The 144,179-nt window shown below is 39.3% G+C and overlaps 3 protein-coding genes and 1 pseudogene across 3 annotated transcripts; 2 read left to right on the top strand and 2 right to left on the bottom strand.

Moving 5' to 3' along the window:
- Nucleotides 1-55,249: 55,249 nt before the first annotated feature.
- On the top strand, nt 55,250-56,086 carry LOC107826977 (uncharacterized). The gene has a single exon (XM_016654023.1). The coding sequence runs from the start codon at nt 55,250-55,252 to the stop codon at nt 56,084-56,086; it is 837 nt and encodes a 278-aa protein (XP_016509509.1).
- A 2,379-nt stretch (nt 56,087-58,465) lies between these two features.
- LOC107826967 (ribonuclease MRP protein subunit POP4) lies at nt 58,466-68,997 on the bottom strand. Its single transcript, XM_075222632.1, has 8 exons — nt 68,704-68,997; nt 64,019-64,054; nt 63,844-63,920; nt 63,500-63,753; nt 62,438-62,506; nt 62,254-62,312; nt 61,860-61,961; nt 58,466-59,042 (listed from the first exon to the last, which is right to left on the bottom strand). Exons 1-8 carry the CDS (start codon nt 68,933-68,935, stop codon nt 58,945-58,947), a joined length of 927 nt encoding a protein of 308 aa, XP_075078733.1. The 5' UTR covers nt 68,936-68,997; the 3' UTR covers nt 58,466-58,944.
- Nucleotides 64,250-66,180, top strand: LOC107827012 (T-complex protein 1 subunit epsilon-like; annotated as a pseudogene).
- Nucleotides 68,998-94,229: 25,232 nt separating the features above from the next.
- On the bottom strand, nt 94,230-95,841 carry LOC107801008 (acetylajmalan esterase 1-like). Its single transcript, XM_016624272.2, has one exon. The coding sequence runs from the start codon at nt 95,481-95,483 to the stop codon at nt 94,371-94,373; it is 1,113 nt and encodes a 370-aa protein (XP_016479758.1). The 5' UTR covers nt 95,484-95,841; the 3' UTR covers nt 94,230-94,370.
- Between the last annotated feature and the right edge of the window lie 48,338 nt (nt 95,842-144,179).

The following is a 144,179-nucleotide window of genomic DNA, read 5'->3' as shown; positions in this document are numbered from 1 at the left end:
ACAGGTTCTCGATCATCCACATTTGCAATAACAAATTGCATCCTTCGAAAAAATCTGCCCCGACTTTACAGGCTGTGAGAGCTCAGTATATCTTGGACACTATCATAGGGGCAAACGTGCTTTTGTTGTTGGTAATTAGGACCTTGACAACTCCAGCCACCTTCAAATCAATATTTCTGTCTTTTCGAGGAAACACCACAATGCCCAAAAATGCTACCATGAAGGCAAACCGCCTATGTTCATCCCATTTTGTCCGATTCCCTCTGCTGCAAACCCCGCTTTCCAGATCGTCGAACCCTCCTATATGCCCATACCTCTGGTATATGAATTGCAGAGTAGAAAAACCCCTATCCAATTCAGAGTACGGGACTCCCTTGCTTATTTTTAGCAGATCCATGAACTTGTGCGAATTGACGGCTCTTGGAGCAATCAGATATTTGTGCCTTAGCCCCTCAGTAATGTACATATAACCTGCTACCTCTTTTAAAGTTGGGGTGAGTTCAAAATCTGAGAAGTGGAATACGTTGTGGGCCGGGTCCCAAACTATAACCAAAACTTTTATGATGTCACATCTGGGTCTGACATTCAACAAACTGGTGAGGCCTCCCAGATGTGATTTGATCTTATCTCGCTCTGACTCTTTTAAATCCTCCCACCACAAGCGCAACTCCAAAGGGATCTTGCTCCTAACTGTTACCGACAAACTTGGGCATATGCTCATTCTGCATGTTTGTTTGGGGTGATTAAGACTCATTGGACTCAAAGGAAGAATTGACACCCTTTTAAAACTCCGGTATTGTCAATACGACCTTTCAGCACTTCGAAGAAGATTTAAAGGCTGTGTTTTACCAACCGGACAAAACCTTAAAGATGACCACACGTGGCTGTTCTCGCAAAAACAGCCTTCCGACGTCTTTTTAGGGACATTCGGCTATTTTTACAAGAATGGAATCACCCAACTTATTTATGACGAAAAAAATTAAAATTTTTGACATTTTTTTGGCTATTTTTACAAAAGGGGAGGTTGGACCCGATGAGGGTGGCCTACATATCCCGCACCCTGTGAGAATCAAACCGGCGTAGTTCGGGCAACGAAAATAACCTAATTCTGAAAACGAAACTTGTTTAAATAAATTACACTAAAAAAAACATTTTTTCCATTTTCACAAATTTTGACAGAGTTTGCTATTTGGGCACTATTTTTTTTTCTTTTCAGAATTATCTCTCTACACTGCTATTTTCTTTTTCTCTTTTTCCGATATTCCAGTATTTTCAGAAGCCGGTCAGCATGCAAGTTTACAGCAAATAAATGCGTAAAACAAACAGGATGTAGTAGGATGGTCTTTTCATTTCATGTCGCTTGTCCTAGACGGACCCAACCCCTGTGTTGAGTCCCCTAAGTCAAGTGCACATGATGCAAATAAGCGTTCCTACTAGGGATCCGGCATGAGGTTTTGTTATACTAGGTTTATCCTGGGTGTTTGTTCTAGACCTGGCTTACTCGAGCGGACCAACTCAAGCCGAGGATGGGAACTGCGTACCGGTAACCAAAAGATCATCCGGTTTTGCAACTCCTCCTAATCCTCGTTCTATTTTGGGATATGACATTAACAGAAAGAAGTCACGACCAGCGTGCACTTCTCAAGAGAGAGAAGAGAGGGATTTCGTAGCAGTTTATATATACAGTTCAGATAATATCAAAGCAGTAAAAGCAACATTTTAGCACATTAGGACAAAACATGTAATAGAATCAGATAATAAATAAATCCAAATATAACAATTTATCTAAGCTCGAATTCTGAACCCTGAACCAAAGATTCTGGGCTACCTTCCCCAGCAGAGTCTCCAGAGAAGTCACACCTCCTTTTTCCTACACCTTCCCGAGAAGGGAATATATAAGGGAGTTTTTCCAATTAGAGGACAATCAAAACGAGATTTATTATTTAATTCAGAGTCGCCACTTGGGAGATTTATGGTGTCCCAAGTCACCGGTTGAATCCCGAATCGAGGAAAAGATTAACTCTGTTTAACAGTCTGCGCACCAGAAATCCGGATAAGGAATTCTGTTAACCCAGAAGAAGGTGTTAGGCATTCCCGAGTTCCGTGGTTCTAGCACGGTCGCTCAACTATCATATTCGGCTTAATTATCTAATTTTTATACAATTATGAACCTATGTGCAAATTTTAACTTTTAACCGCTTTTATCATCATCAGTATTATTTTAACAGAGAATTGTAACGTTGTGAAAACGTATCTTGAGCCACGTCACATCAATGTACCCGTGGTTATCGACACATTTCGACTCCGTTGAGATTCGGATTTGGGTCACATAAATGTACACCCGAGTTTAAGAAAGTAAATTATTAAAGGCGCGCCTAAAGCGACTAGTGTATCGTCATTTTGGGGAAGGCCGTGAACTTTTGCTAAACGACCCATCCCGAAGTCTAAGGAATTTTACAAATACTTATAGAGGGCCCCGCAGCTTATGTATTTCGTTTGTCGAGGCTTGTCTCATTCGTGATTTAAGAAAAAGAATTGCAACGTCATGGAAATGCATCTCGAACCACGTCACAATCAATGTACCCGTGATTATCAACAATTTCGACTTCGTTGAGATTTGGATTTGGGTCACATAAATGCGCATCCGAGTTGAAGAAGGTAACATTTATTAAATACGCGCCTAAAGCGACTAGCGTGTTATTATCTTTTGGGGAAGGCCGTGAAATTCGCCAAACGGCCCGTCCCTAAGTCTTAAGTATTTTAAAACAAATATTTATTGAGGGCCCCACGACTTTATATTTTTTTATTCGGCGAGGCTCATCTCCTTTTTATTCAAGGATATCCTAAAGCGACTATGATTTTCTATTTATTGGTCTCTAAGAATAAAGAACAATCCTAATCAATTAGCATTATTTAGGAGCTATTACTTTGAACCTATGACTTCCAACTAAGTCAAACTCTCAACGGTTTTGGGGCCTCAGGGTATACCCAGGAACGAAATGGCCAACCTGCCTTGACAAATTGTTACGGGTATGAAATCTTGGGCTGTCTGAGAAGGACACTGAAGCCCAAACCGTCCGCTTAGAGGACTGTTATGCCTTTAATTGTTAAATCAGACCCAGTTTTAACTCGAGTTAAATACACATATACTGAGATGCTACAAGTCATTCAACATGCACTCGATGATCATGAAGATTACCTCACTTGCTTATCTATTAATGAGTTCCTAATTGTTACTACAAAGGGAAATCCGACGGGAAGCATGATTGGACTTGAGCAACAATAATTACTAACTCAAACTAACAATATTAAACCAACACTCAATGCTTGAAGGAATCATGAATTTAGAAATGGACTACTGAAAACTATTAGAACCGCTTATTGCCCTGGCGTCTGTTGATTATTAACTCAATGTCCAATTGCAAAACTACTCCTCATACAGATCCAAATTGCACTATATTGATAACAACAGCTAGACAAAAATAAACTGCTAACTCCGGATTCAACACACTTTTCTAACTAGTTTAACAATCCTTAAGCTAATAATCCTAGATTCACCATTCAAAATAGCCCTACTTTTATTACAATAGGCATTCAATCACCATACAGAGAACTACCTAACATAACAAAATTATCAAAATAGAACTACGACAGATATTCAACTTCAGTTTCATTTCATGTTTCCAACAGATGGAGCTACATTCGACATAGGCTCGAAATATGTACCTGGGATTGACAATACAAGAAGAAGAAGAAGAGGATCAGCAGCAGTAGCAATACAACACGGCAGAACAGCAAACAAACACTGCGAGTACCAACAGCTAGTGACATATGCAGCAGATCCAAGCGATAAACCAGAAATCGAGAAGTGTTTAAAACCCAACAGAATTACCAGAACTGACTTAAAACTAGCCTGAATAAACCCAAAATCACTAGAAAACCAACCAGGGCACCTCTGAGACTCTCACAATCAGAAATCAAGCTATAAACATGCAACTCATCAACTGGAATTCTAATTTGACTTCAGGAAACTAATGCAACAGTAGGTTTTCTCAATCTTTTTCAAAGTCAGGCAGTGTGTGCCTATCTTTGGACTTTTTCTATTTGTTTTTGACCCTCCACCCTTACTGCCCATTCCAAAAAAGTCCTCTCAATGTCTCTCTCCAGATTTTTTCAGAATTAATCCCGTGAAAAAAACTCAGCCTAAATCTGTCCTAAGTGACTCTATTTATAACCAAACACTGACCCTGCCCCTCAACTTTCAAAAGCACTTTGGGCAGAATTTTCCCACTAATTCTGCCCATCATCTCCTTTTAATTCCACTAGTATATGTTTTGTTCCCCACTACACTTGTCTTTTCTTTATTTAAATTCAAATAGGTATGGGCACCTATTTTTTAATCCATTTTCTTTAAACCTTTACCCCACCATTATGTCTTGTTCCCCATTAGCACAAAACAATTGCATTAGTTTAATGGTATTTTAGTACCCTACTGTCAGCCCACTTAAACTAGCCAATTTCTGAACTTTTCAATCCCCAAAATACCCCCTTAACCCCTGTGTATTACTGCCATGTCCTAAACTTCAATCGATCTGTTTTCTAAGTTACAAACCTAACAACTGATTTTTAACTGATCACTAAAGTACTACAACTATAACCAATTCACAATCAAATTCAAACAATGATTCAATCAGAATTAAAGCAGTACGAATCACATTATTACCAGGTTATTTAATCAGAATTGAAGCATGTAAAACTAATCGACGATACTTATTCAATCGACTACATGAATTACAACACATACAATCAATAGCAAATAAGAATCGAACAGGCACACATGTGATTCGAATCATATCGATAGAAACAGGGATTCATAACAAAACTTAACTAATCGACGACACTCATTCAATCGATTATATAGTTTTATCACATTCATTAACCATGACCAAAAAAAGTTCGACCAAATAAAGGGTCATTGAAGACGGACATAATTAATCGACAAAAGAAAATGAAAAGTCAATAAAACTAAACTAAACTAAACAGAATAAACAAACACAAAAATGGAACAAACAGGAACGAGGAAAATACCTCAAGAACTCGGGACCTGGACGACCCTGATTCAAACTCAAACTCGAACTGTTTGAGGTCGAACGGACCTTAATCGAGTGTTCTCAACTGAGAACACTTCAACTAAGGTCAGTTAAACACCCAAATTCCCTTAAACTTCGGACAGAAACCAGTTTTGGTTTTCTAGGGTTCTTACGTTTCGATTTGGGGTTCGAGTGTTTCTAGCCAGATTCGATTCAAAGGTGGTTTGGGCACGAGGGAGGTCATGGGGTGCCAGGGTGTGAATTTCAGCTTGGTTGGGGTAGGTTCGAGTTTTGCTCGAATCTTCGATTGAAGATTCGAGAATCTGGAAGTTGATTCGAGGCAAACGGTTAACAGATCCATAACGAGGGTGGTCAGGGGGTGGTGTGAGGTGAAGGGTTGAATTTATATATGGAGGGGGTGGTTTGATCCTGGCTGTTGGATCAAGCACGATCAACGGCCTGGATCAATTCACTTAACAGGCATGACGTCGTTTGGAGTAGTGTTGGGGCGGTTTGAACCGGGGAACAAGTCGGGCCGGGGAATGGGTATGGGGCATTGATCTGTGGCCGTTGGATATGGCTGAGATTTTTTCCATTGAGACGACGTAGCTTGGTACCTATACTACGGGACCGGGTTTGGGGTGAAATTTGGGCCTGATCTTTTGGTGCAAAATAATGGCCCAAATCGATTTCACTCTTTTCTTTTTCCTTTTCATTTCCTTTTAATTCCTAAAACCAAAAATTCCTAAATTAAATTGTAAAACCAAGATTATTTAAAAAGATATTAATTAACCCTTAACAACAATTAGCACAATATCAAACAAAAATAAAATCGCACAATTAAACAATAAGAATGACAAAGCTACCCAAATTAATATTTTTATGATTTTCATTCTTTAAAATAGGACATGGTTTAATTAATTCCAAAATGCGTAATTAAATCCTAAATGCACATGCAACACATATTTTTTGTATTTTTCTTAATTAAAGTAGAAATAAACACGTGCAGACAAAATACAAATAAATTACAAACAACACAAAACTATTTTATTTTGAATTTTTTGGGAGTAGTTCTCATAGGGCAAAAATCACGTGCTCACACCTCTATAATTTCAAAACAAAATAATTTCTTTTCATTTTTGCACTTTTGTGGATTTTGTGGCATTTTCTGATAATTGTTTGCATTTGTCTGTGAATTTTTATTTAATTAATGAAAAAATACAAAAATATGTAGCATTTGCATGAAATATTTAATTTTACATTAGGTGGTAAATTAGTTATTTTATAAAAATAAAAAAAAAAATCAATCACAAAAATAGTTTATTTTGCACATTTTTAACTTTAGCTTTTGATTTTGGTATTTTTCCTTTAAGTTTAGTTTTAATAAATTGTTATAATTATTATCTAGGTTTAATTAGTGTTTTGAAAGGTTAATTTGGTTTTAGGATTTAACTTTGATTTTTAGTTTAATTTCAAAAAAAAAGAGAAAAGGAATTAAAATAGAAATAAGAATGAAAAGGAAAGAATTGAGTTCTGGGCCAAGCATTATAAGTTTCCCCCAGCCCAAGAGATTTTCCACCAGAACCTGTGTGAACCCAGCCCAAACACAATTCTTACCCGGTCCAGCCCCATTCCAACCCAAACGACCCCGTTTAGGTTAGTTTTGATCTCAGCCATCGAGGTTGTGAGATCAAACAGTTGAGAAGTGGGGATTCGTAGGTATATTATTGTCCAAACGCCTTCCCCCCTTTTCATCTCATCTTTCTCGCCCTATCTTCAGAGAGCTGAACTCAAACCCTAGAGCCGCCCCTTTTCCCACCGCGTCTACCTGGCGGCGCCACCCCGAACCGCCCCCAAACTAACACCCTGAAACCCCCATGACCCCCTCTTTCCAAATCCCTAACCCATATCCCTTGAATCCCTCCCAAATTCATTGAATCTTGAATCTAAGGATAGAGTTCAAAGCCCCAAGAAGTCAAAATAGTTCAATCTTTGATTCCGTGGCTTGCATGGCTACTTGACCTTGTTTTTCTGAAGGTTGATTAAACACGAAAGTGTTGTTGTTCACTTGTTTTTTACGAAGAACAACTGGGTAACATCACTTTTCATTTAAATCAGTATCAATTAGGTTTCGAGCTTTGATTCGGTAAGTGTCTCCTCCTTGTATTTTATCTTCTTTCACTGTTTCATCTTCCTCCTCATCCCTTCTCTTTTGGTTTGGTCGAAGTTTGTTTGAGGTTTTCTCCGAGTTCAAATTAGTTCTATTTCTTGTTCCGTTTTCCTCTTTGTCATTGTGAAGCTTGATTATCTTATTTCTTTAGTGCGCCCTGTCTTGTTTGTCCGAGTCTTTGTAATAATAGCACAATTTGCTTTTGGTTTCGGCTGTTTTTAAACAAATGGTTCCAGGCTTCTTTGTTTAGGGAAAGTTTGGGTCAGTTTCTCAAAATTGGAGTCATCGTTTGATTTTAATTGGACTCTATAGAATCAGAAGCCCAAGAAGGAACTGAACCTGGGTTATTTACCCGTATCAAATCCGGCCTTTGGGTCAGCTTGACCTATGAGTTGCTGAGTGTAAATAATAGGGGTATTGTCATACCTCTTTTTTCACCCGCGCCACCGCAAAGGGGCGCAGAGGGAGTTTTTTCAATTAAAGGACAATCGAAACGAGATTTATTATTTAATTCAGAGTCATCACTTGGGAGATTTATGGTGTCCCAAGTCACCGGTTGGATCCCGAATCGAGGAAAAGATTAACTTTGTTTAACAGTCTGCGCACCAGAAATCCGGATAAGGAATTCTGTTAACCCGGGAGAAGTTGTTAGGCATTCCCGAGTTCAGTGGTTCTAGCACGGTCGCTCAACTGTCATATTCGCTTAATTATCTGATTTTTTATACAATTATGAACCTATGTGCAAATTTTAACTGTTTACCGCTTTTGTTATTATTTATTTAAAGAATTGCAACGTCGTGAGAATGCATCTCGAATTGGGCCACATAAATGTACCCGCAATTTTTGATACATTCCAACTTCGTTGAGATTTGGATTTGGGTCACATAAATGTGCACCCGAGTTTAGGAAGATAACATTATTAAATACGCGCCTAAAGACTAACACGTTGTTATTTTGAGAAAAGCCGTAAAGTTTGCTATGCGGCCTGTCTCGAAATCTAAGCATTTGAAATAACTGTCTATTGAGGGCCCCGCAGTTTGTGTATTCTTGTTTGTCGAGCAACGTCATGGAAATGCATCTCGAACCACGTCACAATCAATGTACCCGTGATTAGCGACACATTTCAACTTCGTTGAGATTTGGATTTGGGTCACATAAATGTGCACCCGAGTTTAAGAAAGTAAATTATTAAAAGTACGCACCTAACAGTGACTAATGCGTTATTACTCTGGGGAGGGCCGTGAAATCTGCTAAACGGCCCATCCCGAATTCTATGTATTCATGATATTTCTTTATTGAGGGCCTCGCAGCTTGTGCGTTTTATTTGGCGAGGCTCGTCTCCTTTTTTATTTTTAAAAAAAGTAAGCCTAAAAAAACTATAATTTGCTATTTTTATTGTTTCTAAAGTAAAAAAGAAGTCTTAATTAATTTGTTTTAAGATCTACTTCCCCTTTAAGAAAGAAACTCATAATTAACCCGCATCGGGCCTCCAAGGCCTACCCGTGGGACAGCCGGCTTTCATCTCCAAATCCAAGCACAACTTTCCTAATCAGTTAACTAATTAACAATGGTTACAATTATTAGCTTAATAACACATTACCATTAATTTCCAATCTCGTGTTAACTATTGACCATTGTCTATTACTATCAGATTGAAAACGTGTACCATAACATTATTATTACAACTAAAATATATTACTTGTCTAAACTATGACGATACAAGTTTTCGCATTACAAAATATTGTCTAAAACTTGTCTAAACTCACTAATGACAATATTGTCTAAAACTTACATAAATATACGCATTATAAAATATATATAAAAAGAGAATTTTACGAGAATACATAGATACAAGTTTAATTCTTAACAAAATATGAATAACGGATCCACTCTTAATTATAACCACATTTAAACCCATACTTGCTGATTTCAACTTAATTTTATTAGTGCTGGCGAAATGCGTGAATTCGAAAAACACTTTCCTATTTTAGCTTGCAGCTTGCTTCTTATTTCAAAATTATACTACAAAACAACACTAAACCAATATGACTATTACATAATCATATTCCAAAATCCAAACAGTCCTGGAATCAAGCAGCCCAAACAACTTATAAATAGTCCTAATTATACAATCGTCTATTATTCATGTAATATAAACAGTCCTAGTTCAAATCCGTGCAGTCCATATCATATCAACAAGCCAACTAGTTAAAAAAACTAAATAAGTACAACCTTTAATGAACTATAACTACGAGTATTCAAATGAACTCGACTCTGGCATAAAACTACATTTTTCACTCCAAGGTTGAACTTACATCAAGGGAATTCGAAGCATGTACCTGGTATTGACAATACAAGATGAGGAAGGAGAGGATCAGCAGCAGCAGCAGTAACTAACAACAGTTGCAACAACATATAACCAGCAGCTATAAACGACTCCAAGTATTGAGCAGAAGTAAAAGGAAGAAAGGTTCTAGCTATTTCAGATCCTAAGCGAGGCAATGAAAACAGTAGCTATTTCTTTTTCAACTTCCCCCAACTATCAAAAAATCAATCCCTTTTTCAGTCCTCATCTCCCTCCCTTATATCCAGACCTGCCCCCTCTTTTTAACTTAACTACCCGACCCCCTTTCCCCACTAAAAATCTGCATTTTTCCACTTAAAACCCACTAAGGAAAGCTTTTCCTTATTTTCAGCCCCCATTCCCTCTTGTTCCTCATTACCTTATTAATTTAAGGACATTTAATACCCCACTAACAAGTCACTAACCTTAAAATATTACCCAAACTGTTCCATTCCCAAATCACCCCTGAAACCCCTTTAATATTACTGCCCCAATACAATCTATTCATCCGTATTAAAACCTTAACTCTAAAATCTGTTCAAGCTAACAATGATCTAAAACTAAATCTGATTAACAGCTATAACCAATCCTCCTGACAACTAAATGACTAAGGTTGAGTTCCAATTGAAACCAATTAACTGAATTTAAATCACAACACAGAACTCAAAAGAATCATTAAAACTGAAACTGAATCAAAATCAATCATGAATGCAGGGATTCTAAGTCAAACCTATACAAGAATTCAGGATCATTGTCAGCATATTGACAATGCCCTGAAGCTAAGTGTCTACAGATCAGCACATACAACATTCGACCTCAAACCCTTTGATGAAACTACTAATAAAACTAAATTAATCGACGATAACTAATTAACTGATTGCCTACAACAATTGACAGCAATTAATCAGAAATAGATAATCAGGCAATTCAAGCGGCATTGACAAGAACAAGGATTTATAATAAAACTTAACTAATCGACGAAACTTATTCGAATCGATTACACAACCTATAATTATTCACAACAACGAACAGAAATAAATTCGACCAAATAAAAAGGTCTGAGGGAGAAGAACAGAACAGTCAACAAAAATTAAAAAATTAATATAACAATACTAGACAAATAAACAGACGTTTAAAACATCAAAATAGAATAAAAGGAAACAAGGAAAAATACATTAAATAGAACAGAGAACAGACGGACTTGAATCGACTCAGACTTGATCTTTTTGAGGTCAAACGGACCTTAATCGAGTGTTCTCAACTGAGAACACTTCGACTAAGGTTAGTTAAACACCCAAATCCCCTTAAACTTCGGACAGAAATCAGTTTTGATTTTCTAGGGTTCTTACATTTCGATTTGGGGTTCGAGTGTTTCTATCCAGATTCGAACCAAACCAACGGTGGTTTGGTCATGAGGGAGGTCAAAGGGTGCCAGGGTGTGAGTTCAGGGCGGATTGGGGTAGGTCCAAGTTTTGCTCGAATCTTCAAATAAAGATTCGAGAAGTTTGAGGATGATTCGAAGCAAATGGGTACTGGATTTGGATTGGGGGTGGTTAGATGTTCTAGGGGTGTTAATTTGATGACCAGCGGCGTTGTTGCCGACGGGTTTCAAGCGAAGGAATGCCATGGCGGCTAGGGTTTGGGGAAGGGGCTTCGTCTCTGAGAGACGATGATGAACAGGGGTTTGGACTGGGGGGCTGGGTATGAGATTTCATTTATATAGTGGGGGGTGGTTTGATCTTGGCCATTCAATCAAGCAGGGATCGAGGGTCTAGATCAGTTCCCTTAACTCAAACGATGTCGTTTGGTCTTATTAAGAGATCGGGTATGGGGAAAGGCTGGGACCGTTAGATCATTGGGAACAGACGACTTTGATCAATTAGCCTGATACGACGTCGTTTCGGTTAGTCTGAGGTCAGGCTGGACCGTTTGATCTTAGGAGATCAATGGTTCAGATTTTGAACAACAAAACGACGTCGTTTGGGTGGTCTTGGTGACAAACCAGATTGGACCGGGTGAGGGGTGTTGAATTTGGCCTGGTTTAGGGTTGTTTTGGATAATTTTGTGTTTGGGCTGGGGATTTTTGGCCCAGATCTTGTTTCCTCTCTTTTATTAATTCTCTCTTTATTTTCCTCCTATTTCTTTTATTCTTTTCATTCATCTTGATTTCTAAATTATTTTCTAAAATCATAAACCAAGTTAACTTACTAAAAATACTAATTATCTTTTAATAACATTTATCACATACAATTAAATGCCAATTAACAATAAAATCACACATTTCAACATTAAATGCTAAAAATGCAAAGTACATTATTTTTTATGATTTTCATTTTTCTAAAACCAATCACTGGTTAATTAATCTTAAATTGTAAATGCAAATGCAACACATATATTTTGTATTTTTCAGTAGTAAAAATAGAATAAACATACACAGAAAAATACAAATAAATTACAAGCAACACACAACTATTTTATTTTGAATTTTTGTGGGAGTAGTTCTTGTAGGGCAAAAATCACGTGCTCACAGCTGCCCCTATTTGTCCGAAAACACAAAAAGTTTTCGTGCAAAGATAAAGTGAGCGGATACGAGCGATTTTTTGCCCGTTGGAATACTCCGTGTGAAGCATTTTTTGAAAGATTTGACCGAACCTCTGCTTCAAAGGTTTCCTACATATCCCCGGCTAAAAGGGAATCAGGTCAATGTAGTTCGGGAAGTTTTGGTAGCTGGGACTACCATGGGACTGCGATGTTGTCGTTACTGCTGTTGCATGCTGTTACTACTACTTTTCGACCTCCTTATTACACCATTGCTAGAAAGAAAACAAGAGCTAGACTAAACTAATGATTACAGAATCTTATCTATCTTCGACTTGCTCTTGTAGTCTTCTTTCTGATTTTTGAAATGGGATTCGTGCTAGGGGTATTTTTGTTGTGAACCTCCGCATTACTGACTTCTGACTTGATCTTGACGTTTATTCCTCTGTTCTGCAGGCGGGCTCCTGACTTCATCAACTTCAAATATAACAACCTCCGTTCTAACAGGCGGGCTCCTGACTTCATCAGCAACTTTGAAAATAATTCAGCCTCCATTCTCCAGGCAGGCTCCTGACTTCATCAACAACTTAAAAATAATTCAGCCTCCATTCTCCAGGCGGGCTCCTAACTTCCTCAACAACTTAAAAATAATTTAGCCTCCATTCTCCAGGCGGGCTCCTGACTTCATCAGCAACTTTGAAAATAAATCAGCCTCTATTCTCCAGGCGGGCTCCTGACTCCAACAACAACTTAAAAATAATTTAGTCTTCATTCTCCAGGCGGGTTCCTGACCTCAACAACTTCTTAAAATGTAACACCTCCATTCTCCAGGCGGGCTCCTGACTTCAACAACTCCTTAAAAATACAACACCTCCATTCTCCAGGCGGGCTCCTGACTTCAACAACTCCTTAAAAATACAACACCTCCATTCTCCAGGCGGGCTCCTGACTTCGACAACTTCTTAAAAATACAACACCTCCATTCTCCAGGCGGGCTCCTGACTTTGACAACTTCTTAAAAATACAACACCTCCATTCTCCAGGCGGGCTCCTGACTTCGACAACTTCTTAAAAATACAACACCTCCATTCTCCAGGCAGGTTCCTGTCTCCTTTAACTTGAATCATCTTCTTTCAACTGCTTCCCTTAAAATTGGTGTCTTATTCCTCCGAAAACTGCTGGGAACAACATCGGTGTTTTATTCACAACTATGTTATTTTCCTTCTTCACAGACTACTTCCTTTAAATCTGGTGCCTTCCTTCCACTTGGAATTACTTTCCTCAAGCTGGTGTTTTCACTTCTCTGAAACCTGCCGGGGATAACACTGCTGGGGAATTATCTTCCTTCTTTAAGACTAGTTACTTTCCTCCCTTTAACAATGGTGGGGATGATACTGATTCAAAGACCACTACCCTTAAAACTTGGGTTATCTTGCTTCTTCCAAGATTGCTTTCTTTAAAACTTGTATTCTTTCTCCCGTAAACTGCGGGGGATTCCACTTTCTTCAAAACTTGTGTTATCTTCCATCTTCCCCAAGTGGGTATCTGATTTCAAGAAATTTTTTGCAATGAGAGAATACTTTCTACCCCGTTTGATAATCTTCCTTGTGGCCATGTCTTCCCGCTGTCAATAACATTTCCTTTCCCTGCTTCAAATCAAAGAAAAGTTTGTTAGTTTAAAACGTGGTGAGTGGTCGTGCCACTCCTGCCGGTGATGGTTTTTCCCTTCTCCCTTTCCCTGCTTTGCATTTTATTACAAAACTTGCTGGAGATGATATTATTTGCTGAGGATGATACTCCTACTGGGGATGGTTTTTCTTTTCTCTTCCTTCCCCGCTTTATGCTGTCCGACCATTGCGGAACTTGGTCGAGAATCTGTCGGAGTTGTTCCTGTATCTCGCAAATTTGCTAGGGATCCTCATAACCTTTTAACTGTTGCTTTTCCGTTTTTCTCCAACTTCCCCTGGAAATTTGGTCCTCTTGAGATCTAGACCCATTCATCATTTGGTCTTGCGACCAACTTCTTTTCGCTTTGTCGCCTTATCTTTGGCCTGTCCTATTCGCATTTTGCTTTGCACCATTTTGGCAACTGGTAGTAAACTCTGAAAATCCTTTTCAAAAACAAACTGCTGGGGAGGTAAAGTCTTTTAAACCAAGAAATGAAAAAGTGATGATTTCAAAAAAAAGAAAAAGAAGAAGTCTTTCTGAACAAATGCTGGGGAAAAAGAAAGAAAAGAACTTATCTGAATGATATAACTGATCCCAACGATCATGTCGTGCATTCCGGATGAATCAATCCAGTCTATTCGTATCAATCAATCTTTCGGACGGCCTCATCCTGCTGGGGATAAACAGGCATGCAACTCTTTGCCAACTGCGGATCCTTCCCGCCAATCTTGTCTTATTGCCTCATAGTGCCCTTCGAGGGGTTTTCACTAATAAGACTCTCTCGTTTCTCTCAACTCCCGTCGCCTTATGGTGCCTGTGAAGGTTTTCACCGATAAGACTCTCTCATTTTATTTTATTTTTTAGCTGGGGATTGGAGTGCTGCCGATATGACTCTCTCGGCTGGGGATTCTTTTCGGCTATCAATTTATTTCCAGTTCATGATCCTCTTCTCTACTGGGGATCGGAGTGTTATCCCCGACTTCCATTTGCATGACTTGGCACTTCTCGGATACTGATTGGGAGGTCTTTTTTGGACATCAATATGGGTTTTCGTGTATGGCTAAAGAAAAAGGGGTATCAAGAGTTCAAAATAATTTGATGGGTAAAACAGTACAACTCTTGGAATCAAACTTTCTTTCCAAAAATACGAACACAAACTTCTGCCCCAGTTTTTCTTGCTTGGGGATTTTTATTTTTTGTTACACTATGACCGAGCTGTGAGGCGCCTACGTATCCTTCTTTGAGAAATCAGGTCAAACGTAGTTCCCAATTCCTTTGTTTTTCTTGTGACTTTTCTTTTGTCTTTATTATCATTATTTTTCTCTTCTCTTTTTCTTTCATTTTCATTACTAATTCTAAAAGAGGGGTATGAAAAAAAAAATAAGGCTCAAAAGGGGAAGCAAAGGTTAACGTGTTTGGATAGAAGAAAGAATTGCCTCCGTCATTTCATTCTCCGATAAATGCCAAGTACAAACAAACAATAATTACAATTAAAAGAAATCATACATAATATCTCTTAACTGCGTCAGAATTGATAGCCATGTCGACGCATTTCCCTTCGATATTTGTTAAACATAAAGCGCCATTGGACAACACTCTGGTTACAATGAATGGCCCTTGCCAATTCGGGGCGAACTTGCCCTTTGCCTCAGCCTGATGTGGGAGGATGTGTTTCAGCACTTGCTGGTCCACTTCAAACTTCCGGGGATGCACCTTTTTGTTGTATGCTCTTGCCATTCTCTTTTGATACAACTGGCCATGACACACAACTGTCAATCTCTTTTCATCAATCAAGTTCAACTGCTCCAAACGGGTTTTGACCCACTCGTCATCATTAATCTCAGCTTCAGCGATAATTCGAAGGGATGGAATTTCAACTTCTGCCAGTATCACTGCTTCGGTTCCGTATACCAACAAATAAGGAGTTGCACCCATTGAAGTACGGACAGTAGTGCGATAACCCAACAATGCAAATGGTAATTTTTCATGCCATTGCCTCGAACCTTCTACCATCTTCCGAAGTATCTTCTTTATGTTTTTGTTGGTTGCCTCAATTGCTCCATTCGCCTTGGGACGATATGGGGTGGAATTGCGGTGTGTAATCTTAAACTGCTGACATACATCTTTCATCAAATTACTGTTAAGATTAGCACCATTATTTGTGATGATCACCTTCGGGATTCCAAATCTACAGATGATATGGGCGTGAACAAAATCTACCACTGCCTTCTTGGTTACAGACTTGAAAGTTTTAGCTTCAACCTACTTAGTGAAATAATCGATGGTCACTAGAATGAACCTATGACCGTTGGTAGCTGCCGGCTCAATAGGTCCAATAACATCCATGCCCCAGGCAACAAATGGCTATGGTGCTGATATCATATGCAATTCTGTTGGCGGAGAATGAATTAAATCTCCGTGTATCTGACACTGATGGCATTTTCGCACGAAATTGATACAATCACGCTCCATAGTGAGCCAATAGTACCCTGCTCGAAGAATCTTCTTCGCCAACACATATCCGCTCATATGTGGCCCACAAACTCCAGCATGTACCTCTGTCATAACTGTCGTGGCTTGACTAGCATCTATACATCTCAGCAATCCCAAATCTGGGGTTCTTTTGTACAACACTCCTCCACTGAGGAAGAATCCATTTGCCAATCGCCGAATGGCTCTCTTTTGATCTCCGGTGGCCTGCTCCGGGTACATCCCCATCCTGAGGTATTCCTTGACATCATAAAACCATGGTTCGCCATCCATTTCTTCCTCTATCATGTTACAACAAGCATGCTGATCACGAACCTGAATATGCAATGGGTCAACATGAATTTTGTCTAGGTGGTGCAACATCGATGCTAAAGTGGCCAAAGCATCGGCAACCTCATTGTGAACTCTTGGGATGTGTCTGAACTCCACTGATCAAAATCGCTTGCTCAGATCGTGCAAACATTGTCGATATGGTATGAGCTTCAAATCCCTTGTTTCCCATTCACCCTGAATCTGATGCACCAGGAGGTTCGAGTCTCCCAAGACCAAGACGTCCTGGACATCCATGTCCGCAACTAACCTTAAACTCAAAATGCATGCCTCATACTCAGCCATGTTGTTGGTATAATAGAAACGTAGCTGTGCCGTAACAGGATAATGATGTCCTGTTTCAGAAATAAGTACCGCTCCTATTCCAACTCCTTTCGCATTTGCGGCTCCATCAAAGAAGAGCTTCCAACCTGGTTCCTCAGATAATTCCAACTCATCTATATGCATCACTTCTTCATCAGGAAAATACGTCCTCAATGGCTCGTATTCTTCATCAACAGGATTCTCAGCCAAGTGATCGGCCAATGCTTGGGTTTTCATGGCCGTCCTCGTCACATAGACGATGTCGAACTCCGTGAGCAATATTTGCCATTTCGCTAACCTCCCTGTGGGCATATGCTTCTGGAAAATATACTTCAGTGGATCCAAGTGTGAAATGAGATAAGTAGTATATGATGACAGATAATGCTTCAATTTCTGGGCCACCCAAGTTAGGGCGCAACATGTCTTTTCGAGTTGAGTGTACTTAACCTCATAGCTTGTAAACCTTTTGCTGAGATAATAGATGGCTTGCTCCTTCCTTCCTGTAATGTCGTGTTGCCCCAGTACGCAGCCAAACAAATTCTCCAGGACCGTTAGATAAATAATTAACGGTCTCCCTGGCTCTGGTGGAACCAATACAGGTGGATTTGATAAATATCCTTTGATTTGGTCAAATGCCTCCTGACATTCTGCCTTCTATTCTACTGCAACATCTTTCTTTAGTAGCCGAAAAATGGGTTCACAAGTTGCTGTGAGTTGAGCAATAAACCTGCTGATATAATTCAACCTTCCCAATAGACTCATTACTTTTGTCTTGTTCTTCGGCGGTGGCAAATCTTGGATGGATTTGATCTTTGACGGGTCCAACTCAATACCTCGCCGACTGACGATGAATCCCAATAGCTTTCCAGATGGAACACCAAATGCACATTTGGCTGGGTTGAGATTAATGTCGTACCTTCGAAGTCTTTGGAAAAACTTCCTTAGGTCTGCCACGTGGTCCTCCTGATGCTTGGACTTTATGATCACATCATCCACGTATACCTCAATCTCTTTGTGTATCATGTCATGAAACACAGTAGTCATTGCTCTCATGTACGTTTCCCCAATGTTCTTCAAACCAAATGGCATTACCCGGTAGCAATAAGTCCCCCATGGTGTAATGAAAGCCGTCCTTTTCGCGTCTTCTTCACCCATCAGAATCTGATGATACCCTGCATAGCAATCTACAAAAGACCCGATCTCGCGTCCGACACAGTTATCGATCAAGATATGGAGGTTGGGTAACGGAAAGTTATCCCATTGGGGCTTGCCCTGTTCAAATTGCGGTAATCGACACACACTCTGATCTTCCCATCTTTCTTCGGCACTAGCACTACATTAGCCAACCAATCAGGATATCGAGTGACCCAAATAACCTTTGCCTGTAGCTGCTTGGTTACTTCTTCTTTAATCTTCACACTCATATCTGTCTCACTTTCTCAATTTCTGCTTGACGGGAGGGCATGCCGGGTCAGTGGGCAATTTATGAACCACTAAATCAGTGCTTAATCCCGGCATGTCATCGTAAGACCATGCAAAAATGTCATTGAATTCAATGAGTGCTTTGACTAGTTCTTCCCTGATATTTGGTTCAATGTGGATGCTTATTTTAGTTTCCCTGATATCGTCTGCATCCCCTAAATTGATGGCTTCTGTGTCATTTAAGTTGGGCTTGGGTTTTTCTTCGAACTGGCTTAATTCTCTGTTTATCTCTTCAAAGGCTTCATCCTCATCGTATTCCGATTCATCATTATAATCGACCTCTTGTACAATTAGTTCGGAATCAGATTGATTTTTTAGACTAGGTGGAAGATCCGTTGTGTATGCTATGTCATTAGAACCAGTATGAAGAGAACTGTTCAGAAAGAGAAAAGAAGAAAACAGGATTAAAACAAAATAGAGAGAAAACTTTCACTTTATTAAACTGCGGGATAACATAGTTTCACACTTTTGCCTAATACAAAAATAAAACAAAAACTGGATTACAACTCTGGAATAATCCAGAAAATAAGAAAGAAAAATCCAGAGCCTACTACCAAGACTCCCTCCGGGTAGGCAGAGGAGTAGCTGTCCAATTGTTGACATTGGCCCTAGGCCCCACAAACTATATGTCTGCCTTACTGGAACCTTTTCCAGCTTCTATCATGTTGACATCAGCGAACAGCCTTTCAAAGCCCTCATTCAAATCTCCATCTGGCCCGATCAGTGGTCCGAGAACTTTCGGGACCGACAACTTTCTGAAACCTGCTCTGACAAATGATCTGGATAGGCGCGGGATTGGCTTAAGAAGGACCCAGACTCTTTTCTTTAACTTGCGGGCTTGTCTCACATCTGCTGCGGTAGGCTTGAATCCCAGCCCAAAAGTATCCAGGTTCTTGGGCAAAGAAACTGGCTGGACAATACCCTGCAGATCAACCCCCAAACCTTTTCCTGGTAAAAACCTGTTGTTTAACATTTCCGAGGCTATCATGAAGGTCGCAACTATGATTCTGGGAAGTGGGAAGGTCCCCACCCTCAGGAATTTTGTCCACTGAGACTGCGTCAAAAACTTGATAAACCCATGGGCCCTTGTCATCGTCGGTTTCTATGAAGGGCACAATGGCAGCACTAATAGCGCCCGTACCATCATCCCCGTGTACCACAATCTCTTGTCTATCCCATTCAAACTTGACCATCTGATGCAGTGTAGAAGGCACTGCTTTGTCTGCGTGGATCCAGGGTCGCCCCAACAGAAGATTATATGACACCGCCACATCTATCACTTGAAATTCTATGGTGAACTCGACCGGACCAATTGTTAATTCCAGTATGATATCACTCCACTGTGTCAGTACCACCCCCATCAAAACCTCGGATGCAGACGTTGTTCTTGTGAATCCTATCATCATCAACTTTCAGTTTGTTCAGAGTGGCCAAAGGATAGATATTGGCACTAGACCCATTATCAATCAGTACTCGAGTGACCACCGAGTCTTCGCATTTCGCAGTCAAATAGAGTGCTTTGTAGTGTTCTGTACCCTCTACTGGCAACTCATCGTCAGAAAATGTTACTCGGTTTACCTCGAAGATTTTGTGCACTATTTTCTCCAAATGGTTCACTGAGAGCTCGTCCGGTTGAATGGATCAACAATGATAACAATGAAATCTGGGCTGGGGTCTTCCTCAACTGCTCTACAATAGAGTAGTCATGTGCCTTCATCTTCTTTAAAAACTCCTCTGCTTCTTCATTCGTCATTGGTTTCTTTATTGTTATATGATTGGCCCTTCTCAATTCTGCGAGAACAAAATACCTTCCCGAACGAGTTAACCCCTGGGCCTCGCATACTTCTTCCACAACCTCCTTCCCCTTATGCATCACTGTCACTTGACTGTAGCTCCAGGGCACATCTTTCTCACTTGTTATCGGCAACTGCATTACTGGCATGATAACAATTGGTTCTACGCGGGCCCCCTTCACAACCAACACTGGTGTGCTTGGTACTTCCTGCAGCACTACATTGACCGGCTCTGGCTTCTTCGCAACAACAGACGAACCTTTCCCCATTACCATAACTGGCTTGTCATATACCCTTCCCAACTATACCACTGCCTTTCCACTGGTCGGCTTTTTGTTTGGACTGGCACGAATCATCATTACCATTTGTGAGGGTTTCTTGGGCTCCCCTCCTTTGTGCATTAGTTCGATCATGTGAGCCTCATGGTGTACCAGCAATGTGTTCTCATTGATGTTGGGTGCCTCTGGTGCCTAAACCTCGATCCTATTTGTGTCAATAAGATCTTGTACGACATTCTTCAACTTCCAACACTTCTCAGTATCATGCCCGGGAGCCCCCGAACAATATTCACAGCTTATCGAGTGGTCCAGATTTTTGGGAAGGGGATTTGGCAATTTGGGCTCAACAGGACTCAATAGGCCTAATTGCCTTAATTTGTGGAACATAGTAGTATAGGTTTCTCCTAGCAGAGTGAATGTTCTCTGCCTGTGCGCCCTTTCATTCCTGAAAGCCTGATTTCTGTGGAAGCTTGGCCCTGAAGGATTCCTGTAGGCCCTTGGTGGTGGATATGTGCTTTGCGGAGGTGGGTATGTATTTTGTGGAGGTGGATATGTATTTTGGGGAAACGGCGCACGCCATTGTGGGTGATCTGGAGGCTGGGTGTAAGTTTGGGCGTGATGGACGGAGAAATATGGCTCTTGTGGTGGATAATAGGGTTGTGGAGGGTCGTATGGAGTATGTGGGTAATTTGGGTGATGAGGTCTGGGTTGGTAATGAGGGGAAGGACCTCTGGATCTGGACCAAGTACCTGCTTCTACTGTTGCGACCTCCTCTCTCTTCTTTTTCCCGAGCCCACCTCCCGTGCCGCTTTGGATAGCCTGAGTTGTGGCCTTGATTGCTGAATAGCTCATTATCTTGTTGGACCTGAGTCCCTCTTCAACCATACCGCCCATCTCAAGGTTATACTGGAAGTGACCTGCAAATGCTTGTGCTAGATCGTCCCAGGTATACCACCTGCTAGGATCCTACCTCGTGTACCATTCCAGTGCGAACCCGCTTAAACTTTGACCAAAATAAGCTATCAGCAGCTCATCCTTTCCACCTGCCCCTCTCATCTTACTACAGAAACCTCGTAGATGTGCCATGGGATCACCATGTCCCTCATATAGATCAAACTTTGGCATCTTAAAACCTGCCGACAATTGAACATCGGGGAAGGGACACAGATCTTTATAGGCCACACTAATTTGGCTGCCCAATCCATGCATATTCCTGAAGGACTGCTCCAGGCTTTTCACTTTACGAAGCACTTTGCCCTACTCCGGATTCTTAGCCGGCCTCTCAGTTTCCGCCGAGAGCTGAAGGTGAGGGGTGTAAGTGTATGGCTCGGGTGCTTTGAAGGTGAGTTCGGGAGGATAGTATTGGTTGTCGTGAACCTGAAACACTGGTTCATCGGATGATTTTTGCAATATGGCGGGTGGAGGTGCCACGAAAACAGGAACATTTGGTGGAGGAGGGTTTTGTTTGGGTGGTGGAGCTTGGGGATTATAGGAAGTTTCCCCCTGATAGTATTGGGCAATGGGGAAGCTTGTTGATGGACCAGTGGAAGGGTATTCCGGAGTCCGAACCGGTGAGAGGGTAGGAGTAGGGGGAGGTATTGGTGATGTTTGTCCCCTAGCCCAAGCTAGGTGCATCCCAACTATCTCCTGTCTTAACCTGTCTACTTCCTCTTTTATCATTTGCATCTCTGTCTTTTCCTCCTCAACACTTTTGTCCGAACCAGACATACTTTTCGGAATGGGCCCTTTAGATCTTGTGTGGTAATGGTAATATGCCAGAATGTTCTAACGAGCTAACTATTTTGAAATCTCTGGTATCAACAACAAACTTGTTAGCATTAGAGTTTAACACATATTGCAATTTCACGTTGGGGATGCAATGTTCCTAAGCAGTTTAACCATTTCTATCATGTCTTTGTTCGGACTGCATGCGTCATTCCGACTTCTTTTAAGTGCCTCCAAACTTTCCTTTTTTAGTGGTGGTCGAATCTTATATGGATTGCCTACGTATCATGTCCTCGCATGAATCAGACCGTGCGTAGTTCTGCCATATAAATGCGAAAGCAAATTTTGGGAATTTTCCATTTTCTTTACTGAAACATTATAATACAAACTAAACATTTTTTGGAAAGGAGAACAAACCCGAAGTAAAACCAATTAAAAAAACTACTGACACATGTTGATGCAAAAGAGAATATATAGACAGACAACAGACTCTAAAAACAAAACACTGACTCGAACTATGAATACATTAAAGCTCCAGAAGTTTATGCCCGCGAGGCATCGTTCGGCATTGTCGCGGGCTTAGGTGCGAGATCCCTTTCGAGTTGCTCCAGCTCGTACATTGTCCGCTTGACGAAAATCATTACTGCTGACATGAAGGTAGTGCAGGTCATGTCTTCACACATTCGGCATCTCCTAATGATGGCATGGGCAATAGTCCCAATCTTGTTCCTGGTTCGACCTTTTTCTATGAGCAGGCGCCTTATCTGATCACTATAGCCCCCCAAAACCTGAGAATCCTGGAGATGCCGCCTTTGCAGCTGCCGTATTTCATCTTCCATTCGAGCCAGTAAATCGTAATAGTGTCCACTTTTGATTTCATAAGCTTCAGCTTGCTTAGTTGTATTTTCCTCGAGGGTGGTCATTTTTCCTTTTAGTTTGGCGATGGTTTTTTCATATTCCTTCTTCACCTGCTGCAAGTACTGTGTGCGCTCTTTTGTTTTTTTTGCCCATTGTGCCCGGAGCTGTGCTACGGCACCCTCGGATTTCTTCAGGTCATCCCGACGCTCAATGATTTCCTTCTTTAGTCTGTTAATCAATCTTTCATCCGACCGACTCCTTTGCTGATTGTCAGCATCTATCCTCATTTGTCGGATCTGAGCCTTGAGAGCCTCATTTTCTTGGGCTAACTTGTTCTTCTCTCCTTCATCGGCAACAACTTGCACCCTGTTCTCAAATTTCAGATCCTTGATCTGTTGTTTCAGCTTGCCTACTTCGGCCCGGTATTCACGCTCTTTGGCCAACCAGTCCCACGGTTCTTGTGACGCCTCAATGAACTCTTGAATGTGAGGTTTTTTGGTTGGCCGTTCTGGTTCGTCTCTTACAACATCTCTCTTCTTGTACCAGGCAATATAAGCAGGTGAGACTTTGCCTCTAGATAGGTCGCGCACTCGAGTGTTTACCATTAAATACTGGCATTCATTCCATATAGAACGAACGGTTTCTTTATGAAATTGGCCGTTGGTGCTAACCTCAATTGCATAAACACTGAGATCTTCATCTGGGTGTACCACCTGACACATCCCTAACTGTCTCATCACCCGGTAAGGCACATAAGGCTGAATGCCTCAGAGTCCCATTAAGAGGAAGTAAGGACCCGTGGAGGGCATGTACATAATTTCTTCAACAGGAAGCCAACCCAATGTCCACCCTATTTGTGCTGCAGTGATGGCGCGAAGGCAAGATACCCAGTCTTCAGACCCTTCTGTCAATTTGAGCCCTGAAACCCTCGTGTTATATCCTTCAATGCAACCTTCGTTTGTAGATATATAGCTCATATACTCAGGATGATGACACTGGTTCTCGATCATCCACATTTGCAATAACAAATTGCATCCTTCGAAAAAATCTGCCCCGACTTTACAGGCTGTGAGAGCTCAGTATATCTCGGACACTATCATAGGGGCAAGCGTGCTTTTGTTGTTGGTAATTAGGACCTTGACGACTCCAGCCACCTTCAAATCAATATTTCTGTCTTTCCGAGGAAACACCACAATGCCCAAGAATGCTACCATGAAGGCGAACCGCCTATGTTCATCCCATTTTGTCCGATTCCCTCTGCTGCAAACCCCGCTTTCCAGATCGTCGAACCCTCCTATATGCCCATACCTCTGGTATATGAATTGCAGAGTAGAAAACCCCCTATCCAATTCAGAGTACGGGACTCCCTTGCTTATCTTCTGTAGATCCATGAACTTGTGCGAATTGACGGCTCTTGGAGCAATCAGATATTTATGCCTTAGCCCCTCAGTAATGTCCATATAACCTGCTACCTCTTCTAAGGTTGGTGTGAGTTCAAAATCCGAGAAGTAGAATACGTTGTGGGCCGGGTCCCAAAATGTAACCAAAGCTTTTATGATGTCACATCTGGGTCTGACGTTCAACAGACTAGTGAGGCCTCCCAGATGTGATTTGATCTTATCTCGCTCTGACTTTACCAAATCCTCCCACAACAAGCGCAACTCCAAAGGGATCTTGCTCCTAACTGTTACCGGCAAACTTGGACCCGTGCTCATTCTGCATGTTTGTTTAGGGTGATTAAGACTTATTGGACTCAAAGGAATAATTGACACACATTTAAAAACTCCGGTCTTGTCAATACGGCCTTTCAGCACTTCGAAGAAGATTTAAAGGTTGTGTTTTACCAATCGGACTAAACCTTAAAAATGACCAAAAGTGGCCGTTCTCGTAAAAATAGCCTTCCGGCATCTTTTTAGGGATGTTCGGCTATTTTTACAAGAATGGAATCACCCGACTTATTTATGACGAAAAATTAAAATTTTTGCCATTTTTTGGCTATTTTTGCAAAATGGGAGGTTGGACCCGATGAGGGCTGCCTACGTATCTCACATCCTGTGAGAATCAAACCGGCGTAGTTCGGTCTACGACAATAAACTAATTCTGACAACAAGACTTGTTTAAATAAATTACACTAAAAAAACATATTTTTTTTCATTTTCACAAAATTTTGGCAGAGTTCGCCGGTAACTCAGAATTATCTCTCTACACTGCTATTTTCTTTTCTTTTTTTTCCCAATATTTCAGTATTTTCAGAAGCTGGTCAACATGCAAGTCTGCAGCAAATAAATGCGTAACACAAACAGGATGCAGCAGGATTGTCTTTTTCCTTTCAGGTCGCTTGTCCTAGACGAACCCAACCCCTGTGTTGAGTCCCCTAAGTCAAGTGCACATGATGCAAATAAGCGTTCCTACTAGGGATCCAGCATGAGGTTTTGTTATACTAGGTTTATCCTGGGTGTTTGTTCTAGACCTAGCTTACTCGAACGGACAACTCGAGCCGAGGATGGGAACTGCGTACCGGTAACCAAAAGATCATCCGGTTTTCCAACTCCTCCGAATCCTCGTTCTATTTTGGGATATGACGCTAACAGAAAGAAGTCACGACCAGCGTGAACTCCTCAAGAGAAAGAAGAGAGGAATTTCATAGTAGTTTATATATACAGTTCTGACAATATCAAAGCGGTAAAAAGCAACATTTAGCACATTAGGCCCAAACATGTAATAAAACCAGATAATAAGCAAAGCCAAATATAACAACTATTTTAAGCTCGAACTCTTGAACCCTGAACCAGAGATTCTGGGTCGTCTCCCCAGCAGAGTCGCCAGAGCTGTCACACCTCCTTTTTCACCCGCACCATCGCAAAGGGGCGTAGAGGGAGTTTTTCCAATTAAAGGACAATCGAAACGAGATTTATTATTTAATTCAGAGTCGCCACTTGGGAGATTTATGGTGTCCCAAGTCACCGGTTGGATCCCGAATCAAGGAAAAAATTAACTCTGTTTAAAAGTCTGCGCACCAGAAATCTGGATAAGGAATTTTGTTAAGCCGGGAGAAGGTGTTAGGCATTCTCGAGTTCCGTGGTTCTAGCACAGTCGCTCAACTGTCACATTCGACTTAATTATCTGATTTTTTATACAATTATGAACCTATGTGCAAATTTTAACTGTTTACCACTTTTGTTATTATTTATTCAAAGAATTGCAACATCGTGAGAATGCATCTCGAATTGCGCCACATAAATGTACCCACAATTTTTGATACATTACAACTTCGTTGAGATTTGTATTTGGGTCACATAAATGTGCACCTGAGTTTAGGAAGATAACATTATTAAATACGCGCCTAAAGACTAACACGTTATTATTTTGAGAAAAGCCATAAAGTTCGCTATGCGGCCTGTCTCGAAATCTAAGCATTTGAAATAACTGTCCGTTGAGGGCCCCGCAGTTTGTGTATTCTTGTTTGTCGAGGCTCGTCTCATTCATTATTTTTTAAAGGAATTTGCAATGTCATGGAAATGCATCACGAACTACGTCACAATCAATGTACCCGTAATTAGCGACATATTTCGACTTCGTTGAGATTTGGATTTGGGTCACATAAATGTGCACCCGAGTTTAAGAAAGTAAATAATTAAAAGTACGCGCCTAACAGTGACTAACGCGTTATTACTTTGGGGAGGGCCGTGAAATCTGCTAATCGGCTCATCCCGAATTCTATGTATTCATGATATTCCTTTATTGAGGGCCTCGCAGCTTGTGCATTTTATTTGGCGAGGCTCGTCTCCTTTTTTATTTTAAAAAAAAGTAAGCCCAAAGTAACTATAATTTGCTATTTTTATTGTCTCTAAAGTGAAAAAGAAGTCCTAATTAATTTGTTTTAAGAGCTACTTCCCCTTTAAGAAAGAAACTCATAATTAACCCGCATCGGGCCTCCAAGGCCTACCCGTGGGACAGCAGGCTTTCATCTCCAAATCCAAGCACAACTTTCCTAATCAGTTAACTAATTAACAATGGTTACAATTATTAGCTTAATAACACATTACCATTAATTTCCAATCTCGTGTTAACTATTGACCATTGTCTATTAATATCAGATTGAAAACGTGTACCATAACATTATTATTATAACTATAATATATTACTTGTCTAAACTACGACGATACAAGTTTTCGCATTACAAAATATTGTCTAAAACTTGTCTAAACTCACTAATGACAATATTGTCTAAAACTTACATAAATATACGCATTATAAAATATATAAAAAAAAGAGAATTTTACGATAATACATAGATACAAGTTTAATTCTTAACAAAATATGAATAACGGATGCACTCTTAATTAATAACCACATTTAAACCCGTACTTGCTGATTTCAGCTCAATTTTATTAGTGCAGGCGAAATGCGTGAATTCGAAAAACGCTTTCCTGTTTCAGCTTGCAGCTTGCTTCTTATTTCAAAATTATACTACAAAACAACACTAAACCAATATGACTATTACATAATCATATTCCAAAATCCAAACAGTCCCGGAATCAAGCAGACCAAACAACTTATAAATAGTCCTAATTACACAGTCGTCTATTATTCATGTACTATAAACAGTCCTAGTTCAAATCCGTGCAGTCCATATCATATCAACAAGCCAACTAGTTAAAAAAAAGTAAATAAGTACAACCTTTAACGAACTATAACTACAAGTATTCAAATGAACTCGACTCTGGCATAAAACTACATTTTTCATTCCAAGGTTGAACTTACATCAAGGGAATTCGAAGCATGTACCTGGTATTGACAATACAAGAAGAGGAAGAAGAGGATCAGCAGCAGTAGTAGTAACTAACAGCAGTTGCAACAACAAATAACCAGCATCTATAAACGACTCCAAGTATCGAGCAGAAGTAAAAGGAAGAAAGGTTCTAGCTATTTCAGAACCTAAGCGAGGCAATGAAAACAGTAGCTATTTCTTTTTCAACTTCCTCCAGCTATCAAAAAATCAATCCCTTTTTCAGTCCTCATCTCCCTCCCTTATATCTAGACCTGCCCCCTCTTTTTAACTTAACTACCCGACCCCCTTCCCCACTAAAAATCTGCCTCCTTCCACTTAAAACCCACTAAGGAAAGCTTTTCCTTATTTTCAGCCCCCATTCCCTCTTGTTCCCCATTACCTTATTAATTTAAAGACATTTAATACCCCACTAACAAGTCACTAACCTTAATATTACCCTAATTGTTCCATTCCCAAATCACCCCTGAAACCTTTTTAATATTACTGCCCCAATACAATCTATTCATCCGTATTAGAACCTTTTAACTCTAAAATCTGTTCAAGCTAACAATGATCTAAAACTAAATCTGATTAACAGCTATAACCAATCCTCCTGACAACTAAATGACTAAGGTTGAGTTCCAATTGAAACCAATGAACTGAATTTAAATCACAACACAGAACTCAAAAGAGTCATTAAAACTGAAACTGAATCAAAATCAATCATGAATGCAGGGATTCTAAGTCAAACCTATACAAGAATTCAAGATCATTGTCAGCATATTGACAATGCCCTGAAGCTAAGTGTCTACAGATCAGCACATACAACATTCGACCTCAAACCATTTGACAAAACTACTAATAAAACTGAATTAATCGACGATAACTAATTAACCGATTGCCTACAACAATTGACAACAATTAATCAGAAATAGATAATCAGGCAATTCAAGCTGCATTGACAAGAACAAGGATTTATAATAAAACTTAACTAATTGACGAAACTTATTCGAATCGATTACACAACCTATAATTATTCACAACAACGAACAGAAATAAATTCGACCAAATAAAAAGGTCTGAGGGAGAAGAACAGAACAGTCGACAAAAATTAAAAAATTAATATAATAATACTAGACAAATAAACAGACGTTTAAAACATCAAAATAGAATAAAAGGAAAGAAGGAAAATACATTAAATGGAACAGAGAACAGACGGACTTGAATCGACTCGGACTTGATCTTTTTGAGGTCAAACGGACCTTAATCGAGTGTTCTCAACTGAGAACACTTCGACTAAGGTCAGTTAAACACCCAAATCCCCTTAAACTTCGGACAGAAATCAGTTTTGATTTTCTAGGGTTCTTACGTTTCGATTTGGGGTTCGAGTGTTTCTACCAGATTCGAACCAAACCAACGGTGGTTTGGTCATGAGGGAGGTCAAGGGGTGCCAGGGTGTGAGTTCAGGGAGGATTGGGGTAGGTCCAAGTTTTGCGCGAATCTTCAAATGAAGATTCGAGAAGTTTGAGGATGATTCGAAGCAAATGGGTACTAGATTTGGATTGGGGGTGGTTAGATGTTCTAGGAGTGTTAATTTGGTGACCGGCGGCGTTGTTGCCGCCGGGTTTCAAGCGAAGGAATGCCATGGCGGCTAGGGTTTGGGGAAGGGGCTTCGTCTTTGAGAGACGATGATGAATAGGGGTTTGGACTGGGGGGCTGGGTATGAGATTTCATTTATATAGTGGGGGGTGGTTTGATCTTGGCCATTCAATCAAGAGAGATCGAGGGTCCAGATCAGTTCCCTTAACTCAAACGATGTTGTTTGGTCTTATTAAGAGATCGGGTATGGGGAAAGGCTGGGACCATTAGATCACTGGGAACGGATGGCTTGGATCAATTGGCCTGATACGGTGTCGTTTCGGTTAGTCTGAGGGCAGGCTGGACCGCTTGATCTTAGGAGATCAATGGTTCAGATTTTGCACAACAAACCGACGTCGTTTGGGTGGTCTTGGTGACAGACCAGATTGGACCGAGTGAGGGGTATTGAATTGGGCCTGGTTTTGGGTTGTTTTGGACGATTTTGTGTTTGGGCTGGGGATTCTTGGCCCAGATCTTGTTTCCTCTCTTTTATTAATTCTCTCTTTATTTTCTTCCTATTTCTTTTATTCTTTTCATTCATCTTAATTTCTAAATTATTTTCTAAAATCATAAACCAAGTTAACTTACTAAAAATACTAATTATCTTTTAATAACATTTATCACATACAATAAAATGGCAATTAACAATAAAATCACACAATTCAACATTAAATACTAAAAATGCAAAGTACATTATTTTTTATGATTTTCATTTTCCTAAAACCAATCACTGGTTAATTAATCCTAAATTGTAAATGCAAATGCAACACATATATTTTGTATTTTTCAGTAGTAAAAATAGAATAAACATACACAGACAAATACAAATAAATCACAAGCAACACACAACTATTTTATTTTGAATTTTTGTGGGAGTAGTTCTTGTAGGGCAAAAATCACGTGCTCACAGTTATAACAGAAAAAATTGGTTTGTTTCATCCAAATCTGATTCATAATCACAGACCCTTCTTAGAAGCTGACTTGGGGATTGTTTTGAAACTTTGAAAAAATAGGGATATCTAAGCAAAAATGTAAACATGAAAAGGGTCTAATTGCAAATCTGATTTTCTTTAAGCTGCCCTACTTCCTTGCCTATAAAGGCATGGTTTTATTGCCTTTCAAGGGGGGATTGAAGAGAAAAATCAGAAAAAATTGAAAACGGTTGGAAATACTAAAATATCATTGTTTCATTGATTCTCTTCTGCATTTATTGGTTACAATTTAGTCTCTGAAGTAATTCTTGAATCATTTTGGGGTTAAAATGGATTGAACTTGGGTTTGTGGAAGTTTGATTTGAAGTTGTTGAGGTCACTATTCAATTAAAATTGTTTTCTGGACTGTTGCACCTCACTCTTGGGTTCGAGTTTGGTTTTATTGGTTATTCCTGGTTGCTGGGTTCTGCTACTTTGCTGCTTGGCTACTGACCTCCTCTTGCTTTCTTTCATTTCATATTTCAGGTACATGTTTCTAGACTCACCTCACATGAGGCTTGATATTGAAGTGAAATGAAATCTGGAGTTCTAAATATGGCTTCTACATATTCAAATCCTTTAGTTCAGTTTCAGTCTTTTTGGAGTTAATTGATGCATTGTATTTCAACATGAGAACTCTTAGTCAGCTTGCATCTGTTTGGAGTTAGTAGAGCCCTTGTATTTAAATATTGCTTGCTTTTGAAATTCTTACTATTATAGCTGGTCTTGGACTATTTAGAAATGGAACTTGATAAAAATATTGATCATTAGCTAAATTTTGTGATTAAGCAGTGTTAGCTAAGCGTATGATGTTAGATCCCTTATGCCTTTGCAGCCCATTTGAATATTGAGACCTAATGATATGTCCAAGATTTCATGTTACTATTTGATAGATTAAGCTGTATGATATGAGTATTAGTTGAATGTTTTATTTTGAAAATCAACTGCTGGTTTGAAGTTGATTGGGAATGATGATTTAAGGCAAGGACAATGACATAAAGTGAAATATATGTTAGTATACGTGTGCTGAGTTTGGGGAATCATGTTAGTGTAGATTTGAATAATCTGCTTAGGAATTGTAATAACAGCTTGACAGATTCAATTAATAAGGGCCTAAACTTTATATTTGGCTATTTAGAGAATGTTAATGGTTTGTTTGTTCACGATGTTGACTCAGTATATTCGTTCTTCGTGATTCTGTAATGGTCATTTGGAGTCCAATTTCCTTACTCGAATTTGGTTGATGAGGCTCCATCTAGACTCGATGTCGAGTCAGTTCGTGAGAAAACTTGGGCTCTCCCCAGGCCCAATTCTAAGGTCCTTTCACGAGCAGGGCCTTATATATGCTAAGGCTTATGCTCTTTTTACTCGAACCATCTCTTAATTAATAGTTGCATTGGCCCAAACCTCTTCATGTAATTAAAATACCTGCTGATCTCACTTGGGTTTATGACCGTCAAAAGCAATTTGAGTCTTAATTTAGAATAGGCTCAAATATCTTAGGCCCGTTTAATTAAGTATTGTTTTTATAATAAATCGAGGCGCGCCGTACCGAACAAAAATGACAACTGCATGGCCCTCGTTTAATTAATTTTGTTTATCCTTAGAAATCGAGGCGTGTTATTTAGAGAATTTTCATGGCCCTCACGAAGTTGCAAATTCGTAATTGCTTTAGGCGCGTTAGTTTAATAATATTACTTTCCTAAATTCGGGTGCACATTTATGTGACCCATATCCAAATCACAACGATGTTAAAATATGTCAAAGATCACGGGTGTAATTATGTGACATGGTTTGAGACGTGTTTTAATGACGTTGTAATTTTCTCTAAAAAAAGAATAAAAGCGGATAAAAAGCTAAAATTTGCACATAGGTTCATAATTGTTTAAAATCAGATAATTAAGCCGAATATAATAGTTGAGCGACCGTGCTAGAACCACAGAACTCGGGAATACCTAACACCTTCTCCCGGGTTAACAAAATTCCTTACTCGGATTTCTGGTTCGCGGACTGTTAAACAGAGTCAAGCTTTTCCTCGATTCGGGATTCAACCGGTGACTTGGAACACCATAAATATCCCAAGTGGCGACTCTGAACCTTTTAATAATAAATCCCGTTTTGATTGTCCTTTAATTGGAAAAACTCCTTTATACCCTCCCGGGGTGTATGAAAAAGGAGGTGTGACAGCTCTGGCGACTCTGCTGGGGATCGAACCCAGAATCTCTGGTTCAGGGTTCAAGAATTCGAGCTTAGATGAATTGTTATATTTGGTTTTATCTGTTATCTGATTTTATTACATGTTTGGGCCTAATGTGCTAAATGTTGCTTTTACCGCTTTGATATTATCTGAACTGTATATATTAAATTACTACGAAACCCTTCTCTTCTCATCTTTGGGGATGTGCTCGCTGGTCGAGACTCCCTACTCTGTTAGTGTCATACCCTAAAATAAGAAAGAGGCTCGGACAATTTACTAAGCCGGATGGCCTTTTGGTTCCTGGTACGTAGCCCCCTCCTCGGCTAGAGTTGTCCGCTCGGGTACATAGTCTAGAACACATACCCAGGTTTTTGAACCTAGAATAACTCAGCCTCATACCGGATCCCTAGTAGGAATGTTTGTTTGCATCATGGGCATTTGACTTTGGAGACTCAACATAGGGGTTGGGTCTGTCTAGGACAGGTGTACCTGAAATGTACAGACCATTATGATGCATCTTACTTGCTACTTGTGCATTCATTTGCTTCGAATTTGCATGTTGACCGACTTATAAGGAAAATTTAGAAAGGTTAATGAGATGGTTGAGAGGGATAAGTGCTTGTTTTGAAAAACCAATGTCCCAAAACATATCGAAACGCTACCGAAATTTTGAAAAAAGAAGAAGGGAATTTTGTGGTTTTCAAAGAAAAGAAAAAAGGAAAATCTTTGCGTTTTAGAAAGGAAAAATAGTTGGTTTTATTTTGTCAAAATTGCCCGAACTATGCCAGTTTGATTCTCACAGGGTGTGGGATACGTAGACAACCCTCATCGGGTCCAACTCCCTTTTTGCAAAAATAGCCCAAAAACAAAAAAATATTTATCATAATGGTTAAGGTGATGCCATTTTTGTCAAAACTAGCCGATTGTCTCCAAAAGGACACCGGAAGGTTATTTTTCAAGAACGGCCACCGTTGGTCTCTTTTTCAAATTTTTAGCTGGTTAGCGAGCACAGCCTTAAAATCTTTCCTCCGAAAGTGCTGAAAGGCCGTATTTACAAAGTCTGGTTTTACTTTTGAAATGAAAATCTGAAAAGCGTCAGCTTTTGTTTTTGAGTCAATTAAATCATGATTTTTGCTTAATGACCCTAATAAATGTGCAGAATGAGCACAAGTCAGAATTTGCCAATAACAATCGTGAACAAGATCCCTTTGGAGTTGCATATGTGGTGGGATGATCTAGGTAAATCAGGACAAGACACGGTCAATCTATACCTGGTATGCCTCACTGGGTTGTTGAAGATTAATCCTAGGGGAGACATTATAAAGGCGTTGGTTACATTCTTGGACCCGGCCCACAACGTATTTCATTTCTCAGATTTTGAACTTACCCTAACATTGGAAGAAATAACCAAATATATTGGGGGTCCCAAAGTTCCTCTGAGACACCATTACCTGATTGCTCCAAGGGCCGTAGCCGTACACAGGTTCCTAGACTCTTTGAAAATAAGCAGGGGGGTCCACAACACAGACTTAGCAGCTGGTTTTTGTACTTTACAGTTTATATATAACAGATACGGTCATATAGGGGGGTTCAACAAGCCGAAAAACAAAATCTGCAATAAAGGAAACCGCCTTAAGTGGGAAGAACACATGTGTTTTGCTTTTATGGTGGTCTTTTTGGGACTCTTGGTGTTTCCTAGAAAAGATGGGAATATTGACATACGAGTAGCCGGGGTTGTTAGCACTTTGCTTACTCAGGCCAATAGCACCCTCGCACCCATGATAGTAGCTGAAATCTTCCGAGCTCTCATAGCCTGCAAAGCTGGAGGAGACTTTTTCGAGTGGTGCAACATGTTGCTGCAGATGTGGATGATTGAACACCTATGCCATCGTCCTCAATTTATGAGTTATGGGTCAACAAAGAAAACATGCATAGAAGAACTTTATACGAGGGCTGATGGGATCATCTTACTAGAGGGGGTCACAGAGTGGGTAGCAAGCCTCCGCTCCATCACTGCAAACCAAATAGAGTGGACATTTGGATGGCTGCCTATGGATGAGATCATATACATGGCAGTCACCGGACCTCATTTCCTCTTGATGGGACTCAGGAGTATCCAGCCTTATGCCCCATACCGGGTTTTGAGGCAGCTGGGGAGATGCCAAATAGTTCCGAGAGATGAAGATCTTAGTGCCCAAGTAGTCGAGATCGGACCTAATGGTCATTTTCATGAAGCAGCAGTCCGCCAAATTTGGAGCGAATGTCAATACTTAACAGCAAATACCTATGTACGTGATTGATCCAAAGGTGAGGTTTCATCAGGGTACCTGGCTTGGTATAGAAGAGAAATTGAGTTTGGGAGGCCGGCCAAAAGACCCCACCTTCAGGAAATCGTTGAGGCATCACAAGAACAATGGGCTTGGTTGGCCAAGGAGAATGAGTACAGGGCCACAATAGGAAAGTTGGAAAAACAAGTCAAAGAACTTCAATTCAAAAATAGCTTGCAAGCCACGACAGATGAAGGGGAAAAGAAAAAGCTGACCAAAGAAAATGAGGCCCTTCGAGCCCAGATTCAGAAAATGAAAATAGCGGCAAAAGATCCCGTCAGAAGTGCCAAAGATGAAAAACTTATAGATAACCTGAGGCAGAAAGTGAGTGACTATAGTGTTGATTTGAACAAAGCAGAAAGTGAACTAGCCAGGGCTCAAAAGCAATTGGCTAAAAACGCGGATGAACGAGCACGCCTGGTTAAGCAGTTGAAAGAAAAGTACAACAATGAGGTCGCGGGATTAAAAAAAGGGGTCGTTGCCATAGAAAACAAAGTGATCAAGCAGGCGAAAGACTTTAAGGCAGAAAGAGAACATTGTTATACAGCATTGGCGCAATTAGAAATGGATTTACAACAACTTCAGGAGCAGAATCATATGGCCGAGCAAACTTTGGAAGCCAGGGCCCAGCAGATCGGGCCTTTGTTGCAAGAAAAAGGAGTCATAAGAGAGAGAATTAGAACCATAGCCGATTAGATTGTTGTGAAGTGCCAAGCCTGTGAGGATATGACTCACACCACCTTCTTCGCGGCAGTGAGGACATTTGTTAAACAGGTAATGAGTGACTTGGATAGACTTCAAAGGGATCTTGCATATACGCCCGCGGCGAGACCGAATAATGTCTCGTGGGTACCAGGAACATTAATGTATTCATGATTTTTCATTTGAGTCTGTATTTCCTCTTCCGTTAGAGTCTGTCAGTTGTTTTGAGTATGTATTTTCTTTCTGCTGGAGTCTGTCAATTGTTTTCGAGTCTGTATTTTCTTTTGTGGGAGTATGATAGTTTATATTTGGAGTCTGTATTTCGTCTTTGCATCAGAGTATGTTAGTTTCTTTTGGAGTTTGTTGGTTTTGAGTTTTTGTAATCAAAGCATTTGCTTTTTATGAAAATTAAAAATCCCAAAATGTTTTATTATTATATACTTTTACACTTATCTCCCAAAACTACGCTCGGTCTGATTCATGCGGGGTCATGATACGTAGGCGATCTCCATAGGATTCGACCATAACCAAAAAAGAGAGAGAGAGAGAGAGAGAGAGAGAGGAAAAAAAAGATTAAAACAAGAAAAGAAAAGAGAGAAAAACAAGAAACCATGGGGCGGAAACCATGAGAGATCAAGCAAGGAATGGTAAGAATGAAAAAAAAGGGAGAGAAAAGAGAAGTTGCAAACGAAAAAAAGTCGGGATGATGCAAGTAGCCGATCAAATGCATAATAGAAACAGTTAACTGCTTAGGTGGATTCATTCCCCAAAATGTGCGGTTACTAATCTGTTAAAGCCCTAATCGCTAACAAGGTTATTGTTGATGTATTGAGTCCAGGCAGGTGGTTAGTTGATTGACATTCTGGCAACTCACTCCTACAACACCCAATCAAAAGACAAGCTGAACATGGCCAACCAAGAACCGGAGGCAAGTATCGTCGATCCATCAAAAGAGGTGGAAGAATTGGATGTTAATGCAATGAAAGAAGAGATGTATAAGTTAAAGCAGCAAATGGCTGAAATGTACCAGGCCTGGGCAAAGGGGCATCCACCACTAGATTATCCCGCCAACCCTGCTTATATCCCACCATTGGCTCAGCCTCAAGAACCTCCCACTATGAACTCATCTCCGGCCTTTCCCCTCTACTAACAATGCTATGGCACCACTTCCCATACATCACAAGCTCCACCACCCAAACAAGTCCTGTACCCTCCTCCACCAGTGACTCCTGTTTTTGTGGCACCTCCACCTGTTGCATTACACCAGTCTTCTAGTGAGCCTCTGTTCCAGACTCACGAAAACCAGTATTATCCCCCTGAGCCCACCTTCAAAGTTCCAGAACCATATTCTTACACTACTCATCTTGATCTCCCGGCAGAGACCGAGAATCCACCCAAAAAACCTGAACATGAGGAGATGATCAGAAAGGTCAAAAGCTTAGAACAATCGTTCAGAGATATGAGGGGGTTGGGAGGTCAAGTAAGTGTGGCCTATAAGGATTTATGTCTATTCCCAGATGTTCAATTACCAGCAGGATTCAAGATGCCCAAGTTTGATTTGTACGACGGGCATGGTGACCCAGTAGCACACTTAAGAGGATTTTGTAGCAAGATGAGAGGAGAAGGCGGAAGAGATGAATTACTGATGGCCTATTTCAGCCAAAGTCTGAGTGGATCGGCATTGGAATGGTATACCAAACGAGGTCACTGCAGGTGGTACACATGGGACGATTTGGCCCAAGCCTTCGCTTGCCATTTTCAGTACAATCTTGAAATTATCCCATATCATCTGTCATTGACGAAGATTGAGAAAAAGCCTGGTAAGAGTTTCAGGGAATATGGATTCCGTTGGAGGGAGCAAGCAGCGAGGGTTGACCCTCCGATGAAATAAAGCAAGATGGTTGATTATTTCTTGCAGGCCTTGGAGCCCACTTATTTTGGTCATTTGGTGTCTGCAGTGGGCAAGTCCTTTAATGATGTTGTAAAAATGGGAGGGATGGTAGAAGAGGGACTCAAGTCTATGGCTGTCGACGGGACGGGACAACATTTAAGCGGGACGGAGGCGGGACGTGACGAAACGGGATGGGACAAACGGGACGAAACGTTCGTCCCATCCCGTCCCGCTAACAAACGGGATGGGATGGGACGGGACAGAACGGGACGGGACAGGACAGGTTCGTGGGCCTTAAGTGTATTTTTTTAAAAAAAAAAAACATCTATTTTTTGAAATTTACTATGTTTTTAAAGTTTGCAACGACTAGATTTTTGACTTATTTAATAAACTTAAATGTTACTATGTTAAAATGAAAATTAGAAAACTAAGTAAAGAATTATAAAATATTAAAACAAAAGACTTGTAATGAAATATTCTAGTAATTATAAATTTATAATAGAGTTATAATTTATTTAATATAATTTCAAAGTATTAACTATTAAGTAACTAAGACAATTCATAAATAAAATTCAACGCTTAGAGCCTTTTATTTTATTAATAGAACTTTCAAATCTCAAATACAAATATAATTCTTTTGAAGAGCACCTAATCTACGCAGTCACCTTCTAGGAAGGGTTCTGTTTGAACTAGGCCTCTTAGTAGCCAATTACAAATTATCATACTAATATTTGTAAGCTCCTATGTAGCTTCTTTGTAACTTATCAATAATATCTCTCGGACATTCTGCTGGAATTGGCAATGTTGATTGATGTTCCATGAGCTCCATGCCGTCATCGCTCCCAGTGGTTAGTATCTCATTGTATTCTTCTTCTTCCCTAGTGGTTAATTTTTCAAAACCAAGATTTCTTCTTTCTGCATTAATCCAATCTCTGAATAATACGGAAATCTCTAGACTGTCCTCCGCTAATGAATGTCTATGATCTCCAATTTGAAATCTTGCCGCGCTAAAAGCACTCTCCGATGCTACTGATGATGCTTGAATAGCTAGGATATCTCAGATCATAATTGAAAGTGTTGGAAAAGCCTTGTCACGCTCCATCCACCATGACAAAAGTTGTTCCTTGCCTTCTTCGTCTTTAATATTTTCCAATCCTTGATTAAGATAAGAATCAAGTTCATCATCAATAGAGGAATCAAAACCTGTTATACCATCCATATCTTCCCATAAAACTTCTTCTCTAGACTTAGAAGTAGAAGGAGTAGTTTCACAACCAGTTGTATCCATAGATTTATATTTATCAAACATTGATCTAGCATAAGAATATATGCTAGCTTGACAGTTTTCGAGAGATGGTTGTTCATTTATGAATTTCTAAATTCTCATAAATTTTACGAACAAGTCCCTTTGCACCTCTTAGTTTTAAATATGGGTTAAGTAGAGTAGAAATTAAATAAACTTCGGGAATAGGGAAAAAATACTTTTTAAATTTTAAAATCATTTCTTTAATGGCCGGTGCATAAGTTGGATTTTTTTATACTTACCAAATACAACAGAAATTCCACAAATATACCACAATATTTGTGTAACAATAGGATAATATATACCAAAAAATTGTTTGGTAGAATAATAAAAATTTTCTAAAAATTTAGTAAGCTCTCTGATCTCATCCCAATCAGAATCAACAATTTGATCAACAGGGTGAGCATTATGCATATTAAATACTTTTTGGATAGGCACCTGATAATCATAAGCAACTTTAAGCATTTCATAAGTAGAATTCCACCTAGTACAAATATCTTTTGGAACTTTTCTAAATGGAAGGTTAGCACTAGCACATTGTTGAGCAAATTCACAAATTCTACTTTGTTTATGAGCACGATAAATATAGCCACAAGCATGTTGTATTTTACTACAAGTATCAGAAAATAAATTAAGACCATCTTTTACAACCAAGTTAAAAATATGACATGCACATCTAACATGAATAATTGTTGGATTAATTGGACAAAGTCTAGATTTTAAGCTATTTGTTGCGGTTGTGTTAGAAGAAGCATTATCTAAGGTGATAGTTAAAACTTTATCAATGAGTCCATAAAAATCAAGTATTTGTAGAACAGTAGTTGCAATATATGCTCCAGTGTGTTTTGAATCAACAAATTTATAACCGATAATACGTTTTTGCAAGTTCCAGTGATGATCAACCCAATGACATGTAACAGTTAAATAATCACAACCATTAGGACTACGACCTATATCAGATGTGATAGACACTTTACAATCTAAGTGAAAAAATACACAACGAATATACTGAAGATATTCGGTTTGAAATTTAAAAACATCATTTCTAACTGTGGTCTTAGGAAAACCTTGAAAAGCAGGGTTATAAGTTTCTTGTATATAATGTACAAAAGCAGGGTGAGAAGGGAAAGTAAAAGGTAAGCCACAGACAGCCAGCATTTTTGCTAAGTTCTCACGATCTCTATCTTTGTTGTATTTGCATAAAACATGACCAGAAGCAGGGTCAAGTTGTTGTTGAATTTGATTAGAACTAGATCCTCTAGGAGTGTCAGTACTGATGGTAGGATCTATAATTTTTTCGGCTTCTATGTTAGCTTGTATCCATAAAGATTTGTGATCCCTTATTAAGTGTCTACTTAAACCCTCCGTCCCACCACTTGTTGTGTGTGCAAATACTTGCTTACATTTTTCACATATAGCACGATGATTGACTTTATCATGTTTAAAAAATTTCCATACAAGTGATGTTTTAGGACGTTCAGCCTTAGGCTTACCCCTTACAGGGGGTACAAAGGGTAAAGCTCCAGACTGAGATTGACTCTGAGTTGGAGCTTGTGTTGCGGGACTAGTGGGTGTTTCATCTAATTCTTCTTCCTCATTTTCTTCATCCTCAAAAAAAATATCATTGCCAAATTGTCTTTGTAAAGTTTCATGATTTAATTGGTCTCCGACATGAACATCATAAAATGTGGGGGGTTGGGAAAATGAAGTTTCATCAACATGAGTCATTTCATCAATATGCTTTCTAATTCTAGGTCTAGGAGAAGGGTTAGGATTAGGATTACTACTACTTTCACCTTTATTATTTTTTTTACTGCTTTTAAAAAAAATACCAAATACATTTTTAGGTGCCATAATTTAAATACGAAATTAAATTAAAAAAAACTAACACAAATATTAAACACACAAATAAAATACAAAAATTAACACGTAAAGTAAACACAAAAATTAAGCACTAAAATGATACGCAAAAATTATATATTAAAATTAGGATATGGAACGAGTGCACCGTGATTAAATATTGAAACTTGAAGAAATTGCCCAAAATATTGCTCCAAATACTTGACGAATTAATTTGAAGCTTGAAAGTTGCTCCAAAAAATTTTCCCAAATACTTGAAAATTGAAACTTGAAAGTTATCACTTGATACTTGATAGTTGATAGTTGATACTTGATAGTAACAAAATTGAGAGAATAATATAGAATAAAGATAGAATATTAGAATGTAAGAGATTTGAGAGAGAAGATTGATTTTTTGTGGGAAAAAATGAAGAAGAATGAGGGTATTTATAGTAGAAAATAGGGCCAAAGTGTAATTTAATAAACTTAGGGGTTATATTAAAAGTTTGGGGGGGGGGGGGGTTAGGGGGTGTTTCGGGGGGAGGGGGGTAGGGGTTGTTTAGACCGTTGGAAACGGCTAGTTTTTTAAAAAAAAAAAACTGGCGGGACGGGACGCGGGACGGGACGGGACGAAACGGGACGGGACAAACGGGACGAAATGGTCGTCCCGTCCCATCCCATCCCGTGTCCCATTTAACATTGGCCCATCCCATTTAATTTGAAGCGGGACGTGACCGGGACGGGACGCGAGACGGGATGGGACAACCATACTCAAGTCTAATAAAATTATGAGCTACTCAGCAATTAAAGCAACCACTTAGGCCATCCAAAACGGTATTGGGGGTGTACTCGGGAAGAAGAAGAAAGAAGATGTTGCGACAATTGAGTCAGGAGCTTGGGTCGGGTCCAGGGGCCCTTCACATTACTACAACCAGCCTTGACCCTATCACTAAACTTACCACCACACTCCATATAGTCCACCACAACACTATTACCCACCGCCAGGTCCTCCTATTTCTATCTATCATGCACAAACATACAATCAACCTCTCGCTCATGCTCAATGGCGTGCGCCAGCTCCACAAAGTATCTACCCAGCTCCATAAAATGCCTATCCACACCCAAGAGCCTACCGAAATCCCCCTGGAACAGGTTTCCGGCCCAATCAGGCCACCAAGAATGAGAGGTTGCAGAAGAAGAAGACTTTCACTCCATTGGGAAAATCCTATACCAGTTTGTTCCGCAGGTTAAGACAATTGGGTATGCTGAGTCCGATTGAACCAAAATTGCCAAACCCTCCCCCGAGGAATCTTGATCACTCCGTGAGTTGCAAATATTATTCTGGTGCCCCGGGGCACGACAAAAAGAAGTGCTGGCAATTGAAAACAACTATTCAAGAGCTTATTGATACTAATCGGATTGAGGTCCAAGCTCCGGAGGCACCTAATATCAACCAGAACCCATTGCCAGCTCATCAAGAGACGAATATGATTGAGATAGTGCATAAAGAAGGGGATCCTAAGAAGCCTTCGCAAACTGTAATGATAATTCTGTCCAGTGAAGCCAGGCCGTTCGAAAAGTCAACAAGTGAGAAGTCTGCGATCAAGTTGAATGGGGCAAATAGTGAACCATCTATGGTGGTCAAGAAGGGGTCCTCAAGTAACATTGCAGGGAAACATGAAAGAGCGAAAGTGGTTGTGCTAGGAGTGGCGAACAAGCCTATTGTAATTGTGGAAGGTGCCCGCATAGACCCTGTCATTATCAAGCCGGTAACTCAATTACCAATAGTTAACAGCAGGGCGGTCCCGTGGAACTATGAATGAGTGACAGTGACTTACAAGGGGAAAGAAGTTAAAGAAGAAGTATGTGAGACTCATGGTTTGACTCGATCGGGGAGATGCTTTGCCCCCGAAGAGTTAAGAAAAGCTAAAAGCTCCAAGGACAACCCAGTGCTAGTGAAGAAAACTGTGACTGAGGAAGAAGCAGAGGAGTTCTTGAGAAAGATGAAAGTGCAGGATTATTCTATTGTGGAGCAGTTGAGGAAGACACCGGCTCAGATTTCATTATTGTCACTATTGATCCATTCAGACGAGCACCGTCGGTCTTTGATGAAGATCCTAAATGAGGCCCACGTTCCTGACAAAATCTCAGTAAACCACTTGGAAAAGATAGCTAACAAGATTTTGAGGTGAACAGAGTCACTTTTTCTGATGATGAGTTGCCCATGGAGGGTCCCGAGCACAATAGAGCCCTCTATCTCACAGTGAAATGCGAAGATTCCATGGTTACTCGGGTGCTGGTTGACAATGGTTCCAGAGCGAACATTTGCCCTCTCTCCACTCTAAACAAGTTAAAGGTGGATGATGAAAGAATTCATAAGAATAGTATTTGCGTTCGGGGATTCGACGGTAGAGGGAAAGATTCAGTTGGGGACATAGTGCTTGAGCTTACAATAGGGCCAGTTGAATTTACCATGGAGTTCCAGGTGCTCGATGTAGCTGTTTCTTACAATCTACTGTTAGGTCGACCCTGGTTTCATGCTGCCAAAGTGGTCCCGTCTACTCTGCATCAAATGGTCAAGTTTGAATGGGATAGACAGGAAATTGTTGTGCACGACGAAGATAATTGGTGTGTTCCCAGCGATGTCGTTGTTCCGTTTATAGAGTTCGAGGACGACAAGGGGCAATGGGTTTATCAGGTTTTTGACACGGTATCGGTAGAGAAAATTCCAGAAGGGAAGTGCGTTCCAACCCCGAGGGTAGCTGTCGCATCAGTCATGGTAGCTACCGAAATGTTGAAAAATGGTTTCGTACTGGGCAAGGGTTTGGGTGCATCTCTGCAAGGTATCGTACAGCCGGTGTCTCTCCCCAAAAACTTGGATATGTTTGGTTTGGGGTTCAAGCCCACAACTGCGGACGTGAAAAGAGCTAGAAAGTTGAAACAGAGGGCCTGGGTCCTCCCAAAGCCCATCCCACGGCTCTTCAGGTCATTTGTTAGGCCTGGCACCAAGAAATGCCCAGTGGCAACAATTCCCAGTTCAGTGGTTGATGTAGATAGAGATTTGATTGAAAAGTTCGAGAGGTTATTCACCGATGTGAACATGTTGGAAGCTGGAGAGGGTTCGAGTAAAGTGGATGTGCAGTTTGTTGGGCCCAATGCAAAGATTCACAATTGGGAAGCTACTCCTCTCCCCACCAGGAAGGAGTTTTGGTAGTTTGCTTTGATTTTCTTTCAGTTTATCTAGATTATTCCAGGGTTGTAATTCAAATTCTAGGTTCCGTCCGTTTGGATGTATAAACCTTGTTATCTTTAATTTCAATGAAATGCAATTTTCCTTTTTCTTCTTTCCTGATAGTTTTATTTTTGTTTTTCTTTTCTTCCTTGTACAGTTCTTTTTATGTTGGCTTCAATGATATGACATGCATGAGGAATCTCTGGCCCAGTCTTAAAAGCCAATCTAATTCTGAAATAGTAATTCAAGAAATAGAGTGTGATGGTGAATCGGAATACGACGAGGATGAGGCCTTTGAAGAGATTAGTAAATAACTAAGCCATTTTGAAGAAAAACCCAAGCCTAACCTGAGTGATACAGAAGCAGCCAATTTAGGGACCAAGATAATGTCCGGGAAACTAAAATAAGTATCCATCATGAGCCACAACTCAGAGAAGAGATAATTAAAGCATTGTTCAAGTATAAAGATGTTTTTGCATGGTCCTATGACGACATGCCAAGTCTAAGCACTGACTTGGTGGCTCACAAATTGCCCACTGACCCGACATTCCCTCCTATCAAGCAGAAGTTGAGGAAATTTAAAACTGATATGAGTGTGAAGATTAAGAAAAAGGTCACCAAACGTTTGAGGCCAAAGTCATTCGGGTCACCAGGTATCCCACCTAGTTAGCCAATGTTGTGCACGTGCCGAAGAAGGATGGTAAGACCAGGGTGTGTGTTGATTATCGAGATCTCAACAAGGCAAGTCCTAAGGATAACTTCCCATTTCCGAACATCCATATATTGATCGATAATTGTGCCAAACATGAGTTTGGTTCTTTTGTGGATTGCTATGCGGGCTATCATCAGATCTTAATGGATGAGGAAGACGCAAAAAAGACGGCATTCATCATGCCATGGGGAACGTACTGCTATCGGGTCATACCATTTAGTTTGAAAAATGCTGGGGCAACCTACATGAGGGAGATGACGACCATATTCCACGACATGATACACAGGGAGATCGAGGTTTATGTGGATGATGTGATTGTAAAGACTAGAAAGAAGTCTGACCATGTCAGAGATCCGAGAAAGTTATTCCAAAGGCTTCGCAGGTACAATTTCAAGCTCAATCCTGCAAAATGCGCGTTCGGTGTTCCATCTGGAAAGTTGTTAGGATTCATAGTCAGCTGCCGAGGTATTGAATTAGACCCGTCAAAGATCAAAGCTATCCAGGAATTGCCACCCCCAAAGAATAAGACTGAGGTGATGAGTCTGTTGGGGAGATTGAATTACATCAGCAAGTTTATTGCTCAGCTCACGACAACTTGTGAGCCTATCTTCAAATTGTTAAAGAAAGATGTTGCGGTCAAGTGGACAGATGAATATCAGGAAGCATTTGATAAGATAAAGGGGTACTTGTCAAACCCACCTTTGTTGGTCTCGCCAGAACCATGAAGACCTTTGATTCTGTATTTGACGGTCTTGGACAATTCATTTGGATGTGTGTTGGGACAGCATGACGTCACCTATAGGAAGGAGCAGGCCATCTATTATCTCAGCAAGAAGTTCACATCTTACGAGGTTAAGTACACTCACCTTGAGAGGACATGTTGCGCCCTGACTTGGGTAACACAGAAGTTGAAGCACTATTTGTCATCTTACACTACTTACCTCAACTCTCGTTTGGATCCGTTAAAGTATATCTTTTAGAAACCTATGCCCACGGGAAGGCTCGCAAAGTGGAAGATCTTGCTCACAGAATTTGACATTGTCTACGTGACTTGGACTGCGATGAAAGCACAAGCATTGGCCGACTATTTGGCTGAGAATCCTGTGGATGAAGAATATGAACCTTTGAATACCTATTTCCCTGATGAAGAGGTAATGCACATTGATGAATTGGAATAGATTGAAAATCCAGGATGGAAACTTTTCTTTGATGAGACTGCTAACATGAAAGACGTTGGGATAGGAGCGGTACTTGTTTCTGGAATAGGGCATCACTACCCTGTTACGGCTCAGCTTCGATTCTACTATACTAACAACATAGCTGAATACGAGGCATGCATTTTGGGTTTGAAGATGGCTGTGGATATGGGTGTCCAGGAAGTCTTGGTCTTGGGTGACTCGAACCTTCTGGTGAACCAGATTCAAGGAGAATGGGAAACACGAGATTTAAAACTCATACCATACCGACAGTGCTTGCAGGATCTTTGTCAACGGTTCCAATCAATAGAGTTCATGCATATTCCAAGGATTCACAATGAGGTTGCCAATGCTTTGGCTACTCTGGTGTCAATGTTGCACCATCTCGATAAGGCTTATGTGGACCCTTTGCAGATTCAAATCCACGATCAGCACGCTTATTGCAATGTGGTAGAAGAAGAGCTCGATGGGGAGCCTTGGTTTCATGATATCAAGGAATACATCAGGATGGGGGTGTATCTAGTGCAAGCCACAGGTGATCAAAAGAGAACAATTAGGCGGTTGGCAAGCGATTTTTCTTCAGCGGAGGGGTTCTGTACAAAAGGACTCCAGATCTTGGGCTAATGAGATGCATAGATGCTAGGCAGGCTACAACTATTATAATCGAAGTACATTCTGGAGTTTGTGGACCGCACATGAGTGGGTACGTGGCAAAGAAGATTCCCCGAGCATGATATTATTGGCTCACTATGGAGCGAGATTGTATTAGTTTCGTGCGTAAATGTCATCAGTTCCAAGTGCATGGAGATTTGATTCATTCTCCACTATCTGAATTACACACGATGTCCGCACCATGGCCCTTTGTCGCTTGGGGCATGGATGTCATTGGGCCAATTGAGCCATCAACATCAAACGGGTACAGGTTCATTCTGGTGGCCATAGACTGTTTCACCAAGTGGGTAGAGGCTAAAACATTCAAGTCTGTAACCAAGAAGGCGGTGGTTGATTTTGTGCACTCAATATCATTTGCCGGTTTGGGATACCAAAGGTGATCATTACAGATAATGGGGCTAATCTCTATAATCATCTAATGAAAGAGGTGTGTCAACAGTTTAAGATTACACATCGCAATTCCACCCCATATCGCCCCAAGGTGAATGGAGCAGTCGAGGCAGCCAATAAGAACATAAAGAAGATACTTCGGAAAATGGTGGAAGGGTCCAGGCAATGGCATGAGAAGCTGCCTTTTGCATTGTTGGGTTATCGCACTACTATTCGTACTTCAGTAGGGGCAACTCCTTATTTGTTGGTATATGGCACGGAAGTAGTGATACCCGCAGAAATTGAAATTCCATCCCTTCAGATTGTTGCAGAAGCCAAAATTGACGATGATGAGTGGGTTAAAACCCGCCTGGAACAATTGAGTTTGATTGATGGGAAAAGATTAGCAGCAGTGTGTCAGGGCCAGTTGTACCAACAAAGAATGGCAAGAGCATATAATAAGAAGGTGCGTCCACGAAAGTTTGAAGTGGGTCAGTTAGTATTGAAATGCATTCTTCCTCATCAGGCTGAAGCCAAAGGCAAGTTCGCCCCAAACTGGCAGGGGTCGTTCGTCGTGACAAGAGTGTTGTCCAATGGTGCTTTGTATTTAACGGATATAGAAGACAAATGTGTAGAAATGACCATCAATTCTGATGCAGTCAAAACATACTATGTATGATTTCTTTGGTCAAATTGCATTTGTTTGTACTTGGCATATTTTGGAGATTGGAATGACGAAGGCATTTTGTTCTGCTATCTAAACACTTTATCCTTTGTTACCCCTTTTGAGCCTTGTTTATCTCCTTTCATACCCCTCTTTTGGAATCAGTGGAAAAATTCAAAAACGCGAGAACAAATGACAAGTAAAAGAAAGAAATGAAAAGAGAAAAAAGAATGAAAAAAACAAAAAAAAAACAAAACCAAACTACAAAAAGAAAAAGGAAGAGAAAAGAAAAGAAGAGAAAAAGCACAAAAACAAAGCAATTTCTATGACATGAACTACGTTTGACCTGATTCCTTTTAAGTATACGTAGGCAGCCTCACGGTTCGGTCCCATCAAAATAAAATCCAAAAGTCCCCAAGCAAGAAACTGGGGCAGAAGTTATGGTTGTTGTAGAAAATCTGATTCCAAAAGTTGTAATTTTGAACCCATTTGAATTGTTTTGAACCTTTGATACCATTTCTTTCTAACCCTATCCAAAAGCCCACATTACAGTCCAAAGAAAGACCTTCAGATCAGTCTTCAAGAGATGCCAAGTCGAGCAAGTAGAAGCAGTTCATATCAGGGGCAACACTCTGGTCCAAGTAGGAAAATCAAAATGAGAGAGTTTATTGGTGAAAACCCCTATGGGCACCGTAAGGCGATGTGAGTTGAGAGATAAACAAATGAGAGAGGCTTGTTGGTGAAAACCCTTCAGGGCACCGCAGGCCAAACAAGGTCAAGGTTTTGGTGAAGAAATCAAGTTACGGAAATTCTAGGGCAACAAGTATGGCAACTGAAAGTTGATTGGTTGGACAGATTGGGCCGATTAATCCAAAATGCATGTCATGATCATTGGTACCAATTGTTCCACACAGATAAGTCTCTTTCCTCTTTCCTTTTTTTAGCAAGTCATCCAGTTTTGGATTTTCTTTATCCTTAACTCTCAAGGTCATTGCATTTCATTTCTTTTGGGTTTCATTTCTCTAAGATGTTCCAATGTCAGTTTTGATAAGAAGGGATTCCAAAGCTTACTACCAACTTCCAAAGTTGCACAAGGCGCAGGGCAGACAAGGCATTGCTAGAGGTAGTATGATGTGAATTGGGGTATAAAAGGTCAAGTGGAAGTTCCATCGGTGAAACGGTTTAGTAATTTCGTGGGAAATGCAGAGGGTCAAACAGATGGGTCAGAGATGTAACATAACGGTTTGGGTATAGAACACTCGGGTCATCCAAAGTAATGGGGGTTTGAAAGTCAGCCGGAAGTCAGGCGGTTCTTAGCTAGTTCAGAGGAAACCAGTCAAAACAAAGCATGACAGTGGAGAAATCTTCAGCAAAGAATGCCATCAACTAACCACCATATTTTAAACTAACAAGATTTTTATTTGATTGAAACAGGGGCAGAAAGTTCAGTTTGTTTCAGGGAAACCCTCCGTAAAGAAAGGCGAGCACCAAACAAGTTTGACGATAAACTCTCAGTACCCACCTGGATAATGAGATTTAATTTGAAATTCTCAGGACCCTATTGAAAAATGGGACCTAGTTTAAAATTCAAAACAATCATGAGTAGTAAAATCTAGCATAAATGTACCCCAAGGAATGTAAGATGGTTTCAAAGTTTGCATGTTTGAGATAGGATTCAAGTAGGAGTTTTTAGGGCCCTCCTAAATAATGGGACCTAGCTTTAATATTTCCATTAGATAACAAGATGTACCGTAAGTTCTGTTGTAGGGCAGCACAATTCAGCAGAAAAGAATTGTCACTCTTAAGATAAGATTTGACGTTTGATTTTCAGGACTCTCCTGGATAATGGGATTTAGTTTTAAGTGTTCAGGACCCTCCTGGATAATGGGATTTAGTTTTAAGTGTTCAGGACCCTCCTGGATAATGGGATTTATTTTTAAGTGTTCAGGACCCTCCTGGATAATGGGATTTAGTTTTAAGTGTTCAGGACCCGCTTGGATAATGAGATTTAGTTTTAAGTTTTCAGGACCCTCCTCGATAATGAGATTTAATTTTTTGTTGTCAGGACCCTCCTGGATAATGGAATTTAATTTTTCGTTGTCAGGACTCTCCTGAATAATGGGATTTAGTTTTAAGTTTTCAGGACCCTCCTGGATAATGGGATTTAGCTTTCAAATTCATAGAGATATTTGGTAACATGATTCAATGCGCCCAACATCCAAACTGGGGCAGCAATTTTTCTTTGTTTTTGCCTATTTTGTGGAAATCAGACACCCACATGGAGAACAAGGGAATACATTTCAAATTCAGCAATCAGGCGCCTACTTGGAGAACAAGGGAATACATTTCAAATTCAGCAATCAGGGGCCCACCTGGAGAACAAGGGAATACATTTCAAATTCAGCAATCAGGCGCCCACCTGGAGAACAAGGGAATACATTTCAAGATCAGCAATCAGGAGCCCGCCTGGAAAACAAGGGAATACATTTCAAGATCAGCAATCAGGAACCCACCTGGAGAACAAGGGAATACATTCAAGTTTCAGCAAGCAGGCTTCCACTTGGAAAAAGGGAAAACATCTCAGATTATAATTCAAGGAGGCATCAAGGGGATTCCACCGGGAGAATACAAGTCAACAAAACAACAAGAACCACAAGAGCAAATTTGAAGATATAGATAGGATTTTGTAATACATAGATCATAGTCTAGTCTATCTTCTTTTATCCTGGTGTAATGAGGGTTTCAGTAAGCAGTAGTAGCAGCAGCAGCAACAGTGAAATCACAGTTTTATGATAGTCCCAGCTACCGGAACTTCCCAAACTACACTAACCTGATTCCTTTATAGCCAAGGATATGTAGGCAACCTCGGAAGTAGGGTGTGGTCAAATCATTCAAAAATGCTTCCCACAGAGTATTCAAACGGGCAAAAATCGCTCGTATTCGCTCACTTTATCTTTGCACGAAAACTCTTCGTGTTTCCGGGCAAAGAGGGGCAGCTGTGAGCACGTGATTTTTGCCCTATATGAATTACCTCCATAATTTCAAAACAAAATAATTTCTTTTCATTATTTGCACTTTTGTGGCATTTTCTGATAATTCTTTGCATTTGTCTGTGCAATTTTATTTAATTAATAAAAAAATACAAAAATATGTTACATTTGCATAAAGGATTTAATTTTACATTAGGTGGTAAATTAGTTATTTTATAAAAATGAAAAAAAAAATCAATCACAAAAATAGTATATTTTGCACATTTTTAACTTTAGCTTTTGATTTTGGTATTTTTCCTATAAGTTTAGTTTTTAATTAATTGTGATAATTATTATCTAGGTTTAATTAGTGTTTTGATAGGTTAATTCGGTTTTAGGATTTAACTTTGATTTTTAGTTTAATTTCGAAAAAAGAGAGAAAAGGAATTAAAATAGAAATAAGAATGGAAAAGAAAGAATTCAGTTCTGGGCCAAGCATTATAAGTTTCCCCCAGCCCAAGAGATTTCCCACCAGAACCCGTGTGAACCCAGCCCAAACACAATTCTTACCCAGTCCAGCCCCATCCCAACCCAAACGACCCCGTTTAGGTTAGTTATGATCTCAGCCGTCGAGGTTGTGAGATCAAACAGTTGAGAAGTGGGGATTCGTAGGTATATTATTGTCCAAACGCCTTCCCCCCCTTTTCATCTCATCTTTCTCGCCCTATCTTCAGAGAGCCGAACTCAAACCCTAGAGTCGCCTCTTTTTCCACCGCATCTGCCTGGCGGCGCCACCCCGAACCGCCCCCAAACTAACACCCTGAAACTCCCATGACCCCCTCTTTCCAAATCCCTAACCTATATCCCTCGAATCCCTCCCAAATCCGTCGAATCTTGAATCTAAGGATAGAGCTCGAAGCCCCAAGAAGTCAAAATGGTTCAATCTTTGATTCCGTGGCTTGCATGGCTACTTGCCCTTGTTTTTCTGAAGGTTGAAGGTTGATTAAACACGAAAGTGTTGTTGTTCACTTGTTTTTTACGAAGAACAACTAGGTAACATCACTTTTCGTTTAAATCAGTATCAATTAGGTTTCGAGCTTTGATTCGGTAAGTGCCTCCTCCTTGTATTTTATCTTCTTTCACTGTTTCATCTTCCTCCTCATCCCTTCTCTTTTGGTTTGGTCGAAGTTTGTTTGAGGTTTTTTCCGAGTTCAAATTGGTTCCATTTCTTGTTCCGTTTTCCTCTTTGTCGTTGTGAAGCTTGATTATCTTATTTCTTTAGTCCGCCCTGTCTTGTTTGTCTGAGTTTTTGTAATAATAGCATAATTATGGTTTCATCATCAGTTTAATCACTTAGTCAATGAAATTAGGCCCATGATTTAATTAAGTTGTTGTCATGAAATTGTACTGGTTAGTTCATTCAATTTGCTTTTGGTTTCGGCTGTTTTTAAACAAATGTTTCCAGGCTTCTTTGTTTAAGGAAAGTTTCGGCCAGTTTCTCAAAATTGGAGTCATCGTTTGATTTTAATTGGACTCTGAGGAATCAGAAGCCAAGAAGGAACTGAACCTAGGTTATTAACCCATATCAAATCAGGCCTTTGGGTCAGCTTGACCTATGAGTTGCTGAGTGTAAATAACAGGGGTATAGGGGTAATTTTGGGTATTTTCTTAGGGGAATCTTTGTATAACTGATTAGTAAGCTTCTTAGAAGCTGACTTGGGGATTGTTTTGAAACTTTGAAAACTAAATAGGGATATCTAGGCAAAAATAAAAACATAAAAATGGTCTAATTGCAAATCTGATTTTCTTTAAGCTGCCCTACTTCCTTGCCTATAAAGGCATGGTTTTCTTGCCTTTCAAGGAGGGGATTGAAGAGAAAAATCAGAAAAAAATTGAAAACGACTGGAAATACTAAAATATCATTGTTTCATTAATTCTCTTCTGCATTTATTGGTTACAATTTAGTCTCTGAAGTAATTCTTGAATCATTTGGGGGTTAAAATGGATTGAACTTGGGTTTGTGGAAGTTTGATTTGAAGTTGTTGAGGTCACTGTTCAATTGAAATTGTTTTCTGGACTGTTGCACCTCATTCTTGGGTTCGAGTTTGGTTTTATTGGTTATTCCTGGTTGCTGGGTTTTGCTACTTTGCTGCTTAGCTACTGACCTCGTCTTGCTTTCTTTTATTTCATATTCCAGGTACATGTTTCTAGACTCACCTCACATGAGGCTTGATATTGAAGTGAAATGAAATCTGGAGTTCTAAATATGGCTTCTACATATTCAGTTCCTTTTAGTTCAGTTTCAGTCTTTTTGGAGTTAATTGATGCATTATATGTTCAACATGAGAACTCTTAGTCAGCTTGCATCTGTTTGGAGTTAGTAAAGCCCTTGTAGTTAAATGTTGCTTGCTTTTGAAATTCTTACTATTATAGCTGGTCTTAGACTGTTGAGAAATGGAACTTGATAAAAATATTGATCATTAGCTAAATTTTGTGATTAAGCAGTGTTAGTTAAGCGTATGGTGTTAGATCCCTTATGCCTTTGCAGACCATTTGAATATTGAGCGCTAATGATATGTCCAGGATTTCATGTTACTATTTGATAGATTAAGCTGTATGATATGAGTATTAGTTGAATGTTTTATTTTGAAAATCAACTGCTGGTTTGAAGTTGTTTGGGAATGATGATTTAAGGCAAGGAAAATGAGATAAAGTGAAATATATGTTAGTATACGTGTGCTGAGTTTGGGGAATCATGTTAGTGTAGATTCGAATAATCTGCTTAAGAATTGTAATAACAGCTTGACAGATTCAATTGATAAGGGCCTGAACTTTATATATTTGGCTATTTCGAGAATGTTAATGGTTTGTTTGTTCACGATGTTGACTCAATAGATTCGTTCTTCGTGATTCTGTAATGGTCATTTGGAGTCCAATTTCCTTACTCGAATTTAGTTGATGAGGCTCCATCTAGACTCGATGTCGAGTCAGTTCGTGAGAAAACTTGGGCTCTCCCCAGGCCCTAGTCTAAGGTCCTTTCACGAGCAGGGCCTTGTATATGCTAAGCTTATGCTCTTTTTAATCGAACCAGCTCTTAATTAATAGTTGCATTGACCCAAACCTCTTCATGTAATTAAAACACCTGCTGATCTCACTTGGGTTTATGACAATCAAAAGCAATTTGAGTCTTAATTTAAAATAGGCTCAAACATCTTAGGCCCGTTTAATTAAGTATTATTTTTATAATAAATCGAGGCGCGCCGTGCCGAACAAAAATGACAACTACATGGCCCTCGTTTAATTAATTTTGTTTATCTTTAGAAATCGAGGCGTGCCATTTAGCGAACTTTCATGGCCCTCGCAAAGTTGCAAATTCGTAATTGCTTTAGGCGCGTTAGTTTAATAATATTACTTTCCTAAATTCGGGTGCGCATTTATGTGACTCAAATCCAAATCACAACGATGTTAAAATATGTCAAAGATCACGGGTGCATTTATGTGACGTGGTTTGAGACGTATTTTAATGACGTTGCAATTTTCTCTAAAAAATGAATAAAAGCGGATAAAAAACTAAAATTTGCACATAGGTTCATAATTGTTTAAAATCAGATAATTAAGCCGAATATAACAGTTGAGCGACCGTGCTAGAACAACGGAACTCGGGAATGTCTAACACCTTCTCCCGGGTTAACAGAATTCCTTACTCGAATTTCTGGTTCGCGGACTGTTAAACAGAGTCAAGCTTTTCCTCAATTCGGGATTCAACTGGTGACTTGGGACACCATAAATCTCCCAAGTGGCGGCTCTGAACCTTTTAATAATAAATCCCGTTTTGATTATCCTTTAATTGGAAAAACTCCTTTATACCCTCCCGGGGTGTATGAAAAAGGAGGTGTGACAGTGATAATTGAAATGAAAATTCACATTAAGTGAACATGAATTAAGTGATAAGATGTTTATGTGGAAAAAAATACAACGCATTTATTAGTTTGATATTAACATTAGATACGAGTAATATTTTCAAAAGCATGTGTTTCGATCAGTGATAAGTGAACGGTTGCATAGGTCTAAAAAGATCAATTTAACTTTCACTTTTAACTCTCAGGGTACGTTTGTTTTGATGTATAAAAAGACATAATCAAGGTTATCCTGAGATTATAACCACGATAGATAATCCCATGATTGTGGTATAAAATTTATCATGGTTTTAGCTAATATTCTCAAGTCTCAACCAAACACATGATAGATTTAATCTCAAGTTTTATACCGGGATAATTCACTTAATCCCTCCAACCAAATGGCCCCTAATTGTTTTATTTATTTAATGATAAAAAATCAGAATAAAATCTAACTAATTAGAATCCCTATGTTTCGGATCATAATCTCTGGATTTGATTGAGCCTTTCAATTGGCCCTTAAGTTTCCTTATTTTTTCCTAGGCAAACAAGGTATATTCTTTTGTAAACTACGTTAATAAAGGTAAATGGTTATATTCTCATCATAATTTTTTTTTTTTAAAAAGAATCTTAGCAAGGTAAAATCATTTCCAAATCTGAAATTTACACCTCTCATAAGTTCTGAATCTTCATATTATAAAGTTCTAAAGAATATAATATTAAAGATTTTTCTGGATTTTGATAATTAATATGGAGATTTTCTTAGCCCTTTTGAAATAAGAATGTGTGACAAACTTTGACCATCATCTCATTACCAAAAGAGACTTAAAAATGGCTGAAAAATGTCTCTTAATGACTTCTCTAGCAATTCTTGTTTGTCACCCAAGTTCTACTATTAGATGTTTCAAACCAAAGGGAAATTCCACTTCTCCTAAAAAAGAAAAGAATCCTTCTTCTCCTCCTCAAAAAACTAGTTCAAATCCACTTGAAAACAAAGGGATATCAAAATCAAGAAAGGTATTAGTTTTCAACTCTTGTACTAACCTTTGTGATTCTCCAAAATTGAACGTGCACAAACCACTTAAGCTTTTAGAAGAGATCGTTGAAGGGAAACCTTCAAAAACCATTGTGGAAGCTATTTTTCGTTCCGGATGGAAGCGTGGAGTGGGATATACAATTGAAAAAATCTTGAAAGTGAATCATAGTGAGAAGGTTTGTGAAAGTTTTGAAGAATGCAAGAAGATGGTAAATTCAAGATCCACGAGATCGTCTAGTAAAAGACAAGCAGAGAGAGTTTTCTACCATGGTGCAACGATTACTTGTTCGTTAGGTGTTCATAAGTGTCCAAGAATTTGTAGCAAGAAAAGTTGTGGTTTATGCAAAATCATAGGCCAAAATTATGGAAATGAGAAAACTAATTGGCCTGAATCATTATCTACTAGTAGTTGGAGTGCACATAGAAAAATTGTTAAGCAATTTGGAGATCATGGAGTTTCAAAGAATGCTATTATAGTTTCAAGAGTGATTGCATCCTGCAGAGGAGAAAACAAAGGAGAGTTGAATTCAATTAAAGTAAAGAGGAATCAGTTTGATGGTACTAAAGAGGTTAATATTTTGAATCCAAGGGCTATATTGCCTTGCTTTGTTATCATATATAGCTTATCTTAGTAGAACAAAAGTATGCCACAGTTTAAGCCAAAGTTTTTTCCAATGATTGTTCTTTTCGGGTCTACTTATACACTACTCTCCCCAAACCCTACTGGTAGGATTACACTGAATTTGTTCTTATTGTTGTCTTTGTTCTTTTCTTTCATAAGTTCTATGATTTTATACAACTCAGTGTGTCAATCTCTTGACACTAAACTTACTATTATAAAATTATGAGTTCACGATGCAATATATTTATTCTTCTTTAATTTTAGTGGTTTTCCAATTTATATCTATCTTCGAACGTAAAAGAATGGGTTCAGTTGAATCTGGACTAGTTACTCATCTAAGGACGTTGAGAAGCCAAATCTTATTTAAAAAAAGAGAGGATATCATTATGCTTGTAATACATATCTTACAATTTATATTGCAAATCTAGAATTCATGCTCTTGACATTAAACTTCCTACTATTATAAAATTTTGAGCACGCAAAGTAATATTTACTCTTCTTTAAGTGGTTTTCCGATTTATATCTATAGTACGAATCTAAAAGAATAGCTTCAGTTGAACCCGGTCCCAGTTACACTTCTAAGGACGTCAAGAAGCCAAATCTTTTGAAAGAAAAGAGAGGATAGCACTATACAATAAGCTCTGAAGAAATTCAAATGATTGGGAGCTAGGAAGAGTGGCTGAATTTTTCGCTATCCTGGAACCCTGTACAAAAACCTTTTTCCAGTGGGATCTTAAGAGGTTTTCAACAATGTGCAAGATCAGGGGCGAATTTAAAATTTAAACTTTATGAATTCAATTTTTAAATGTTCTTAGTATTGAACTCATTATATTTTTAAACTTATGCGTTTCAGATCTACTATTTGTGGCAATTTTAGTAAATTTTTACACATACATTTATGTTCTACACCAAAACTATTGGATTCAGATAAATCCGACGAAGTAACTCTACATCCGTCCTTGTGCAAGATGTTACTTGTGCGGAGAAAGATTAGAAACCATTACTCATTTGTTTATACATTGCCAGATTAGTTCTTTGTGTGGATATTGAAAAGAAGGAATTCAAGATGCTTTGAAGACGAGAAAGACTCTCCACTAATAAGGGTCAAAATGAATTACGTACTTTTGACATTATCATTTTGGTGTAAAGAAAAATATGCAATTGATGCTGAAAGTGTGTTAGATTTTGTCGATGCCCTACAAGAATAGGAAAAGGATGCAACCTGTAGCTCATAGTTCATGGCTAATAATGTACATACTTCTGTTGCACTTTCTTAGTGGCATTTTACAACAAGAAGAAACCCAGTGAAATTTCACAAGTGGGGTTCAGAAAAGATAGAGTCGGGGGCGAAGCCACACTATAGTTAGGGTGGTCAATTGACCACCCTTTATCGAAAAATTACACTGCGTATATTGGTAAAATAATAGGTTTTAAAGGTACATAACATATATTGAACATCCTTTGTCGGAATTTTTTTTACTTATTTCAAGTTTGAATACCCTTGAGGAAATTCCCGACTTTGCCACTGGGTAAAGTGTATACAGACCTTACCCCTACCTATAGAAAGACAAAGGGATTGCTTTCGGTAGAGCTCGGCTCAAGAAAGATAAAAGGAAGAAGCAACATCAAGCAAACCCCTTAGTGGCATTTTAATACAATTATTACCTACTACAAAGAACAACACAATTTAGCAAACTGTATTTTATAATCTCTTTCCCAACTCCAGCACCATTGACCACAGGAGAAATCTTGACCTAGGATTTCAATTAATAAAACAAAATGAGTACGATCATATATATATATATATATATATGATAGCTTTCTCTAATATCAGAACTTTGGTTTCAAAAAGTCAAATACTGAAAAAGGGCAGCCCGGTGCATTAAGTTCTCGCTATGCGCAGTGTCGGGGAAAAGGCCGGACTATAAGGGTCTATTGTACGCAACCTTACCTTACATACATTTCTGCAATATTCTGTTTTCACGGCTCGAACTCGTGACCTCCTGGTCACATGACAACAACTTTACCGGTTACGACAAGGCTACCCTTCCAAAAAGTTAAATACTACTGACCTTATTATAGGGAAATGACACCGAAAAATAACAATAATAATACTGCAATAATATTATTTGTGAGCAGATACACTAATTGGCTTGAGTCGTACTGGGCACTGTCCTAAGAAACTATTTCAGCAATGTGAAATGTTTCCCCAGGATTAAACTAGCTCATCTCCATTTGGGAGGATACAGGAATCAGCAAAATATTGAATTACAAACCCAACTATTTAAAAGAGGGAACAAACAAAGTAGACTACAAATGTTTTAAGGAGGAAAGAAAAGGAAGCTGAGAGGAACGAAAGAGGCATAGCAAAATGTGTTGATACTTGATGGCTATTTTGAAGGCTTATTTATAGGTAAAAAGAGAAGCCTAGAGTATGACAAGTGTACAACGCTTATCTTCAATTTCTCATGCAAGAATGCCACATGGAAGGACATTCAACCTTTATTAGTTTCACACCGTAGGGTCTGGGTATGGGATAATACTAGGTATATTGTTGTTGTTGAATTATACATTATCTATTATATTCTATTCTAAGGCAATTTAATTTGGAGTCTCATAGTACACTAAAGGGACATGCATATATGGCAGCAAATTAAAGCCTCTTTGGTTAACCCTTCGGGAAGACTACCAGTCTTCTTAAAGATGTAGTAACTCGGTTTATGTTCTGCCATAGGAGTTAATCCGCATCAACGTCGTACTCCATATTGCTTTTTCAGTCTTCTAAAAGATGTAGTTGTGGATGTAGCCACTCCCACCTGAAGCAATGCTAAGACATTTTCCATATGATAAATATCCATCTTAACAATATCATGTAATCATGTTTCTTGAACTGAGTTTGTCTCCGAGCAATGTAACTTTCCAGCAGTCCACTTGCAGCATAAATACAGAAAGCTTTTTTGGTACAACTGCAGTTCAGATAAGCAATTGGATAAGAAAAGCAGTGGAAAACAAGTACTCCCTCCGTTTCAAAAAGATTGTCTTAGTTTGACTTGACACAAACTTTAATAAAGAAAGGAAGACTTTTGAGATATGTGGTCATAAATAAGGCATAGCATTTGTGTGGCCGTAAAACTTTCTTATTAAGGAAATATTGAAAGGTGTCAATCAGCTCGCCTTCCTTTTTGATCATTTTGATAGAGGGGGTGAAGAAAGTGGACAAAACTAATAAGAAAATAGTGCCAATCTTTTTGAGAAGGAGGGAGTATTAACAAGAACCGGACTTCTGCACTCTTGCACCACCCCCTTCTCCTCTTGGTATACATAGAAAAGGGAAACAAAAATAGTTTTTTCTTAGCTTGGTTAAAGAATTTCGAGCTCTTTGCATTTTGAGCTCCTCATGCATACATCATTATTTTATTTGCAACCTACCCTTGATTTGCCCCCTAATATATTAATCTTTCTACAAGTCATGTAACAACTCATTTGCAAAGGGACAAAATAGTAGTAATAATAGAATTTTGATCACATTTTTCGTTTTGAGGAATTTTTTTGATTACTACTTATGCTTTCCTGAGCCGAAGGTCTATTGGAAATAGCTTCTCTATCTCCACAAGGTAGGGGTAAGGTCTGCGTACACACTATCCTCCCCAGATCCCAGTGGGATTATACTGGGTATGTTGTTGTTGTTAACTTTTTTTATTACGTTTGTATTGATAAGGAATAGAATTTTGATTACATTAGTTAATTTTTGCCAAACACACCCAGTTCTTATGAGTGTCTCTAATATTGGCAGTTTTGTTTCCTCAGGAGCACTGGTGCAAGTATGATACTATAATATCTATCTATATATAAAAAGCTTTTCTACTTAAATGATTTTCAGATAAATAATCAATTTGTCTAATATGCTTTTTCCGGCGGCTTCTGGTGAGTTTTTATATAACTGCTCGTGAAAATTAGAGCAGCAGGACAGCATACTAATGTATGTATTTACAATTAAGTCTGTAGTCCGCAGTGCTTAATAATATACACTTATGATTGTAGAATCTGATAACTATAGTTTTGGTTTTGGCTCCTTTCTTTAACAAAACTGAACCTCTAATCAACTACTTTTCTATTCTCGTCTTTCTATTTTCAATTTTGTTTTCACAGTGAATTTCCAACAAAAAAGGTGGCACAAACAAACTCAAGAGAGGTGTATGCACTGAGAATTCACACTTTTTATGCCCAACAAGATGACATATATACCTCTAAAGAGTAGAATCAAGTGTGTTTGGAAAAGATAAATTAAATGGAATTAAAATTATAGCATTCCTACTTTACCCCTTCATTGATGAGTGTTTTAATGATTTTGCAAGAAGATCAATACATTGGGGGGCAAATCTTAAAAGTTAAGAAGATATGGTGCAAACCAAAAATTTACATACATGTTAGGTTGTGCAAAAATGCAAAGAACTCAAGATTTTCATATACAATGTTGAAGTTGGCCTTGGGAGGTGAGAGGAGGGGTAGAGGTAGGCCAAAAAAGTCTTGGGGAGAGGTGACCAGGCAGAACATGGCGCAGCTTGAGCTAACCGAGGACATGACCCTAGATAGAAGGGTGTGGAGGTTGAAGATTAGGATAGAAGGTTAGTAGGTAGTTGTGTGTTTCCCTTTCTCTTCTCTAGTTCGATAGTATTAGTGCTAGTACGGTACCCTGTTTTCCTTGGTTTGCTATATTCGCATGTCTTGTTCCGTTATTACTTGCCATCGGTAATTCCGTAGTTTGCTAGCAGTACTTCGTTCATATTCTCGTTTGCTGCATTTAGTTTTCTAATATATTATCCTGTTATTACTTGTTATCGGTACCTCTTTCATATTCTCTGTTGCTATCAGGGCTTCTTTCACCTTCTTTAGCCGAGGATCTATCGGAACTCTCTGCCCTTCCAGGGTAGGGGTAAGGCTGCGTACATCCTACCCTCCCCAGACCCCACTTACGGGATTATACTGGGTGGTTGTTGTTGTTGTCGTCCTTATATTCCAGTACAGCCTACTTCTAAGACATTGCTAATTCATTCAAAACAATAACTGATGAAGTAAAGACCACTGCTCCATTTTGATTTTTAGTGGACACGCTCTTCAGGATGTGAAAATCCAAGTTTTGGAACTACGGACTTAGTCAGCGAGCCTCTGAAACTGTCTATAACATAATAAGAACCAGCTAATCTAAACACTATTTTGGAGAACATACATAATTTACCAACAAGGTGTATCAAGTAAAAGTTTCAGGTTGACAACTCACAGCTTAATGAGAAGTCAAAGAACTAAGTAGCTGAAATAAGGATAACGTTGGACAAGAGCATTTATCAAATGAGCCTAAGCTGAGGTAAGATTCCCAGAAAGAGAGTCAGGAAGGCTGGAAGGGTGACTATTCCTACAATATTTCTTTTAGAACAAGAGCAAATCCGCTAAGGCGCCGATTTTCCTGTGGATTCAAAATTGACATACAATCTAGTAAAGCTAAAATGTGAATGGCACAAGTAGAGACGAAAACTTCCAGAACTTGAAAAAACTGCCACACTTGGTGCTTAATTCCTTGTTTATCAAAGAGAGTAGCCCCAGCAAAAATTACTCAACCAAGACAGCATAAGAAAATTAAAGAAAAGAGAAGACAGAAGCAGCAAATCATAATTTGTTTTATTCCGGTATTAGGGCTACTGAAAGTGGACTGCAAAAGACATATTTGCTACGTCATAAGTTCATATAGCTAGCTACCAAAAAAATGCAAAATTGAACAGGATATAAACCTTGGAATTTGTTGTCTTCTGTGATTATTCCAAATGTTTCTACGGTCTCACGAATCATGATACCATGTACACCACTTAAGCCAGCTATTTTGCACTGAACAACTGCAGGAAATAAGTGCCACAATGTTTCAGAAACGAAGTTGTTATATTTTCTGTGTGCATGTGCCAGTGTGCAAGAGTTAAACACAGTGAACCCAATTTCTCTATGACAGTTCTATTCTTCAGGCTTTAGATAAAGATAACTGCTTATTGTAATTTAGCTCAAAAGAACGTTTAGGTCCTTGTAAAACATTAAGACAGGACAGATTCAGCGACTAATAACATAGCATTTCCTTAAAATAGTTTTGAAGGGTCTACCTAAAAGAGTTAAAAGGAGAGTGGGTTTGTTATTTACCTAGAATTAGTGCACCATGTAAGTCTGCATTAAGGAGACATTGTGATAACTGATTTTTCCTGCAAGGCCAATACTGCAGGTGAGAGAGACATACAAGTCAATTGTTTAGCTGAATCATCAGAGAAAAAGGATTCTTTCTTGAAAAACAAAACCATAAACAAAAGCGAGGAAACAAAAAGCCAACCCAATATTCTTCAGGAGTTTTGTTACATAGTCTTTCCACTTATCGTGCATTGGCTTGAAGATGTCATAGCTGTAGAACAAGCCACAAAAGAATTCTCAGAACAAGATAGATCTGGGCAACACCAGAAAGTGAGTACATAACTTTGCTGCTCAAATCAATGCAACATATGTGTGTGTGTGTATCCACATTAAATAAAAAAGGAAAAAAGAGCAGAAAAGGGGGGAAAAGACACCCAACCTATAAAAGAACAAATGAAAACAGGGAACTTAACTAGTCAAAATAAGAACAAAAAGGAATATGGCCAAGCCAACATTGGCACTATATATCCATGAGGTATCATCAACTGTGAGGTCTAGGAATATTTGGCTCAATCTGACCCTACAGACGCAAGCCCCAGAAAGTCGAGCCCTTAAAAGTATAATCTTTCCTGCTGAAGAAGTGGGAGAACTTTGTCCCTAGAATCCTAGATGAATAATATAGCTAACAATTCAAATAAGTAGACAGCTGAATTTGATCGTTTGGAAATTGGATTTTATGTAGCGGAACCACACGGGTGTAAGATATCCTTTTAAGCCTTTAACTTTCTACATAAGCAACATCTAATGCAAATAACACTAGGAGAAGTACTAGCAGCCTATTCATCTATTGTTCTCTTGAGGATAACCGTGCAGAAAATTACCACAGCAAATAGAGGACAGACATCACATGCAACATGAGATACAGTGCAGCAGCTAATCTCTTGCTCAAGAGCCATCGCATGAAAAGGTCATCTTACTGCCTTTTTCATGTGATGGCTCTTAATTAAAAGATTACTTACCAATTTTTTTACAATATTAAAATAAGAAATAATCACACCAACATTAAATCTATAAACCACCATGAGACTTCAGCATTCAACTTCCGACATAATTGAACTCATCTAGTTAAACAGAAGAAAAAAAAAAACTGCAGTGCACTGTAGCAAGTTCAAAAACTACACATAATTCCTCACTGAGAAGGGCAGAATGTTTTTAAAAGACAAGCTAAAACTTATTTATTTAAAAAAAAAAAAGTGCAACTCACTTGTGGAACTCTTGAGGCAAATCAAATGATCCAAATTTCTTATGTTGCTTTATGGACATATGTCTTTTAGATCTCTTTGACTGTCTCTGCAAAGCCCGATTACGAGCTCCAGCAGCAATGCTACTTTTTTGAACAACATTATCAAGAAGAATCCAGTTATCAACTTTCACATTTTTTGACCCCTGCATATATTTCTGGGCTGAATCACCATGTTGGAGAAGATCATGCAAAATATCGTTAACAGTACCAGTAATCTGTAAAAAACAAAGGGGATGAGCAATAAAGAAGAAATTAATTAATAGTGCGCATTCTTGAAGCATTATTTTGTTCACGTGTATTCTTACCTCAGTAGTATTTTTCAGAAGATTCTCGTCTACTGAATGGGAGAGTTGAAGGTACGCTGGATTATTCAGTTCAACATCTATGTTGCAGGATGAAATTCAGCATCCTAGATTAGTCTCATGTATACCTTTCTGTAGATAAAAATGTAAGAGAAGCATACAGAAGAAAGGGTTTTACCTTGAGAAGATGGATGGCCAGAAAAAGATAAATAGCCTACAAAATAAACCAGGAAAATGTTTGGATGAGATAAATTAAGAGGAATTCACTTTTTTAAAGAATGAAATCAAGAGGGAATCACATTAAGATGTTTAACTTACATTCCTGGAAAATGCCAACTGTTTACACTGTTTTTGGATGCCACAATTTAACTACGGATAAATCAAAGAGAATAAAAAGAAAGAAATCCACGGTTTAGCACTGAGCTGAACTTAGGTTTCTGAAACCTGCTATACAGACTACAGATTCACTCTGGAATTCATTGCATTGTCTTCATATATTTTCTTCAAAGCAAAAGTTTCCATGCCATCTCATTATCTGGTGGAGAGAGCAGCGGGGCAATGGAGTTGGCATTCGATGAATTTGGTAGGCCATTCATAATAATCAAGGAGAAGAACAGAAAACCAGATTAAGTGGCCTTGATGCTCAAAAGGCCAACAATTCTTTTTGAAAAGGAAATATTCATCGCTTTGTAAATGCTAACGTACCCCTTATGGGTGGTCTTGAAAGGCCAACACTTATGCTGGAAAAGTCATAGCTGGCATTCTCCCCACTTCTCTTGGTTCTAAGGGCATGGACAAGATGCTTCAGAGCCCTAATGGTGATGTCACCATCAGAAATGATGGTGCAACCATCTTGGAGCAGATGGATGTTGAAAATCAGATTAAGAAGTTGACGGTTGAGCTGTCACGAAGTCAGGATTATTTGGTAATGGAACTACTGGAGTTGTCTTGTTGACATGGCTGGGCACTTCTAGAACAAGCAGAGAGGTTGTTACAACGTGGTAATCACCCTATTTGAATCACAGAAGGATATGAAATGTCTTCAAGGATATAAATTGAGCATTTGGAGCGAATTGAGCAGAATTTTGAATTTGGAGGGAATGAGCTTTGATTCAAACCTGCAGGACTACTTTTTCATCTAAGATTGTGAACAAATGCAAGCTGTTGCATGGCTAAAATTGCTGGCAAAGCAGTTCTAGCTGTTGCAGATTTAGAAAGGAAGGATGTTCGCCTGGACCTATTCAAAGCTGAGCAAAAGGTGGAAAGTTATAGGATAGAGAGCTAATTTATGGTATTGTAGTTGGCAAAGATACGAGTCATCCTCAGATGCCAAAGCAAATTGAGGATGCAAAAATTGCCATTTTGACTTGTCCTTTTGAGCCTCCAAAACCAAAGACCAAGCATAAGGTTGATGTTGATACTGTAAGAAAAAAATCAAATTTTAGGACAAGCAGAAGTACTTTGATGACATGGTTCAGAATTACAAGGATGCTGGTGCCACTTCAGTTATTTACCAGTGGGGTTTTTTTGATGAAGCAAACTACTTACTGATGCATATAAATCAACCTGCTGTTAGATGGGTAGGAGGTGTGGAGTTGGAGCAGATAGCAATTGCTCAGGTGGGAGAATTGTGCCAAGGTTTCAAGAGTTGACAACTAAAAAGACTTGACAGAACTAGTCTGGTTCTAGAGAAATCATTTGGTACAATAAAGGACAGAATGACATGCATTGAACATTGTGCAAATTTAAGGCTGACCTTATTTATCGGTGGTGGTAACAAAGGAGACATAGTGTAGTATCCATTATGCTTTGTGTGTGGCTAGAAATCTTATCCGCAATAATTCTATTGTATATGGGTGGTGGTTCAGCAGAGATCTCTTGCTCAATTGCTGTTGAAACAGCAGCTGATAAACACCCAGGAGTTGAGCAGTATACTATCAGGGCATTTACAGATGCTTTGGATTCTATCCCAATGGAACTTGCTGAGAATAGTGGTCTCCAACACGTTGAAACTCTATATGCTGTTAAATCTCAGCAAATTAAGGAAAACAATCCTTGTTGTGGAATAGATTGCAATGATGTTGGCACAAATGACATGCGTGAACAACATGTCTTTAAGACAGATTGGGAAGCAACAGCAGATTTTGCTTGCAACTCGGGTTGTTAAGATGATTCTAAAGATTGATGATGTCATTAGTCCATCTGATTATTGATGTTAAGTACGCAAATACAAACTTTTGCTTCGCCTAACAGATGATGAACACAGTACCTTTGGCAATGCCACTCCAAGTAGTTTTGGTTTCTATGTCATGTGTTTTGAGTACAGTTTTGGTGGTTGACCAATTGTTGTGAGTTTCGGATTGAACATGTTGGTTCCGTTGATGATCAGTGCCTTGACACAATTTGCTCTATCAAAAGCTTATTAGCTATCTCTAAGGGATTTTACCCTTTTCCAAAAAAATCTAACAAAACCAAATTCCTCATTTTATTCAGCTGCCAAAGAAAAAGAAAAACTACACGTATCTTCTGCACTTAAACATGTTTTCTGCTATAAGGTCACATAAAACAAGTTTTCTTCTCCATTTATCATTTTCGGGCAGTAATACAGTGAATTATAATGCAATTACAATTAAGTTCTTTCGGAAAACCAGTTCCAATCACATATAATTCCAAAACACAGTTCCAATCAACGAGAAAGAATTAAACATAGTAATTGCAAGTGTGTTCTTTCTTTCTAAATAGTGGGACTTCGTGGTCAACATCGACAAGCTGTTCTAGTGATGGATTCCGCTACTGAATACAAAAAATGCAGGCTCCGGGGAAAATGTGGAAGCATGAGCACTAGGTTGGTCTTTAATAAATTGAAGAGAAAAAATGACTGACACTATGATTAGGAAGTGATATACTGTCACGAACTGTGGCAATTTGGTGACCAGATGCAGGCTATATTAGGATTTTAATCAAACTTAAATCTAATTTTGTCATTGTTACAGCCAAAACCGATTCCTAAAAACTCTCATTATTCGTCCTCTTTCTTCTCTTTCCCTCACTTTATCCGTCTATGTAAATATGAAAAAATCATTTAGTAATCAAGGTCTATGTTGCGCGGACTCTCCAAAATGTAGCCGCACCCGTGTCGGATCCTTAAAAAATGCACTACTTTTGGAGGATCCGACACGTATCCGGCCACATTTTCGGAGAGTCCGAGCAACATAGATCAAGGTTCATCCTTCCCAGAACCCACTTGTGGGATTACACTGGGTTGTTGTTGTTGTTGTAATCAAGGTTCATCCTATTAAACTTGACATACCCAAACACAGCATTGAACATGTAATATAAGTTCTTGTCCTAGGTATAGTTTGTCTCAACTTGCAACCAAAAGTGTCGCCAAGTGGTCAATATGGTGGGTGCAAAACCTTAGAGATCATGGTTCAAACCCCGAAAGAGGCAAAAAACACTAAGTGGACAGAGTTACCAAGTACCTGGTGGGAGGTAGCATGTACTCAGCGGAATAGTCAAGGTGTACACGAGTTGATCTGATACACCAATGTTATGTATAAAAAGAAGTGTAGTTTGTCTCAACTTTCTGAGCTTCTTTCCACTTTGGATACATCTCAACTGTAGAGACATTAGATAAAACACCAAAGAGCAGACTTTTCCCGCTCTGTTTTCCTTCCTCCGAGCTTTGGAACGTCAGTTGCGGGTTCCAGTAACTTTGGTTCGAATCTTGTATTTATTTTTAAAAAAATCATTGAATATGTACAATTTATTAATGAAGCATGGTGGAGTTTGGAGAACTATAGTCCACGCATCCAATTTTCAGCGTGACATCGGACATGATTCCTTAAACTTCAAAACAAACTTAAATAAACAACTTTAGAAGATAAAAAACTATAAATCACAATATCTAAGACAACAACAACAACAACAACAACCCAGTGTGGTCCCACAAGTGGGGGTCTGGGGAGGGTAGGATTTACGCAGCCTTACCCCTACCCTGGAAGGGTAGAGAGACTGTTTCCGATAGACCCTCGGCTAAATAAGGTGATAGAAGCCCTGGTAGCAAGCAATAGCAAAACAATAATTAGAAAACTAGATCGGAGATAGCAACAGATAATATGAAAGGGGTACTGATAACAAGTAGTAGCAAGATAACATAAAACTAATTCCAAGGCAGTAAACGAGAATATGAACGAAGTACTGCTAGCAAACTACAGAATTACCAATGGTAAGTAACAACGAAACGAGACATGTGAATATAACAAACTAAGGAAAAAAGGGTATCGTACTAGCGCTAATACTATCAAGCTAGAGAAGACAAAGGGAGATGCACGACTACCTACTAACTTTCTACCCTAATCTTCAACCTCCACACCTTTCTATCTAGAGTCTTGTCCTCGGTTAGCTCAAGTAGTGTCATGTCCTGCCTGATCACCTCTCCCCTTCTTTGGCCTACCTCTACCCCTCCTCTTGCCTCCTAAGGCTAGCCTCTCACATCTCCTGACATGGGCATCTGCGCTTCTCCTCTTAACGTGCCCGAACCATCTCAACCTTGGCTCATGCATCTTTGCCTCCACATGGGCCACTTCCACCTTGTCTCAAATAACTTTCATTCCTATTTCTATCCAACCTAGTATGCCTACACATCTATCTCAATATCTAAGACAATCTTTGGAAAAAAAAAAGTCGTAGTCAAATCAAAAACCGTTAGAATCATCAAATGGCAATACTGCCTATTAAATTGGAACAGCGAACTACGACTATGGAGGATTTCCCCAGTAATTTGAAATTGAGGAATAGTTGATTGATAATTTTTTAAAACAAAAAGCAGTGAAACAAAGAGGAAAGGTAAAAAGATGAAACCTTTTTTGGATGATATAGAAGAGGAATTTGCCTTTGATTTGAAGGGCGAAGGCGAAGAATTGATGCCCTGGCGAGCAAGTCCACCGTTTTTCTCAACAGGAGTTGTTGTTGTTGTAGCAACTGAGATTTTCTTGTTCTTGTGCTGCTGTACCTCAAGCTCAGCTTTGGCTTGAGCAAATCTTCGCTCTAATGCCTCCATTGTTCGTTTCTTTTGTTCCTCAGCCATCGCCATGGTTGTGCTCTCTGCTCGAGCTTTCTATTGGTTACTTATAAAATATGACAAACTGAATTAGGAGAATGTTTGCGGTCAATTAACTTAAATGGACCAAGGTATTAGCCCAACAATTCATGGGCCAATCATTGGGCTCTATAGAGAAAAGGTATGAATTAGATTCAGACCAGGACTTCAGTAAATACTGGAAATTTGTGAAAATAGCATGGACTCGCTAGTTTTTGGATTGGTAATCAAGAAACAACCGACGTTTACAAAATCAGTAAAAATAATATTTATTTTATGCGAAAATAAAATCTGAACAAAAATACAATAGCTAAAACAAGGAAAGTTTCAACATAACATGCCTGATTATGAAGCTCATGCGTATAAACTTCGAACATATTATGTTGGAACGCCAACACATTATGTTAAAGTTGTACAATATCAGTCCCATTTAATATTGACCAAGTTTGCGGTATAGCTAGTTTTTTAGCTTTAAGTTGATATTTTGTTATTATTAGTTACCGATATTTTTTCTAGTTTCTTGAGTTGCAGATATCTTTTCCTAGAGTTTAGGAGAGTTTTTTTTAGTGGGATAATAGATTCAAGCTAATTTGTAAGCCTGTATAAGGCCATCAGTGAATTGAATAAACTATCCAACTATTTTCTTCCACAAAAATTTCAATTCTACTTCTAGTTGTTCTTTCTAATATTGAGCTTGCAATTTTGTTTTGATTCTTCATTTGGTATCAGAGCTAGCACAATGACTATGACTCTTCAAGTAGTTAGCAGAATCAAAAAGCTCAATAATCAGAATTAGGGGTGTACAGGCCAAACCGTCAAGCCAAACCGAACCGACGAACCAAGTCAAACCAAAGAAAAAACCCGATTTGTGGTTTGGTTTGGTGTTGGAAAATAAAAAACCGATCACTCTTGGTTTGGTTTGGTATTAACAAAAAAAATCAAACAGAATCTAAATCAAACCGATATATATATATATATATATATATATATATATATATATATATATATATATATATATATATTAAAAAAATTATACATAAAATTATAATTAAAATCTAATTTGTAAGTATTTTCTTAACTATTTTATAATTTTCAATGTCTTGAGATAAAAGTATTATTTCTTTGTGGGCTTGTAAAATTACTATCCACTTAGTAGATTCTATCTACACAATCCAAATTAAAACTCAATAAGACAAAAAGACAATAAATTAGGTCATTCCTTATCTTCATTCTTCCGTATCTTTCCCATCTTCCAACTCCAAAGTCAAAGAACCCCAAATAGTGAAAACTCTTCCATCCACTTCACTGGAGCTTCTTAACAAGAATTGCAAAGCAGGAAGCTCCTTTGGTAAGCTAAAGTATTATATTAAACTAATTATGTTATTTTATCCCCTTAGATTTGAGAAGCTTCCGAACTTCTTTTTTTCTCGATTATTTTTCTTTAAATTTCAGTTAATAATTAGAAAGTTTTATTTTCTATAGAGACTCTCTTTCTAGATGGAAAATACCACTGGAATAGATGTGGAGATGATTGTCAATGATCCTCCAATTGTGTTGGTGGCACCTCAAAAAAAAAGTAAAAACACTTCTCATACACGCACTCCTCCTAAAAAGCAAAAAAGGACAGATCCTTCAGATTCCGATTCTAAGCCTGGTAATACTGGAAGAGAAACATCTGAGATTTGGAATCACTTTACAAAATTTATTGATAAAGGAGGCAAACGTAGAGCAAAATGCAATTATTGTGTAAAACACTTTGTTTCCGAGACCAAGACTAATGGAACTTCTACTTTGTAGAATCATTTAAATTTCATGTGTCTTAAATCTCCTTTTAGATTTGTTGATAGGAAGCAATCTACATTGAAACTTACACCTATCCAAGAAGGGGGACAAGAATCTGGTAAAATAACTATTGAAAGGGTAGTGTATAATGTGGAGGATATTAGGAGGGCAATTGCCGAATTTGTTATTATTGACGAGTAGCCATTTAAAGTTGTTGAGGGAGAGGGATTTAAAAGTTAATGTCTAAGGCTTTGCCTAATTTTGAATTACCTTCTCGTGTAACTGTGGCTAGAGATTGTTTGAAGATTTATCAAGAGGAGAAAGAAAAACTTAAAAAGCTTATTAAGAACCAACATGTATGTCTTACTAGTGATACATGGTCATCACTCCAAAAGTTTACTTATATGGTTGTCACCGCCCACTGGATTGATGATGAATGGAGTATACAAAAGAAGATACTTAACTTTTTTCAAACACCAGATCACAAGGGAGAGACTATTGCTAAGGGTATTGAAGCTTGTTTGTTAGAGTGGGGTATTGATAAGTTGTTTACAGTGACACTAGATAATGCAAGTGCGAATGATGTTGCTATTAAGCATTTGAAGGCACGCATTGATGTCCGGAAAGGAGTAGTATTGGGAAATGAGTTTTTACATGTTAGATGTAATGCACATATTTTGAACTTGATTGTAAAAGATGGGTTAGATGAACAAAATTGAGCCCATTTCTCGTATTAGAAATGCTGTAAAATATGTCAAGTCTTCCTCTTCAAGGTTTACTTTTTTCAAGTCACATGTTGAGAAACTTAAGATAGACAATCATGATCTTTTGAGTTTTGATGTTGAGACTAGGTGGAATTCTATATATACAATGTTAGATACAGTTGTGAAATTTGAAAATGCCTTTACAAGAATGCGCGTGGATGACCATAAGTACCAAAAGTATTGTCGAGAGGTAACGAAAGGACATCCATCCGCTGATGATTTGGAAGATTGTGAAAGTTTTTGTCATGTTCCTTAATATTTTTTACCAGACAACTTTAAAATTTTTAGGAAGCTTGTATGTTACTTCGAATGTATTCTTCCATGAATTTTTTAATGTTCGAAATGCTATTATAAAGTATTCTTACAGTGAAGATCTTATTTTGATTGATATGGCTAACAAGATGAAAGGAAAGTTTGATAAATACAGGGGTAAGTTTGAAAATTTGAACATGTTATTGTTCATTGCTGTTGTGTTAGGTCCCAGATATAAAATGAAGTATGTGAACTTCATTTTTAGTATATCATACAATCCTTTGGTGGGAAAATTGAAATCAGATCAGGTGACAGGTGATTTAACTCGTTTGTATGATCGTTACAATTATTCTTTTTTTAAATCTTCTAATGACAATTCTAGAGGTGAAACTAGTATGGTGAGTGAAGTTGGTGATATTTTGCTATCTCGCTGGGAGAAACATTTGGAAGACGAGGGAGATGTTGAGAAAAAATCTGAGCTTGAGAAATACTTGACGAATAATGTGGAGAAGACCAAGGATTTAAATATCTTGGCTTGGTGGAAAGCTTCATCTAACAATTATCCAATTCTTTCAAAAATGGCAAGGGATGTTCTTTCAATTCCTATTTCTACTGTTGCATCTGAGTCAGCTTTAGTACCGGTGGTCGAATTCTCGATTCATACCGAAGTTCTTTATCACCAAAGAGAGTAGAAGCTCTTATTTGCACTCAACAATGGATAAAGTCACCTAAAGAATGCAAGCTTCAAGATTATCTAGAAGAAATTAAGAAAATTGAGCAAGTTGAAGAAGGTAATTTTATATATTTAATTCATAATGAATTTGATTCTATCTTTATATTGTTTAACATGTAATTATTTTTTTTTTCTTTTCAGAATGTCCAGGTGAAGCTTTGAGTATTGATTAGTTCAGAACATTCATGGTGCTTGGCTGCTTGCTGCTTCTTTCTAACTTTTGTCTTAGCCAGCTTTAACTAACTTAATAATTTTTGTGGGATGTAAGTTGGGTTGTAGACTTCAGCTTTTGGTTTATCACATGTTTGTTGTCATTTTCTATTATGGAAGGTCTTGGAATTATGATTCATATGGGCTGTTGCTATTCCTCGTAAATTATTTTAATGAATAGTAATTATGCGGACAATTGGTGATTATTTGATCTCTTTTCAAGCATAATATTACTAAAAAGGAAAACCGAAAATAAACTGAAAAACCAAGGAAACAGAAAAAATCGAAACAGAAAAAATCGAGTATATGTTGGTTTGATTTGATTTTAAATTTAGTAAACCGACATAATTGGTTTGATTTTGGTTTAATAAAAAACCGAACCAAACTACCTCATGTATACCCCTAATCAGAATTACAATACATGGGCAACATGTATGATATCTTATATGTAGGGCCAAGATCTTTGGGAAGTGGTCAACGGAAGTGAAGTTACATAACTAGAGGCGGAGGATGGGAATGGAACCTTGCGGAAGTGGAAGATCAAAGCAGGCAAAGCAATGTTTGCTCTCAAAACAACAATCGAATAAGATGTGTTGGAGCATGTCCATGATGCTAAAACACCAAAAGAAACATGGGACACACTTGCTGCACTTTTCTTAAAGAAGAATGACGCAAGGCTGCATCTTTTAGAGAATGAGCTTTTATCAATAGCTCAACGTGATATGACAATTGCCTAGTACTTCCATAAAATAAAGTTTATATGTTGTGAAATTTCAGATTTAGATTCAAAGGCTCCAATTAGGGAAATAGGGACAAAAAGAATATTTATCCATGCTTTGAGGCCTGAATATAGAGGTTTTGTTGTTGCAGTACAAGGATGGCCAAATCAACCATCACTTGTGGAGTTCGAAAATTTGCTCGCTGGTCAAGAAGCCATGACTGTCACGACCCAAAATCCGACCAGGTCATGATGGCATCTATCATGAAACTAGGTCAGCCGACACAATTTCTGAATCAACCATTATTCAATAAAAGTCATTTTTATACCATTAATTAATCAATAATATCATGATGTAAATCTAAATGAACAGTGTAGAATAAATACAGAAGCCCAACATCGGGGTGTCACAAGCCACGAGCATCTACTAAGGTCCGAATACAACGAGGAGTCTGAAAATATACTAAAAACAATCTAAGGAAGAAAGAGGAAGAAGAGCAAGGCTGCGAACGTCGGGCAGCTACCTTACTAACTCCGATGACTCTGTCACTGAGTAATCAACACCCGCTACCGGGTTCAGAAATACCTGAATCTGCACACAAGGTGCAGGGAGTAATGTGAGTACGCCAACTCAATAAGTAATAAAAGTAAATAAAAGATTCAGTAAGAAAACACGTTAACCACGTCATAACATTACAGCAAATGCAGTACATTTCCAAAACAGTACAGAAATCATTCACTTCTTAATCAAGCTCAGTTTTAGTAAAATCCTTTTTAAAACAACTTTCAATAGTTTCAAACGAGTGATAAACAGTGAGTAAAAATGAAAGAAACGTAAACAACCCCTCGGGCAAAATATGTACCATACATCGCCCCTCGGGCAAAATATCAACAGAACCAGCCCCTCGGGCTACCTCACAATCACTCGTAATTAGCCCCTTGGGCATAACATGAATCAAGAACCGCCCCTTGGACAAAACATGGATCAAGAACAGCCCTTCAGGCAACAACATGAAACAACAACAGCCCCTCGGGCTATATCACATCACTCATACTAGGTACCCACGCTCACTGGGGGTATGCAGACTCCGGAGGGGTTCCTACAGCCCATGCGCTATAACAAGCCATCTCGTGGCATAATAAAACTAACCCTCGACCTCATAACAAGCCACCTCATGGCGTAACAAATCAGGCCCTCGACCTCATAATCATGAATCAGAACAACACTACTGCGGTGCGCAGCCCGATCCCATAATATCCTCACAACACAGGCCCTCAGCCTCACTCAGTCAGAAATCTCTCAAGCCACTCGGGCAACAGTAAAACATGATGCTCAACCCAGAATATCATTTAAAATATCAAAACGGAGTAAATATGGCTGAGTTATGAAAATAGTAGAATACAGCATGACTGAGTACAAATATGAAGTCAAAATAATAAGGAATAGTAGTAGAAATCCCCTAAGGGTCCAAAACAGTTGGCACGAGGCCCAAATATGGCATTCAGCCCAAAACATGATAATACTTTCCAAAACACAATGATATCAAACAATTTCAATCAAATACGTGATTTAACAATCATACGGAACGGACTAAGTCACAATCCCCAACGGTGCATGACCCTACGCTCGTCATCTAGCGTGTGCATCACCTCAAAGTAGCACAACGATGTGAAATTTGGGGTTTCATACCCTCACGACAGCATTTACAATTATTACTTACCTCTATCCGGTCCAAACTCTAGCCCGCTATGTCTTTGCCTCTCGAATCGACTTCCGGATGCTCCAAATCTGACCAAAAACTGATTTATACCATCAAAATATGCTAAGGGAATAAAGCTCACTCGAAAACAATCAATTTACATCAAAATCCTGAAATTGACCAAACTTGACCCCCGAGCCCATGTCTCAGAATTCGATAAAAACCACAAAACTAGAATCATTATTCCCTCACGAGTCTACCCATAACAAATCCATCAAAATCCGACCTCAATTGCTCATTCACATCCCCAAAAGAATTCTTAAACTTTTCTTTCATTTTCCCCCAATTTTCACTCTACTTTTTCAAATTAAATGATGAAATTCAAGAATAAATCATGGAATTAAACCAAATATGAGTGAAGAATACTTACTCCAATTACTCTACTGAAAATCTCCTCAAATTTCACCTTCTCCCGAGCTCTCTAATGGTTTTTGTGATATTGGACTTAAACCCTCAATTTTTAAATATAATCTAACTACCCAGTTATTCCTTCTATGCGAACACGACGGTCCTCTCACGTTCGCATAGGCTAATCTCGCCTGCCTCCGAAAATTCCCATTACGAACGCGTCCACAGCTTCACGAACACGAAGTTTTACCAACTCACTCCTTCGTGAACGCGTTCCCTGACACGCGAACGCATAGAACACTTTACTCAACCTCCGCGTTCGCGTTCTCCTCCTGGTGAATGCATAGAACAAATTCCTCAGCTTCCCCATTTACTCTTCACGAATGCAGGACCCCACCGCGAACGCGAGACCCCACCGCGAACGCGATGGACAAGAATTTTCTACAATAACACCAGAAAATCTACCAAGTCCAAAGTTCCAAAATTAATCCGTTAACCACCTGAAACACATTCGAGGCCCTCGGAACCTCAACCAAACATGCCAACATATCCCATAACATCATTCAAACTTGTTCCAACCTTTGAAACGCTCAAAACAACATCAAAACATCAAATCATCAACGGATTCAAGCCTAAGAATTCCAAAAACATCCGAATTCCGAATTCGATCAAAAAGTCTATCAAACCTCGTCCGATTGACCTGAAATTTTGCACACACGTCACAAATGACACAACGGACCTACTCCAATTTTCGGAATTCTATTCCAACCCCGATATCAAAATTTCCAGTGCCGATCAAAAAATGCCAAATTTCCAATTTCGCTAATTCAAGCCTAAATCTACCACGGACCTTCAAAATACATTCCGGACGCGCTCCCAAGTCCAAAATCACCTTACGGAGCTAACCAAATCATAAAAATCCAAATCCGAGATCGAATACTAAAAAGTCAAAACTTGGTCAAACCTTTCAAATTTAAAACTTCAAACTGAGAATTGCTCTTCCAAATCTATTCCGATTATCCTGAAAACCAAAACCGACGATTTACATAAGTCGTAATACATCATACAGGGCTGGTCATGCCTAAGAGGTGGCGAGAGAAGTACAAAAGCTCAAAACGACCGCCGGGTCGTTACATCCTCCCTCACTTTAACATACGTTCATCCTCGAACGTGCCCAGAGTTGTTCCGAAAACTATCAAATCACTGTGTAATATTACAATGCACATACACGGGGGTGATCTCACGTCACCCTATCTTATATAGGTCCTATAACACAATGTAACTAAAATTTCACAGTCTAACCTAGCCCATAACTTTAGAACCACATTTCCACTCTGAAATTGTCTACAAGATCAGAATCTCACATCTATACGCTAAATAAGCCCGAACAAGCTGTAACAAACCATATCTGTAGCCTCAGATGCAATTACATGATATACCACATAGCTCAAACTCTCGTAGCGATAACTTCTGATCACAATAGTTGCTTAGAACAACCGAATATCGATAACCAACCTCTTATCAAATAAAGCCTCATTCCAACACTTCCGTATACTGCCAATGATAAATGAAACACATAGAAAGTCATAACCATTTTTCAGATCAACCACTCGTGAAGCCACTCCTCATTTGGCAAGGACCATAGCAAATTTCTAAGCCGAACATCGACATTATCCTTCCAACACGCTGAAATTGAATCCGTTTGTATTCATTCTAGATCCCAACGATCTCATCTAATCCAACACAACTACTCTGGTGACATGACACATCAATACAATCTAAAGCCACAACTCGTGTAATCCGCGCACCAATAAGCAACAATCCGAACGTACTCAAATCATGAAAAATGACTCAAATGAGCGAGTTGTACTGCAAGCTCACCAGTACCACCGCACACAATGCTGAGAACCCGTCACACATTATAGAAATAGAACACACGAATCTAACCCCGAAGGATCATACCTCTACGTAACTTTGTTGTAATGCGCGACCCTATCCACACACTAGTCCACATGAAACACATCAAGTCACTATGCTCAAAATCGATAACCACGCGCAATTTTGATATCTAGAACCAAAGCAAATCATCATAACCACGACGAAGAAATTAACAAAACATCATACAAACCCGAAAGGACACAACCGATATGCCATCTGTCGAGCAATACCCAATACTCTTCCCGCTCAAATTCCACTGAGAGACCCCAATAAAACCGCACCACATGTGTCTATAACCAATAATTCCCAATGCCTCACAACACGGAAAGGTAACTCATGGATCTCCCCAGATCTCTAATATGCTCAATAAAAATCGAATCAACACATCCCTCAACAATACAACTCGGGGTCAACCAAGCCGACTCGATGTAGAACACATATCTATATTGGCCTACCAATGAACCCCTTAATTAAGGAGTTCCTGAAGCTGCTCCTTCAACCCCTTTAACTCCACTGGTGCCATACGATATGGTGCCCGACACCAGATCAATACCGAAATTAACAACCCTGTCCGGCGACATGCCCGACAGTAGGAAACACATTCAGAAAGTCCCTCACCACCGGAACTGAATCAATGGTAGGAGTCTCTGCACTGACATCCATCACGAAGGCCAAATAAGAAAGACAACCCTTCCCAGTCATCTATTGGGTCTTCAAAAATTAAACCACCATACTGGGAACATAATTCGTTGAACCTTGCCACTCAAAATTCCCGGCATAGCCAACATCGTCGTCCTAGCGCAATAGCCTAGAATAACACGACATGGAGACAACTCGTTCATACCCAATATCACACCAAGATCTAGCATATTAAGTAACAAGGATCCACTCGGGTCTCCAAACCTCCAATATTCACCACACCAGACCGATATACGCGGTCCACAACCACGACCTAAACTATTTATGAGAGCTCCCAGTCTCCAAATCCATACAGCACGTGAATCACTATATCCAATCCCAACTCCACCGTCCGAACATACAACATACCTCTAATACCCAATTATTCCACGAGAGGTACTCCTAAAATTCTTCTATGCCACCAAGCAAACTCGAATATCAGCAGTCGATCCAATAAGAGAGTGCCGCAATACTAATGAAGTATCCTCAACTCAAACACATCGCCCTTTCTAAAATGTATACCCTCATCAAGCCATAACAATTAGTGATCTCATTTATCTAGTCATATGAAACTGTCCATGCTACCTAAAAATTTGTGACCTTCCTTTCAAAACTGAACCGTGACCTTACACATGCAAATCTCAATCTTACAAAACATACCACATATACCATAGCATCCTAGGATAACCATGAGAACTTCATATCCATTCCGAGCCACAAGCAACTACGTACTCAACTAGCCAAGAACTTTTCATTGATACCATCTAGAAGAAAGACATTATACATCTTATGCTCCTCACACTTGTAGAAAATATACATCTCTAACCGTGGTAGAAACTATCAAGAACTCTCTGAATTCTATTTGCACAAAACTAAATCATCAGGACTGAATCCTTCTAACTCAACCAAGCTACGCAGGCCACTAAAACCCAAGAGCATTACTGCGAAACACCTGTAGAAACTCATTACCTCGTAAGCACCCAAAGAGCTAATCATATCCTTACCTTGCCGATCCGACCTACTACCAAGCTATCCCATCTATCCAAGTTCCTTTTTATTTAACTTCAACTTGATACTTCTTCTCGCTATAATACCACAGTTCCTCAACCCAGACTCACCACACGATACCCAAGCATAAAACCATACCGTCTAAGGCTCATAAGCCGCTGAATACTCTCTTAAATATTCCCAAAATCACCACATTCAAAATACCTACCCTGAAAAGACTTCCTGCGAATCCAAAGCCATTACCTTCACCTTCTTGATACTGATATATAGAATCCCATAATTGATATAGAAATGCCACAAGTCTTGACTCCCTCCAATGCAAACCTCAGTTTCTAATCAAATATACAACCTGAAGATCTCCAAGTATTACATGTAAAATATTGAATCCACTAGAACCAGTCTCGAGAGTCATTCACTCTACTCAAACTGCAATTAGACCGATCAAACGGACCGGACGACCAATGCTCCATTAGCACCCCGACACTGCAGAACGTAACCTCACCTTAATGCAACCAAGCAACTTCCTGTTCTATGTACCATACACCCTTTACCCATAACAACTCAAGTCACTACGTGATTCTCACACCCATAAAGCATAACATAACCTTTAGTGAAATTTCCTTTACTCGAGCCATCCTCGGTCTCAACCTCCGTAAGCCATAACGGATTCACTGGTATGCCTCAAACTGGAACCAACATAGCACATAACAGTGCACTCAACTAATTAATAGAGGACTCCCCTCACTTGGCTCAAAGACATAGATCAAATCACACAATAACTCATAATGCATATACTCTATTACTACCATAATACCATAGTGAGATTAAACTTAATCCTTTATAAGCTCGTGCAACACAGACCATTTAGTACTTCAAATCTTCTACAAATCTCGCATTCACCCTCGTAACAGTAAGCCCAATCTCTTACGTGACGCAAATTCAAATTGCAACATATATTTCACTAGTAAAAGAGACCTTCCAACAAACAACGTAAGGATCACACAAACATCAGAACACTCCGCAGGAGATAACCCACCTGCTTCGCCTCAAACTAACATCTCTTTATACCCTTCCACCATCATAAACATTACGCAATCACTTAATCTTCCTGAGTCTGAACTCATATCACAATGTGAAATCTACTTCGCTTCCCAACTAGGCAACATGAAAGGATCCTCCAACACACCCATAACTCAAGGCTATACACCAAATCACGATGGACATCAAGCACTGGATAGTTCTTGCTACCCCCAAGCAGACCATTCTCGTCTCATTCAATTCATATGAACACATCTTGCAGTCATATCATCCTTATCACATAACTATCCAGTCACCACTTCCCTTAATAGGGACACTATCGAACATATAAATCCAGAAACACGCGCTCGCTCAATCAACAGCTCAGGGCTCAAGCTACAGGCAAGGCCTGGCCTTAAGTCCTCCAGACTAGCCCAACATCAACAAACAGAGATCACATCTTGCCCCTTGATCAGGGAATCATAAGCCGTCGATGCACAGCTGATACCAAGCGTTCATGTGCACATACAAACGCGTGAAAAGAATTCAAAGAGTTACATTTCAAGCTGAATCAATGACGCATGATAAGAATTCAAGAATGTGGAATTTCCTAAAGGTTCTGCAGCCTCCCGAGGATAAGTACATACGTCTTCGTACCGATCCGCGAGACTCTACTAAACCTGCTCATGACTCGTGAGACCTATGTAACCTAGGCTCTGATACCAACTTGTCACGACCCAAAAACCGACCCGATTGTGATGGCGCCTATCGTGAAACTAGGCCAGCCAACACAATTCCTGAATCAACCATTATTCAATAAAAGTCATTTTTATACTATTTATTAATCAATAATCTCATGATGTAAATCTAAATAAATAGTGCGGAATAAATACACAAGCCCGATATCAGGGTTCACAAGCCACGAGCATCTACTAAGGTCTGAATATAATGAAGAGTCTGAAAATATACTAAAAACAATCTAAGGAAGACAAGAGGGAGAAGAGCAGGGCTGCGAATGTCGGCCAACTACCTTACTAACTCCGATGACTTTGCCACTGAGCAATCAACACCCATTACCGGGTTCAAAAATACCTGAATCTGCATACAAGGTGCAGGAAGTAATGTGAGTACACCAACTCAGTAAGAAAAAAAAATAAGTGATAGCTGACCAGAAAGAAAACATGTAAACCACGTCATAACGCTACAACAAATGTAGTACATTTCCAAAACAGTACAGAAATCATTCACTTCATAAATCAAGCTCAGTTTCAGTAAAACCCTTTTTAAAACATTCAATAGTTTCAAACGAGTGATAAAACAGTAAGTAAAAAATAGAAACATAAACAGCCTATCGGGCAAAAATGTACCATACATTGCCCCTCGGGCAAAATATCAACAAAACCAGCCCCTCAGGTTACCTCACAATCACTCGTAATCAGCCCCTTGGGCTACATCACATCACTCACACTAGGTACCCGCGCTCACTGGGGGTGTGCAGACTCCGGAGGGGCTCCTACAGCCCAAACGCTATAATAAGCCATCATGTAGCATAATCAAACTGGCCCTCGGCCTCATAACAAGCCATCTCGTGGCGTAACAAATCAGGCCCTCGACCTCATAATCATGAATCAGAACAACACTACTGCGGTGCGCAGCCCGATCCCATAATATCCTCACAACACAGGCCCTCAGCCTCACTCAGTCAGAAATCTCTCAAGCCACTCGGACAACAGTAAAACATGATGCTCAGCCCAGAATATCATTTAAAATATCAAAACGGAGTAAATATGGCTGAGTTATGAAAATAGTAGAATACATCATGACTGAGTATAAATATGAAGTCAAAACAGTGAGGAATAGTAGTAGAAATCCCCTAAGGGTCCAAAACAGTTGGCACGAGGCTCAAATATGGCATTCATTCCAAAACATGATAATACTTTCCAAAACACAATGATATCAAACAATTTCAATCAAATACGCGATTTAACAGTCATACGGGATGAACTAAGTCAGAATCCCCAACGGTGCACGACCCCACGCTCGTCATCTAGCGTCTGCGTCACCACAAAGTAGCACAACGATGTGAAATCTGAGGTTTCATACCCTCAAGACAACATTTACAATCATTACTTACCTCTATCCGGGCCAAATTCTAGCCCACGATACCTTTGCCTCTCGAATCGGCCTCCGGATTCTCCAAATCTAACCAAAAATAGATTTATACCATCAAAATATACTAAGAGAACAAAGCCTACTCGAAAATAACCAATTTACCTAAAAAACCCTGAACTGGCCAAACCCGACCCCACGTCTCAGAATTCGATAAAAACCACAAAACTAGAATCCTTATTCCCTCACGAGTCTACCCATTACAAATCCATCAAAATCCGACCTCAATTGCCCATTCAAATCCCCAAAAGAATTCTCAAACTTTTCTTTCATTTTTTCCCAATTTCCACTCTACTTTTTCAAATTAAATGATGAAATTCAAGACTAAATCACGAAATTAAACCAAATATGAGTGAAGAATACTTACTCCAATTACTCCCCTGAAAATCTCCTCAAATTTCACCTTCTCCCGAGCTCTCTAATGGTTTTTGTGATATTGGACTTAAACCCTCGATTTTTAAATATAATCTGACTGCCTAGTTATTCCTTCTATGCAAACGTGCCGGTCCTCTCGCATTCGCGTAGGCTAATCTCTTCTAACTCCAAAAATTCTCTTCGCGAACGCATCCACAGCTTCGCGAACGCGAAGCTTTACCAACTCACTCCTTCGCGAACGCGTTCCCTGACACGCGAATGCATAGAACACTTTACTCAACCTCCGTGTTCGTGTCCTCCTCCTCATGAACGCATAGAAAAAATTCCTCAGCTTCTCATTTACTCTTCGCGAATGGGGGACCCCACCGCGAACGCGATGAACAAGAATTTTCTGCAACAACACCAGAAAATCTGCCAAGTCCAAAGTCCAAAAATTAATCCGTTAACCACCCGAAACATATCCGAGGCCCTCGGGATCTCAACCAAATATGCCAACAATCCTATAACATCATTCAAACTTGTTCCAACCTTTGGAACGCTCAAAACAACATCAAAAAATAAAATCATCAACGCAAGCCTAAGAATTCCAAAAACTTCTGAATTTCGATCAAAAAGTCTATCAAACCTCGTCCGAATGACCTAAAATTTTGCACATACGTTACAAACGACACAACGGACCTACTTCAATTTTCGGTATTCTTTTCCGACTCTAATATCAAAATTTCCACTACCGACCGGAAAATGCCAAATTTCCAATTTTGTCAATTCAAGCCTAAATCTATCACGGACCTCCAAAATACACTCCGGACGCGCTTCCAAGTCCAAAATCACCTAATGGAGCTAAACAAATCACAAAAATTCAAATCCGAGATCGAGTACTACAAAGTCAAAACTTAGTCAAACCTTTCAAATTTAAAGCTTCAAACTGAGAATTGCTCTTCTAAATCTATTCGATTATTCCGAAAACCAAAAATGATGATTTATATAAGTCGTAATACATCATACGGGGCTGGTCATTCCCGAGAACTGGCGAGCAAAGTGGAAAAGCTCAAAATGACCGGTCGGGTCGTTATAATGGCGAAGCAAATGGTAGGATCTTCGGTGAAAAGTGAAGAAGAAGCTCTCTATACCAACAAAACCAAGAACTTCAAGCAACATACTGCTGGTAGTTCTAAAAATAAGCAATTTTCATGGAGATGGATATTCACGCTCAAGGGGAGCTTTGAAATATCATGGGAACAATAAAAAATTTGAAGAGAAGTGTTACAATTGTGAAAAAAAGGTCATACGACAAAAGACTGCTGGTCCAAGAAGAAGTATGTGGAAAGCAATACTGCTATGTCAAATTCAAATGAGAAAAGTAAAGATGATTGGGATGCTGAAACATTTTTTGCTATAGAAGATGAAGATTTAGCACTCACATCAACAATATTTGAATTAATTGATCATGAGAACGACTGAATCATTGATTAAGGTTGTGCAAATCATATGAAAGGTGATAAGCAAAAGTTGCAGAACCTAATAGCGTACAATGGAAGTCGTATTGTGGTTACGGCTAACAATTCAAGGCTACCGATTGCTCACATTGGTAAGACGATAGTTTCTTCTCAACAAAGTTCCATCCAAATCTCACTTGATCATGTTTCCAAGTATGAAGAAAAACTTGCTTTCAGTATCACAATTAACATCATATGGCAACTATGTTCTGTTCGGTCCTCATGATGTGATAGTATATCGTGATCTCAATAACTTAGAAAATCCAATTATGAAAGGGCATAAATTAGAGTCACTTTATGTAATGTCTGCAGAGTCGAAATATGTAGAAAAGACTAGAAAGAATGAGATTGCAGATTTATGGCACCTACGATTGGGTCACATGAGTTATTCCAAGCTAAGTGTGATGATGAAAAAATCAATGATCAGGGGTCTTCCTCAACTTGAAGTAAGAACAGACACCGTTTGTGCGGGATGCCAATACAGTAAAACGCATCAGTTGCCTTTTGAAGAGTCCAAATTTAAAGAGGAACTGCTAGCATTAATTCATTCTGATGTATTTGGACCTGTCAAGCAAATGTCCATTGGTGGGATGAAATATATGTGACTTTTATTGATGACTTTTCCAGGTATGTGTGGAGTTATTTCTTAAAGGAAAAATCTCATTCGTTTTCAAAGTTCAAAGAGTTCAAAAAGGATGTTGAAGCAGAAGTTGGTAAGAAAATTCTTTGCTTGCGAACAGATAATAGTAGGGATTATACCTCAAATGAGTTTGCTGACTTCCTTCGAGAGTGTCGAATACGTCATTAGTTCACATGTGCAAACACGCTGCAACAAAATGGCATAGCGAAAAGGAAGAACAGACACTTAGCAAAAATTTGTCGGTGTATGCTTCAAGCGAAAAATGTTTTGGGACAATTTTGTGGGGTACATCCTCATTAAATAATATGTAAAGAAAAAAGGGAAAACAATAATGATACCAAATCCGATTTTGGTTGAGTGAAATCTATAAGATTTCAAAATTCAAGATTGGTTGGCATACCAAATCTACAGAAGAGAAAAATGTCAAAAATAGTAGGCGTGAGAGAGTAACGTTCCGCCTATAAAAGGAGAGCTTCAACTCTCATTTTTATACACCAACAAAAAGAGAAAGAAAGAGTGATGTTTTACAAATAGAGTATAAGAAAATAGTCTATGAGAAAAATAGAGAGTGAGTGATATTGTAGTGAGGTGGGAATATCGAAAGAAGGTTATTTCTTTTGAGTGTTGTAGTGGTTTTTGGAGTATTTTACTCGGACCTGCAAAGTGTAAAATTCCTTACTATAGTGATATCAGTTGCTCCTCTCGGGGCTGTGGTTTTTTCTCTTATTAAAAGAGTTTTTCCACGTAAAAATCTTGGTATCGATTTTACTCTTTTATTCTTGTTAATTACCGTATCTCGGTGCTACATTATTATTTTGCTTTTATTACTATGAATATTATTTCTGTGGGGGTTTATTCCCAACAACTGGTATTAGAGCACAAGTTCTGCTCGTTCACTGAAATACTATTCATTATCGATAGTACTACACTCGGTGAAAAATAAAAATGTCTGGAGTAAAGTACGAAGTAGCAAAATTCAATGGAGATAAATGTTTCTCAACATGGCAAAGAAGGATGAGGGATCTGCTCATCCAACAAGGATTACACAAGGTACTAGATGCTGATGCCAAAAAGCCTGATACCATGAAAGCTGAGGATTGGGCTGACTTGGATAAAAGAGCTACTAGTGCAATCAGGTTGCACTTGTCAGATGATGTGGTAAATAACATCATTGATGAAGACATTGCACGTGGAATTTGGACAAGGTTGGAAAGCCAATACATGTCCAAAACGTTGACAAATAAATTGTACCTGAAGAAACAGTTATACGCCCTACACATGGGTGGAGGTAAAAAAATTTGTCGCATTTAAATGTGTTTAACGGACTAATCACACAACTTGCCAACCTCGGAGTGAAAATCGAGGAAGAAGATAAAGCCATCTTGCTAGTGAACTCGTTGCCATCTTCGTACGATAATTTGGCAACAACCATCCTGCACGGTAAGACTACTATTGAGTTGAAAGATGTTACATCGACTCTTCTACTCAATGAGAAGATGAGAAAGAAGCCTGAAAATTAAGGGCAAACTCTCATCACAGAAGGTAGAGGCACGAGTTATCAAAGGAGTTCGAGCAACTATGGTAGATCCGAAGCTCGTGGGAAGTCAAAGAACCGCTCCAAATCAAGAGCCAAAAATTGCTACAACTATGATCAACCAGGTCACTTCAAAAGAGATTGCCCAAATCCAAGGAAGGGCAAAGGTGAAACCAGTGGCCAAAAGAATGACGACAACACAGCTGCCATGGTCCGAAACAATGATAATGTTGTCCTCTTTATAAATGAGGAAGAGGAATGCATTCACCTGTCAGGTCCAGAGTCAGAATGGGTAGTTGACACATCAGCATCTTACCATGCCACATCGGTAAGAGATCTTTTTTGCAGATATGTAGTAGGTGATTTCGGCACAGTGAGAATGGGTAACACAAGTTACTCAAAGATTGTGGGGATTGGTGACATATGTATCAAGACAAATGTCAGATGCACATTGGTTCTAAAGGATGTGAGGCATGTACCTGATTTCCAGATGAACTTTATCTCGGGAATTGCTTTAGACCGAGATGGATACGAGAACTATTTTGCAAATCAAAAGTGGAGACTCACTAAGGGATTATTGGTGATTGCAAAGGGAGTTGCTCATGGCACGTGGTACAGGACAAATGTAGAAATATGCCAAGGTGAATTGAACGCGGCACAAGATGAGATTTCTGCAGATTTGTGGCATAAAAGAATGGGTCAAATGAGCGAAAAGGGATTGCAGATTCTTGCCAAGAAATCACTCATTTCTTATGCCAAAGGTACAACAGTAAAACCTTGTGACTACTGTTTATTTGGTAAGCAACATAAAGTCTCATTTCATACATCGTCTGAAAGAAAATTGAATATACTTGATTTAGTATACTCTGATGTTTGTGGCCCAATGGAAATTGAATCAATGGGCGGTAACAAATATTTTGTTACTTTTATTGATGATTCTTCACGAAAATTATGGGTTTATATTTTGAAAACCAAAGATCAGATGTTTCAAGTTTTCTAGAAGTTTCATACTCTAGTAGAAAGGGAGACGAGTCGAAAGCTAAAGCGACTCCGAAGTGATAATGGAGGTGAGTACACTTCAAGGGAATTTAAAGAGTACTGTTCAAGTCATGGGATCAGACATGACAAGACAGTTCCTGGAACCCCACAACACAATGGTGTAGCCGAGAGAATGAACCGCACCATTGTGGAGAAAGTGAGAAGCATGCTCAGAATGGCTAAGTCATTCTGGGGTGAAGCAGTTCAGACAACATGTTACCTAATCAATAGGAGTCCATCAGTTCCGTTGGTGTTTGACATCCCAGAGAGAGTTTGGACCAACAAGGAGGTGTCCTACTCGCATCTGAAGGTGTTCAGTTACAGAGCTTTTGCACATGTACCAAAAGAGCAGAGAACAAAGCTGGATGATAAATCTGTTCCCTGCATATTTATTGGATATAAAGATGAAGAGTTCGGGTACAAATTGTGGGATCTTGTAAAGAAGAAGGTCATTAGAAGCAGAGATGTAATCTTCCGAGAAAGTGAAGTTTGAACTACTGTTGATATGTCAGAAAAGGCGAAGAATGGTATAATTCCTAACCTTGTTACTATTCTTTCTACTTCTAACAATCCCACAAGTACAGAAAGTACGACCGATGAGGTTGCCAAGCAGGGGGAGCAACCTGGTGAGGTTATTGAGCAGGGGGAGCAACTTGATGAAGGTATCGAGGAAGTGGAGCACCCCACTCAGGAAGAAGAACAACCTCAACCTCTGAGGAGATCAGAGAGGCCAAGGGTAAAGTCATGCAGGTACCCTTCCACAGAGTATGTCCTCATCAGTGATGAGAGGAAGCCAGAAAGTCTTAAGGAGGTGCTGTCCCATCCAGAAAAGAATCAGTGGATGAAAGCTATGCAAGAAGAGATAAAATCTCTACAGAAAAATGGTACGTACAAGCTGGTTGAACTTCCAAAGGGTAAAAGACCAATTAAATGCAAATGAGTCTCTATACTCAAGAAAGATGGAAATGGCAAGCTGGTCAGATACAAAGCTCGATTGGTGGTTAAAGGTTTCGAACAAAAGAAAGGTATTAATTTTGACAAAATTTTCTCAACTGTTGTCAAAATGACTTCTATTCGAACAATTTTGAGCTTAGCAGCTAGCCTAGATCTTGAAGTGAAGCAGTTGGATATGAAAACTGCATTTCTTCATGGAGATTTGGAAGAGGAGATTTATATGGAGCAGCCAGAAGGATTTGAAGTAGCTGGAAAGAAACACATGGTGTGCAAATTGAATAAGAGTCTTTATGTATTGAAGCAGGCACCAAGTATATGAAGTTTGACTCATTCATGAAAAGTCAAACATACCTAAAGACCTATTCTGATCCATGTGTATACTTCAAAGATTTTCCGAGAATAACTTTATTATATTGTCGTTGTATGCGAATGACATGTTAATTGTAGGAAAAGACAAGGGGTTGATCGCAAAGTTGAAGAGAGATTTGTCCAAGTCATTTGATATGAAGGACTTGGGCCCAACACAACAAATTCTAGGGATGAAGATTGTTCGAGAGAGAACAAGTAGAAAGTTGTGGCTATCTCAGGAGAAGTACATTGAACGTGTACTAGAACGCTTCAACATGAAGAATGCTAAGCCAGTCAGCACACCTCTTGCTAGTCATCTAAAGTTGAGCAAAACGATGTGTCCTACAACAGAGGAGGAGAAAGGGAACATGGCTAGAGTTCCTTATTCTTCAGCAGTCGGAAGCTTGATGTATGCAATGATATATATTAGACCTGATATTGCTCACACAGTTGGTGTTGTTAGCATGTTTCTTGAAAATCCCTGAAAGGAACATTGGGAAGCAGTCAAGTGGATACTCAGGTACCTAAGAGGTAATGTAGGAGATTGTTTGTACTTTGGAGGATTTGATCCAATCTTGAAGGGCTATACAGATGTTGATATGGCATGTGACATTAATAACAGAAAATCCACTACTGGATATTTGTTTACATTTTCAGGGGGAGCTATATCATGGCAGTCGAGGTTGCAAAAGTGTGTCGCACTCTCTACAACTGAAGCAGAGTATATTTCCACTACTGAAGCTGGCAAAGAGATGGTATGTCTCAAACGGTACCTTCAAGAGATTGGATTGCACCAGAAGGAGTATGTCATCTATTGTGACAGTCAAAGTGCAATAGACCTGAGCAAAAACACCATGTATCATGCAAGGACGAAGCATATCGACATGAGATATCATTGGATTCGAGAAAGGATAGAGGATGGGTTTATGCAGGTAAAGAAGATCCATACAAGTGAGAATCCTTCGGATATGCTGACCAAACTGGTACCAAGAGACAAGTTTGAGCTATGCAAAGAACTTGTCAGCATACACTCAAACTAGAACCTCCAGTGTTACTTCCTTCAGGTGAATGGGTCTGGAAGGGGAGGTTGTGGGGTCCATCCCCATTAAATAATATATATAGAAAAAAGGGGAAAGCAATAATGATACCAAATCTGATTTTGGTTGAGTGAAATCTATAAGATTTCAAAAGTCAAGATTGGTAGGCATACCAAATTTGTAGAAGAGAAAAATGTCAAAAACAGTAAGCGTGAGAGAGTAAGGTTCCGCCTATAAAATGAGAGCTTCGGCTCTCATTTTTATACACCAACAAAGAGAGAAAGAAAGAGTGAGGTTTCACAGATAGGGTATAAGAAAATAGTCTGTGAGAAAAATAGAGAGTGAGTGATATTGTAGTGAGGTGGGAATATCAAAAGAGGGTTATTTGTTTTGAGTGTTATAGTGGTCTTTGGAATATTTTACTCGGACCTACAAAGTGTAAAATTCCTTACTATAGTGATATCAGTTGCTCCTCTCGGGGCAGTGGTTTTTTCCCTTATTAAAAGGGTTTTTCCACGTAAAAATTTTGGTATCGATTTTACTCTTTTATTCTTGTTAATTACCGTATGTCGGTACTACATTATTATTCCACTTTTATTACCGTGAATATTATTTCTGTGGGGTTTATTCCCAACAAATTTTGGGCAGAAGCAATGAAGATTGCAGCTTTTGTGATCAATAGACTTCCTCAACAAGGGTTAAATTTTCTTTCACTTTTTGACAAGTTGTGGAATATGAAAGCTAATATCAGTTATTTGCAAGTGTTTGGATGTGTGTGCTATGTTTTTATAGCAGATCATCTACGTAGCAAAATGGACAAGAAGGCTGTCAGGTGTATTTTTGTAGGCTATGACAGTCAAAGAAAAGGGTGGCGATGTTGTGATCCAAAAACAGGAAAGTGTTGCACTTCTCGAAATGTAGTATTTGATGAAACTTCTTCATGGTGGTCTTCGGATAAGGAAGTGTTGCCCGACTCGGATATTTTCAAGGATGTGTTAGACTCGTCCCAGATTCAGTTGAGTGTAGATGAAGCTGATGGTGCAACTTTTGAAGGTAATGTTGAAGGAGACGTGACTTAAAGTCCTTGGAAATCTGGTGTATACCAACAACCAGGTGAAGAAGGTGAGCCTAGTAGCGCAGCTACACCACCCACACTCAGAAGGTCAATAAGGATCAGAAAACCAAACCCGAAGTATGCCAATGCCGACATAGTATAAGAAGCATATACGACAGAACATGAGACATTTGAAGAAGCACTTGAAGATCCAAGGTGGACTAATGCTATGGAAAAGGAAATTGCAGCATTAGAACAAAATCAAACTTGGGAGCTTATGCCAAAGCCAAAAGATGTGAAGCCTATATATTGCAGATGGATTTATAAAATAAAGCATCGCATAGATGGGTCTATCGAAAGGCATAAAGATTATTTGGTAGCTCGAGGATTTACTCAAGAATATGGTTTGGACTACGATAAAACTTTCAGTCCAGTGTCAAAGTTCTGTGTGAGTCTTACTTGCACTTGCTGGTAGTAAAGATTAGAATTTGTGGCAGATAGATGTAAAAACGCGTTTCTACATGGAGAACTGGATCGAGAAATTTACATGGTTCAAATGGGCTTCCAGAACCAAGAACATCCTGAATATGTTTGTAAGCTAAGGAAGGCGCTCTATGGATTAAAGCAATCGCCAAGGGCATGGTATGGTAAAATTGCTGAATTTTTAACTCAAAGTGGTTATTTATTACATCTGCAAATTCAAGTTTGTTTGTCAAAGTCAATGGAGGAAAGCTAGATGTAGTGCTAGTACATGTCGGTGACTTGATCGTAACTGGTGATAATGAAGATGAAATTCTCCAAACAAAGGAGAATTTATCTGTTAAGCTTCACATGAAAGAACATGGACAAATCAAGCATTTTCTTGGCCTGGAGATTGATCGTACTCAAGGAGGAATTTTTCTTCATCAACAAAAGTATTCCAGAGATTTGTTGAAGAAATTCGGAATGCTGGGGTGCAAGCCAATTGCAACACCAATTAAACCAAATGCCAAGATGTGTGCCCACGAAGGGAAGGATATTTAGAAGATGTGATGGTGTATCGACAATTGGTAGGGAGTCTGATTTATTTAACTCAAACTCGACCTGATCTTTCTTTTGCAATTGGTGTAATAAGTTGTTACATGCACAATCCAAAGAAACATCATATGGAGGCTGTTCGGCGAATTCTAAGATATGTAAAAAGTATAATTAATTATGGTTTTTTGTACGAGAAAGGTGACGATTGCAAGTTAGTTGGGTACTGTGACGCGGACTATGCAGGAGACGATGATCAGGGACGGCCCGACAAATTTTGTGGCCTAAAGCCAAACTTTACGAGGGGCCTTAATTTTTTAATTTTTTTTTTAAAATTGATTTGAAGTCTTTTTTTTTTTTAGCTTTTTTGAGATACATAGTAATTTAATTTTCTTATAATCATAACTTTTAATAAGTATTTCTCAATTGACAATATAGAGAATCCACTTAACCTTTCTTGTGACATTGTTGTTCTTAGGTAAGGGCCGCCCCTGACCATGATACCCGTCGCTCAACTAGTGGATTTGTGTTTAAGCTTGGAACTGGAGCAATTTCTTGGTGCAATAAAAGGCAACCAACTGTATCTTTGTCAACAACAAAAGCAGAATATTGGGCAGCAACAGTTGCAGCTCAAGAAAGTACCTGGCTTATGCAGTTGATGAAAGATGTACAACAACTAGTAGGCTACACGATTCCCTTGTACTGTGACAATCAATCAGCAATTCGCTCATGGGTAAAAATCCAGTTTTTCACGCAAGGACTAAGCATGTGAAAGTGCATTATCACTTTACCAGGGAAAAAGTGTTGAAAGGAGAAATTGTTTTGGAGCATGTTAAAACCGAACATCAAATAGCAGACCTGTTCACAAAAGGTTTAAGTGTCAACAAGGTTGAAAATTTCTGCTATCAATTAGGCATGGTTAAGATAATGAGAGCCGATGTCGAAAGGGGGTGTTAAAGTTGTACAACATCAGTCCCATTTAGTGTTGACCAAGTCTGTAGTATAGCTAGTGTTATAGCTTTAAGTTGTTATTTTGTTATTGTTAGTTGTAGATATTTTTCCTATTTCCTAGAGTTACAGATATCTTTTCCTAAAGTTTAGGAGAGTTTGTTTAATGGGATTACATGTTCAAGTTAATTTGTAAGCCTATATAAGGCCATTAATGAATTAAATAAATTATCCAACTATTTTCTTCCACAAAAAATTTCAGTTCTACTTCCAGTTATTCTTTCTAATATTGAGCTTGCAATTCTATTTTGATTCTTCACATTATGTTGGAATCTCATATGTAAAAAATTCGAACTCCAACACATTATGCTGGAATTTTTCAGGTTTTTTAAGGGTATTTTTGTTCAAATTTTATCTTTGTATGAAAAATGGTAACATTCCGATTATTTTTGAAACTGTAGCTATTTTTCAATTACCAGTTATAAATTTGGGTATTTCTTATTTTTTTTCCCCAAAGTTTGGAGGAACAACAAGTAGGAAGTATAGGGGTAGGATTATTTTGATCCTTGATATATAACCTTGAATATAAATAGTCCTTCACGTTTTTGTTAATATAGGACTCAACAAAACCTACTCTGGACTATTTTTTGTTTAGAAGTATAATAATTAAAATTATTATTCTCGTTTTTTATAAATTTAAACACCGCTTACAAAAATTCATGCGTATGACCCTGCCTGCACTGCCTTATAATAGCCAAAGAGTCTGTTGTTTATCGAGTCGCAATGAATTATCTGCCTAGGGTCGTTTGGCCATGGCTTTTATTCCAAGCATGCAAGAAGAAAGAAAGAGAAATTCTGATAAAGGAAGCTTTCAGAATTTCCTCGTCAGTGTCCGGTACCCACGTTGAGCCGGACTAAATTCGAATTCGCGCGAGAAAATTTCATATTAGGTGGTAAAACACTCCCTAATAAAGGCGATTCTATATTCAGGGCTCGAACACGGGACGTTCTGATTAAAAATGAAGAAATACTTATCACTTTACTACATCCTTATAGGTAAGTTTGCGGCCTTTTTAATTTGCTATGTTTTGCGACATTGTAGCTGAAATTACAGTTGATGATATTGGTATTAAAAAGTTGACGTTGTTTCTCTTGATTATTCGTTATTAGACACACGCATCTAGGTATTTGTTTGCCTGGTATTGTATTCTCTATTGTTATTATTTGGTAGTACAACTTATTCTTGATCTTCCTCTTTTTTTTTTCTCTTCTTTTCTTGCTTTTCTCCTCCTCATCCTTCTTCTTCTCACCCTTTTCGAGCTGAATGTCTATTGAAAACAACCCCTCTATCTTTGTTAGGCAGGGATAAAGTTTGCGTACAAGCTACCTTCCCAGACCCCACATACCTGTTGAGAATACACTGGGTATATTAGTGTTGTAGACACACATCCAGCTAATCGAGACGATAACAACTTACAAACAAAAGGACTTGTATAACTAAAATGGATCAAATAAAACAAGCACAGAGTTCTGTCCCCATATCGAAGCCATATCTATTTGGGATCTGGAAATACATACATGAATAACATTTTCAAAATCCTTAGGTTTTCTCATTCACCATATACAATCAATGTTCGATAAGATATCAGTAATGAGAATCTCTGAAATATGACGATAAGCTTTTTGAGTCAAATGTACGCCGTCCCAATTCATGAATCTTGAAGGATCAGAACAAACTGAAGTCTCATTTGATCCACAAGTTTTCTTCCCATCAAAATTATATTTTCCTCCAATTCCACAACACGCTTTCAGTAACGATTCACGATCAATTCCCAGATAATACGCTCTTCGAAAAATAGATAAAAAAGCTCCATAATAATCTACATATAGAATAACAACATCTGAGAACTGACGATTTACCAAAGATATTGTATCTCGAAGATAGTTATTGTGAAATGATGCAAATTTATTATAATTTCTCAAACATCCGAATTCGTCGTAGGCATCGGGATCGGAGCTCGGAGATGAAGTCAGTAGCGACGGTAAGCAACCAAATGGAGAAACACCGGAGATAACTATCCGTTTCACTCCTAATTTAATGATTTCTTTGATGCCTTCAACAATGGCGTTGACAGTAAATGGAACAAAAGATTTAGCCTCTTCAGTGGATTTACCATTAGAAAAGGCAGTGAAATAATCATTTCCACCAAAAGCACCAATATTAACGAGTGAATTTCGAAGCTTCTTAGCGCATCGCGTTGGACTTCTACAAGTACAATTAAGGTGATTTTTGAACCACTCAATTTGCGTACTTAATGGAAGATTAAACGATTTAATGCTAATGTTTCTTTTATCGAAGAATGATTTATCAAGTGCCGTACTTCCGGCGACGGCGAAATTGACGCCGTGAATAAATGAAGAGTTTTTTGATAAGTAAGGATTAAGGAATGGAAGTTTAAGAGCTATTGCAATGTAATCAATCATTAAAAGACCGTCGGAAAATCGGCCGGTGGGTTTTCCGAAGTAAGTTTTACCGTAAGGAAGATGACCGGCGTGGAAAGTTGGAGGAATTCCGGGGATAAGAATTCGGTTGCCGGTGTCGGCAAGTGAATCACCCAATTGATAAATGGAATTAAATGGGCAAATTGCAGTTTGTTTGGCATTTGAACAGAAAGAGAGAGAGAAGGCTGTTGAGAGGAATAAGAAAGCAACTACTATAGAAGCCATAATTGAACACGCGAAATGAATTGATTAGCACAATAATATATACTCCCTCCTGACAAAACGGGTAGAGTAATGTGGACGCAGATCTTATCTTTATTTTGGAAGTAGAGAGACTATTTTAATACATCAATAATAGTAATAGAGGCCAAAAAGATAATACCAACATCTTAAAAACAAAAAAATAAAACAACATCAATAATTAGTAACAACGGCAAAGTACTAAAAAAACGGAGCGAAAAAATAGTATGAAAACATCAAGTACCTGTACCACTAGCACTTTAAGATAAGGTACTTTCTAACGGTCAATCCTAGTACTTACTTCACATTTTTCTATCAAGTCTCATTATATCACATTTCCCTAATAATATTAGGAGCAGTAGGTTTTTGGTGTATGACAGTATTAACAATTTGGATTAGCTTGACGCCTTAAAATGCGGCAAGTTGCATATGACAGTCCAAAGTTGCAAATAAATTATAAGCACGAGTATATAGGTATTAGTGTTATTTTATCCCAAAAAAGTAGTATTCGTGTTATAAACGCAAGTGTGTCGGTCAACCTTAACGGATACCTCTGATGGCTGATCTAATTTGACTAATTTATACAATAATTTTACTTCATAACGGTCTAATTTAACTAATTTATGAAGTTAAAGATTATTTTAGCTTCTTTTTTTTGTTTCTAAAGGTTGGCGTGTGAATAATTCAAAATCTCAGTTTATAACTTACAATTGTTTGACCCAAAATTTAAATCTTGATTTAAACAATTAGATTTTCTAATAAAATAAAATTAATCTTAACTAACATTAGTATTCAAAAAATATATTAACCGATTTTATAGCAAGTAATATCCATATTATCTAAGTAGCAATAAATGGTGATAACACTGCTATATTCAATGATCCGAAGGTAACATTAAATAATAATAAATATCAATGAATGACATTTAAGTAAATAAAAGTATGTGAGTCACCTGAAAATGGTGATATTCTTTCTCACAATGATGAATAGTTGATGAGCCTTTGAATATACGTATCATTCTTGGATCGGGGAGAAAAGTTAGATAAGGTTCTCAAGAAAAAGGTATATTTTGTATGTGTATGATAAAGCAAGAATCTTCAGAGAATGTCAAAATGTTTTTCTCTTACAAAGGAGTGTTTCATGTCCCCTATAACTATGTCTCTTTCTATTTATAAGGGGACATGTGCCACAAAATCATAATAGTACAGTTCTAGAGACTTTAAAGGCTTATCATAAAACTAGCTGTTATTACTCTGCTTAAGAAGAGTACTCGTCCTCGACCTTGATCTCTATTGACTCCTCGACTCAGCTCTTCATTTCATGTTAGATCATATCGACCTTGAATATGCTTTTAGTCGAAGTCATACCGGTGACACGTGGCAACCTTCGAAGACCCTCTTAATGCTGATATGGTCTGAACATAACCAAGATAATTTTTACCCCATACAATCAGTCCCTCTGCTTGTTGAGGTCAACCTCGTGGGTGAGGAGATAATACCGTTCATGGTCGAGCTCAATGAGCGGATAATACCGTTCATGGTCGAGCTCGTTGAACAAATAACATAGGTCGTGGTCGTTGTAGCAAGCAGGCAAGGTGGTTCTCCATGGGCCGTGTATTTTAAATCTCTTAAATTTTTCGGGTGATTTGTTAGAGCCATCTGGTCCAAGAGAAGGGGTGACGTCATGATGTCATGCGTCATGATGATGCATGTTCCCGGTGCATTGCGTCGATTTGTGTGTGACCTTTGATAGGATCTTTCGTTTCGATTCTAATGCCAATTATGATGAACCGTTTCTAGTTTGGTGCCCATTATGACAAACTGTTTCGGATTTGGTGCCTCTATCTCTATAAAATAGGGATAGCCAAACCCGAATTTGAAATTTTTACTCTCTCAAACTCTTGAGACTTCAAATTCTTTCTCTGATCCTCTCTTCCCTATATATTTGCTCTCTTCCATATTCTAAACTCTCTTCCATATCCTAAACTTTCTTCTAGTTTCCTTTTTTATTTTCTCATAAATATTTCATCTAATGTTGGTGAAGGGAGTCACGTCATTTCATTGGTAGTTGTGTTCCCTGATCAATGGGAGAACGCAACTGCCATCATAGAGGATGAATCTTTTTCCTTAGTGGAGGAGAACATCCCCCGAAACCTCGAAGCTATGTCTGATTTTCATCGATTGCCGGACGCGGCATCTGGAACATTCTTATCGACAATGGCGCCCAATCAATTGGCTAATTTAAAGCTAAGTTCGTCATTCTCGATCATATCGAACTGATTCTGGCTGGGGAGATTGAAATGCATGTTCACCGCCTTGGGTACTGCGCTCTATACGCTTACTCGTTCAATATTGGTTAGTCATTTCCCCTCTTTCTGCTAGTGGAGGAATTTTTCCGCCACTACGGTATTTACCCTGCTCAACTCCCCCTAAGTATACAAGGTTATCAAGATACTAACCAAGTTTGTTGAGATCGCCAGTGTTAAGGTTACATTGCGACATTTAGTGCATATGTTCGCCCTTAGCTTCTATAGTGGGATGATGTTGAATCTCCGTTACCGTAGAGGCAAGTGCCTGGTTGTAAAGATGGATGACAAGGACAGTCGTCAATTATGGATCGATTTATTTTACGTCAAAATCGAGGACGTTGTGGACAACACCGAAGACTTCCCCAAGGCTTGGAATCATACACGTAAGTGTTTACATTTCTCGTTTTTACCCTTTGCATTTCTTCGCCCATTTTGGGTGTCATGAAGCTATTCCTTTCTTGTAGCCAACAACCGTCCTTCCCTTATATCCGTTCGCATCGTTGACTGGGTTAGGCATATTCTCCCTCATACTACAACGATTCGTGATTGGCCGAACTTTTTTAAGAAATTCAGACTAACTCTTCCTTCTATAGGTAACTTCCCTTTCGGCTGTGATTGTTGCCTCTTTTTGTATGTTGGCTGGCTTCATTAACTTTTATGTTTCTCCCTTTATCAGGTTCAGTTAAGGGGCTTCTCAAAGGAGCAGAGCGTATGTGACCTCATTTAGAAGAAGGCGGCTACACCCTCGATTTCTGCCCCCATTGCAGCTGTTGTGCCTTCTGCACTTGCCTCCGTCCTGGTTGTTGCGGTCTAAGAATATGCCTTTGTCCCAACTACTGTTTCTGCTCCTCATCTATTTTCTTTGATTGGGAACCTACATCGTAAGAGGATAGTTGTGGACGCTAGAGGAGAAGTCCTGGTCGTTGTTGACTCGCTACAGGATGACTTGGTTTTTAGAGATACAACGATGATTCATATAAGAAAGGATACAAGGGCGAGAACCGAGGTCTCGCAACTGGAAGAGGTTGTCGTAGACACGTTGGTACGTCCCGAGGGGGAGACGGCTGCGGGGGTGTTTGGCAACGACCCTAAACTTTTGAGGCAAGATGAAGCTTCATCCTCCAAGGCTACAATAGATGTCTCTTCGCCAGCCAGTGATAGAGGAAAAGCCATCGCTAAAGAGGTCGTCGGATCTGATTCTGACATGGACCTGGATGAGCTAAGAATGATTGACGAGGGGATCACCCCACTCGGGGTGAGGATGGAGGGGGGGTTCTAGGACTATCACGATCCTAATGGCTCATGGTTTGCTTGTAAATACCAAGGAGGTATTCCCTGCTCTCGGTCCTCTCTGTTCTGAAGCTGAGGGTGAGACCCTTAAGAAGATAACCGACGGTACTTTGTTGAATAACATCATTGGTCTTACTCTCAGGGTAAGTACGATTGTTATCTGACCTTTTCTTTATGGCTTAGCTTCTTTTCAGGTTCTAACTTCTTTTTTCTATTTTGGAGATGGTTATTCTGGAGATCGAGAGTGCTCAGCAGGAGAAGAAACGTAAAGAAATTTACGTGAAGCTGAAAGATAGATATATAGCATGTCGTTGGAAGTATTAGGAGCTTCTAGATTGGTTTCATGAGGGAGGCAACGTGCTGGCCTTACGAGAATATTTGAAGAAGAAAGATGAGGAGTTGATAGCGACCGTGGAAAAATTTAGCATTCTTAATGGAACGTTGTGGGCCAAGGAGGAGGAGCTAGAACACAGTAAGGACGTGGAGGACCAATGTAGCAACCTTCAAGCTCAAGTGGTCTAGGTGCAAGGCAGTTTGATAAGTGCCAATTTCAAATAAAGGCTCTCTGGGGTGAGATTGCCGAGAAGCGGGAGGAGCTCGAGCGGGCGGAGTCTTCTCGATTGGATGCTCGGAGTAAAGTGGAGATCCTCGAGCTGGCGAACTGAACACTTCATTCTCAGCGGGAGAATGACTTGTCTATAGCAAGGGCTAAAGAGGACCGGCTTGAGGAGAGGATCGGGGAGCTGGGCAAGGAAACCTCCGATCTTTATGATCGAGTTGCCGCTCTAGAGGTCGAGAAAGCCCAGTTGCTTGCGCGACCTTCTTCTTTTAATGCTTCTAATTTCTCCGATGTCCTTTGGAAGTTTTACGAAGAGTGGATCCATGCCGAGGCCCGACTGGGTGTGTTCCGTGACTTGCATGTAATAGGCTCCTTTTCTGAGGCGGCTCTTGAGGATGCTGGTGTTAAGGCTCCCGAGGCTCGGCTTGCTTGTGGCAATGACCCTACTACACCTTAGCCTGGTGAGGAGGATGAGGAGGAGGGCATAGAATGCCTTGAGGAAGATGCCTAGTACGACTCTGTTTACCCTCAAGGCGAGGATGGAGAGGATGCCGGGGGCCGAGGCGGTGATGGTGTCGATTGTCAGGGTGGTGACGTCATTGAAGATCGAGCTAGCGATGATGTTGAAGGTTGCGATGGTGATGGCCAGTAGTTTTCTTTTAACTTTTTTGTGTATTTCTTTCGGCTTCTTCAAGACCTTTCGTAAAAAACTCTTTATTTATGAATATAAAAGTTGATCTTTGTATTTCTTGTACCTTTTTCATTTGCTGCGATTTGTTTTTGTACTTTTATGTTTTGCTTGTGTTTGCATGTTTTACTTCTTTATCCTTTTTATTATTGTCTCCCTCTGGTTGATCGTAGCCTTTGGGCTGAATAGCCATGGGCCATATCATCCTTTGTTTATATAGGTTGAGTATGTCTCTTAGTTGATATGTGGTCGAGGACAGATAGGTTTCATTCGAGCTTGGTCAAAGTTAACCTGTCATTCTGTCGTGGCCGAGGACCGATAGGTGTTGTTCGAGCTTAGTCGAACTTAACCTATTGTTAAGTTGTGGCTGAGGAACGGTAGGTGTTGTTCGAGCTTGGTCGAACTTAACCTTTTGTTAAGTTGCGGCCGAGGGCCGGTAGGTGTAATTCGAGCTAGTCGAACTTAACCTTTTGTTAAGTTGCATCCGAGGGCCGGTAGGTATTGTTTGAGCTTAGTCAAACTTAACTCATCATTAAGTTGTGGACGAGGGACAGTAGGTGTTGTTCGAGCTTAGTCGAACTTAACCTATTGTTAAGTTGTGATCGAGGGCCGGTAGGTGTTGTTCGAGCTTAGTTGAACATAAACTTTCATTAAGTTGCGGCCGAGGACCGGTAGGTATTGTTCGAGCTTAGTCGAACTTAACCTATTGTTAAGTTGTGGCCGAGGTCCGGTAGGTGGTGTTCGATCTTGGTCAAACTTAACCTTTTGCTAGAGTAATTTCGATAAACTTGAATTTCTACTATTTGGAGAAAGTTACAAATTTTGGATTTTGGCTGGTGTTCCAGTCCCAGTCCCAGTATATCTAACCCTTTATTGGTTGACTTGGAGAATCTTGAGGGGTCAAGCAATGAAAAATAAATCAGTCTGTTCTTCGTATACTTCGACTCAAAATGTCCCTTTCATCGCCTCAATAAAAACCACCTCGAGAAAACCTTAATGGGACAAAACTCAAGTGAGGGAAAAAAAGAGTACGACTTGGGGGACACTTCTTATTTTCTAGAAGTTGAAGCTTGAGGTGACTGATTTTCCAAGTGTTTGATAATTTTTTCCTTCCATAGTCTCTAGTTGGAATGATCCCTTGTCCGCTTTGCCTATAATTTTGTATGGCCCATCCCAATTGGTTCCCAATTTGCCTTCTCGTGGATCTCTGTTTCCTTGGGTTTTGTCTTTGAGTACGTAGTCCCTAATCATGAGCGATCGAACCTTTGCTTTTATGTTGTAGTAATGTTTCACCTGTTGTTTTTGGGCAACCATCCTTATGTATGCCATATCTCTTTGTTCGTCGACCTCATCGAGCTCTTATCTCCTACTCTCGTCGTTCCGGGTGCCGCTTTCATGGGAGTACCTTAGACTGGGTTCTTCAACCTCGACCAGTATCACTGCATCTATTCCGTAGACCAATGAATAGGGTGTTTCTCCTGTGCTCGTCTTCGGTGTGGTCCTATGCACCCATAATACTTATGGGAGTATTTCTGGTCGTAGTCCTTTGGCTTCTTCAAGTTTCTTCTTCGTTATATTTAATATAGACTTATTGGAGGATTCTACCTGCTCGTTGCCTGCTGCAGTGATGTGGAGTTTAAAGTATCATCTTTATGAACCATTTCTCGAAGAATTCGATGGTTTTCTTTCCCGTGAATTGGGGCTCGTTGTCATAGCTTATTTCCTTGGGAAGGCCGAACCGGTAGATGATGTTTTACCATATAAAGGAGGTTACCTCTTGTTCACGCATTTGGGCGAATGCTCGGCGGGAGTGGACCCACAATTGTCCATTCCCCATTTGATGTACGGCCATGGTGAGGTGACCGAATGAAGGTGTTCGCCTGCTTGGTGAATTATTGGGGCGTATTTCTAACATTGCTCGCAGTTTTTCACAATTTTTTAGGCGGCTTTTTTTATGGTCGGCCAGTAGTACCCGGCCCGTATGAGGAACATAACGAGTGCTAGATCACCAGAATGAGCACCGCAATGGCCTTCATATACTTCCTCGAGAATGCGCTGGATTTGATCCGGACCTGAACACTTCACCAAAGGGCCGCCATATGTTCTCTTGTATAAGTTTTTATGAAGGAGGATGTATATGGCCGCGTGCATCCTTAATTTTTTAGCTTCCTTTTTATCAACTTACAGATTTTACCTCGATTTGATCTAGTGACGAGTTGAGCAAATGGACTACACTTTTATCCCAGTTGTGATGCTTCTGGTGGTGGCGGCCAACTTGGCGAGGCCATCTGCTTCGATGTTCTGAGCTCAAGGGATCTGGTCGAGCTGGCATTCGTCGAAATCGGGCAGCAACTTATAGATATCAGCTTGATTTTTTTGCAAAACATTATTCTTTGATTTGGTAAGTCCCTATAACTTGGTTGACCACGAGTTGAGAATCACATCGAAGTCTCAGCCACTTCGCCCCACATTTGAGTGCTAGCCTTAACTCTGCGATTACGGCCTCATACTCAACCTCATTACTAGTCATATCTTGGCATCTTATGGACTAGCAAATTACTTCGCCGATAGGGACCCACCGAGATCGCCAAAACACGAATCCGGGTCCATTTACCAAAAAGGTTGACCGAAGTCAACTCAAATGAAGTTTTTAGACAAAATTTCTTATTTTGATAAGTTTTTAGCATAAAATCTTTCCGAAAAAATGCCAGGCTGCACACGTAAATCGAAAAAGGCTTGACACATGACTTTTAAAGGTTTCGAATCACATAATTATGTTTAAATCATAAGATGACCTTTTGGGTCATCACATTCTCCACCTCTAAAACAATTGTTCGTCCTCTAACAAACATAGAAAAGTAACTGAACTGGTAAATAGGTGAGGATATCTACTCTGCATGTCCGACTCAGACCCCCAGGTAGCTGCCTCGACGGGCTGACCTCTCCAGTACACTCAGACTGAAAGATAACTCTTCGATCTCAACTAACAAACCTGTTGGGCTAGAATAGCCACTAGCTCCTCCTCGTAAGTCAAATCCTTGTCCAACTGGACAGAGCTGAAATCTAACACGTGGGACAGATTGTTGTGATACTTCCGGTGCATGGGCACTTGGAATACCAGATGAACTATTGTTAACCCCGGAGGCAATGCAAGCCTATAAGCCATCTCTCCCACTCTCTCGAGAATCTCAAAAAGTCTGATATACCTAGGGCTCAGCTTGCCTTACTTTCCAAACCTCATGACATCCTTCATGGGTGATACCCGAAGCAACACTCTCTCCCCGACCATGAATGCAACATCAGAACTCTACCATCAGCATAACTAATCTGCCTGGACTGGGCTGTGCGAAGTTGATCCTGAATAATCTTGACATTATCTAAGACATCATGTATTAGATCTGTACCCAACAACCGAGTCTCCCCCGGCTCGAACTGCCAAATTGGTGACCGGCACTGCCTACTGTATAATGCCTCATAGGGAGCCATCTAAATGCTCGACCGGTAACTGTTATTGTGGGCGAACTCTACAAGGGGCAAGAACTGATCCCACGATCCTGCAAAGTCTATAACACATGTGCGGATCATATCCTCCCAGATTTGAATAGTATGCTCAGATTGTCCGTCCGTTTAAGGATGAAATGTTGTGCTCAACTCAACCCGCGCACCCAACTCACAATGTACTACCCTCCAGAAGTGCGAGGCGAACTGCGTACCTCTATCAGAAATGATAGACACGGGCATACCGTAAAGACGAATGATCTCACGAATGCAAATATCTGCCAACCGCTCTGAAGAATAGGTAACTACCACAGGAATGAAGTGCGCTGACTTAGTCAGCCTGTCTACAATGATACAAATGGCATCGAATTTCCTTTGTGTCAATGAAATCCATAGTGATACGTTCCCACTTCCACTCAGGAATCTCTATCTGCTGAAGCAAGACATCGGGTCTATAATTCTCATACTTTACTTGCTGACAATTCAGGCACCGAGCTACATAAGCAACTATATCCTTCTTCTTCCTCATCCACCAATAACCGGTCCTATTGAATTAGTTGCATGAGTATAGTCTTCTTGGGGTCGGGGTTCCCTTTACCGGGATTTCCCCATGGCAGATAGAGCGAAAACTATGCTGCAGCAAGTCCTGGTACATCTTGGCGGTGCCCAAGTGAATAGAATACCAGAAACTGTGGGCCTCCTAAAGAATCAACTCACGAAGTCCATCCATATTAGTCACACAAACACGACCCTACATTCTCAAGACTCCGTCATCTACGACAGTAACCTGCTTGGCACCATCATGCCGTTTTGTGTCCCTAAGGACCAACAAATGAGGCTCATCATACTACCAATCTCTGATACGCTCAAACAAAGAAGACCGAACGACTGTGCAAGCTAGAACACGCTGGGCTCTAAAATATCCAACCTCACAAACTGGTTGGCCAAAGTCTGAACATATGATGCTAGTGGCCTCTCACCGACTGGAATGAATGCAAGGCTTCCCATACTCGCTGCCTTCCTACTCAATGCATCGGTCACCACATTGGCCTTCCCAGGATGGTACAAGATGGTGATATCATAGTATTTCAATAGCTCCAACCAACTCTTCTGCCTCAAATTGAGATCCTTTTGCTTGAACAAATACTGAAGGCCGCAATGATCCGTGAAAACCTCACGCGACACACCATAAAGATAGTGCCTCCAAATCTTCAGCACATGAATAATGTCCACCAACTCTAAATTATGTATAGGGTAGCTCTTCTCAGGAACCTTCAACTATCGAGATGCATATGCAATAACCCTGCCCACTTGCATCAATACTTTACCAAGCCCAACACGGGAAACATCACAATACACCGTGTAAGATCCTAAACCTGAGGGAAATACCAACACTGGTGCCGTAGTCAAAGCTGTCTTGAGCTTCTGAAAGCTTGCCTCATACTGACCATCTGAACAGGGCACCCTTCTGGGTCAACCTGGTCAACGAGGCTGCTACAGATGAGTACCCCTCCACAAATCTACAGTAGCCCACAAAATCCAAGAAACGTCTGATCTCCCTGGCTGAAGTGGGTCTAAGACAGTTCTAGACTACCTTAATCTTCTTAGGATCTACCTGAATGCCCTTTGCTGATACGACATGGCCCAAGAAAGCGACTGAATCTAACAAAAACTCACACTTCAAAAATATAGCATACAACTGGCTGTCTCTCAGAGTTTGAAGCACATCCCTAAGGTTCTGCTCATGCTCCTTCTGACTGCGGGAGTAGATCAAGGTGTCGTCAATAAACACAATCACAAATGAGTCCAAATGAGGCTTGAACACTCGGTTCATCAAATCCAAGAATGCTGCTAGGGCATTTGTCAACCCAAAAGACATCACTAGAAAATCATAATACCAGTACCGAGTTCGGAAGGCTATCTTAGGGACATCAAATGCCCTAATCCTCAACTGATGATAGCCAGATCTCAAATCAATCTTCGAAAACACCTTGGCACCCTGAAAATGATCAAATAAGTCATCAATCCTCATCAATGGATACTTGTTCTTGTTGGTGACTTTGTTCAACTGCCGATAATCTATTCACATCCTCATAGACCCATCTTTCTTCTTCACAAACAACACCGATGCACATAGGGGCGAGAAACTAGGTCTAATGAAGCCCTTATCAAGCAAATCCTGCAACTGGTACTTCAACTCTCTCAACTCTGGTGGGGTCATACGGTATGGCGGAATAGAAATGATCTGAGTACCCGGAGCCAAATCAATACTGAAATCAATATCCCTGCCGGGTGACATCCACGGCAGGTCTAACGGAAATACCTCTAGAAACTCACAAACAACTGGCATAGAATCTATGGAAGGAGACTTTGCACTAGAATTATGAACATAAGCCAAATAAGTCAAACACCCCTTCTCGACCATACACCGAGCCTTCATACATAAGAGATAACCCTGCTGGTAGAATGGTCAGGAGTCCTTCTCCACTCTAATCGAGGCAACCCTAGAAAGGCTAAGGTTACCGTCTTGGTGTGACAGTTCAATATAGCATGATAAGTTGACAACCAATCCATACCTAATATAATATAAAAATTAATCATATCGAGGAGTAGAAGATCTACACTAGTCACAAGACTTCCAATAGTGACCACACACGAACGATACACACGATCTACAATAATAGCATCCCCTACAGGTGTAAACACATATACAGGGGCACTCAAAGAATCACGAGGCACAACCAAATATGAAGCAAAATAAGATTACATATAGGAGTAAGTAGACCTCAGATCAAATAGAACTGAAGCATCTCTACTACAAACTGAAATAGTACATGTAATAATAGCATCAGATGACTCAGCCTCAGGCCTGGATGGAAAAGCATAACAGTGAGCCTGGGCCCCACCACTCTGAATCATATCCCTAGGATGACCTCTAGCTGATGGGCCTCCACCTCTAACGGCCTGACCTCCACCTCTAACAGTCTGGCCCCTACCTCTGGCTGTTTGACCCCTACCTCTGGCTAGCTGAGCAGGCGGTGCTGCAACTGGTGCCGCAACCATGGCACGAGAATCCTGATGTTATGGTGAAACACCCAATAGTCTTAGACAGGTCCTCCTGATATGCCCATAACCACCATACTCGAAGTATCCATCCTAATACTATGGCTGTAGAAACTGAGACTGACCCAAACGAGCCGGCTGACCATGGTAATAACTCTGAACATGAGATCCACTAATATGATTTAGTGGTGCACTGTAGGTTGGCTGCCCAGAAGGAGGCACATAAGGACCACAACTCCCTGAAGTACTACGGGATGCCTAAAGCACTGAATGGAACGGCCTGGGAGGATGGCCCCTACCAAAAGTACCCCTGCCTCCAGATGAGGCGGCGCTGAACCCACCAGAATTACGAGGTCTATTGTCAGACCCCTGACCTCCCTATGCAAGAACCATCTCGACTGGCCTGGCGACATCAGCAGCCGCCTGAAAAGAAATCTCACTCCTAGTCTCCTTTGCCATCTTCAATCTGATAGACTGAACAAGTTCGTCAATAAAACTCCTCACTCTCCCCCCCTCTCACTCTCGGCGGGAATCCGAAGAAGAGCATGATGGGACAAATCCATAAAACGGGTCTCATACCGAATAACTATCATACTGCCTTGCTGGAGACCCTTTAACTGATGGCAGTGCTCCTCTCTCAAGGTCATAGACAGAAACTTCTCTAGGAAGAGCTAAGAGAACTAGTCCCAAGTAAGAGAAGGCGACTCAGATGGTTTTGTTAATAAATAATCCCTCCACCATTTCTTGGCAGAACCAATCATCTGAAATGCAGCAAAGTCAACCCCATTGGTCTCTTATATACCTATGTTCCGAAGAACCTTATGACAACTGTCAAGATACTCTTGGGGATCCTTTGAAGTAGCACCACTGAAATGGACTGGGAAGAGCTTAGTAAAACTGTCCAATCTCCACAAAGCCTCAGAAGACATAGTTGACCCATCACCGGTTTGTGCAGCAGCAACCGACTGAACTATTCCGACTGGATGAGCTGCTGGAGTCTTATACTGGGGAGCCATCTACTCCGAAGTGTGAGTATCAGGAGTGTGGGCTCCTCCTCCAGCCTGAGATACGGCTGGTGCCATGGTAAATACGCCAGTCTGGGCCACACTCTTCACAAGACCCACCAAATGTACCAAAGCATCCTGAAGCACTGAGTGGCAATGAACCCCTCCGGGATCTGAGCTTGCCCAGTAGGAACAGTCTGGGCTTGAACCTCCTCATCAAACTCTACTTGAGGCTCCACGGCTGCTGCTGCTGCTCGGGCTCTAGGCTAAGCCATGCCCTTGCCTCGGCCTCTAGCACGGCCTTGGCCTCGACCTCTGCCCACGTAAGAGCTGCTACTGGAGGCTCTAGCTGTTTCTCAACTGAAAAAGCGGTACGCATTCTCCCCACCTGCGAGATAATAAGAGTAGGAGAGTTCAATTAGTATTGAGGAAACAAAGTCGCACAACAAAGATGAATAAACGTGAAATTTGTTCCTAAACTTCATAGCCTCTAGGAGATAAGTACAAACGTCTTCGTACCGATCCCCCAAACTCTACTAAGCTCATTCGTGAATTGTGAGACCAAGGCAACCTAGTGCTCTGATACCACCTTGTCACAACCCGGAATCCCCACCGTTGGGACCGTGATGACGCCTAACATTACACTTACTAGGCAAGCCAATGTTAGAGATTTACTAGCCAATTCTTTTACATTTAAGTGATTAATAACAAGCAAACTATAACAAGTCAAAATGAACGCGGAAATATATATAACAGCTTTGATAATATACTACTACTACCCAGAATTCAGAGTCACAATTCACGAACATTCTAAGATTATACTGCAAGTATTTGTCCGAAAGAAAATACAATTGTTTGCGAAATAAGAAAAATAGTGAAGTATGGGGTATAGAAGGGGACGCTAGGGCCTACGGACGCCGACAGGTCTACCTTGGGTATCCTAGCTGATAAATCCTATAGCTAACCTCTCGATCAGCTCGAACCAGCTCCAAAATCTGCACAGAAAGTGCAGAGTGCAGTATCAATACAACCGACCCCATGTACTGGTAAGCACCGAGCCTAACCTCGACGAAGGAGTAACGAGGCTACGGCGGGGCACTCACAATATAATGTGCATACAATATATAATAAATGCATAAAGAAAGATAGAATAAAATAAAACAGTAACTTGCAAGAAGTAAATACAGTCCTCAAAGTATTTCATCAGTGTTCAGTTACTACCAATACTTAAGTGCAATTTAAGAGCTACCTTACAACTAACACCGTCAGGGAAAAATATGAACATATAGGTTGTTGCGGCGCGCAACCCGATCCCACCGTACATATCATATTCCTCCATTATTTCCTCTTAATAACATAAATAACAGAATATAAATAAAAGTGTTGCGGCGTGCAACCCGATCCCACCATATCACAATAACCACAATCATAGTTCACCCTTAGTCCACCACAATCCACCCTTATTACACATGTTGCGGCGTGTAACCCGATCCCACCATACAATATCAATTCACCCTTATTCCTCCTCAATATATCACCCTTATTCCACCTGTTGCGGCGCGTAACCCGATCCTACCGTACAATATCAATTCACCCTTATTCCTCCTCAATATATCACACTTATTTCACTTGTTGCGGCGCGCAACACGATCCCACCATAACAATATCAATTACATAGTAAATACAAAAATTTCACAATTCAAATCACAAAAACCCTTCACAATACTTAAACTTCTAACCAAAGCAAATGGGAAGTTTGTACACTATGAAACTTCACACATGTAATACTACTAAGCGAGACCAATCCAGATTATACCATAAAAGCACCAATAAACTAACTTACACAAATAATAGGAGACACTGAAGCAACGGAATAACTAATACCTTCAACAAAGGAAAACAATATCTAACAAGTAGCAATTAGGCATGGGAATACAAGTAAAGCATGTAACAGTTAAGGCAGGAAAAAAGACAATACGAGAAGAACGGGAAGGAAACAAGGGAAAATAGATAACTTGGTGGCGCATATATACTCGTCACCTCACATATATGTCGCTCACATGAATTTCATATAGCAAATACGTCGTGGGTTCCTAATCCCACTAGTTAAAGTTAGACACAGCACTTACCTCGCTCCATAGGCCACTCAATGCTCAATTACTGCTTTTCCTGTAGTATCCACCTCCTAACCACTCATATCTAGAACTCAATAACATCAAAAATTGCTAAAGTAATCAATTACAATACACAAATTTTGATTCCCAAACTTTCCCACAAAAAGTCAAAAATCGACCTCGGGCCCGCTGGGTCAAAACTCGAGGTTCAGGCCAAAACTCATTCACTCATTCACCTTCGAACCTGATTATGCAATTAATTTTGTAATCCGACCTCAATTTGATGTCTAAATCTTAATTTCTCAAAAATCCCTAATTCTACCCAAACCTCAAATTTCTACCATGGAAATCCTAGATTTTAGATTGAAAAGTCATAAAATGTGATGGATAATTGAAAGAAAGTGAGTTAGGATCACTTGCCAAAGTTTTAGGGAAGAAATAGTCTTGGAAAAATCGCCTCTAGGGTTCTAGAATATGAAATTTTGAAGAATGGGAGAAAAATCCCGACTAAGTCTCACTTACCCAACTGTAGATGTCCCAAATGCGACATGGGCTTCGCAAATGCGAAGGAGGCATCGTAAATGCGAAGGAGGCATCGCAAATGCGAACCCCTTCTCACTTTTGCATTGTTCGCAAATGCGAGGTATAATTCGCAAATGCGAACATGGGCAAGATCGCAAATGCGGCCATGTGATCGCAAATGCGAAAAGTACCCCTCCCCAGTTCCCATCGCAATTGCGATAAATTGTTCGCAATTGCGAACATTGGCCTCCACAACTACTCTTCGCAAATGCGATGAGTAGGTAGCAAATGCAAACCCAACAGTGGTCGCAAATGCGAAGCTTTTTCTCGCAATTGCAAGATCAGAGTCCTGCAACAAGAACTAAAGCACACCAACAAATTTATAAGTTCAAATCAATCCATAGCCTATTCGAAACTCACCCGAGCCCTTGGGGCTCCCAACCAAATATGCACACAAGTTTGAAATATCATATGAACTTGCTCGTGCGATGAAATTGCCAAAATAACACCTAGAACTACGAATTGAACCCAAATCACATGAAATTTTCAAGAAAACTTTGAAATTCCTAATTTCACAATCGGAAATCCGAATCGCGTCAAATCAACTCCATTTTCATCAAATTTCACAGACAAGTAATAAATATGGTATTGGACCTATACCGAGTTCTGTAACCAAAATACGGACCTGTTATCCAGAAAATCAAACTTTGGTCAAACTTTGATTTCATTAAGCTTTCAACTTTCAAATTTTGACATAGTCCGATATCTCGGGCTAGGGACTTTCGATTTCAATTTTGGGTATACGCTCAAGTCCCAAATCACGATACGAAACCCGGACCATCAAAACACGAATCCGGGTTTGTTTACTAAAAATGTTGACTGAAGTCAACTCAAATGAAGTTTTTAGATAAAATTTCTTATTTTGATCAGTTTTTAACATAAAATCTTTCCGAAAAGACGTGCAGACTGCACACACAAATCGAGAAAGGCTTAAACATGACTTTTAAAGGTTTCAAATCACAAAATTAGGTATAAATCATAAGATGACCTATCGGGTCATCACAACTTTTTTTCATAATCTGGTTGAAATTGATTAGTTTCTAGGATGTGTTTCCGTTTATTTATCTGTTTATTATATTTTATTTTCATGTTGATTTTGTTATGATAGTTGTGATTTTGATTTTCTGTTGAACTATTGATGTTATCAAATTTCAGTCTTCATCATATTGGTCTACTTTGCTATAACAGAATTTTTATATATCATTTCAAAAGAATATTTTGTTTAAAATCAATTCTTCCGTATGAAATCAATTTCAAAGACTATTTTTTTTATCATTTCAAAGACTATTTTAAATCAATTTTCTTATAAAATCAATTCTTCAAGAGGCGTACTGAAGTATTCTTACTAGAAAACTTCGGCCTAATTCTACACACTACTAAAACAATCTTGAATTCGAAAGAGTTAGGAAGAGAAAGTAAAAGGTGTAAATGCTTCATTGTTGGCATGTGAATAGTTTTGTTAGGTGAAAGGATATGCTAGTTTGTATGGATCCACCAGATCGTAGAGTACCTAGTCCTCTACAAGATTTTGCTGAGAGCACTTAGTAAAGCAGTAAGTAAATGAGGCAGAGGATTTTTACGTGGAAAAATCCCGCACAAGGGGATCAAAAACCACGACCTATATTGTAGGCTTTTAACTTCACTAACTTGTAATCTTACCTATCACAAGCCACTTTACAATACTTCCTATTGTAAAGGATTTACTCAACTAACTTATGGTACCTTTACCACAAGCCACTTTGTGACTATCCTAATTACAAAGGCTTTTTCTAACTTGTGATGCTATCACCACAAGCCACTTTGCAATTCTACAATTACAAAGACTTTTTCTTATAACTTAATCTAGTCACAACATAAACTCAATGAGTTTACGGATTTACAAGAGGATTCCTAATTAGTATGATTCTAAGTAAGAAATTTAGGAGATATAGTAAGTACAATGACAATGTTACAACTCAACTAAGACAACAATGATCAATCTTTTGGGAACTGGTCCGTAGTAGCATTCAACCTTGTTCTTCAAGCTTGAGAGGATGATATTTTCTGTTTTTTGCAAGAGATTGAATGAGAAACAGAAACCTTCTAGTGATGTTTTTGTGTAAAGCACATTTGGTACATCTTGATCACATCACTTGAAATGATGTGAGTACTTTGTTTGGTTAGAGAATGAGTGGGCTGACAGTATGGTGTAGAGCGGCAGAGACAGTGTCGTCGGTACTTCATTTCCAGCTGTGTCCAAATGACTTTGTATTGCTATGAGGAAACTTCAAGAGCATCAAGTCCGTGTTTGGTTCCTAGGTCCTAAAGCTGTAGCAATTCTTCGTTAGCTGAAATCCGTTAATGCTTACAACAATCCAAGTAGGTCAGGTTCCCTATCTGGTTCTTAGTAGTAAGTTTGTTAGATCATCAAAGTATCACACAAGAGCAATTAAGATCTATCAATTTCCCCCTTTTTGATGATGACAAACTTAAACAATTATAGATCGAAATTAGGGCAGTAAAAACCAAACAAGTTTCAAAGATTTCCCCCTGAGACTATGCACATAAGAACCAGTTCCTAATGTTGTTTCCCCCTGAGTCCTCTATTAGTCTAAGAACCAGTTCCCCAATGTGTTTCCTCTTTTTGGCATCATTAAAAATAACAACTGCACAACGAAGTCCAACTAAGCTAACTCATGCCACATATGTGCACACAATCATGAGAAAGAATAGAGCATAGAGAGACAGTATAAGACATAATAAGAGGATTCATATTAAAAATATTTAATATGCCTCTTCCTTTGAAAAAAAGGGAGAGGCTACATTGGACTTATTCACAGGAGCAGTAGTAGTGGTACATCCCAACCGTAAAAAAACACAAAAAAAAACATCCACCAACCATCAATAAGGAAATAAGAAAAAGAAACATATCCAGAAAACTCGTCACTGAAGGGGTTCTTAGGGGGCACTAGGAGGATAAGGCTTGGAAGCTACGACAAGTGTTTGGAGAACAAGGTCTATTCGGGCATTTCCCGACTTTTGCTCGTGGAGCAGTTTAGCCTTCAGGTTTTCGACTTGCGTCCCGAGATCAACATTTTTTGGGTCAGACGGACCACCTCATTATTTGACATGGGAGCCGCTTGGGCTTGCTGACCTTCCAGGATAGCATTCTTGGCCTTCAATCGACGTATTTCCTCAGCTGTACTGTTTTGGGCATTGATGAGTTTGAGACACAGTTGAAGTACTTCCTACACCCCATACTTCTCAATACACTCACACTCTTATAAGGTTGTCTATGAGAATGTCTGCTTACGGGTCCCCACCTTACCTGTTCCCAGTGGAACCTTAAAGAATTTGAACACCTGAGTGAGCAAGAATCCATAGGGAAGCCCGTGATTACCATACTTGAATTCTTCATGTGTTCAATCATTATCGCAGGCAGATTCACAGGGTTGAAACCGTTCAGTTGCTCCATTAGGTACAAATCCGATTTTGAAGTTACGGACCTCCTTTTTGCTCGAGCCAACAGTACTTTGTTAACCAGCTCAAACAACAGCTGGTAGACAGGAAGTAGTGCTTTCTTATGAATCTGGTCCCCTTTCTAATTAGAATTATCCTTCACTACTGCATTTCAGAAGTTGTACTAGCAAACATCTCGTACACTTGACACTCCAACTGTAGGAACTTGCAAAATTTCTCCAAGAAATTGCACGTCAAAAACAATGTCCACCCCATTGACCAAAGCACACACATGGTCAGTATCGACTGGAAAGAGCCTAGCAAAGAAACTCTGTACCTCCTCCTCATACACTTTAGGGGCATCAATGTAAATAGATACATCCATTGTTGAAACTCCACCATTTCAAGAATTTGGTGCATTCCGGCCATCTCCGAGATTGTTGGGTCAAACATACGACCTAGCAGAACTTTTTGATGCCTTAGGCACTCAGAGCCAAGGCAGACCTCACTTCTTGCTTTCTTTCCAGAACTAGGTTCTTCAACTGTTTCAGACTTGCTTTCCCTAGGCTATTCTCCACTAACTTTACCTTTCCCCTTAGACTTAACAAGTATGTCCTCATAACTAACAACCTCCTTCATTTTAGACTTAGATGTAGACCCTTTCTCCATGGACAAAGACTAGCCTTCTTCGAGGACTACCTGATAAGTGAACCAGGTTCCTTAGGAGTTCCTTCTTCCACCTCCACTATAAGGATAACTTCCTCCCTTACAGGTACACCATCCTTCACCAACTTTCTTATTTTCTTCTTACTACTTTTCTTGCTCTTTTGGAGTGCAGAATCATAGGCCACTTTGACTTGAATCCTGGTAGTAGGCAGCTTAATTTCAGACTCAGGGGTGTTGACAACCCTTCACTTACGTATGAAGGCATCTAGGGCCACGTTGTCCAGGTCTTCTTCATCGCTAGATCGCATTTCTGGTGTTTGAATTTTTAGGGGCACAACATTAAATGCAGGTAAAACACTATCCTGGGGATGAGAAACCTGACCTGGGTCCTCCGGAGAGGGATCATGTTCCTCATGTGATGCCCCAGTAGTGTATACTACTGTATCCTCTTCAACAGCCATAATGGCCCCTTCTACCCACACGCTTTGTGACTCATGTTTCTGGGAAATAACTTCATGCAATACCCCATCAGCAGATACCACAAACACAGTCTTTTCTTCTTCAACCAGTGCTTCACAACCATGGAGTCGATGGTAACGATGGCGGAGCCTTTTGTGAACTCGGTATTTTGACTTTGTTCTCCACTTAGGGTTTGACTAGTGTAAGCAACATACAACGGAGAGAACGAAACAGTAGTTTCAGGGGGTTTTGAGATGGGAGAGGTTGGGAAACTAGTAAAGGCATGACTGTAGCAGTACGACTGCCTAGAGGGTGACAAGGACTCAGTGAAAGCGAGAGGTTCCATAGATGGGTTAGCGGTGGTTAGAGTTGAGGCAGAGAGATCAGAAGTTTTCTCAGCCATTGGAAGAGGTGATGTGATGATCCTTTCCTTTTGGGTGAGTCTTGATATGGCGTATGGCTAAGAAGGGCAGAGGAAAGGGGTTTTTAAACGAAGAGGATAATTATGGAGGGAGAAGAACAAGCACCGGTTCTGAAACGGCGGTTGGGTGTAGATAATTGTGATTTTTCAGAGGGAGATAGAACATTTTGAATTGAAGGGACGTGACAAACGGATCTAAAAAGTTAATGACATGGCAGTTGTATTTTGTACCTTTTAAGACGTGTATTAAAGGATGCACAGAAATACTAACCTTTAGTACAAGAACCTAGATCTTGAAAATTATTTTCTTCAAGCCCCCTTTTTTGAAAAGAATTAATCGTCTTTTATCAGTCATGTACTGTATCTACTGCTTCTATGCTTATCATGCGTGTCTACCTGCAACGGTATTGAGGTGAGTTAGACATGGCCAAAAAACACTTTGAACTAGTTATTTCTTAAGAATACTAGCCAGCTGAAGAGGAAACAGGTTCTTAATTTAGCTTTAACAGCCCCAGCTTTACTCTGTTTCTTTCAAATTGTTCCCTACTTAGTGCCTTGGTGAAAATGTACGTAATTTGATCTTCTGTGCTGTAGAACTTCATACATATCAACCCTTTTTCCACATTATCTCTCAGAAAATGATGCCTCACATCAATATATTTGGTCCTTTTATGTTGAACTGGATTCTTTGCCGTATTGAGTGCACTGGTGTTGTCACATAGGAGAGGCACACTCTCAGTGAGAACTCCAAAATCCTCCAGTTGCTACTTGATCCATAGAAACTGAACACAACAAGATGCTGAAGCTATGTATTCAGCTTCAGTTGTTGAAAAAGCCACTGAATTTTGTTTCCTTGTCCCCCAAGAGATAAGACATGATCCTAAGAAGTGAGCCATCCAGAAGTGCTTTTTTTGTCCACAAGATAACCTGCATAGTCTGCATCAGCATACCCAATCAGATTAAAACTGTCACCTGATGGATAATACAGCACTAGATGTTGCGTGCCTATGAGATATCTTAGTATTCTTTTGGTAGCCTTCAAGTGAGATTCCTTGGGATTTGATTGAAACCTCGCACACAGCCCCATGCTGAAAACAATATTAGGTCGACTGGTAGTGAGATACAGAAGAGACCCAATGATGCCTCTATACATTGTTTGATTCACATGAGATCCAGTTTCATCCATGTCCAGTCGAGTGACAGTTGCAATGGGAGTGTCTATCACTTTTGATGCTTCCATGTTAAACCTCTTCAAGAGTTCCCTAATATATTTTTGCTGACAAATGGAAGTACCCTTTGGGGACTGTTTTACTTGAAGGCCCAGGAAGAAGTTTAATTCCCCCATCATGCTCATTTCAAATTCGCTTCCCATAAGTTTAGCGGATTCTTCACACAGAGAGTCAGCTGTTGCTCCAAAGATGATATCATCAACATAAACCTAAACAATGAGCAGGTTCCTTCCTCGTTTCTTTAAGAAAAGAATGTTATCAATTTTTCCTCTCTTAAAACCATTTTCTAAGAGGAATTTTGACAATCTTTCATACCACGCTCGAGGAGCTTGCTTTAGTCCATACAGAGCTTTGTCCAATTTGAACATATATTCAGGGTGCTCATGACATTCAAACCTAGGGGGTTGCTTCACATAGATTTCTTCCTTAAGCAGTCCATTCAAAAATGCGCTTTTGACATCCATTTGGAACAATGTGAATTCCATATGAGAAGTAAAGGCGATCAGAATTCTGATGGCTTCCATGCGAGCCACTGGTGCAAATTTTTCATCATAGTCAATCCCTTCCTCCTGGTTATAGCCTTGAACCACTAGCCTAGCCTTATTCCTTGTGGTAATTCCATGTTCATTGAGCTTGTTTCTGAATAACCACTTGGTTCCTATAATGGTTCTATCTGGGGGTCTAGATACCAGGTGCCACACACTATTTCTCTCAAAATGATGCAGCTCATCTTGCATGGCTGTAATCCAATCTGTATAGTTAAGGCTTCCTTGTTCTATCTAGGAGAGAAAGACTTAGAAGGCAAGTGAATTTCTAGCTCTTGGCCTAGTTTGAACTCCGGAATCTAGAGGAGTGATTATGTTGTCTATAGGGTGAGAACTTTGATGTCTCCAGTTAGATGTCTGGGGTTCATTCTGAGAGGAAGAAGGTATGTTTGGCTGATTCTCCTCGATCCTTCTCTCAGATGCCAGTGAAGTTCCCTAAACTACATCAGCCACTCTTTCTTCAGCTTCAGTAATTGTAATTGAAGTACTTGGTTCTATTGATGATGAGGCTGCATTATCTTCATTTGGATCCTTCACTTGACTCATCATGTATGCCTTTCCATTTGTCATGTTAATGACTTCACCAGGAACAAGTGAGAGTTCTCCATCTTGATCTTCCTCATCACTCTTCTCAAATGATGGATAAGATTCATCAAAAATAACATGGACGCTTTATTCAACACATTGAGTCCGCTTGTTATATATCTTGTAGGCCTTGCTTTGAGAAGAGTAGCCAAGAAATATACCTTTGTCGCTTTTAGCATTGAACTTACCAAGCTGATCCTTTCCATTGTTGAGAACATAGCATTTGCATCCAAATGTTCTTAGGTAAGTCAGCTTGGGTTTTCTTCCATTCAGCAGTTCATATGGGGTCTTGTTCAAAATTGATCTAATCATGCACCTGTTCACTAAGTATCAGGCAGTGTTGACAGCTTCAACCCAAAAGTTCTTTGCAAGTCCACTATCAATCAGCATTGTTCTTGCTATTTCTTCCAGAGTTCTGTTCTTTCTTTCTACTACTCCATTTTGCTGTGGAGTTTTGGGAGCTGAGAAGTTGTGAGTGATGCCATTTTCATTGCAAAATTCATCAAATTTGACATTGCCAAATTCTGTCTCATGATATTATCTAATGCATTCAACTCTAGACTTTATGTTCACCTGGATTTTCTTCACAAAGGCTACAAATACTTTAACATTTTCATCTTTTATTCTGAGAAACAGAGTCCATGTAAATCTGGAATAGTCATCCACGATCACAAAAATATATCTCTTTCTTCCCTGGCTTTGCACCCTCATAGGTCCACACAGATCCATATGTAGGAGCTCAAGCGACTTTGAGGTGCTCACATCTCTTTTTGACTTAAAGGAGGACTTTACATGTTTTCCTCTAGCACAGGCATTACAGAATTTTTGAGTTTTGAATTGTGACATAGGCAGACCATGAACCAGGTCCTTCTGAATTAGTTTGTTTAGAGGGTAAAGCTTGCATGGCCCAGTCTTCTGTGCCATAGTTCAGCATCATTGTCAACTGCCTTTAGACAACATAGATCACCACTCTGTAAAGATTCGAAATTAGCAACATAGATGTTCTTGTATTTTTTTGCCACCAGAACTATTTCACCAGTCACAAGGTCAATGACTGTACATATTTTAGACAAGAATTCCACCTTGTTTCCCTTATCGCAAAATTGAGAGACACTCAGGAGACTGTACTTAAGTCTATTGACATAGTACATATTTTCAATACAGTGAGTGAGCGACTTCCCAACTTTTCCAACTCCAAGAATGTACCCCTTTTTGTCATTGCTAAAGGATACACTCCCTCCTTGCAGGATTTTTAGTGAAAGGAAGTCTATGGTGTTCCCAGTCATGTGCTTCGAATATCCACTATCCATGAACCATTGTTGACTGCTTCCTTTCATTGTTTCCTGCACAAGAGATTTAGTTTTAGGAACCCAAAGAAGTTATGGGTCCCTTTTAGTAACCAAGAGGATGAATAAGAGCTCTCTTAGTCCATGTAGGTAACGTGCATTTTTTGTGAGTGGAACCTGGTCCCTCTTTTGTGGTCACGGTTTCAGTAGCCACTTTGTCTTTCGGTACTGATTGATTCTTGGCCTGGACACCTTCCTTGAAGTGCCTACTATTCCCACATTAGGTCCGAGGCCAGTTATAAGATACAGTGGCGCTCTTACTGTGAGGGTTGTGAGGAGTTTTCTCCCTTGGGAACCCTACTCCCCGCCTTTTTTCACTGTCATTAGTAAGCAAGGCAGTGGTAGCTTGTAAGGACCAGGTCCACTTTAGAGACATTTGAAGATCATTCATTATTTTTTTTAGATTGGCTTGGAGGAGCTCATTTTTCTCAATTTCATCACACATCCTATATCTCAAGGCTTTCACCTCATCTTCCAGCCTAAAATATTCCTCACTAACTATCTCCTTTCCTCTTTCAGAGCTTTCAGGTTTTGACTTAGTCAATGGCTTTACTATTAGTTCCCTTTGGTCTTTAGTTTTTGCCAACAGATCACTCTTTTCTTTTCTAAGAATTTCAATGGTTTTATTTTGATCAGTGACTGTAGCCACTAAGTCTTCTATAGTATGTTCAGATTCTTCTAGTTCTAAGAACAAGGAATCCCTATCCTTCGCAAGACTACGAAAGGTAGTAATTAAAACATCAGCTAAACACATGAGTTTTTTTGGAGAATAGGATTTTAGATTTTTCTGAATATCCCTGAAGCTTACCTCTTCGTTGCCATTGTCTTCATCATTATCTGATTGAGCCATCAAAGCAAGAGTTGAGTCATATCCAATCTCCTCGCCTTCAACTGCTGTCATGGAACTATCACTAGTATTAGGTTTGTCTTGTTGTACTTGTGTAGTTCCCTCATAGGCTATTTGCAAATCCTCCCATATTTCTTTGGCAGTGTCGCATGTAGATATTCTGTCGTACTCTTTAGGTTCCAAACCATATACAAGAATTTCCTTGGCATGAAAATTCTTTTCCACCGCTTTCTCATCTGCTTCAGTGTATTCTTTGCTGGTTTTTTTTATTGAAAATGGAAATTCATTTTATACCTTAATTGGAACAAATGGACCATCACAAATGACATCACAAAGCTCGCAATCCTCAGCCATGATGAAATCATACATTCTAGCTTTCCATCACCAATAGCATTTTCCATCAAACTTGGGTGGGTGGTATATGGATTAACCTTCTTCAAAATTTAGTGGAGCCGCCATGAGGATCCTTTCTAGGTGTTAGCCTGATAGGAGAAACATGCTCTGATACCAATTGTTAGTTTGTATGGATCCACCAGATCATAGAGTACCTGGTCCTCTACAAGATTCAGCTGAGAGCACTTAGTAAAGCAGTAAGTAAATGAGGCAGAGGATTTTTACGTGGAAAAATCCCACACAAGGGGATAAAAAAAACCACGACCTACACTGTAGGCGTTTTACTTCACTAACTTGTAATCTTACCTATTACAAGCCACTTTACAATACTTCCTATTGCAAAGGATTTACTCAACTAACTCGTGGTACCTTTACCACAAGCCACTTTGTGACTTATCCTAGTTACAAAAGCTTTTTCTAACTTGTGATGCTATCACCACAAGCCACTTTGCAATTCTACAATTACAATGACTTTTTCTTATAACTTAATCTAGTCACAACATAAACTCAACGAGTTTACGGATTTACAAGAGGATTCCTAATTAGTATGCTTCTAAGTAAGCAATTTAGGAGATATAGTAAGTACAATGACAAGGTTACAACTCAACTAAGACAACAATAATTAATCTTTTGGGAACTGGTCTGTAGTAGCGTTCAACCTTGTTCTTCAAGCTTGAGAAGGTGATATTTTCTATTTTTTCCCAGAGATTGAATGAGAAACAGAAACCTTCTAGTGATGTTTTTGTGTAAAGCACATTTGGTACATATTGATCACATCACTTGAAATGATGTGAGTACTTTGTTTGGTTAGAGAATGAGTGGGATGATAGTGTGGTGCAGAGCGGTAGAGACATTGTCGTCGGTCACTTTATTTCCAGCTGTGTCCAAATGACTTTGTATTGCTATGAGAAAACCTCAAGAGCATCAGGTTTGTGTTTGGTTCCTAGGTCCTGAAGCTGTAGCAATTCTTCTTTAGCTGAAATCCATTAATTGCGGCAATCCAAGTAGGTCAGGTTCCCTATCTGGTTCTTAGCAGTAAGTTTGTTAGATCATCAAAAACATCAGGCAAGAGCAATTAAGATATATCAGGATTCAATATCTACACGGGGATTCAAAATTGTAATTATCAATACAATTTTGGTAACCGAAATAATTAATACAATTCAACTAACACCATCAATTTCGACAATAACTCTATTCAAATCAAACTAGATAGTTGCACCAGTAATAGGTTATTCATTCACTGACAGGATTCTTTAGGCTAACTAAAATGGAGGATTCTTTAGGCTAACTATAATGTAAGTAATTTTGGTGGTTAAATTATTAGGCTAATTAAGAATCTTAAGTTCAAATACTAAAAAAAATACCATTAATATTGATAGAGATTAAGCCTCTTTGGATAGAACATTAGTCTTACTATGTACCAAGAAAATTCATATGAAATTGTTGTATTGAAAGGAAAACCATATCTCAAACCAGATATTCTCACTCGTTGGATCAAGAGTTCATGAATAAGATTTTTGGTAAACGAAATGGATGCATTGAAAGCTGTAAATAATTCCTTGAGGAGTTTAAGATATTCATTGTAAATTGTGATTCAAATTAATTAAGAAAGGTAGGAACACAATTAATTAATCCAAAACCCTAACCCTAACCCTAAAGAAATTCAAACTATTAATATTACTACATTATTAATTACATCATCCAAATCATCTACTCTATTTCAAATACTTCGAAAATAACAATAGAAAAAACTCCAACGAAGAAAACCATTGATGAACCTCTACATGGTTCTCCGGTTTACCACAACATCTTTGTACCAAGATACAAGAAACCAATTGAAAAAACTGAAGACTGAGGAGAAATTGTTGTTGTTGTTACGACCCAGAATTCATACTTTCGGGGTCGCGATGGTGCCTAATGTTTTACATGCTAGGCAAACCAACATTAGAGAAGCTTTAAGCCAATTTTAATCAATTCAAATAAGTGAAACAAATTAAATCGAAATGAAACTAAAATGGAGTGCGAAAATGACATGAATACCAATAATATCTAAGTACAACCCGGATTTGGAGTCACAAGTTCACGAGCTTTTAGAGTCTCTACAAATAGGGTTTAAAATAGATACAACTGTCTCGAACAAAACGAACAGTAAATAGGGAAATGGAAGGGGACTTCATGGTTTGCTGACGCCAGCAGATCTACCTCGAGTCTTCAAATGCCAATCCAACTGATACGCCTCACGGACAACTGAGGCTAATACCAAAATCTACACAAGAAGTGCAGAGTGTCGTATGAGTACAACCGACCCAATGTACTCCATTAGTGTCGAGCCTAACCTCGACGAGGTAGTGACGAGGTTATTACAGGACACCACCATAATTAAACCTGTACAAACAGAAATATACGTACAACATAACAAATATAGAATTAACAAGTACTATTGGGAGGGGACATGCGAAGCGGGTACAGGATACGGTAACTATAACAAGGAATGATAATGAGAAATAATCAATAGACTTTCAACCAACAAAATGAACAAACATAATGAATAAAAATGCATGACATCACCCTTCGTGTTTTTACTCTCAACCTCACCATAAAATAGTAATAATGGCATGACATCACCCTTCGTGCTACTACTCTCAATCTTACCATAAAATGAAAGTACAGCACGACTCACCCTTCGTGCTTTTACTCTCAATTTAATCATGAAACAATATATACGGTACGACATCTCCCTTTATGCATTAACTCTCAAATATGGCACGGCATCACCCCTCGTACATTAATACTCAAATATGGCATGGCATCACCCTTCGTGCATTAACTCTCAAATACGACACGACATCACCCTTCGTGCTTTAACACTCTTCCTTACCATATAGCAATGAACATATAACAATAGGGAGATAGAATAAGCAAGAGCAAGTCGTACGTCAACAATGGTTCCACAATACCAATCTCAACTTCAGAAACAATACTCAACTATCACAGATAGCCCATAAATGCGGTAAGAACGATCAATTTAGTTATTAACTAGTCTAAACATGGATATCATGATCAGAGAAAGAAATAAATGACAAGAAACAAGTCCCACCCGCATGCTTTAACCCAACAACAAAACATAAATATTCGTCACTTCACATATACGTTGTACCCAACATTTGAACAAGTAGCACATAACAAACAAGTCCTAATCCCTCGAGTCAATATTAACCATGATATTTACCTCACTCCAAAGATCAACTCAAAGCTTAAACACGACTTTTCCTTTCAAACAAGCCTCTGAACCAACCAGATCTAGCAAATTATCAAACAGACGATTCAAAATAAGCCTTAGGAACTACCCACGAATGAAAAAGGTTCAATTTAGGTCATTATTGAAAAATTCAACAAAAGTCAACTCTTGGACTCGCTTGGTCCAAAACTGAAATTCGAACCAAAACCCGATTATCCATTCACCCCCGATCTTGGTTTATGTACTTTTTTTCGAAATCCCACCTTTATTTGAGGTGTAAATTTCAATTTTACAAAAAATCCCTAATTATTCCCAAACCCCCAATTTTCACCATGAAAATCCTAGATTTTAGGTTGAAATCTTATGAAATATAATGGAAAATTGAAAGAAAGTAGGTTAAGATCACTTAACAATGAATTAGGAAAGAAGAACTCTTGAGAAGATCGCCACTAGGGTTTTTAAGTTTGAAAATTGAAAGAATGAGAGAAATCCCGTCTAACTTAGCTTAAGTACGGGTGCAGATGTCGCAATTGCGACTTGGGGTTCGCAATTGCGAACCCCGCAAATGCGATATCCTTCGCAAATGTGAAGTCTTCGCACTTCTGCTTGTAAATGCCTAATTTTTGCTTTTTACTTTTCTTTTTTTTTTCTTTTATTTATTATGTACATATGTAGTTTTTAGGAATTAACTATAGTTTAATTAAAGAGGACTAAAAAATTGGGCTAAGTGGTATTTTTAGCGAAATTGGACAAAATTTGGCCCCAAATCGGCGGTCCAACGCGCCAAACCTGGTCCATTTGTAGTCTGTTAAGCATGATAACAAAACGACGTTGTTTTATTTAGTAGAGTAAGATTGAATCTCATCCATCCAATTTCACCTGATCCGACGGTCCAAATTCATTCCCCAACTAGGTATTTAAAGCCCCATATCTCAGAACATTGCCCCCATTTTCCCCTTAATTCCTCTCTCATTCCTCTCTCTTGTCTCTCTCCCAGGCCCTCTCACCACCGCCGCCTGCCGCCGCCGAAAATCGCCCACTGGTGGCGGACCACCTTTAATACACCCCAAAATTTCATCATCTCCTCCCCTCTTCCCCTTTCTGCCTATACCACTCAAAGTCCCCAAAAACATCTCAATCTCACCAAATCTAAACCTAAGCATAACCCTAGCTGCCACCCGTTGTTGTTCACCACCTTCAATCTCAGCCGAAATTGCACCATTTCCTCCTCTTCTCCTCCTCCCTCCATATCTCCAACTCATGTCCCCAAAATCCCCATCACTGCCGACCCGAACACCCCACTGTCGCGCCATTTCTGCCCTCCCACTACCTCATTCTTTAAGCCTATTCAATCCAAAGACTTATGTTTCCTTCTAGTATGACGCCAGAACATATTTGTTTAGGCGTATACTAAAAGGAAGCTTGCGTTTCAGGGTCGGATAGTCATTGGTAGATATCCTCGGCTTCTTCTTGTTGTACGATTTGGCCTCGAATGTGCCCAAGTTTTGGTAACCCTCTTTCCTTTTTCTGATTTTGTTCTTGTAATTAGCATTAGGTTTAAAGTTTAATTCTCATTCACGTTTATGTTGTTCTTATAAATTTAAGTAGTAATCTATTGTTTGCTATTATTTTCATGTCATTGTACGCTGCTTCAAATTATTCCTTACATTGCTCTTCATGATTAGTTTAGACGTATCGGTTAGGCAACTGAGATCAATTGAGCTACTTTTTGACTCATTAATCATTTAGTTAGTTACATTGATATGATTCATATGTGATATTTCTATGTCGTTCTTCGTGTTAGTTTATTTTTATTAGTTTAGTTTTGTTGATTAATTGTTGGTCAGTTCAGAATCAATAGTGTTTAGTTGTCATGTTTCGTTATGCCTCCGAACTTTAACTGAAGTTTCAATGTCTTTGGACTCTAACTGGAACCTGAATCCTTTCCTTAAGTTTCTGAGTTTTGTTACCTACTACTTTATTGTAGTTATTGTAGTAATGTAAATTCTGTTAGTGGTCGATTCTAATTCGTTTTCTATCTAGTTTTCAGTTTCGTCTTCGCTTAGTCAAACTTTTTCACTAAGTTGTTTTCTCTGTTAACATGTGTCTTGCTTGGTTTAATTTTAGTCACTAGGTTTTAAGTTCTCTTGATTGATTAATGGTTCAGTGTTAAGTTTCAGATACATGTTTGTCGTAGATCAACTATGTTCTGGTTACTTGCTTTTCATTTGGTTTGAGCAAGCAATTTGGTATTGTTGTTGTTAAAAGTTGTAGAGTAGATGAGTAATGATGTGTTAGGGGTATATTAGCAACTTATTTTTAGTGCTAGAGTGGATAAAATACTCCCTTTTACCCCATGCTTCTGCCACAGTGGTTGAAGGACTACCCTTTCCCCTTTTGGATAGACTTTTAGCACACAAAAGTATGTCTTTTGGGCAGGTATTTGGTAGCAAAAGTTAGTCTTTTTGGACAGATTTTTGGTAAACCAAAATATATCCAAAAGATACTTCTTTCTTCTACTTAAGAGCTCATATTAACACACAATAGGAGGGATCTGGCTGGACATCTTTTACACACTCAAAAAAGGAACTAAAAGCTTGAGAACTTTGAGTGATTTTCCAGAGAGTAAAAAAAAAACTTTGTGAGTTTGATTCTTAAAGTACAAAACTTTTAAGAGAAACAGAGGGGTCTTGTTTGCATTTTCTGGAGTTACTAATGGCTAGTTTCAACTGCTTTGCTGGATATCCTGGTTCATTTTCTTGAGTTCAGAAGTTTGCTGTTTGTTGGTTGTTTTCTGATGTGTTGTTGCTTGTTCTGCTGTAATCTGGAAAGAGTTGATTTGCTGATTTTTTTTCTTCTTTCTACTTTCCAGGTAACTTTCAGGCCATGTAAACTCCTAAAAATCAAGTTGGAATGAAAGAAATGGTGCCTGAAAATATTAGCAGCTTCATTCTTACATACTTTTGAATATTGGATAACGTTATGACTGTGTGTTAGTTAATTAAACTGTGCCAAGCATCTTTAGTCTTATGCCAAAGTTTAGGATATAATTCTGCTTGGCCCTCAGTTGTGTGATTGTATGAAGGGAGTATCCCTCAGTTGTGTGATTGTGTGAAATGAGTATGTATTATATTTTGAACCATGCAGTTTTATGTTTGTCCCTCTGTTTGTTGCCCAACTAAACCCTTTTTTGTTCATTGACCATTGTTTGGTCATACTTATGATTTTGTTTTAAAGCTAATTGGTTTCATTTACAGTAGTAGTCTTGTTTAGACATTTACAAATGGAGTTTTAGTTAAGGTTGAATGAATATGGTTAATATAGGTTCTTCGTTTTTTGCAATAAAAGAAGGTTGATTAAGCATGACGCTGATTTAATTTTTTGATTCATATGACAATCTCTCTATTATCACGAAGCGTATTAAAATTCAAAGGATATTTTTATATAAGTTGTTACGATGTAAAATGAACTATTATTTGCTAGCTTCAGTTGGCCATTTGGTTATTAGAGTTCAAAATAATGAATTTAGGCCACATAAGATTGAACATCATAAGCCAAGTTAATAAATATACTAGTTGGCCCATTTTCTTATAATAAATTCCAGCAGTCCAAAAGCTCTATACAAGCTGGCCTATTTTTCCTTTTAACAAGAAGTTGGCTCATTTCTTTAAAATAGATAGAGTTGGTCCACCATTTATTTGCACAATATTTCCCAACCATAAAGCTAGAAAATAATAATAATATCAGATTTTTCTACTAATTAAATTAACTCGTTTCCTTTTAATTAATTTAAACGCTAGGCAAATAGTAGGTGCGCTTTAACTTCATGGACTCACTTGCATAGCGTGATGCTTAACATTTAATAAGTCAATTCATCAATTTCATATCATATTCAATAGTTTTAATTAATTTATAAGTCTTTTGTCATAATCGCGGATTCGCTTGCGTAGCGTGGTAGTGCTATTTAATAAATTTCCAAAAAAGTTAATTTTTCCTCAAAGCACAATTGTAGTAATTTTTCAAAAGTAAATAACGTGCTAATAATCGTTTGTCATGACTGCGGATTCGCTTGCGTAGCGCTGTTATGACTAAATAATAAATTTCGCCAATCACGCATTCGCTTGCGTAGTGTGGTTATGACATCTTATTACTCAAAATATTCTTTAATTTTTCTAATAATCAAGAGATAAAAGCGGATAGGTAAAACATGAAAATCATATAAATCACAGTTTGTCCAAAATTAGTTCAAGCCAAGTTTTAAGTCAATAAAACGACCGTGCTAAAGTCACGAGATTCGGAGAATGCCTTATACCTTCTCCCCGGTCAACAAAATTCCTTACCTGAACTTTATTTTTTGCGGACCGATATAAATAGAGTCAAACCTTCCTTTGACTAGGAATTCAAATAAAAGGTGACTTGGAACACCGAAAACTAATTCCAAGTGGCGATTCTGTAAATAAAATAATCCCTACTCAAATTTGTCACTTCAATTGGAAAACTCTTTAACCCACAATCCATAACTAAAACATATATCTTTCGGGGGTAGAAAAGGGGTGTGACACTGCTGTTACCGCAATTGCGATGGTTTGTTTGTAAATGCGAACTTGGACTTCTCGCAATTGCGACCCTTTTGATCGCAAATGCGAACCTTGGTTGACCCACCCCTCTTGGAAAATGTGAAGATTTTCTTCGCAATTGCGATCATAACAAGAATTGAGGACCTTCGCAAATGCGAACACTGACCTTGCAATTGCGAGGTCAGAGACCTACACCAAAATATATGAACACCAGCATTTCTCCTAAGTCCAAGTTCACTACGTAGCCTATCTGAAACTCACCTGAGCCATCGGGGCTCCAAACAAAATATGCACACATATCTAATAACATCATACGAACTTGATTACGCGATCAAATCACAAAAATAACACCTAAAATTACAAATCTAACACCAAATCAAATGAAATTTTCAACGAAGCTTTGGAATTCCTATTTTAACAACCAGACGTCCGAATTACGTCAAACCAACTTCGTTTTTACCAAATTTATAGACAAGACATAAATATAAGAATGGACCTATACCGAGTTTTGGAACCAAAATACGAACCCAGTATCAACTAAGTCAAACATTGGTCAAATCATGAACCTCATTAAGCCTTTAAACTTCAAAATTTCGACAAAAGCAATAACTCGAGCTAGGGACCTCCGAATTCGATTCTGGGCAGGCGCCCAGGTCCCAAATCATAATATGGACCTTTTGGGACCGTCAAAAAATAGATCCTGATCCGTTTTCTCGAAATGTTGATTGAAATTAACTCAAATAGATTTTTAAGTCAAGATTTAATATTTTATAAATTCTTAATATAAAAGGCTTCCGAAAAAACACCCGGACTGCAAACGAAAATCGAGGAAAGCTTAAAGAAGCTATTGGAGGCTTCGAAACACAGAATTAGGGTCTAAAACTCTAGATGACCTATCGGGTCATCACATTCTCCATCTCTAAAACAATCGTTCGTCCTTGAACGGACATAGAAAAGTACCTGGACTGGTAAAAAGGTGTGGATATCTACTCCGCATGTCCGACTCGGACTCCCATATAGATGTCTCGATGGGCTGACCTCTCCACTGAACCCGAACTGAAAGATAACTCTTAGACCTCAATATCGAACCTACCGGGCTAGAATAGCCACCGGCTCATCCTTGTAAGTCTCCTTGTCCAATTAAACTAAGCTAAAATCTAACACATGGGACGGATCACCGTGATACTTTCAGAGCATGGACACATGGAACACAGGATGGAATGCTGATAAACTGGGGGGCAATGTGAGCCTTTATGCCACCTCACCCGCTCTCTCCAGAATATCAAAGGGCCTGGTGTACTTAGGGCTCAACTTGCCCTTTTTCAGAACCTCATCACACCCTTCATGGCTGAAACCCAGAGCAACATCCTCACAACAACCATGAATGCAACATCACAAACTCTATGCTCCGCATATCTCTTCTACCTGGACTAAGTTGTGCGAAGTCGATCCTGAATAATCTTGACCTTATCCAAAACATCTTGTATCAAATATGTACCTAACAACCGAGCCTCCCCCCGCTCGAACCATCCAACTGGAGAACGGCACCGCCTCCCGTATAATGCCTCATAAGGGGCCATCTAAATGCTCGACTGGTAGTTGTTATTGTAGGAAAACTCCACATGTGGCAAGAACTGATCCCACAAACCCCCAAAATCTATAACACAAGCACAGAGCATATCTTCCAATATCTGAATAGTACGCTCGTGCTACCCGTCCATCTGAGGATGAACGTTATGCTCAACTCAACCTGTGTGCCCAACTTACGCTGTACTACTTTCCAAAAGTGCAAGGTGAACTGTGTACCTAGATCAGAAATGATAGGCAAGGGCACACCATGAATACGGACGATCTCGCGGATATAGATCTCAGCCAGCCGCTATGAAGAATAGGTAAATGCCACAAGAATGAAATGCGCTGACTTGGGCAGCCTGTCCACCATAACCCACACCGCATCGAACTTCCTCTGAGTCCGTGGGAGTCCAACAATAAAATCCATAGTGATACACTCCCACTTCCACTCAGGAATCTCTAACTTCTGAACTATCCCACCAGGTCTCTAATGCTCACACTTTACTTGCTGGTAATTTAGACACCAAGATACATAAGCAACTATGTCCATCTTTATCCTTCTCCACCAATAATGCTGCCCCAAGTCGTGATACATCTTGGCGGCACCCAGATGAATAGAATACCGGGAGTTGTGGGATACCTCAAGAATCAACGAATCTTATCTACATTGGGCACACAAATACAACCCTGTATCCTCAATACCCCATAATCTCTAACAGTAACCTGCTTGGCACCACTGTGCCGCACTGTGTCCTTCAGGACAAGAAAATGAGGGTTATCATATTGTCGTTTCCTGATGCGCTCGAACAAGGAAGACTAAGCGACTGTATTAGAACACTAATAAGCTCTGAAATATCCAACCTCACGAAATGATTGGATAAAGCCTGAACATTTGATGCAAGCGGTCTCTCACCGACTGGAATGTACGCAAGGCTGTCCATACTCACTGCCTTTCTACTCAAGGCATGGGCCACCACATTGGCCTTCCCGAGATGATACAAGATGGTAAATCATAGTCTTTCAATAGTTCCAACCACCCCTTCTGCCTCAAATTGAGATCATTTTTTTGAACAAATAATGTAGACTCCAATGATCCGTGAATACCTCGCTCGACATGTCATAAAGATAATGCCTCAAAATATAGCTCATGAACAATGGCCGCCAACTCTAAGTCATGAACAAGGTATTTCTTCTCATGAACCTTCAATTGACGCGATGCATATGCGATCACCCTGCCATCCTGTATCAATTATTCACTGAGCCCAACACGACAGGCATCATAATACACTGTGTAAGATCCTGAACCCATGGGCAAACCAACATGGATGCCATAGTCAAAGCAGACTTGAGCTTGTGAAAGCTCGTCTCACACTCAACTGACCATCTGAACAGGGCACCTTTCTGGGTCAATTTGGTTAATGGGGTTGCTATAGATTAAAACCCTCCACAAACTGACGGTAATTACCCGCCAAATCTAGGAAACTCTGAATCTCCGTAGTTGAAGTGGGTCTAGGCCAGTTCTGAATTGCCTCGATCTTCTTAGGATCCACCTGGATACCCTCTATCGATAAGATATGCCCCAAGAAGTGACTGACTCCAACCAAAATTGGTACTTTGAAAACTTGGCATATAACTGGCTATCCCTCAAATCTGAAGTACAATCCAAAGATACTGCTCGTGCTCCTCTCGACTACGACAGTAAATCAAGATATAATCAATAAATACAGTCACAAAGGAATCTGAATAGGGCTTGAACACCCGGTTCATCAAATCTATAAATGTTGCTAGGGCATTCATCAGCCCAAATGACATCACTAGAAACTCATAATGCCTATATCGAGTCCGAAAAGTTATCTTAGGGACATCGGATACCCTAATCCTCAACTGATGGTAGCCAGACCTCAAATTAGTCTTCAAAAACACCTTAGCACCCTAAAGTTGATCAAATAAGTCATCAATCCTCGGTAAAGGATACTTGTTCTTGATGGTGACTTTGTTCAACTGCCGATAGTTTATACACATCCTCATCGATCCATCTTTCTTCTTCATGAACAACACAGACACACTCCAGGGCGAGATACTAGGTCTATTGAAGCCCTTATCAAGCAAGTCTTGCAACTACTCCTTCAATGCTTTCAACTCTAGCGGGGCCATAGGGTATGGCATAATGAAATGGGATGAGTGCCAGGAGCCAAATCAATACAGAAGTCAATGCCTCTATCGGGTGGCATCCCTGGCAGATCTACCGGAAACACCTCTAGAAACTCACGAACAACTGGTACTGAATCCATAGAAGGAACCTCCGCACTAGAATTGCGGCCATAAGCCAAATAAGCTAGACACCCCTTCTTGACCATTTGTTGGTCCTTCATATAAGAGATAACCCTGCTGGTAGAGTGTCCAAGAGTCCCCTCCACTCTAATCGAGGTAACCTTGGCAAGGCTAAGGTCACCATCTTGGCGTGGCAATCCAATATAACATGATAAGGTGACAGGCAGTCCATACCCAAAATGACATCAAAATCTACCATATCGAGAAGTATGAGATCTATGCTAGTCTCAAGACTCCAAATGGTAACCACACATGAACAATAGAAACGATATACAATAGTAGAATCTCCTACGAGTGTGGACACATACATAGGAGCACTCAAAGAATCACGAGGTACAATCAGATATGAAGCAAAGTAGGATGACACATAGAAATAAGTAGAGCTTGGATCAAATAGAACTAAAGCTTCTCTATGGCAAACTGGAACAATACTTGTGATAATAGAGCCAAATGACTCAGCCTCAGTCCTGGCCGAGAAAGCATAACATCGAGGCTAGGTCCTACCACTCTGAACGACGTCCCTGGGATGGCCTCTAGCTGGTTGGCCTCCACCTCTAATGGTTTGACCTCCACCTCTACTATCCTGACCTCCACCTCTAGCTATCTAACCCTTACCTCAGGCTGACTGAGCGGGTAGTGAAGCACTCAGTGCCAGGACCATGGTACGAGAAACCTGCTGATGTGAACTGCCTGATGCCTACGGGCAAAATCTAGAATGTGCCTTGGATCGCCACAAGTATAACAGGACCTCGGCTACTGACCCTGAAACAGCCCCTAAACCTGTCGACCTAAGTAACCACCCTGGAAACTCTGGAGCGGAGGTGCACTAATAGGAGTTAGTGGTGCACTGCAGGCTAGTTGATTGGAATGAGACATATGAGGGTCACAACCATCTGAAACACCGTAGGATGCCTAGAGCGCTGAATGAAACGGCATAAGAGGATGGACTCTACCAAAAGTACCCCTGCCTCCAGATGAGGCACCACTAAAAGCACCGGAATGGCGAGACCTCTTATCAGATGCTTGCCCTCTCTCCTATGCAAGAACCACCCCGGTCCGCCTAGCCACATTAGTAGCCACCTAAAACGAAATCTCACCCAGTCTCCTTGGCCATGTGAAGCCTGATAGGGTGAGCGGGTCCATCGATAAACCTCCTCACCCTCTCTCTCTCTCTCTTAGTAGGAAGCAAAAGAAGAGCATGACGGGCTAGATCCACAAAACGGGTCTCATACTGAGTAATAGTCATACTACCATGCTGGAGACGCTCGAACTGCCTGCGGTAAACCTCTCTCAATATGACAGGGAGGAACTTCTCTAGGAAAAGCTGAAAGAACTGGTCCCAAGTAAGAGCAGGCGATCCAGGTGGTCTGGTCAACATATAATCTTTCCACTACCTCTTGGTGGAACCTATCATTTGAAACACAGCAAAATCGACCCCATTGGTCTCAACTATTCCCATGTTCCACAACACCTCATGGTAGTTGTCAAGATAATCTTATGGGTCCTCAAAAGGTGCAACACTGAAGTGAACTAGGAAGAGCTTTGTGAACTTGCCCAATCTCAATAAGCCCTCATAAGACATGGCCGGCTTATTACTGGCTTGTGCCGCAACAATCGACTAAACTACCCCAGCTAGCATGGTTACTGGTGTCTGATACTAGAGAGCCATCTGCTCCAGAGTGTGAGCAGCGGGAGTCTATGCTCCTTCCCCAGCCTGAGAGATGGCTGGTGCCATAGGAAATGTACCAGCATGGGCTACACTCTCCATAAGCCCCGCCAAACGGACCAAAGCGCCTTGAAGTACTGGGTGGCGATGAACCCCTCCGGGACCTAAGCTGGGCTAACAGGTATAGTCTGAGCTAGAACCTCCTCATCAAAATCCACATGAGGCTCCACTTCTGGTGCTACTGCTCGATCTCTAGGCTGAGCTCTACTCTGCCTCGACCTCTGGCGGGACCGTGTCCTCATCCTCTGCCCATAGTAGGAGCTGCCACTAGGGGCTCCAACTGCTGTCCAGCTGAACATATTGCACATATTCTCGCCATATGCAAGAGTACAAGAATAGCAGAGTTCAATCACCAATGATAGAATAAAATCATACGGTAGAGAAGAATAGAAGTGAAATTTGTTCCTAAAAGTCATAGCCTCTGGAAGATAAGTACATATGTCTCCGTACAGATTCTCCAGACTCTAGTAAGCCTGGTCGTGACTTGTGAGGCCTAGGCAACCTAGTGTTTTGATACCAACTTATCACGGTCCGGAATTCCCATCTTTGGGATCATGATGGGGCCTAACATTTCACTTGCTAGGCAAGCCAATGTTAGAGAATCTTTAAACCAATTTTAATCAATTCAAATAAGTGAAACCAATCAAACCGAAATGAAACTAAAATAGAGTGCAAAAATGACATGAATACCAATAATATCTAAGTACAACTCGGATCTGGATCACAAGTTCATGAGCTTCTAGAGTCTCTACAAATAGAAATACAATCGTCTCGAATGAAAAGAATAGTAAATAGAGGAAATTGAAGGGGACTTCAAGGTCTGCGGACGCCAGCAGATCTACCTCGAGCCTCATAATGTCAATCCGAGCTGATACGCCTCACGCACAACTAGGACCAGTACCAACATCTGCACAAGAAGTGCAGAGTGTATTTTGAGTACAACAGATCCAATGTACTCTGTAAGCATCGAGGCTAACCTCGACGAAGTTAGGACGAGGCTATGACAGGACACCCACATAATTAAACCTGTACATACGGAAATATACGTATAACATAACAACAAATATAGGATTAACATGTATTATTGGGAAGGGACATGCAAAAGGGGTACAAGATACGGTAACTACAGCAGGGAATGATAATAAGAACCAGTCAATTGACTTTCAACCAACAAAATAAACAAATATAATAAATAAAATTGCACGGCATCACCCTTCGTGATTTTACTCTCAACCTTACCATGAAATAGTAATAATGGCATGGCATCACACATCATGTTTTTACTCTCAATCTCACCATAAAATGATAAATACAACACGTCATTACCCTTCATGCTTTTACTCTTAATTTCATCGTGAAATGATATATGCGGCACGTCATTAGGCTTCTGCATTAACTCTCAAATACAGCCCTGCATCACCCTTCATGCATTAACACTCAAATACAGCATGACATCACTATTCGTGCATTAACTCTCAAATACAGCACATAATTACCCGTCATTCTTTAACATTCTTCCTTACCATGTAGCAATGAACATATAATAATAGGGAGATAGAATAGGCAAGATCAAGTCTTACGGCAACAATGGTTCCACAATACCAATCTCAACTTCAGAAACAATACTCAATTATCACAAATAGCCTATAAATGCAGAAAGAACGATCAATTTAGTAATTAACTAGTCTAAGCATGGATATCATGATCAGAGAAAGAAATAAATGACAAAAAACAAGTCTCACCCACATGCTTTAACCCAACAACAACGCATAAGTACTCGTAACCTCACGTATACGTTGTACCCAACATTTGAACAAGTAGAACATAACAAACAAGTGCTAATCCCTCAGTTCAAGGTTAACCACGACACTTACCTTGCTCTAAAGATAAATTCAAAGCTCAGCCATGGTTTTGCCTTTCAAACAACCCTACAAACCAAATAATTCTAGCAAACTATCAACCAAATCATTCAACATAAGCCTTAGGAACTACACACGAATAAAAAAGGTTCAATTTAGGTCATTGTTTAAAAGTTTAACAAAAGTCAACTCCGGGGCCTGCTTGGTCCAAACCTGAAATTCGAACCAAAATCCGATTATCCATTCACCCCCTAGCTCGATTATGTTCTTTGTTTCAAAATCTAACCTTAATTTGAGGTCTAAATTCCAATTTTGCAAAATCCCTAATTCTTCCCAAACCCCTAATTTCCACCATGAAAAACCTAGATTTTAGGTTGAAATCTTATGAAATGTAATGGAAAATTGGAAAAAAGTAAGTTAGGATCACTTATCAATGAATTAGGGAAGAAGAACTCTTGGAAAATCGCCTCTAGGTTTCTAAGTTTGAAAGAATGAGAGAAATCCCGTCTAACTTAGCTTATGTCACGACCCTAAAACCCGACCCGTCGTGCTGGCGCCTATTGTGAAACTAGGTCAGTCTCAACTCAACAATCAACACGATAATAGCAGGTTTGTAAACATTTATGGAAGCTTTTAACAGTTAAAGAATTATTCGAAACATAATAAATTCCAAGAATAGATACAATCCAGCCCAAAACCGAGGTGTCACTGAGTGCATGAACATCTAAGGAAAAATACATAGTCTCATATAATGTCTAATGGAACAATTGAAATACAACTAGAAAGTAAGGTGGAGAGCCAAGGCCTGCAAACGCCGTGTAGGTACCTCAATAATCTTCTAAGTCAGAAGCCTTGATCAAACATCCACCACTGGATCCAAAGTGCCTGAATCTGCACACGAAGTGCAGGGGGAGCGTGAGTACACTAACTCAGTAAGTAACAAGTCCAACCTTTGGACTGATAGGTAGTGACAAAGTCAACCTCCTCAAGGATAACAGAAATAATGTACAGAAACGTAGGCATGCTTTCAGTTAAATACACAGCTCGAACAGTAAAACTGAGCAAGTATGAACAAGGTAAAGAAGTGTAACTCTGCTACATCTACATGTCAATGCACATGCTTTATGAAATGCACCATGTTGAGTGCCTTATGTGCCCACAATCTCAAATACTCGTCCACTCAGTAATGTATATGGCTCGTACAGCCCAGGGAAGATCCATCTCAGAATATATACATCTCTCACAACAATCACTCAGTACTGAGGAAGGTCATTCCAGCCTACAGAGAAGACCCATCTCCAGATAATATCAATAACAAACTCACAATCACTCGGTACTGTATATGGCTCACAAGGCCCATGGAAGATCCATCTCGGAATATATACACATCCACTAACAACAGTCATCCAGTACCGAGGAAGGCCATTCCAGCCTATGGACAAGATCCATCTCCAAAAATAAATACTTCGGACAAGATCCATGTCCAGGGAAGATTCATCCCTCAATATCATCAACTGCGCTCACTGGGGGTGTAAAGACTCCGGATGGGCTTCTCTTGTTAGCCCAAGCGCTATAACAAAGCCAATGAAGGCTTTTTTAATATCTCGTTGTGGCGTGCAGCCCGATCTCATACTGCCACTCAATATCAGGCTCTCAACCTCACTCAGTCATCACTCTCTAGTCTCTCACACACGGGCTCAAAATGTTATAATACTAGCCCGAACATTGATATGATGTGTCAAATAACAAGAATTGAGACTGAGGCATAATATAATATACATGAATAGGACTGAGTACAGAATATCAATAAAGCCAATGATATGATAGTGAGAAATGACCTCTCAGGTCTCAATAGTATTGGCGTGAAGCCTTAACATGATAATTAACATGATTTGTAACTCATTAACTTAATCACATAATTACAACACAGATATCAGCAAGAATGGTCACTAAGTGGTGTCATGGAATGATCCAGGCTGCAATTCTCATGGTGCACGACCACACGCCCGTCACTTGGCATTTGCGTCACCTTAATAGAAATCATATAACACATAGTTCGGGGTTTCGAACCCTCAGAACCAAGTTTGGAAGCGTTATTTACCTCAAGCCAAGCCAAATTCTAGCCCGCAATGCCCTTGCCTCTCGATTCGGCCTCCAAGTGGTCCGTCTCTAACAAAAATCAGAATCATAACATCAATATATGCTAAGGAAACAAAGCCCACTCGAAAATAGTCAAATTACATCACAAATCCTGAAATTGGTCAAACTCGACCCCCGGGCCCACGTCTCGAAATTCAATAAAAATCACTGTCACAACCCAAACTGATGGGTCGCGATGAGCATTCGGTACCTTACTCAACTGAGTACCAACGTAAAGTATTTTTCTTATTACATCATCATGTACACGTGACATATGGGCCTAATAGGCCAACATGATCATTTATTAACTCAAAACATAGGCCGACAAGGTCGTACAATCTTTCACGTACACGACATATGTCTACAAGCCTCTAAGAGTACATAAATGTCATAAAGGTCGAGACAGAGTCCCACCATATCAAACAATACGCGTCTAAATCATACTAACCAAACATGCAACTCCGAAGCAAATGGAGCGCACCAACACCTTCCGCTGAGCTGATAGCCTACTTGGAGGGCTTTCGACCTGTCTATCTGGACCTGCGGGCATGAAACGCAGCGTCCTCGGGTAAAAGGGACGTCAGTACAAATAATATACCGAGTATGTAAGACATATAAATAACTACATAACAGACATGGAGAACATATAGAGTAAATAACTCCACCTGTAAGTCTGGATAACTTTGTAAATCATGAAATAATTATAGTGTCATGCATATGTATCTAAATGTCATGTCGTGCATAGGTACATGTCTCATAACATCATCAGCCTCTGAGGGTATCCCATCATATCATATCGGCCACCGTGAGCAAAATCATCATCGTATACCAGCTGATCAGGTGGTGCCGCGTATATAACGCCATAACCTTTCCCATATCCCATATACATATATATATAACGCCGTCTGGTCATGGGTCAATGCACATGAATGCAATGCATGAAAAGTACGTTAATAAAATCTTTCGGATTCTATAAGACCATTTTGTCTTTGAGCAATATCATAAAGTAAACGTTTTTCAAGTTTCATATTTTTCTGAGACCCATGAACAGATGATAAATATTATGACACATGAAAACTTAAGAATATAGATATCTCTAATACTTTTATGAATAGAGTCATTTATGGAATTTGTGCATTTGCATGTTTCGTTCGTATCGTATGGATCATGCCAAAAGAAAGAAGGGATAACCTTAACATACCTGATCAATTCTCTTGACAATCCCTCTAACACACGTTAATTGCGATAACATATAACGGCGGATTGAAGTAGGAGAAAATCCGTATGATATTCTTGTTGAAGTAACTCACGCTATATATATATATATATATATATATATATATATATATATATATATATATATATATATATATATATATATATATATATATATATATATATATATATATATGTTGTCTTCAGTCAAAGGTACATACAGCCAACCACGAACATCACTTTCTTAATTGAACTAGCTTTTTGCTCCTCACATCAGAAAATTATTTCCATGTTTTTATGTAACTAATATATTCTGTGTCATCTATCATTATCTCTCTCCTTGAACTATGGAATTTGTAAACCACTCCATTTGCGGCAATCCTTTTTTTCTTCAGCAAAATCTTCAAGATAAACTATATAATCTTCAAGTACTGTAGCAATTAGCTTCAAATTATTGTTAATAAATCATGATGAGACCTATTTCACAATCGGAAAGAGTAAATATGGGCAACTCTTCAGCATAACAAGCAACATTTTTATTGAATTTGAGAAGTCATTCCTTAATAACTTCTTTAAGGGTTGACACCTTGCAAAGTTATGCAAGAGTCACATAATGAATCATGTAGGGGCTGCCATGTTTTTTTGGCTTTGCCTTGTCCAAAGACTTCAATTAATCAACCACTAATTATTAATTAACTAGGTAATGTTCCATTACCCAATAATTAATCAATTACCTACATAATTAAGAATTATTTTTACTTACTTAAAATACTACTCACTTTTCACATACCTTATATACCTTATTATCATGTCCATGTGGTACCATGTATAGTACTAGTCCATAAAATATCGAGTATTAACGTTCGACCCGTAGTATCCCAATACTCCAAACTTCAACGAAATTCATTTTCTTCGACTTGCTTCCCTTCTCACCTTCACGAATTTACTAATCACTTGAGAAATAGCATAATCCTTGTAATCTCTAAATAATCTTTTACTTGGACTGATTTCAATTACCTTACGATAAATTCCACGTACAATACTTCATGGTGCAACATCGTCGTAACTTAATACTGCGAAGCGTAATATTACCGTAATGTAATACTGCTGGGTGCAACACTGCCGTAACTTAATACTGCGAAGCGAACATCACCGTAATGTTATACTGCAAGGCATAACATCATCGTAATATAATACTGCATGACGTAACATCATCGTAATATATTACTGCAGAGCATAACATCGTCGTAATATAATATTGCGGAACGTGATATCGACGTAATATTGCGGGACGTAACATCATTCTCCTCTTTGGAACAATCGTCCTCGAATGTTGACTAATGCTCTTATCATTTTCATAACTTATATCTTCCTAATACTTTAGAACTTCCATTTCCATCTAGGCAATTATTCTATGAATAAGTCCAAAGTTCAGGGCATTCCCCCCTTAGGCCTCCTTCTCACCCCACAACTTGTAGTCGAAATCCTTCCAATCTCGTAACTGTTGCTACCTTTCATCATGCAGCCTGTATAATTTTGACCTTGTAAGTGTGCCTAATCTCTAGGCTTCATATGTAGAGCTTGATAAGATATATCGTTGGTCATTTATGAGTATACTGAATTTCTTCACTCGGTACTTTGTTGGAATCACGAATATTTATCTCATCGCATAGGTTCGTTTAGCCATACGTATAAATTTACTGGCATAACTCTTACTATAATTAATCGTTGCTAAAGTCTACTACCAAATCCCAGTTTACTCTGTAGACTTGTGAGTTTTGACCTTCCCCAAGATTTTTTATATTTTAGCATGTAAATATTTAATCTAGGCCTAATATAGCTATTTCAAATAATTTTTACTCTTTTACTTTATTTTATTACAAGAAAAATAAAAATTACAAAAATTATTCCATTAATGTTTTATTAGTTAGTTTTAACCTTGAAAAATACCAAAAATAGTTTATTTTAACAGACAGTCTTATTTTAACAGTTATTTTTACTTAAGTAGGACTAATTAATAAATGAGATCGTATTTTAATCTCGTTCGCGAGGAAAGAATAAAACTTGGGCTCGAGCAACCCATCTTTAGGCCTAAATTTTTGGACCTAGTCCATAATTACCAAGCCCATAATTCCTAGGCTCATACCCCTAACATAATCCCTACCCCTATAAAATAGTACCTAATCCCTACATAGAACGGGACCCCCCAAAAATATTGAATCCGCCATTTCTGAAAATGGTAATACACATTTACGCCTAAGGTCTAGAGAAGCCATCATCAAAGAAAGAAAATACAAACAAAATCATGTGTGTACGCCAAAAGAGATCGGCCATTTTTTCAAAAAGATCAAAGAGAAAAAAGCAAAAAAAAAATACACAAAAATGAAAACGAAAAAAGGCTGACTCGAAGGATTGAAAAGGTTGTCAACGGTAGACCCCAAAAAAAATCAAAAAGACCCACAGGTCGTCTTCTCCAAACGACCCCCCGTTATTCAAAAACGCAACAGAAAAGCTAACACCTGCCAAAATGACTTTTCAACACCTAAAACCAGTCCAAAAATCCGTCACTGACGAGGTATTATTGCTCGAGTTTGGGGATCTATCGAGGTCCATTTCTGGCGAGTTCTCATTCAATCGGATCCGATTCTGTCGAGGGTGTTCGAACTCCGTTCGACGGCCTTTTCTCCTTCGATTTGTAGCTGGCATTTTCCTTCTGTAATTCAATATAGTGAAGAAAGGTTTCGGTCTCAAAGGTCTGCTCCCTTTCCATTTCGGCAAAGTTTATGGCATATTTCTTTTAAACTTAGTTCTTTTGTTGATTTTATTTGACATGAATTTTTATCATAATATTTTGTGCTTGGTTGTTTTCCATGATTAGTTTGTGTTTCAATTCTTATTATCAGTTGGTTTGATTGTTGAGCATTTCAGATTAAAGGTATATTTTTGATTTATATGAATCTAAGTTTAGGTGTAGTAGTAGGAAGGCAAATATTGTCTGTTTATTAAGTTTGGAATAAAATGATTTGTAAGATGCCATAGTCAGAGCATTTTGGTACAGTTAGGTCATGAGTGTTAATTAATTTTAAAGAGATTTGGAATTGTTTAATGAAGTATTTACTACTGAAAATGGCTAATTGGATTTGTTTAATGAATTTGGACTTGCCAAGTTCTCAAACCCGTAAGGAAAAATATAATTCAAGAACATCGTAGTCTGCTTTAGTTAAGTTATAAATCTTTGGGGATAATTTGAGGCATGTCATGTCACATAAAATCTCAAAACTCATGGCCCTCATTTAATTAATTTTAATCTTTTAGAAATTGAGGTGTGTCATTTAGTTGAATTTTCCATGGCCTTCGCAAACTTGAAAGTACGTAGTTGTTTTAGGCGAGTAATTTAAATTAATTTCCGTAAACTCGGGTGTGCATTTCATGTGACCCAACTCCAATTCTCAACAACGTTAAATAAAATATGTCATGGACCGCGAGTGCATTTCATGTGGCGTGGTTCAAGGCGTATTTTAAATAACGTTGAATTTTCCTAAAAATGATTAAAGGCGGCTCATAAGTTAAAATATACCATAGGCTAAAACATGTATTAAAATCAAATAATAGGCCAATTATAATAGTTTGAGCGACCGTGCTAGAACCACGGAACCCGGGAATGCCTAACACCTTCTCCCGGGTTAACAGAATTCCTTACCCGGATTTCTATGTTCGCGGACTATAATACAGAGTCAATCTTTCCTCGATTCGAGATTCTAAACCGGCGACTTGGGACATCATAAATCATCCCAAGTGGCGACTCTGAATTTTAAATAAATAATCTCATTTCGATTGTCACTTAAATTGGAAAAAACTCCCTTATACCCTCCGGGGTAAGTAAAAAGGAGGTGTGACAGCTCTGGCGACTCTGTTGGGGACAAGAACCCAAAATCTCTGGTTCAGGGTTCGAGAATTCAAGCTTAGGATAATTGTTATATTTGGCTTTATTTATTATCTGATTTTTTTACATGTTTGGAGCTTAATGTGCTAAATAATATTTTTACCGCTTTGATATTGGTGAAACTGTATATAAATTATTACGAAACTCTTCTTCTCTCTGAGTCTTCTAAATCATCTAGGAAGTGTGCACTTCATGTGACTTATTTTCTGTTAGAGTCATATCCTAATTTTAGAACGAGGTTCGGACAAGTTGCAAAGCCAGTGAAGCTTCTGTATTCCCGGTACGCTGCCTCCCCTCCCGGGCTCGAGCTGTCCGCTCGGGTAAGCCAGGTCTAGAACAAATAAATCTAGGTTTTTAAACCTAGAATAACATAGCCTCATGTCAGATCCCTAGTAGAAACGCTTGTTTGCATCACGTGCATCTGACTTTGGGGACTCAACACAGGGGTTGGGTCCGTCTAAGACAGGTGTACCCAAAATAACAGACTATCTTGATGCATCCTATGTGCTACATGTTGCATTTCTTCAAGGGTAAAAGGGTCATTTGGTGGACCAATGATAGTTGAGGGCAACTGAAAAAAGAAAACAAAATAAGAAAGAAAAGAGGTTGAAGTATAAAAATGAAGCAAGTGGGGTCCAGTTATAATTTTCTTGCACACCTTTTCAAAAAAAAGCCAAAAAATTAAAAATGAAAAAAATCCAAAAAAAAAAGAGACTGCATTTTCCCTGTCACTTTTTTTTTAAAAAAAAGGAAAAAATCAAAAAAAAAAAAAAATCCAAAAGATGTTTATATGTTTCATCATTTTTTTCAAAACAAAAGACAAAAAAATATTTTTTTCTCTGAATTAGTTGTTATTTTTATTTCTCGCCCGTATCCAATCTGCCCGAACTACGCATACCTGATTCTCGTCTTTCGGGGCGTGATAAGTAGGCAACCCACATAGGGTTCGATCTTCCTAGTAAATCTTAGGTTCTTGGCTTTGCGGGGTCTTAGCCAAATTTTGCACTTCTAGCCATCTTTTGGCTAAATAAGTCATTTTGCAA

Source organism: Nicotiana tabacum, chromosome 10, assembly GCF_000715075.1.
Source record: "Nicotiana tabacum cultivar K326 chromosome 10, ASM71507v2, whole genome shotgun sequence".
In the NCBI taxonomy this organism is placed as follows: domain Eukaryota; kingdom Viridiplantae; phylum Streptophyta; class Magnoliopsida; order Solanales; family Solanaceae; genus Nicotiana; species Nicotiana tabacum.
The sequence above is the reverse complement of the archived record's forward strand: the minus strand, read 5'-3'. Positions and strand labels throughout refer to the sequence as shown.

Coding starts and splice junctions, on each gene's coding strand:
- LOC107826977 (XM_016654023.1), top strand. CDS start 55,250: ATGGCTGAAAAATGTCTCTTAATGACTTCTCTAGCAATTCTTGTTTGT.
- LOC107826967 (XM_075222632.1), bottom strand. CDS start 68,935: ATGGCGATGGCTGAGGAACAAAAGAAACGAACAATGGAGGCATTAGAG. Junction 63,754..63,843: donor TTCTGAAAAATACTACTGAG/GTAAGAATACAC, acceptor TGTTTTTTACAG/ATTACTGGTACTGTTAACGA. Junction 61,962..62,253: donor ACATGGTGCACTAATTCTAG/GTAAATAACAAA, acceptor TATTTCCTGCAG/TTGTTCAGTGCAAAATAGCT.
- LOC107801008 (XM_016624272.2), bottom strand. CDS start 95,483: ATGGCTTCTATAGTAGTTGCTTTCTTATTCCTCTCAACAGCCTTCTCT.